Genomic DNA, 144,179 nt, shown 5'->3' on the forward strand with positions numbered 1-144,179 from the left:
TTTTGAAGTTGTCTCTCTTAGAAGAGTTGATGACCGAACATCATCTGCCGGAGACTTTTCGGTTTAGCAACCATGGGCTTTACCTGCTCGACCACTCCGACCCCCAAAAGATAATTGAAATCATGCTCTTTTTAATCGAAGGTGTTTTATTTCTGTTAGTATCATTTTGTTCGTTAAATTATGTGGCACGTGGTTATGAGGGACAGAGGGGTTAGAGGTCATGCTAACGATTCTGAAATGTGTTAAATTATTCACCTGGTTTTCTACGGTATAACGAGGCATTTTTATTTGTTTTGCAAAGAAAACTAAGGGAGGCAACAATGGAATTTCATTTAGCTGAAGACAGTTATGGAGTTGTCTGTTCCTAAATTTCTACTGACACTGTGGTCTATCAAAAGTTAATAGTCTTCTTAACAATCTTTTAGCACTAATGTAGGGTGTCGTGACCCCTCAGATTTTAAACTTCAATATTGTACAATATGAACTAAACAATAAAAAACTACATTAATTTATCTTCAATTTATACCAATTTTAATTATCAAATTTAATCGATACATCAAAAATGATTTGTGAAAAACGCTAATTTGACTCCAGATGTATTATTCTATATAAAAATGTTTTCGAATCGTTTGATAGCTAGAAATCACGGGGTCCAAATTTCGAACCTTTTGAATCATCCTTTAATTACATGTAATAAAGCACTTAAAAAGAGAAAATAAATTATACACTACTATTTAAATGACTAAAAAGAAAAGCGTGGGTCTCTTCCTAAAGGTATCCAATAGATACTAAAGTGACCCACGCTTTTTTTAGGGGTCGGCGTGGTCGAGTCGGTAAAGCTCTGACAGATGAGGCTCGTTAGTTGTAGACAGCAACTCTTCTAGGAGAGACAACTCCAAAAAACAAACAACTGCTGCCTTGTAGTTTGTTCTTGGTTGAACAAAGTCTATGGAAGCAAATCCAAAAAGAAAAGCAGGCTGCAATCGGAGTCAATGTCCTCAATGGCGCATAACCAGTTGACACGTATCCTTAATTGTGATGGAGGCGTGGTCGAGTCGGGAAAAGCTCATGGTTGATAAATTCGAAAAAGTCTCGACTTCAACCCTCTGGCAGATAAGGCTCGATCCATTCCAACACTAAAAATTAAGAACGAAGAAGACGAAAACGTTTTTTTTATGAATATTTTTTTTATCATGATTTGATTCTTTGAAATGTTTAAAGATAAACTTGAAACGTACACATTGACATTTTAACAAACATAGGAAGATATTCCCCAAACACAATTATTATACGTGTCATTTGTTGATTCCAATTTAGCCAGCTTATTTTTTTATGGATTTGCTTCCAACCAATAACAAACTACAAGGCAGCAGTCTTTTGATTTTGAAGTTGTCTCTCTTAGAAGTGTTGATGACCGAACATCATCTGCCGGAGACTTTTCGGTTTAGCAACCATGGGCTTTACCTGCTCGACCACTCCGACCCCCAAAAGATAATTGAAATCATGCTCTTTTTAATCGAAGGTGTTTTATTTCTGTTAGTATCATTTTGTTCGTTAAATTATGTGGCACGTGGTTATGAGGGATAGAGGGGTTAGAGGCTGTCATGCTAACGATTCTGAAATGTGTTAAATTATTCACCTGGTTTTCCACGGTATAACGAGGCAATTTTTTTTTGTTTTGCAAAGAAAACTAAGGGAGGCAACAATGAAATTTCATTTAGCTGAAGACGGTAATGGAGTTGTCTGTTCCTAAATTTCTACTGACACTGTGGCCTATCAAAAGTTAATAGTCTTCTTAACAATCTTTTAACACTAATGTAGGGTGTTGTGTCGCCTCAGATTTTAAACTTCAATATTGTACAACATGAACTAAACAATTAAAAACTACATTAATTTATCTTCAATTTATACCAATTTTAATTATCAAATTTAATCGATACATAGAAAATGATTTGTGAAAAACGCTAATTTGACTCCAGATGTATTATTCTATATAAAAATGTTTTCGAATCGTTTGATAGCTAGAAATCACGGGGTCCAAATTTCGAACCTTTTGAATCATCCTTTAATTACATATTTGAATTTTCAGGTTTTTTAAAAATAAATACAACTGTAACTACACGTTTTGTATTAGATCTATGTATAAGTAAACCATCTTAAATGAATGAAAAGAGGCTATATGTAAGAAAGAAGTATTACTATTGTAAATCTGTATCAGTCCTCACAAGCCGATGATGAAAACTGTAATACTAAAGCGAACATGCAAGGCAAATGGACACTGTAATTCACTTGTCTGAGGCGGAAAAAAAGGAAAAAAAAAATTACCTTGCTTACCAGTCTCGGGTTACATCTTGCATTATGTGTACTACAGGCAGCCAAGTCTCGTGAGTACACACTATCTTGTTATTCTAAACACCATGGTTCATGTTTTATATCAGTCCTCATATTACCTCATTTCTCTAATACAGTCACTTTTAACACTATCATTTCCAAACAATAATTTCTAACACAAACTCTGTCCATTAAAATAGACTTATTTTTTTACACATTCTAGGCTCTACTTAAATATTTAGGCCTAGTAAAGATACTGCATGTTATTGAAGTAGTACTTTGGCGACATGGTTCGAGAAATCTACTATATTTTTTTTATCGACTTCCACATAGGGGGAGTGGGGTCGTCAACAGTGGACGCTAGTTGACGGGAGGGCGGGGGGAAGGGGGTGTAAAATCCCAAATTTTTGTGGACTTCATACATGGATGACCACTTATTCAACATGTCAAAGTAAACCCAATCAACAGCGTGAATATTTAATCGTTAATGTGCACAGTATTAAAAAAAAATCTAACCGGTATTCGGTAGTACCAGGTCTTTGTAACTAAAAAATAAATGAAACAATTTAGAACTATTCTAATTTTAGGATGAAGTTCACATCAATTAAATATTGTGATTAGACGGGTTACCAGCAAATAGACACACAACAAAGTACCAACAGCTGTACAAATTACAAAATTAAAACGTTCTATAGGTAAGTGGGCGTCTTAAAAAACATTAAATACGTCACGTAGACATGCAGACGTCATACAGATTAGGGTAAGACGGTAGAAGCCCTATATTAAGATTGTCTCAAGAATATTTCAAATAAGTACATATTTACGTAAGTCATACTGATGACAAATTGACCTAATGACCTTCATACAAAAATTCGGCCAAAATTCGAGACTCTTCATGGTTGTGTCTATTGGTGTTCAATTCTTTTGCTCTGCTCGGTTCTATTATATGTAAAGGATGTAAGTATTAAAAAAAACTTAAACTCCTTTTCTAAACAAATAATTTAATTTAATTTTTTTCGCGTATTAAAAAAAATTAAATGACCATTTGTCCTTTAACAATATCTTTTATAGCTTTATCTTTCAAGTTAAATAATTGACCATATATACATATTATCGTCTGTTAAAATCTTAGCACGTTTATCTGCTTATATTTATGTTGCAGGAAGTAAATTTGTAACATCGATATATGAGAGAAACTAAAATCAAGTTTCTGGATTATTTTTTAGTACAGACTTATACTTTTAAGATGGAAGCTTCCACATTAAAATCAATTGGCAGCGGTTTAATAATAACTATTGAGATTTAGTTGGTAAAACATCACACAAAATCTACATCTCCATCAACTGTTTACACAAAGTTTTTAGTTGCCGATAAGTTCCAGTATTACTACAAACAGATTTCATGTTTACTTTTTATTTATTTAAACAAAAATTACTTGGAACTCGTCATATTAAAAATAAAAATTCAACAGGTCATAAATCTTCTATCTACCTATAAAATAGCATAACAACACACGAGAAAAAGCAAATCTTAAAAACCTTTATAGCAACAAGCTTTAAAAAAAAACCCTGAAAAAAAGAAAATTAAACAAAATTACTTTCTTTAATAAATGATATTGACGCTAAAATATGTAAAATATCAGGGACTAAAGCTCATGTTATAGAAAGTAAATTAGTTTTATTATCTTATTTTTAATATCTGGAAAGTTTGAATGAAATCGCTTCATTACAAAAGGTAAAAATTGAGTTACAAGATTTGCAACAAACTCACAAACAAACACAGACGTTGCTAACAAAAATAAAATCTTGTAAAAAAAATTCATAAAAACGTTTTAATAACAAGCTTTTATGTAATAATGCACTAAAAAGTTGAAAATAAATTATAGACTACTATTTAAATAACTATAAAGAAAAGCGTGGGTCACTTTAGTACCTATTGGATACCTTTACTAATGTTAAGGAAGTCACTCACGCTTTTCTTTATAGTTATTTAAATAGTAGTCTATAATTTATTTTCTACTTTTTAGTGCATTATTACATAAAAGCTTGTTATTAAAACGTTTTTTATGAATTTTTTTTCAGTACTTTACATGTTTTATTTACAATAGAGTTACATGACTAAAAACCATTGCGCGCCTACTGAACGTGATGGCCAGCTGTTGAACGTACCGTGATGGCGCAGCTATTGAACGTGATGACGCGTGTGGTGTGGTTTGCTAGACATGCCTACTAATTCGGTCCAAATTTTAATTAATTCATAAAAAATTAATTAGGCATCCAATTAAGTCAAATTAAGTTTCAGATTGCATTGTCTTCATGTCTTGACCTACGTGCCAACTTTGAATCGTATCGGTCAAGTAGAACTGTCCGAATTTTCACTCCTGCGTTTCGGTCTAGACAGACTGACGACAGACTGACGAGGAAGTGAGTTAAATAAAAGCTGTAAAAATGAGTCGTATTTTACGTATGCCAATATAAATGCGCAACAGTAATAGGACATGGATCCCAATGAAAAATGATTTCATACAAATGATATCAATGACAAATAATTACAAACAAATGATCCCAATGAAAAATGATTTCAGACAAATCAATCATCCCAAAGACAAATTATTTAACGGAAAAAGAGGTAAGGACAAAATATATTAGGACAACAGTAAGGGACAAAATATTCACACGATACATCGCAGCTAAGAATAAAAATTATAATTATATTTAGGATGAGAATAGATGCTAATTAAATATTTAGGTTTTAAACTTAAACTGGTTATAAATGACTAAGACTTGTTATAACATTTTATATTTGGTGTTTAAGTGTCTTTTAAGTGGATTTCTCTTTTAAGTGGATTTCAACTATTCAGTTTTGAGCGTATCCTTTGTTTTCGTGACAGTCAATACTGCAGACATAGGCATATTTAGGTGGATCGAACCTAAGGACAAATTAACCTTCGATCAACGAGTCAAAAGGTACACTGACCAGCGGAGAAAAGCGGTTGATCACAACACCTCTATCGGTACTCTGTCACCGTTAATTTGTTACAGGTCACCCTGTAGTCAATAGTGGAAGGTTAGAAAAGTCACGTGTGTCTGTAAAAATGTATAGGTGTGTCTGGAATAAGGTAATATGGTAGTCTGGAAAAGAAATTGGTGTGTCTCGAATAGGTGAGTCTAGCAAAATGTAAGGTGTCTAAAAAGGTATAGGTGTGTCTAAAACAATTCATAGTTTAGTCAAGAAAAAGTAGCATGAGTGTCTAGAAAAATGACCAAAATTCGAATTTGTTTAAAAGGTCATATGTGTGACTAAAATATTATTACTAGGTTAGGGTTAAAATCAGGATTATGGCTAGGGCTGGGGCTAGGGCTGAGTCTGCGTCTGGGTCTGGGTCTGGGTCTGGGTCTGGGTCTGGGTCTGGGTCTGGGTCTGGGTCTGGGTCTGGGTCTGGGTCTGGGTCTGGGTCTGGGTCTGGGTCTGGGTCTGGGTCTAGGTCTAGGTCTAGGTCTAGGTCTAGGTCTAGGTCTAGGTCTAGGTCTAGGTCTAGGTCTAGGTCTAGGTCTAGGTCTAGGTCTAGGTCTAGGTCTAGGTCTAGGTCTAGGTCTAGGTCTAGGTCTAGGTCTAGGTCTAGGTCTAGGTCTAGGTCTAGGTCTAGGTCTAGGTCTAGGTCTAGGTCTAGGTCTAGGTCTAGGTCTAGGTCTAGGTCTAGGTCTAGGTCTAGGTCTAGGTCTAGGTCTAGGTCTAGGTCTAGGTCTAGGTCTAGGTCTAGGTCTAGGTCTAGGTCTAGGTCTAGGTCTAGGTCTAGGTCTAGGTCTAGGTCTAGGTCTAGGTCTAGGTCTAGGTCTAGGTCTAGGTCTAGGTCTAGGTCTAGGTCTAGGTCTAGGTCTAGGTCTAGGTCTAGGTCTAGGTCTAGGTCTAGGTCTAGGTCTAGGTCTAGGTCTAGGTCTAGGTCTAGGTCTAGGTCTAGGTCTAGGTCTAGGTCTAGGTCTAGGTCTAGGTCTAGGTCTAGGTCTAGGTCTAGGTCTAGGTCTAGGTCTAGGTCTAGGTCTAGGTCTAGGTCTAGGTCTAGGTCTAGGTCTAGGGCTATAGCTAGGGCTAGGGCTAGGGTTAGGCTTAGTCTTTAACCAATGTCTAGCGTTGAATTTGGTGTTGTGTTTAGTTTTAGGTTAAGGTGGATGCTTAGGTTTTGGTCTTTTTTCTTATGGTTAGGATTAAAGTAGTATATAGTTATAGAATTCTAGTTAGAGTTAGGTATCTAACTTGAGAGTGGGGAGGGGGGGTATTTCCCTGGAGGCGGGGGTAATTGACATGGCGAAAACTGCTCCGGGGTGTAAATACTATATGTGTTTTAACACAAATATTAGATCTAGGATTATATGTTAGACAGCAGCTATTTTTAGATTTCAGGGTGAAATGCCCTTAAAGTGGATACAAGCTATACAGCTTCGAGAGTATCCTTTGTTATCGTGATACAGTACTGACCTAAGCAAGTTTAATCTGGGTAATTACATATTGACTAATGGGTCGAAAGTTGAGTGTTTACCCAGTGCAAACAGGTTGATCTCCACGCCGTTATCGGTACCCTGTCACCATTAATTTGTCACATGCAACACCGCATGCAACACTTTAGGGTTAGACACTGTTACTGTTGTGTTATGATCCCATGAGAGTTTTACCTGGTCCGACCTTATTGAAGGGGAAGACGGCCATAGTTTAGGTAGGCAGGTGGCCAGCGCCTGATCGTCGCTATTAGGCCGAACAGCATGCTCGTAGACTTACCATTACGGTCACGACAGCTCCAATAATTATTGACTGGCCCTACTTACCGTGGGAAGCTTGTGGACTGGTCTAATTAAATTAGACACTAGTGATGGTACGTAATTACCCATGAATCTGGACTTTTGGGAGTCTGCTACTTTAGAAGAGTTTCGGGACAGTACCATACATAGTGCAGGCTTAGACTACGACAGAAGGGGAAATACCTGATGAGTTGGTGGCGGCGCCACTAGATGTCTGTAGATTTAGAGTAGAACTGCACTCACGCGACAAGTGGGGTCAGACTAAGGACTTTTAAAAATTTCAGTCGTTGTAGACAGTAGTTTATTTCACATTGTATTCTATGTTGTAGCGGTTTGATGTTAGGTTTTGCAATTATATCGTGGTATTAAAGTGTAGAAATAGTAATAATTGTGTTCATGCATTATTAGTTCTTGTTTACAAAAAAAAAAAAAAACCGCCTAGTTCGAAAGACTACTGGAGAAAGGAACAACTTCGAGAATCGAACATTTATCTTACCCACTAAAGATTAGACCTGGAAATAACCAGAGGGTGTAGCAATGTGATCTTTAAAAAGTGGTGAAAACAATTCTCTAGTGACAAACTCCCAGTTTTCCATAAAGAAGTAACTGTAAACAGTCCGCAAAGGTCAATCTATAAGTGGGCCACTAAGTGGTAAATCTAGATATTCTTCTACACATCGGGTTGATTAATCTCCAACCATGGGTCCCGTCCATTAATCTCCAACAATGGCTGTAAATGTCGTCCTCTCTTGCTTAAAATACAAAATCTCGTTAGCTGTAACGGTACTAAAGTTATCGTGTTCACACACACAGACAGAAATGCGAAAGACTCGATTACGCGTAAAACGCCAACATTTTGATAAATCTGGATTTTAATATAGTTTCCTTAACTCCGTATACGATGAAGTACTAAGGTGTATAACAGTGAAAACAGTCAATATTTTTTTTAATAATAACTGTACATAACAATATATATATATATATATATATATATATATATATATATATATATATATATATATATATATGTATGTATATATATATGATAACAATGTATCAGTAACAGGAGTGTTAAAAATGATTCAACGATGTAGCAGTAATGCAGGCTTAAACACATACTCTGTATGTAAACCTTAGACAAAATGTATTGATTGTCAATTAGTTAATTAGTTCACCAGGATTTATAAGTTGGTTGTTTTTCTGTATTCGGACCATACACAGAGAAAGCCCAAGATGATGAAAATGTCAGCGATCTTTTGTTTGCTGTGTCTGGTTTTGTTCATACGACCGGGTATTTTTTCTTTTTACTATGTCATAATGTTACAGTATTATGCGACTTATAGGTTATTTATATGTTAGAATAGTGGTCGACACGAACTATTTATAAAAATACATTTTTCAATATATATATATATATATATATATATATATATATATATATATATATATATATATATATATATATATATATATTTATATATATATATATATATATATATATATATATATATATATATATATATATATATATATATATATTGGGCGGTTTTTATGGTACGTGCGACGCCATAGTCGCTTCAACTTTGGCAAGTTAACGCATCAGATCAATAGAAAACGTGGGATATTCAGTTTGTCGCAAAGTACAAGTCAAGTTGGTGATACTAACCTCGTATAAATATCGTTTTATTTAATCATTTTTTTTTTCGATTTTTAAAAGTACTAAACGACAACCCAGGATTGGCTGAAAAAATAGAAAAGTTTCAACGCTGACGAGAGTCCAAATTTGTTTTGGCAAACACTGAGATTGTTAATGAAAAATGAAAGCGAATTTTCTTAAAATTATAGCATATTTTATCTCTATAGGCTACGCCTAGCAAATATATGAGGACCACAATCGTTAAATCGACCAACAGGGAAAATTGCAATTCAGCCTTGTGGGGGAATTTTAAGCACATATTTTTCGAAAACCTATAAATAGGATTTGGTAAAAGGCTAGAACGGAGACGAAAGTAGCGCATGCAACCATATGTCAGTAGATAGGATCAAATGTAAAGATTAACAGCCCAACCAATGAGTAGCGAGACAAAAATAATTTCGGGTAATGTCAGTTGAGTAGTAGAATGCAGTAGAGAATTGGTATTAGAGTAGAACAGTTTACATAATAGTTTGCCAAGGATTAGGTTCGGAGTAGGGTAGTTATTGAAAGATATTTGTCATGAGAAGAGTTAGCTTTTGGAGTTGATAGAAGCTTTTAAGTGTGAAATGATTCGGACATACTAATAGCTATGTTTTGTTTGATTGCATAAAAACACAGTTACGGGCCCCATACAAAATGTCCCACAATATCGTGTCAAAAGTAGCCTACCATACCTGGTGGAGTTACATTTAATTCTGCCACACTACACACAGATGCGTAATCTATCTTGTTTTGTTCAGGATTCTCGAAAACCATCGACTACAAGATAACTATAAAAACTGGTGATGTAGATACTGCCGGCACCGACGCTTCAGTTTTCATAACCATTTTTGGCTCTAGTGGTTCGACAAAAAAACATTACTTACCTGGCAGCTTTGAAAGAGGAGACGTGGACACTTTTATTAAGGTCATCATTTTATGATGCATTATTTGTGACAAGAAAAAAAAAGTTAAAAAAAAACCACAGGAAAATCATAGAGATTCTAGCCAAGAATTTGGATGGTTATGAAATAATTCTTTATTTAAGTCTTTTCTTTGTCTTAAATCATTTTTTTCATTGAATAATAATCTATTCAATTAAGAGATCACCCCACATTTGCTTGGTTTGGATACGTGTAGAATAATTGTTTTGAAAATATTACTACAGGTTAATGACGAAAACGTCGGACAAATTCAATCTATTGAGATTGGACATGACAACGGTGGTACTAAGCCTGGTTGGTACCTGGATTATGTAAGTGCAAGTATTCTGAATATAATCTTACACGACAGCATAAAATCTTGCTTAATCTTACACCACATATTATAATCTTGTTTAATCTTATACCACAGCTTTAAGGGGATATGCTATGTTTTTTTCTATTTTTTACAGTTTAAGATCTAAAGCCTTTTGAATACTTTTATCATATTTGGCATATAAAAGTAAGTATTAAACAGCAAAAAAGAGGGTCGAAAACAATTTTGGTTGTCATGGAAACCCAAAAAACCTCCGCCATTTTGAATTTTTTCGGTACTTTTAAAAATACTAAGGCTTTTTTATTTATGCACCTATAGCAATCAAATTTAAACTGCTTATATTTCAGTATATATTAAAACTTTTGTCACGACAACTTTTTGAAATAATTACTAGTAAGAATTTTACAAGGTCTAAAAAATCGAACCCTTTTTAGTATTCAAAAGTTTCAAAATGTGCATATTAATTACCAAATACTTTTTTTCTATGAAAGCAATCACAATTCCCTCGTGACAAAAGTTGTATTTTCGCATCAAGAACATTTACTGAAAATATGGTTGGCATTGTTTAATAAATAAAAAAGTAGTAGGCTTTTTAGTGTTAAAAACCTGCGAACTGAGAAAAACAGCCAAAAGTAACGAAAACTAGGTCAGGAAAGTACCATATCTGTGTAAACTGCAAAGCCGATTGTAAGCTTTGGGGTGTTTCCGAGATGTAGGAAATTAAGTTTATTAGATACATGAGAAATCCAGCTTTCCAATGATATCAAATACAATATAATGACGGATATAAAACTTTTCACAGAGAGCTTGTAAGATTGGGAAAAATTGATTATTTTTTAATTAATAGGGTCATAAAAATCGTAATTTAAACACATAAAATATTTTTTTCTCTTTAAAGTTATTATTTTCTATATACAAAAATGGACAAAGTATCCAAAAGTGCAAGAAACCCATCATGACGAAAAACAAGAAATTTTGTGATTTTTTTCCGCGCATATCCCCTTAAGCATGTTATTTTATCGTCAAATCGAGTGTGTAAGCATAAATACGATGATGGTTTCACTGGAAATTTCAATTTAGTAATTTTTTTTTTAAAAAAGGTGTAATTTAAATTTTTCCAAATAATTCTATTGAGTTAATTAGCTTATTTTGACTTCCTCTTGGTTTAAAATAAAGGAAACATGAAGATTAGGAGGCAAAACCAATCACAACGCTCAAATAAAGTTGTATTTTTCTCGTATATTCTTAGATCACATAAAGCCAAACGGGGCTGCAGAGTCCCTATGCTTTAAACCACTCTAATGCTTCTTCGACTTGAACTCTCGGCCAGTTACTGCGGGACATCTATGTATAAAGTCCAGCGGGAAAGACGAGAGGGGTGGGTGTAGTTCATAAGAAAGTCCATTTTCTTAAATACCTGCAAAGGTGGGGAGGGAGGGGGGGGGGGGCTAAGGGTGGCTTAATGTTGACTTAAACACATTCAACATAATATTAGATTACCATTATGAAAAATAACAACCAAAATGTATAGCGGGTAATGGTTTTTCTACATTTATGCTTAGATCTATCTATATATATAATTCTCCTCTTCGCGCCGTTAGAAAACAAGCTGCAAACGCTCTCCCTACCTCCCCACCCATACATGGTTTTAGTGAGCTGTGTTCACTCTAAATGTTTACAAGCAGAGCCAACGATTTTAAACGTAGGGGGTGGGGGGGGGGGGGGGGGAGGAAGGGGGGGAGGGGTTATGGTCCTTAACAAGCTACTTATAGTGTTTTAAAGAAATATTTTCAGTGTCAGCGTTGGTACTGTCGAATTCACAAATTATGAATTATTGAAAATTAGAAACAACTAAATAGCGGCGTATGTTATGCCGCGGGCCGGCTCGTATATTTAAATTAAATAGTTCATTTCTTCATCTTAACTTCATCAACTTGGTAATTTAACGAATAATTTAATTTTGTTATCTCCCCTTAGTAACGTAACTGTTAACTTAATTTGTACTGTCTTAATTAAACATCTAATTAAATTTAAAAAAACAGATTGAAGTGGAACGTATCTTGATAGTGTAAACCAAACCGTTGCATTAGAGTAGTTCAAATTGAGTTACAATATTTGCCACAAACCCACAGATTTTGCGAACAAAATAAAAGCTTGCAAAAATAAAAGCTTGCAAAAATAAAAGCGTGGCTTGTTATATTATATATTGGACACCTTTACTAGAATTTAAGAAGCGACCCACTCTTTTATTTTTATTTATTTAAATAGTACTTCATCATTACATATTTAAAGAAAATTATTTATTTTTGTCCTTTTATTTAATCCTAATATATAAGAGCCCATGTGCGCACTTCTGTCCATGACACACTCTCTCTCTGTCCGAAATATTTTTTGGCAACGTTATCAGTATGATCAGCGATATATGGAGAACTTAAAGATACGGACTTTTGTTGAAAGTAATATGGTGGACTATAAACTTTTATGTATGACCTAAATTTTCTTTAAAGAAGGATAATAAAAATAAAGGCATATTCTAATGTAGAAACACATTTCTATATAAAGTGTTTATTGTCGTGACATGAAAGCAAAAAAAAAAAAAAAAAAAAAAAAACAATGACGTCACATGTCACAAGTTTAAAATGCGGAAAGAACACAAAACTAATGGCGTCATCTTCGAATTTAAGAATGTAAAGAAATGAGCATTTTCATTCAAATTTGATAATCTACTTATTAGGAGGTACGCAATGAAATGTATACAGTTTTCTCGGCTTAAACTATAGAATTTGATTTATCTATTTTGATTCTAGATCTAGATCTAGAATTACAAAAAAACTAGACTTAAACCAGCCGTATATTCTAGATCTAGACTAGATTCTATATCAATAATGAGTTTCTTTATTTGAGGCCTTAATTATTTTATATAAATCTTTGTGTGTTTATCTATGGAATTGGATAATTTGGGATGAAATTTCATTTGAAATAATAGGGCCTATTCGCGTCAAGTTTCTTACCCTGACTTAGTCTAAATCTACGTAAAGTACTTCACTTATTCTGTACCTAAGCTGAAGTTCCTAAATAGCTGAGATGATAGTATAATAGTTACCATGGTACGGGTTCGAGACACTGAACGTCAATGTTGATTTTTTTTTTCAATTTTTTTTTTTTTAGATTTAAATGATAAAGTTGCCTATCGGGACTTGGCGGGACACAGAGCAGGTGAAGTAGAGTTCATCTGTTTATGTCTTCTCCTCATATGAAAGGCTAGTCTGGTCAGACCCATGCTCAGCCAAAAATAGGTGTTTTTGAAAAGGAAAAGCAACATAACTACCATTGAACAGCCGGGGTTTTACGAAATCATTTAAGTCCCTTAATTTTAAGTCTTTTAATCAGCGTTTGCATTTAATATGGTGTTGTTTTGACTGATAATGTATATAATTTGGTTTTAATTTTTCTAATAAGTATTGGTAGTCTATGTTACTAATATAGTTCAATGTGTAGTAAAGCATTTAGCGTTTAGACCAATAGTATTTTTATTTAAAAAAATCTCAAACAAGTATAGCATTAAAATATATAAGCCTATAATTCACGTATAACGGGTACCGTTGGCTAGTTATTATATAAAATCTTATCTTTACGAAATGTATATGCCAACTGGCCAACAGAAAGCAATAAAATTCTATGTAATTTTTTTTGTTGATACTGAGCTTTATTAATCAATACTTTTTTCCCAATGATTCTCTTAGGTTACAATAGATCAGCCAGTAGCCGCTATAAGTGACAACAACTTTGTGAGTTTTTTTTAAAGAGTATTTTCTTAACTTGCGTTTTTAAAATTAAAGAATCCAAGAAGTTCAAGGTCTTTTTAATTCTATGCACATAATTGTATGTGATGACATACATATATCTGTAGGACGTTCGTATGTTTTAGTGTGTACTACGTATATATGTCTGTAAAAACGTATTAAATTGTAAAACGTCCATATTTGGCACTGTCTGAAAAACGCCGACGTTAGTAGTCTTGTGAAGTTCCCCTTCCAAACCGGACGGTCTATTGGGCAAGTGAAGTAGAGTTCACCTGTGGTCGTCAGCACTATGCCCAGCCGCATTTTCTTTTCCTAACGTGAGTTAGGTACCCATCAGAATTGGGTGGACTCAGGGACGGTCTACTGACTTGAACACGGATTCGAACTCGAGATTTACGGGTTAGCAGTCTAGCTCTCTACTAGACCATTTCGTCCATTATTATTATTCTAGAGGATTATATATTTCTGTTTTTGTCAAGCAATACTTCAATCCTTTAAAAATAACTAAGTTCTGTATTCATATCGCAGAAGCCTGGCTTCACTCATTACCTGTTCAGCTTCAATAACTGGATCGCTGCCGACGACGGAGACAAGTCACTGGTCAAGAAGGTTAATGTTACACGGGCTGATGTTTATCAAGGTTGATGTTTTAAAGATGAAGATTTCACTGATTTCAATAATATTATGAGAACTGTTTAGGAAATGCTGTTTCAAATAGTCAAATACAATGCAGTTGAGAATTGGTATTAGAGTAGAACAGTTTACATAATAGTTTGCCAAGGATTAGTTTTGGAGTAGGGTAGTTATTGAAAGATATTTGTCATTAGAAGAGTTAGCTTTTGGAGTTGATAGAAGTTTTTAAGTGTGAAATGATTCGGACATACTAATATCTATAATTTGTTTGATTGCATAAAAACACAGCGCGGGCCCCATAAAAAATGTCCCACAATATCGTGTCAAAAGTAGCCTACCTTACCTGATGAAGTTACATTTAATTCTCCCACACTACACACAGATGCGTAATCTTTCTTGTTTTATTCAGGATCCTCGAAAGACATCGAATACAAGATAACTATAAAAACTGGTGATGTAGATAATGCCGGCACCGACGCTTCAGTTTTCATAACCATTTTTGGCTCTAGTGGTTCGACAAAAAGACATTACTTACCCGGCAGCTTTGATAGAGGAGACGTGGACACTTTTATTAAGGTCATCATTTTATGATGCATTATTTGTGACAAGAAAAAAAAGTTATAAAAAAAAACCTACAGGATAGTCATAGAGATTCTAGCCAAGAATTTGGATGGTTATGAAATAATTCTTTATTTAAGTCTTTTCTTTGTCTTAAATCATTTTTTTCATTGAATAATAATCTATTCAATTAAGAAATCACCCCACATTTGCTTGGTTTTGATACGTGTAGAATAATTGTTTTGAAAATGTTACTACAGGTAAATGACGAAAACGTCGGACGAATTCAATTTATTGAGATTGGACATGACAACGGTGGTACTGACCCTGGTTGGTACCTGGATAATGTAAGTGCAACTACTCTGAATATAATCTTACACCACATCATAAAATCTTGCTTAATCTTACACCACATATTATAATCTTGTTTAATCTTATACCACAGTTTTAAGCATGTTATTTTATCGTCGAATCGAGTGAGTAAGCATAAATACGATGATGGTTTAACTGGCGATTTCAATTTAGTATTTTTTTTTAAGTGTAATTTAAATATTTCTACTGAGTTAATTCGCTAATTTTCACTTCCTCTTGGTGTCAAAAACAGGAAACATGAAGATTAGGAGGCAAAACTAATCACAACGCTCAAATAAAGTTGTATTTTTCTCGTATATTCTTAGATCACATAAAGCCAAACGGGGCTGCAGAGTCCCTATGCTTTAAACCACTCTAATGCTTCTTCGACTTGAACTCTCGGCCAGTTACTGCGGGACATCTATGTATAAAGTCCAGCGGGAAAGACGAGAGGGGTGGGGGTAGTTCATAAGAAAGTCCATTTTCTTAAATACCTGCAAAGGTGGGGAGGGAGGGGGGGGGCTAAGGGTGGCTTAATGTTGACTTAAATACATTCAACATAATATTAGATTACCATTATGAAAAATAAAAACCAAAATGTATAGCGGGTAATGGTTTTTCTACATTTATGCTTAGATCTATATATTTAAATTAAATAGTTCATTTCTTCATCTTAACTTCATCAACTTGGTAATTTAACGAATAATTTAATTTTGTTATCTCCCCTTAGTTTCGTAAACGTTAACTTAATTTGTTCTGTCTTAATTAAACATCTAATTAAATTTAAAAAAAACAGATTGAAGTGGAACGTATCTTGATAGTGTAAACCAAACCGTTGCATTAGAGTGGGTCAAATTGAGTTACAATATTTGCCACAAACCCACAGATTTTGCGAACAAAATAAAAGCTTACAAAAATAAAAGCTTGCAAAAATAAAAGATTGCAAAAATAAAAGCGTGGCTTGTTATATTATATATTGGACACCTTTACTATAATTTAAGAAGCGACCCACTCTTTTATTTTTATTTATTTAAATAGTACTTCATCATTACAAATTTAAAAAAAATATTTATTTTTGACCTTTTATTTAATCCTAATATATAAGAGCCCATGTGCGCACTTCTGTCCATGACACTCTCTCTGTCTGCCTATTTTTTGGCAATGTTATTAGTATGATCAGCGATATATGGTGAACTTAAAGATACGGACTTTTGTTGAAAATAATATAAAAAATAAATAAATTTTTATGTATGACCTACATTTTCTTTAGGGACGGAAAATAAAAAAAATGTCCTTAAAAAATGTTTTAACAACAAGTTTTTATGTAATAATGCACTAAAAAGTAGAAAATAAATTATACACTACTATTAGAATTACTATAAAGAAAAGCATGGGTCTCTTCCTAAATATTAGTAAAGGTATCCAATAGATACTAAAGTGACCCACGCTTTTCTTTATAGTTATTTAAATAGTAGTGCATAATTTATTTTCTCCTTTTTAGTGCATTATTACATAAAAGCTTGTTATTAAAACATTTTTTTTTCAGTACTTTACATGTTTTATTTACAATAGAGTTACATGACTAAAAACCATTGCGCGCCTACCGAACGTGATGGCGCAGCCATTGAACGTGATGGCGCAGCTATTGAACGTGACGACGCGTGTGCTGTGGTTGAATAGACATGCCTACTAATTCGGTCTAAATTTTAATTTATTCATAAAAAATTAACTAGGCATCCAATTAAGTCAAATTTGATTCCTGATTGCATTGTCTTCGTGTTTTGAACCACCTGCCAAATGTGAATCGTATCGGTCAAGTAGAAGTCCGAATTTTCGCTCCTGCATTTCGATCTAGACAGACAGACAGAGGAAGCAAGTTAATAAAATCTTGTAAAATAAAGGCATATTCTAATGTAGAAAAACGTTTCTATATAAATTGTTTATTGTCGTGACATGAAAGCAAAAAAAAAAAACACAAAACAATGACGTCACATGTCACAAGTTTAAAATGCGGAAAGAACACAAAACTAATGGTGTCATCTTCGAATTTTAGAATATAAAGAAATGAGCATTTTCATTCAAATTTGATAATCTACTTGTTAAGAGGTACGCAATGAAATCTATACAGTTTTCTCGGCTTAAACTATAGAATTTGATTTATCTATTTTGATTCTAGATCTAGATCTAGAGTTACGAAAAAACTAGACTAAAAACCAGCCGTATATTCTAGATCTAGACTAGATTCTATACCAATAATGAGTTTCTTTATTTGAGGCCTTAATTATTTTATATAAATCTTTGTGTGTTTATCTATGGAATTGGATAATTTGGGATGAAATTTCATTTGAAATAATAGGGCCTATTCGCGTAAAGCAGGGGTTCCCAACCCCGTGCCCGCGGGCGCCATGGTGCCCGCCGAACGATTCGTATGTGCCCGCCTCTCACTATTCGTCAGAGACAGAATTTTTTTCGTAAACATCATTGAAAGGTTGAAGGTGATGGAAGTCGAAAGTTTGAGGGGGGGGGGGGGGTGTGCAAATCGAAAGTTTGAGGGGGGGGGGGGGTGCAAATCCAAAGTTTGAGGGGGGGGGGGGTGGTGCAAATCGAAAGTTTGAGGGGGGGGGTGCAAATCGAAAGTTTTGTCCCCGGGTGACGGGAAGGGTCGCTACGCCTTTGCAAGGAGTTTGTCGATTTAAAATAGGTGGTGCCCGCCACCCTAACGATATTTTAGAATGTGCTCTAGAGTTAAAAAAGGTTGGGAACCCCTGGCGTAAAGTTTCTTACGCTGACTTAGTCTAAATCTAAGTAAAGTACTCCATTTATTCTGTACCTAAGCTGAAGTTCCTAAATAGCTGAGATGATAATATAATAGTTACCATGGTACTGGTTCGAGACACTGAACGTCAATGTTGATTTTTTTTTCCAATTTTAAAAAAAATTTAAATGATAAAGTTGCCTATCGGGACTTGGCGGGACACAGAGCAGGTGAAGTAGAGTTCATCTGTTTCTGTCTTCTCATCACCTGAAGGGCTAGTCTGGTCAGACCCATGATAAGCCGAAATAGGTGTTTTCGAAAAGGAAAAGCAACACTACTACCATTGAACAGCCGGGGTTTTAACGAAATCATTTAAGTCCCTTAATTTTAAGTCTATTAATCAGCGTTTGCATTTTATATGGTATTGTTTTGACTGATAATGTATATAATTTGGTTTTAATTTTTCTAATAAGTATTGGTAGTGTAACGTTAACCTATCTATCAGCTAAATAGAAGGAGAACGTCCCCGGATTCTTTTTTCGGGGTCATATGCAAATGCCTTACGGCCTAAGTGGATGAACACTTAACACAACGACCCACTAGGGCTCGAATTTAATGTCTAGGGAAGCTAGTGGTACTATTGTAATTAACACTCATCCAATCTACATACGACTTTTTAATCAGCGAACTCAGTTGTGGCAGAACACAAAGATGAATTAGATAAAATATTTAATGTATAAAATATCAAAACACAACTTACAAAATGTAGGAAAAATCACTATCACAGATTTCTACACTGTCTAAAAAACAGCTACAGGCCACACAACACTGCTGTAGCTTCAGAATTTACTTAGCGACAAGTAATATTAAACTAGAAGACTAAATCAACTGAAGAAAGCAAGGCACACACAGGTCTTAAGTACTCTCACGTTCAAATGGTCAGAGTCTATAGCCGGACAATATGGACGGCTGCCTGAACAAGGTAAAACGGCCTCGTAGACTGCCAGGTCAAGAAAAAACTGCCTCGTGTTGCGAGTGTGCAGTGCAATTAAAGACTTCTGTGACAGGGGAGGTTATCCTCAACTCATGTCGCCATTGGTTGGGATAATCATCTGATCAGAATCATTCAATCAGATTTTAATGGAAAATTTCTATGTCTCAGACACCTTAATAAGTCAGTGGAAAAACCCCAGGTGTTACACCATCATTCCATATAAGGAATTATACAATGTCAAAATAAAAATGACTCGACCTAAGTAGGTCACATCCCCTCCCTTTTTGGAAGTGACAGATAGGTTCCACAAAAACATACATAAGGAACCAATCTGGCAATGAAATAACAAAAATGTTTTACAAATGTAGGCAATCAAAATCATAATACCAGATGAAAATATCCCTGAACATAAAAGGGAAGTAACTCCAACTTTTACAATTGGTGAAAGGGGAGTAACCCTTCAAAAAGTAATTATACATCAAAATCCCTCAAAAAGGGGAATTACAATTTTTCCATGAGAATATTAAAAGTGGTAAACCCGCCAGGGTAAGACCTTTATTTCAATGACTAGCTACAATATCAATGGAGCCATATGAGACATATTATTATAAAAGATTACATATAATCAAAAACCACCTTTAATTAAGGTTCACCTGAAAATAAACAAAATATTCAACAGGATTGGAATTTTGAAAAAAATTCAAAACTCATACCACTCATTTTCAAATGAGTGACACTCAAACAAAACCTGTTTATGGTCCCAATGAACCACAAAGCATGTCACATGATCAATGTGTGTAACAAGATTTTACATCCTTGACAAACAATCAGCCACAACATTATCACTACCCTTAATGTGTGAAATTTCCAGATTAAAATTTTGGAAATATAAGCACCATCTCAATATTCTTTGATTTGTCTGTCCTAACTTAGAGGTAAATTTCAGGGGATCATGGTCAGAAAACACTCTGACTGGATTGGTTGAAGAAGAGACATAGACTTCAAAATGTTGTAATGACAAAACCAAAGCTAAAGCCTCTTTTTCAATAGTAGAATAATTCTTTTGGTTTTCATTTAACTTCCTGGAAAAAAAGGCAATGGGATGGTCAATTCCCATGTTGTCTTCTTGAAATAGGACTGAGCCAATGGCTAAGTTGCTAGCATCAATGGCAAGTTTAAAGGGCTTGCTGAAATTTGGTGCAGCCATAACAGGAGCATTAGATAGAAATGACTTAATGGTTAAAAAAGCTTCTTGACATTTATCTGACCATTCAAACTCAACACCCTTTTTCAATAATGCAGTAAGAGGTTCAGCAATAGCTGAAAAGTTTTGACAGAACCGCCTATAGTAACCAGCCATCCCAAGGAACTTTTTGATCTCTTTACAATTTTTGGGAGGTGGTAACCTTACAATAGCATCTACTTTAGCTTCAATGGGCCGAACTTGGTTCGTTCCCACTTGATAACCCAAATAGGTAATTGAAGCTTTACAGAAATCACTTTTATGTAAGTTTACAGTAAAATTAACTTCAGACAATTTTCTAAAAAGTTTAGTCAATTGAACCATATGTTCTTCAAAAGTATTAGAAAATACAACTATATCATCTATGTAGGCCTCACATTGGTCTATGTCAGCAATGACAAAGTTAATGACCCTCTGGAAAGTTTGACCAGCATTTCGCATACCAAAGGGCATACGTTTGTATCTATAAAAACCATTAGGGGTTACAAAAGCAGATATTTCTTTTGCACGGTCAGATAAGGGGATTTGCCAGTATCCTGAAAGTAAATCAATTTTGGAAATTATCTTAGCCTGACCAACTTTATCAATAACGTCCTCTATCCGAGGTAAGGGATAGGAATCAGCTTTGGTGAGCGCATTCACCTTCCTAAAGTCGGTCACAAACCTGAAAGATCCACCGTCTTTCGGGACTAGGAGACATGGGGAACTCCAGTTGCTGAAACTGGGCTCAATGATATCATTCTTGAGCATATAATCAATTTCATCCTTTATCAAAGCAGCTTTTTCCGGGTTAACTCTATAGGGGTGTTGTTTAATGGGTTTTGCGTCACCAACGTCTACATCATGAGGTGGAACCTTCGCTTCTTTGGGGACATCCCCAAAAATAGAGGGAAATGTCTCAAATAACTGAGACAATCTATGGCTTTCCTCTGTGGACAAATGCATAAGGTGGACATTCAAATTATCTAAAAAGGAAGAATTTACCAATTTTGGGGGTTTCAATTTATCATGTATCACATCATCAGAAACATTTGAACATACAGGTAAGGTAATTTTAGCTGTGGATTGAAAATTGTTACAATTATCATAATATTTTTTCAGTGAGTTGACATGATACACTGTCTGTTTCTTTCTTCTGTCGGGCGTATTGACAACATAGTTCAAATCACTTAATTTTGAATGCACAGTAAAGGGTCCACAATATCTCAAGGATAACGCATTGTTCAGATTAGGTACTAGCACAAGAACTTTGTCGCCTGGATTGAATGTTCGTTTACAAGAACTCTTATCATACAGTTCTTTCATTCTAACTTGGGCCTTTCTTAAGTTCTTGTGAGCCATTTCGCACACGGCTTTCAGTCGAACGTGAAAATCGTCGAAGTTTTCCACTGGATGATCACTGGTACCTGTCCAACGTTCGTGTATCAGCTTCAGGGGGCCACGGACAGAATGTCCAAACACAAGTTGAAAAGGCGAGTAGCCTAAAGAGTCCTGGACACAGTCCCTCGCGGCGAAAATAATCCAAGGAACAGACTCATCCCATTGGGTGTTACTGTTAGCGAATGTCCTTAGCATGGTTTTGAGGGTTTGGTGGAACCTCTCAAGTACGCCTTGAGACTGAGGGTGGTAGGCTGAGCTGGTGATGTGGGTAACGCCTAGCTTGGCTAGCGCTTCCTGAAAATGGTGACTGGTGAAGTTGCTGCCTTGATCTGTTTGCACGATTCTAGGTAATCCAAAGGTAGTGAAGAACCGGGTCATGGATCTGACTACAGTCTTTGCCTTAATGTTCCGTAAGGGAATCGCCTCGGGAAAACGGGTACTTGAACACATAAAGGTAAGTAGGTACTCGTTGCCCGCCTTGGTTTTAGGCAAGGGACCTACACAGTCCATGACGATTTTAGAAAAAGGTTCTTCTAATACAGGAATCGGACTCAAAGGGGCCTTAGGAATTGTCTGGTTTGGCTTTCCGGCCAACTGACAGTTCGTGCAACTTCTACAGTAACGCGACACATCTTTTCTCATTTTGGGCCAAAAGAACAGTTCTTTGATCTTCGCCGTCGTTTTAGTGACACCTGGGTGCGCTGACATTGGATGGTCATGTGCCAGCTTAAGTATTTCATGCCGATAAGGTGGAGGGATCCACAGCTGGTTTTTACCCAACCATGGTTCGGCTGGTGAGGCAATCACTGGTATAGCGCGACGAAAGAAGAGGCCGTTCTCGGAGAAATATTCTCCATCGACAGATGATAGAGATTTTTCGACCGTTGCTTGGAGCTCCGCGTCGACTTGTTGAGCTTTAATAATGTCTTCCTGAGATATTCTCAGGGGTAAGCCCAGACTTGTGTTCTCTGGAAGCCTAGACTCCAGTTTGGGAGTCGAATTTCTTGACGATGATGGTAGATGTGGTTCAGACGTTGTGTCAGCCAATTGTTTGGTCTGGCTTCTTGTCACCGCACATGCAGGATACAGTTCATTATCATTATCTGGAACTGTTGACAAAGGGTCTGAAACCGTACAGGGGTATACTTTGCTTCCCGCAAGGTCATTCCCTAGAAGTAGGTGTACTCCTGGGACAGGAATACTATCTATCACACCTAAAATGACCTCACCTTCGACGAGATGATGTTTCAGGGCAAACTTGTGTAGAGGGACGACAGTAGATTTTGTCCCCACTCCCTGGATAATGGAAATCTTTCCGGTGTTCGTCTCTGGTGTAATGTCCATTGAACTTTTCAAAAGGAGTGATTGTGACGCTCCTGTGTCTCTTAGGACGGTGATATTCCGCTGAGACAACGGATCACCTGGTTTGCTAATGATGGCTTCGGCAATAAAAGATGAAAAGTCAACTTTTCTCGATCCCTCGAGATCGGTAGACTCGGAAGAAACTGGATGGGGGCGAGAACAGTCAAAATGTGACTGCACATAATGTGTGGAGACTTGACTACCTTCTTGCGGACACTTAGGGTTAGAGTCCTTTTGAATTCTAGAGTTCATGGTTGAACTGGCTGCTTGAGGGGATAGAGCATAGTGCGCAGAAGTACGCACCACCTCTCTGTTATATTGACGACGTTTGTAACAGTCCTTGACAAGATGACCAGGCCTTTTGCAGAACTGGCATACTGCTCGACGATTGAGAGTTGATCTTGGTTTCTCTCTGGACTGTAATGCCTTCACGTGTTGGCCAACAGGAGGATTGCTGCCAAAAAGGGGAAGCACGGGGTTGAGGCGGTTTCCTGACACTGGTGGTTTCTTATGCACCAACATATATGTGTCAGCCGACTCAGCAGCCTTCTGGATGTCAGTTATCTTGTTATCCAGTATGTGTAGTCGTATCTCTTCAGGCAGGGACGATAGGAATTCTTCCCTTAGGATAAGTGACCTGAGTTTCTCAAACTCAGAAACTTCCTCAGAGTGTAGCCACCTTGAGAATATTTTCTCCTTTTCAAAGAGAAATTCCACATATGATTGTGTGGGTAACTTGCGGAGTGTTCGGAATTTTGTCCGATAGGCCTCGGGCGTCAGTGCGTAGGCCTTTAAAATGGCAGTCTTGACCAAACTATAGTTATTTTGAACGTCGTGAGAGAGTGCCTGGTATGTTTTTGCAGCTTTCCCAGTAAGGACAGAGCTCAATAAAGCAGTAATGGAAGTTTCGGGCCATTCACATGTCTTCGCTAAACTCTCAAACGAGTTAAAGAAAACGACCAAATCTGTTTCATCAAATTTCGGAACTAATTTCCCAAATTTGGCAATCACTTGCCCTACCGACAACTTTTTTGGATCTACCGGAGAAGTGACATCACTAACTTGACCAAACTCTAATTCCAACCTCCTCTTATCTAAAGCAATTTTAGCCTCTAACGCCTGTTTCTCTAAAGCAACTTTCTCCTTCTCTAAAGTAATTTTCTCCTTCTCTAAAGCAATTCTAGCTTCTAATTCTACCTTCTCTAGAGTTTTCTCCTCGCGGAGCAACACACCAGCCAACAAACTTTCATCAAATACTCCTTCATTAATGAAATGAACAACAATTTTATCTCTCAACACCTCTGACTTCTGCGTAACAGAATAATCCAATTTCAATTCCTTAACAACACTAACCAAAACTTTTCTACTCAACTTTTCTACATCTTCAACAGTAGGATTAGCCAAAAAAGACTCCATAACTCTAACTTGAAAATCACAACAAGCCTAGATTCTTTAAATTAATACACAGCGTTGGGCCGTGTACTTGACCTCTAAATGTAGGACGTGACACGTCTGCTTATTTGACCTAGATACTCTAACCTGAGCGCGCGTTGTAAGAACACTGCGCTACTGGATATAAAAACAACTAAATCCAACTAACCTTAATATTCAACTGATATAACCAACAACTGGAACGACAGATTAAATCCCGGACGAGCCCCCACTTTGTAACGTTAACCTATCTATCAGCTAAATAGAAGGAGAACGTCCCCGGATTCTTTTTTCGGGGTCATATGCAAATGCCTTACGGCCTAAGTGGATGAACACTTAACACAACGACCCACTAGGGCTCGAATTTAATGTCTAGGGAAGCTAGTGGTACTATTGTAATTAACACTCATCCAGAGGCGTAGCGACCCTTCCCGGCGCCCGGGGACATACTTTCAATTTGGCGCCCCCCTCGGGAGCAAATTTTCGATTTGCACCCCCCCCCCCCCCGTCGAACTTTTCATTTGCACCCCCCCTCAAACTTTCGATTTGCACCCCCCCCTCGAACTTTTCATTTGCACCCCCCCTCAAACTGTCAATTTGGCGCCCCCCCTAAGGTCGGCGCCCGGGGACATATGTCCCCCCCCCGCCCCCCCCTCGCTACGCCTCTGCACTCATCCAATCTACATACGACTTTTTAATCAGCGAACTCAGTTGTGGCAGAACACAAAGATGAATTAGATAAAATATTTAATGTATAAAATATCAAAACACAACTTACAAAATGTAGGAAAAATCACTATCACAGATTTCTACACTGTCTAAAAAACAGCTACAGGCCACACAACACTGCTGTAGCTTCAGAATTTACTTAGCGACAAGTAATATTAAACTAGAAGACTAAATCAACTGAAGAAAGCAAGGCACACACAGGTCTTAAGTACTCTCACGTTCAAATGGTCAGAGTCTATAGCCGGACAATATGGACGGCTGCCTGAACAAGGTAAAACGGCCTCGTAGACTGCCAGGTCAAGAAAAAACTGCCTCGTGTTGCGAGTGTGCAGTGCAATTAAAGACTTCTGTGACAGGGGAGGTTATCCTCAACTCATGTCGCCATTGGTTGGGATAATCATCTGATCAGAATCATTCAATCAGATTTTAATGGAAAATTTCTATGTCTCAGACACCTTAATAAGTCAGTGGAAAAACCCCAGGTGTTACACCATCATTCCATATAAGGAATTATGCAATGTCAAAATAAAAATGACTCGACCTAAGTAGGTCACAGTAGTCTATGTTACTAATATAGTTCAATGTGTAGTAAAGCATTTAGCGTTTAGACCAATAGTATTTTTATTAAAAAAAATCTCGATCAAGTATAACATTAAAGTATATAAGCCTATAATTCCCGTGTAACGGGTACCGATGGCTAGTTATTATATAAAATCTTATCTTTGCGAAATGTATATGCCAACTGGCCAACAGAAAGCAATACAATTCTTTGTAATTTTTTTGTTGATACTGAGCTTTATTAATCAATACTTTTTCCCCAATGATTCTCTTAGGTTACAATTGATCAGCCAGTAGCCGCTATAAGTGACAAAAACATTGTGAGTTTTTTTTTTTTAAAGAGTATTTTCTTAACTTGCGTTTTTAAAGTTAAAGAATCCAAGAAGTTCAAGGTCTTTTTAATTCTATGCACATAATTGTATGTGATGACATACATATATCTGTAGGACGTTCGTATGTTTTAGTGTGTACTACGTATATATGTCTGTAAAAACGTATTAAATTGTAAAACGTCAATATTTGGCAGTGTCTGAAAAACGCCGACGTTAGTAGTCTTGTGAAGTTCCCCTTCCAAACCGGACGGTCAATTGGGCAAGTGAAGTAGAGTTCACCTGTGGTGGTCAGCACTATGCCCAGACGCATTTTCTTTTCCTAACGTGAGTTAGGTACCCATCAGAATTGGGTGGACTCAGGGACGGTCTACTGACTTGAACACGGATTCGAACTCGAGATTTACGGGTTAGCAGTCTAGCTCTCTACTAGACCATTTCGTCCATTATTATTATTCTAGAGGATTATAGTTTTCTGTTTTCGTCAAACAATACTTCAATCCTTTAAAAATAACTAAGTTCTGTATTCATATCGCAGAAGCCTGGCTTCACTCATTACCTGTTCAGCTTCAATAACTGGATCGCTGCCGACGCGGGAGACGACCCACTGGTCAAGAAGGTTAATGTTGCACGGGCTGATGTTTATCCATATTGATGTTTTAAAGATGAAGATTACACTGATTTCAATAATATTATGAGAACTGTTTAGGAAATGCTGTTTCAAATAGTCAAATACAATTATTGAACATTCGGTAAAATGGTCGTTTAATTTTTACAAGGTTGTTTACTAAACAAAAGTTGTGATGAGTATGATCTAAGTTGTGAAATGATTTCATAATAGGAGGGGGAATGTTTTAGTGATGGTAGTGGTGACTTTGTCAGTGGTGATTGTGTTAAGGGAAACTGTGTTGAAAGTGACTGTGTTAGTGGTGATTGTGTTAATGGAAACTGTTGAAAGTGACTGTGTTAGTGGTGATTGTGTTAATGGAAACTGTTGAAAGTGATTTTGTTGTGGTGATTGACTTGAAGGTGAATGTTTTACTTATGATAGTATCGAGTTAGTGATGATTGTGTTAAAGGGTATTAAGTTAAACGACCATGATAAATTAGGAACCATAAGAAGAGACGTCGCGAGGCGGGGGGCGGAGGGTGCGGACAGCACCGAGTGACACCAAAATCTAATAATTTACGATAAAAACGATGCTTTTTCCACATGAATCAATAAGTGTACAAATATAATGTTCGCACAAATTGACTCCATTAGGCAACTATATAGGCCTATGTAGACCATTATATATATATATATATATATATATTTTTTTTGGGGGGGGGGGGGGGGGTGAGGGGTTGACAACATGAGATGCGGCACCTAGTGACACCCGGACTAGCAATGCCACTGACTATATGCGCTCTAGATATCATTGTTACAAGCTTTTATTTAACTTACTTTAAATTTAACTTAGTCGGATGCCTTGTTAATTGTTTATGAATTAATTGAAATTTTGACCAAATTAGTAGCCTGGTCTATCCAACAACTTCACACGCGTCATCACGTTCAATAGCGCGTCAGCACGTTTAATAGGTGCGCCATCACGTTCAATAGACGCGCAATGGTTTTTTGTCATGTAACTCTATTGTAAATAAAAACATGGAAAGTATTTTAAAAATGTTTCATAAAAACGTTTTAATAGCAATCTTTTCTGTAATAATGCACTAAAAAGGAGAAAATAAATTATACACTACTATTTAAATAACTATAAAGAAAAGCGTGGGTCTCTTCCTAAAGGTATCAAATAGATACTAAAGTGACCCACGCTTTCTTTATAGTTATTTAAATAGTAGTGTATAATTTATTTTCTCCTTTTTAGTGTGTTATTACATAAAAGTAAGTTATTAAAAGGTTTTTTAATTATCTAATTTAATCGACAGCCTAGAAAATGTTTTGTGAAAAACGCTAATTTGACTCCAGATGCTTTATTTTATATAAAAATGTTTTTCGAATCGTTTGATAGCTAGAAATCACGGGGTCAAAATTTCGAATCTTTTAAATAATCATTTAATTACACATTTGCATTTTCAGGCTTTAAAAAAAATGTAACTAGACGTTTTGTATTAGATCTATCTATAAGTAAACCATCTTAAATGAATGAAAGTAGGCTATATGTAAGAAAGAAGTATTACTATTGTAAATCTGTATCAGTCCTCACAAGCCGATGATGAAAACTGTAATACTAAAGCGAACAAGCAATGCAAACTGACACTGTAAATCACAAATTTACTTATTTTTTCAACACATTCTAGGCTCTATTCAGACCTAGTAAAGATGCTGCATGTTAGTGAAGTAGTAATGTTTATGGACGTCCACAAGGGGAGGGGGGGGGGTCGTCGAAAGTCTATGCTAGTGGACGGTGGAGGGGATGGAAGAGGGGGGGGGGGTCTAAAATTCCAAATTTGTGTGGACCTCATAAATGGATGACCCCTTATTTAACACGCCAAAGTAAACCCAATCAAGAGTTTGAATATTGAGTCACTAATGAGCACAGTAGTAAATTGTATCTTAAATAAACTGCTTTATTTATTTATTTACATTACGTTACACTTTCAAAAGAATCTTATATGCAGTTGTAAATGTTGTTAAATGCTTAAATTTAAATTCATTCATTCCGGTGATTTAGCTGTACAGATGCTGGTCTAGCCCAGGTTGACCTCAGGGTAGTTAGTACTAATTTTCTTGATCAGCAGCCTATCCCCCTCATCAGATGCGATCCAGTTAAAATTGTCGAACCGGTACTTGGTAGTACCAGGTCTCTGTAAATGAAAAATAAATGAAACAATTGAGTAATTTTCTACTTACAGGATTTAGTTAAAAGCAATTAAATATTATGATTATATGGGTTACCAGAGTTTCTTCGGACGAAATGGAATTTAAAAATGTCCGCCGTACCCCCCCCCCCACCCCTCGGAAATTTTAGTCCGCCCCCCCCCCCCAATCCCCCGTAAATTTCAAGTCCCTCCCCCTGAGGAAAAGGTCTGGAAGAAACACTGTAGCTTACCAACATATAGACACTGCAAATTACCAACAGCTGTAAAGATAACAAAATAAAAACTTTCCCTATGTAAGTGGGAGTCTTAAAAAATCGTGTAATACGTCATGCAGACGTCACATAGATTAGGGTTAGACGGTAGACGTCCTAAATTTAGAATGTCTTACGAATTTTTCAAATAAGTACATATTTACGGACGTCCTACTGATGACAAATTGACCTAATGAGCTTCACACAAACGTTCGGCCTAAACTGGCACCCGTTAGTATCTCCCAGCATAAGTATTCAGCAATAAGCAGACGAGAAAGTATTGAATACCAAAAAACACATAAACATCAGAGAAACGTGCACAATCTGAATACACAGTCCGATATTAGCCACACGGTAAAATACTTCACATGGAATCGAACAACGGTTACTAGTCAGTAATTCTTTATATACTTCATACAGTTTTAAATAACTCACAATGTCGTTGTCGCTAACGGCTGCCAACTTCTGTATTATTTCAACCTAAGAGAATGAGAAATGTAAATAAAAATAACTAACCACAAAAATACATAAAAACAAACATAAAATCGGTTGTTGCATACAATAAAAATAATTTTAAACTGTGTCTATAAAACTAATGTGACTGCGTGGTCTAATAGTAGAGCATACGACTGCTAACACAAATGTGTCGAGTTCAAGTCTGTAAAACGTTATGTGTCCACGTTCTGGGAAGTAAAGGGAAGTAAAGGCGGCTGGCATAGTTCTAACCAAACTATCCCTTTAAATGCCGACGTCACAGAAACAGATGAGCTCTATTTCACTTGCCCCAACATCGTCAAGTTTGAAAGGGAAATTGTTGTTTACATAAAGGATAAAATAAAACTCGTTTTCTAGTATATCCAATTCAAAATGATATCAAGGAACTTTACTTACGTAGTCGAGGAACCAGCCACCATTACTGCCGTGGTTGTTGTGTCCAATCTCTATAGAACTGATCCGTCCTACATTGGTGGTGTGTAACTATGGTAACATTTCAAAACAATTATTTTTAATAAACAAGTTCAACTTAATTAAGATAAAACCAGAAAAATAGGCGAGAAATAAAAAAAAACTTTCTAAAACAAGATGGGAGCGACCACCTACCTTATAACATCGAATATAAGATAAAAAGGCCTAATGAGAATTATTTTAAAATCAAGCAAAATATTATAGCCAACTCATGCGACTCTCCAGTATGTATAAACATTTTTAATGGTTAGGTTTTAGAAAAATATGTAACTAATTTCAATAAAAAATAAATAAATGGATTTTCACCAAAAAATTATTATTAAGACCAAACATATTTTAAAAAAGACACTTAAAATATAATGGTTTACCATAATTTTACGTGCAAACATTTGCTCGAAACGCTTCTAAAGAATGTATTGTTGTACTTTTTTTTAATACTTTTTAATTACTTTTGCTTTTCATCTATAATTCTTATACATTTTGAGTCAACAGCGCCAAACCATTGTTATGCATACACCTAGCCACTATCTACAAAACTAGTAAACTCAAATTCGTTACGTTACATAACTCTTAGGTTAAGACATAAGTCTAAGACCCTATCCACATAGGCTTAGGACGATAAACCCACACACCATCGCTCTTTGTGTTGACGTCTATCTCCCAACCACCTAGCTGACAGGACTTTGGCACATGTTTTGTTCCTACACGCGCACGTATGTTGCAGACTTTGTGCCCTAATTATTCAAGAAAATGAAGATTTACACCTTCTTATTTTCACTGCATTATATAAGTTTACAAGTCTTAATACAAAATGTCATACATTGTCACAATATGTCACAAAATGTCAACAAATGTCACACAGCGTCACAGAACGCTCACCGTAAACATGTCCGTGTCGCCCTTCTCAAAGTTGCCGGCCGACTGATTAGGCAAGACCAGCCTGCCGGTCGAACCGCTGGAGCCGAATATAGTCATGAACACTAGAGCATCAGTGCCGGCATTGGCTCGGTTGCCGGTTTTTATGGTTATCGTGTAGTCGATATTTTCAGAACATGCTGCGGATAAAATTACCTCTCATATTAACACACGCATAAATACACATTTTTCCAATTCTTAGGCAATAATTGTTATTGTACACGTAGTGTTTCATATTTATTTTAAAGACTTAGGTATGGCAGATTAGTCAGTAGGACAGCACTCGACTATTATTAACGCTACATTTGTCGAGTTTAGTCCTTCAAATCGAGTCCTTGAACCTTATGAGACGAGGGAAGGTAAAGACAGAGAAAGAGAGAGAGAGAGAGAGAGAGAGAGAGAGAGAGAGAGAGAGAGAGAGAAAGAGGGGGGGGGGGGTAAGAGAGAAAGATGTAGAGATATGAAGAAAGAGGAAAAGACCGAAAGGTGGGGGGAGAAAGTACGTAGCGAATTTCTTAGAGAGAGCGCCAGAGAGGTTAAAATAGAGAAGGGGAAGGGGGTAGAGGGGAGGGAGCAATAGAGGATATTGAGAATTTCGGAGACAGGTAGAGATAGAGGGGGAGTGTGAGGGAGAAAGAAGGGAGAAAGAAGGGCTTTATTGTGGAGTACCAAATTATTTTGTAAGTATTGACGAAGTTGTGTTTTATGAACTTAATTTACCTCCTAAAAAATCACTGAGATGTTTAAGATAAAACAAAAAGAAATCAAATGATAAAAAATAACTCGCCTGTGTGTACCAAGGTTACAACACAGATCAAACCCAAAGTTGCTGCTATCCACATCTTGCTTGTCTTGTATTAAAGTACGGTGGAAAACTTGAGTAGACCTTTACTCCCATGTCACTGGTTAGACCGTAGCAACCAGCTTTATAAAGAGACATATAAGTACACTACAGGATAAAAAGCTCTACACCCCCACCCCCACCTCAGTAGGCGCTCCCATTCCCAGAAGACGGTAACAAATATTTACCTACGAAATGGGGACGGCCACGACTTACACTGACCGGATACCCAGCCGGCCGTGACACCTTGACAAATTATGTTTTCCACTTTTAGTTTTTTTTTTCTGTACCGTGTATACATTTGTTTGCGACTGACACACCTTTGTAGTGGGAAGGGGGGTGGGTTAAGTGTCATGGGCGGTAAGTTTTTGTATATGATCTTGTATAGACCCGATGAGTATAACGAATAACCAAATAATGCTTACATTTAAAATTAAAAATGCGAAATTTTAGTAGAAATCTAAATATTTACCAGCATGGTGGTTCTCTAAATTGGTTAATTAACTCCCAAAATCACGTTACTGCAACGGGGCCCATCTTGTCAGGTGGGTAATTAATTAGGTCATAAAAAACTGTTTAGACAACGTGCAGTAAGGTACGGGTCATAATTAGGTCCGTCCTCCTAGAGAGAAACACCTAACACCTAACGATGGTCAACATGTGCGTGCTTTTTTTTTCCTCTATCTGGTTTTACGCTAACTCACTTTTAATGTTCAATCTTTCCAGATACATTGATCTCCTAAGACAACGCAAACATGTCTCATTTTATCTAAGTAGATACTAAATCCTTTATTAATAAATCGGGATTGATCTCCCCTAAGCTTTCTCGAATACTCTTATACAACACTACGAGGGATGGCAACTCGAGATATAGACGTGATTTTTAATTACTTAAACTTTTTAAAATAGAATAGAATCACATAGAAAAAGAATTGCGCACCAAGCCAACGCCAAACAAAATGTGCATAATAATGTGCAAAATGTGAAAACAAAAACCGAGATTGAGTGGGAAAAACATAATTTTGCAATCTTGAATCTTGTCTGTATGTGTGTGTGTGTGTATGTACGTGCGTCTGTGAACACGATAATTTGATTACCCTTACAGCTAGGTAGATGAAATTTCATATATAAGTAGTATATCAAATTTGTAGATCCGTATCAACTTTTCAGCGATTTACGATAACCGGAAGTGAAACTGTTTCTACTCTTATTTTTTTTCAAATGCCTATAATTTGAGTACTATTTTAGATAGATAAATGAAATTTCACATGAGTAAAAGATCTAATTCTCTGCCTTCTAAAAATTGTAAGTAATTTCTGTTGACCGGATGTAGTAATTTACGCTATTTCCGATTTCTCAAGAAAAACGCATGTGAATTTATAAAGTACTAATAATATCCCGTACTATTTTGCACATTTTGTTTGGCGTTCACTTGGTGTGCAATTCTTTTTTCTACGAGATTCTATTCTATTATAAAAAGTTTAAGTACTTAAAAATGGATTACAAATATTGTCTTTATCCCGAGTTGCCATGCCCCGTAGTGTTATATAAGAATATTCGAGAATATTCGAGAAAGTTTAGGTGAGATGACTCCCGGTTTATTTTTTTTATAACAACTGCACGGCCTAAGGCAAACAATTCTCATAGTGATTAGTTACCCTAGTTTATAGGAGAATTGTTCATCACAAAGCTGCGTAGTAACACAACTTTACATAGTGAATACACACGGATACATAATTTAGCACACACAGTTTCTCTCTCTTTCTTTCACATATATATACACATACACGAGCACGCACGCACCCAACCACAAACACACACACAGCATCAAACGTCGAAATGACTTAAATGATTGATAATAAGAAGAAATGATCAATGTAAGCAGGTATTTAATATTGTTTTTGAATTTAAAAAATAGTTAAGATCTTTAAAACTCTACCTAACAACATGTTGATACTAAACTTATTGAACTTTAAAACAATGAATTCGTCAAGTTAAGAGTTTTAGTTCACAAACTGTCTCCCAGGTGTGTTTGGTGCTTCTTCTAGCGTGAAGCTGAAATAGTTTTGACAATGGTCCCATCTAGCTCGGTAGTGGCGATCCAGTTGTTCCAGTTGAACAAGAACTGTGGTTGAAGGGAAACGGTTGATAACGATGATATCATATATTACGTTTTTAAATGTAGTAGGTAAAATACATTTCCGATTTAAGACCTAATGATCCACAGGGCAGATAAAGTATAATTCAAAAGTTTCTAGCCCTCGGCATTTGAAGGAATTGTGTGGTAAGCGCTATGACTAGCCGTCTTTACTTTCCCCAACATGAGTTAGGTACCCATCAATGCGGGCTGGCTAACTTTCAGTTTTAAATCTGGATCGAGATACAAACTCGAGACCTTCGAACTCTCTACTACACCACCATGATTTAATCATACGAAGACTGTATTGTAATCAGCTTTTTGAGAGTTTGTCCAACTCATGAACCAAACCCTATCTTTAGGATAAAGCAGGCAACAGGAATAAAACGGTCACACAGACTAGCAAAAACAGTACTTAGACAGTTTTCTTGCATTCTGGTTGCATTAAACTATCATTAGTAATTTTTATCCATAACTATACATATCTTAGTGTTGAAAACAATGTAGCAAATAGTTTTTGCGTAGAATTATAACCTTTAAGAAATGTTATGGCCAATGGTTTCTAAAATTAAGCTACTCAGATTAACGTACCTCAAGACTAGGTGTCACGTGCTGAGTAATGCGCACCTGAAAAAAAAGCGGAAAATTTATTCTACACAATAAAACACCTCAATTTAGAAGTTTTAACATAGGCCACGGTTTCTGTTTGTTGGTTTCTATATCTATCTTTAAGGGGATTAAGTGAAGGATGGGTTTGTGGTATCATCCTGTCACTTATTTTCGACACAAAGATTTTTTATAAAATTCGTTTCGAAACATTTTCCATCTAATTATATGTTAATAAGTCAATACTTGTTAATTGTAAGATTACTACGGTAAATAAGCTAAAGAGAGATATTATGTTTAGAACTAGCTATCACCCCATCAGTCAGGGGACTGAAAAGAACTGATGGACTTCAAATGACCATTGTGGATTATAATGGACAGATGATTGTTTTACTTTCTCGTGTACGGAGTAGGCATATAGAGGAAGTATTGTAATGTGCAAAAATCGAAATCGAGAGTTTCACAAATCTCGACGTTTTAGATCTCTCGAAGTCTGAAAAACGCAATTTTGCAATCTTGTCTGTATGCATCACTTCGGGGGGGGGGGGGGGGGGGGGCTTTACCCCCCTCCCGAAAAAATTCTACCGCCCCCCCCCCCCCAAACGAAATGAAATTTATAAATTTATATAGAGAATATATACTTTTAACAGTGTCCGCCCCCCCCCCCCCCCCGAAGAAAGTCTACCGGCCCCCCCCCCGAAAATTTTAAGAGCCCCCTCCCCCTCCCGGAGAAAAAAGTCTGGAAGAAACACTGCTTTCTCTCTCTCTCACTCTCTCTCTCTATCTATCTATCTATCTATCTCTCTCTCTGTCTGTGTGTCTGTGTGTCTGTGTGTCTGTGAACACAACAATTTAAGTACCGTGACAGCTAGATTAATTAAATTTCATATATAAGTAAAACATCATATTTGTATTTAGTTTTTATTTTATTGCACTTTTAATTTTTTTAAAGCATTTTACTTGAGTACTGTTTTTGATAGAAGATTCACAAGTAAAAGATCTAATTCTGTGTTATCCGTTAAATTTTGAGTAATTTCCTTTGACCAGGGGTAGTAATTTACGCTACTTCAGATTTATCAAAAAACGCAAAAGAATTTGTAAAGTTCTAATGTTCCTTACTATTATACACGCATTGTTTGCAATTCAGTTAGTGCGCACTTCTTTTCTCTACGAGATACAATTTTATATAAAAACGTTGAAGTAGGTAAAGATTGATTAAAAAAAGCATGTCTATATTCCCAGTAGCCGTCCCCCGAAGTGTTATACAAGAATTTTCGAGAATTTTCGGGGAGATCACACAATTTTGAAAAATGTGGATAAAATTTTTTGCTCGATTAAAAATAGTCTTCTATACTCTGTGTATGATCAAGTACTTAAAAGTAAAACGTTGAAAATTCGTCAAACTTGCTAGTGATTTTTGTGCACGATTACAATACTTCCTCTATACGAGAAAGTAAAAAGTCAACAAAATGTTAGATAAAAGTTTTGATTCATGCAACATTTTACTCACATCTACTAGAAACCAGCCTGGTCTCCATCCAGAATTGTCGTGTCCAATTGTAATTGAATTTATATATCCTACATTTTCTTCAGAGCCCTGGAAATAATTCATCCGATTTCAACTATTAGGACAGTTAATCGTTTTTTCTAGTCGTTTAAAGATTCTAAAATTTGATGATCTGGTCTACATTAAATATAATGTTTAGAAATATTTTAGTTTACTACATTTTTGTACTGCAAGTCAATAACAAGCTATAGCAGAATGCAGTTGTAGTTGTATGCACATCGTAATCACAATTGGAAGTCATTGTTTGTTAATATACTGCAGTAATTATCTTATCATTGGAAATATGCAAATTTTTTCAACTTAATAGTTCTAAATAACAAAATACAGTATTCATGGAGTAATAGAGAAGCCGTTATATTGTCCTCAATTACCAACCCACTGATTTCCCATCTACTGTCTTTAGTGACCTAACCAACTCATCGCTCCCATACTATTTATAGTGACCTAACCAACTCACTGCTCCTATACTATTTATAGTGACCTAACCAACTCACTGCTCCTATACTATTTATAGTGACCTAAATAACACACTGCTCCTATACTATTTATAAAGACCTAACCAACTCACTGCTCCTATACTATTTATAGTGACCTAACCAACTCACTGCTCCTATACTATTTATAGTGACCTAACCAACTCACTGCTCCTATACTATTTATAGTGACCTAAATAACACACTGCTCCTATACTATTTATAGTGATCTACCCAACTCACTGCTCCTATACTATTTATTGTGACCTAAATAACACACTGCTCCTATACTATACACTGCTCCTATACTATTTATAAAGACCTAACCAACACACTGCTCCTATACTATTTATAGTGATCTAACGACTGGGAAGGCGATTGAGGAAAAATGAAAGAGACTGTTGTACCTAGCCTTAACGTGTTGTTGGTGTATTCTATACGAGATTCCTGACGCCCTCACACTGCCCCATGACACTGCCCCTCACACTGCCCCTCACACTGCCCCTCACACTGCCCCTCACACTGCCCCTCACACTGCCCCATGACACTGCCCCTCACACTGCCCCTCACACTGCCCCTCACACTGCCCTTCACACTGCCCCTCACACTGCCCCATGACACTGCCCCTCACACTGCCCCTCACACTGCCCCTCACACTGCCCCTCACACTGCCCCTCACACTGCCCCTCACACTGCCTCTCACACTGCCCCTCACACTGCCCCTCACACTGCCCCTCACACTGCCCCATGACACTGCCCCTCACACTGCCCCTCACACTGCCCCTCACACTGCCCCTCACACTGCCCCTCACACTGCCCCTCACACTGCCCCTCACACTGCCCCATGACACTGCCCCTCACACTGCCCCTCACACTGCCCCTCACACTGCCCCTCACACTGCCCCTCACACTGCCCCTCACACTGCCCCTCACACTGCCCCTCACACTGCCCCATGACACTGCCCCTCACACTGCCCCTCACACTGCCCCATGACACTGCCCCTCACACTGACCCTCACACTGCCCCTCACACTGACCCTCACACTGCCCCTCACACTGCCCCTCACACTGCCCCATGACACTGCCCCTCACACTGCCCCTCACACTGCCCCTCACACTGCCCCTTTACTGTCCTAACTGACCAACCCACTCACTGCCCCTACACTGTCTTGAATGACCAACCAACTCTTTGCCCATTATTATCTTTAGTGTCCATCCCACTCACTGTCCAAACTAACCAATCCACTCACTGCCCCAACTGACCAACCTACCCACCGTGAAAATGTCGGTTATACCCTTCTCAAAACTTTTTCTGTTATGGTACCGTAGATCTATCCTGCCGGTGGAGCCTCTAGTTCCGTGCAGAATAATGAAAACTCTCGCATTGGTCCCAGCGCCCGCAACATTACCTGTTCTAATAGTTATTGTATACCGGATACGCTCTGTAAATCCTGGTGAGAAAAATTATCATATTTTATTTTTACTTTCTCATATATACGAAGTATAGAGAAAGTCTTGTAATCGTGCAAAAAAAAAAATCGAGATTTTTACAAATCTCGACGTTTTACGCCTCACTGATACGGAAAAACATAATTTTGCAATCTTGTCCGTATATCTGTGTGTCTTTCTGTGTGTCTGTCTGTATGTGTGTAAACACGATAACTTGAGTACCGTTACAGCTAGGTTGATGAAATTTCATATATAAGTATTTTATCAAAATCGTAGATCCGTATCAACTTTTGAGCGATTTCCGATAACCGGAAGTGGTACTTTTTCTACTTTGAATTTTTCAAAAGCCTATAACTTGAGTACCATTTCAGATAGATAAATGAAATTTTACCTGTAAGTAAAAGATCTAATATTCTACCTTCTGTCAAATTTTGAGTAATTTCCGTTGACCGGAGGTACTAATTTACGCTATTTCCGATTTCTCAAAAATCGCATGTAAATTTATAAAGTACTAATAATATTCCGCACTATTACGCACATTTGATTTTGCCGTTCGCTTGGTGCGCAATTCTTTTTTCTATAAGATTCTATTCTATTTTTAAAAGTTTAAGTAATTAAAAAATCATGTCTATATTCCAAGTTATATAAGAATATTCGAGAAAGTTTAGGGGAGATCACTCCCGGTTTATTTATACAGGGAGAGCAAAAAGAAAAAAAAAAAGTCTTTTTTTCCCATTTGGGTTTGTATAAAAATGATTGACGATGTTATGTTTCATTTTATCTTACATGTTTGATACAAATAGTATTAGAAAATATTGCATTTTTAAATAACACAATAAAATACAAATAGTATTAGAAAATATTGCATTTTTAAATAACACAATAAAAATTTCATGTTTGATTAAAACCAAAGTTTAAAATGTTACAGAACTAACCTGAGTGAAATAACATCAGCACACAAAGCAAACCAAAGGACGATGTGATGCTCATCTTCTTTGTGTAGTTGTTGGAAAAGGTCTTAAAGTCGTTTTGGCTTTCAATCCAGTGTGAATGATCTGGCCCTACAGCCAAGCTTTATACAGTGGCGGGCGAGAAAGCTCCAGGATGTAAAGCCCGCTGAATGCAACGTTTGTTTTTATCATACTGTCCACTTGAATTTGCAGATTTTCGTACGTCAGCTTGTTTTAAGTATTTCATCGGCGATGCTGTAAAATGGGCTTATCTAGTTAGCGATGCTGTAAATTGGGCTTATCTACGTAGAAAATTGATTTGATGGGAGACCTCTCAACTGTTGGTTGGCAGTGTATTTAATAAAGACATGTTTGTCAATAAAAATGTTTAATATATACACATAACCAGCTTGGATAGGAAATAGTTATTCATGTTTATGTTTATGTTCAATGTTCATGTTTGTGCTAGTGGTTGTGGCTGTTAAAGGTTTAAGAAGTACTGTCAGAAGGTAGTTTGAGAAATACCGTGTTAAAAGAAAGTTTGAGAAGCACTGTGTTTGAAGAAAGTTTGAGAACATCTATGTTAGAATAAACAAGCTACTCGTCAAATTTTAAGATAGCTAACGTGACGTACATTACCCAAACGTTAAGTACTTTGTTGACCTATGCATGGCAAGAAAATCTACTTTAAAAAAATGGGTCTCCATACGCACAAGATACACTTAAAACAAATTTATATTTGCAAGAAAGGATGCCCTGTTTGTATAGCAGAATAATTACGGATGGCGTGGTTGGATGGGAGAACATTGGCTACTAGCTATACATTTCCGAGCTCGAATACCAGTCAGTTAAGTTTCGTTATGGGGGAAACAAATAAAATTCCGAAATTTGATAGAAGCAGAGTCCATACTGCAGCAGGATCATTAACTCTGGCTTTCTTTCAGCACCTTCTAATGATTCGCTTTTTTAACACGTTTTTCTTAACTCAGCTTCGCGTTTGTTTGTTTGTTTGGATGTTTGTAGTTAAAATTGACATCGAAAATTAGCCCACTTCTGATTGCTCTAGAGATCTGAAATTTGGCATGTAGGCTACTTTCGCCTAACAATTTCAGATGCAATCATAAAAACTAGCAATTAGAGACCGTAATTAGCTTAATTTAATTACGCCCCAAGGACCATAAAATTGAGGACATGATTTCTAAAGATAGCGACAAGACTGGAGGCCTATTGACACAGTTACTTCGGCCCCAATCGAGGTGAGCGCGCTGGCCGTGATCGTATAGTGGTTTGTACTTCGCGTTGTGGCCGCGACAACCCAGGTTCGAATCCTGGTCGCTCAAGATTTTTAGTCCGTGTATTTATAAACACTTAGTCAAGTCATACTTAATGAAGTCATTAGATAAAGTAGAAAATAAACTATATAAAAAACTTTTTTAAAAAACCACGTTTTTCATGTGTAGCAACGGACTAAAAAGGAGAAAATAAAATACTTAAAAAAAACTTTTTAAAAAACCACGTTTTTCTTGTGGACTAAAAAGTAGAAAATAAATTTTCATACATTTGATGACAAAAAACGTGGGTCGGGCAGATGGGTCGGGAACTTTGATGGTGAACGTACCCACGTTTTTGTCATCAAATGTATGAAAATTTATTTTCTACTTTTTAGTCCACAAGAAAAACGTGGTTTTTTAAAAAGTTTTTTTTAAGTATTTTATTCTGTGCTATACAGTCAAATGTCAAGAGCGTATTCCTATATGAGTCACACATGATCGCTTTATCTAATACCATGAAAAAGACCACGAGGATCTCACTGTTATTTCCATTGTCTCCCGACGCAGAAAGTCATTCTAATCAAAAGTATACTAACATTATTTAGTCATAATAATTCTAAATAAAATGTACCATTCGAAAGCTTTTAAATTCAGCTGCCAATATAAATTAAATTTTATATTTGTTCACTTAGGTGAACATTCTATAAATGGACATCTTACAAACGATTTGAAGTCGCATACATAAACATAAACAAAAACAAAAACAAAAACAAAAACAAAAACATAAACAAAAACAAAAACAAAAACAAAAACAAAAACAAAAACGTAAACGTAAACGTAAACGTAAACGTAAACGTAAACGTAAACGTAAACGTAAACGTAAACGTAAACGTAAACGTAAACGTAAACGTAAACGTAAACGTAAACGTAAACGTAAACGTAAACGTAAACGTAAACGTAAACGTAAACGTAAACGTAAACGTAAACGTAAACGTAAACGTAAACGTAAACGTAAACGTAAACGTAAACGTAAACGCAAACGCAAACGCAAACGCAAACGCAAACGCAAACCGCAAACGCAAACATAAACATAAACATAAACATAAACATAAACATAAACATAAACATAAACATAAACATAAACATAAACATAAACATAAACATAAACATAAACATAAACATAAACATAAACATAAACATAAACATAAACATAAACATAAACATAAACATAAACATAAACATAAACATAAACATAAACATAAACATAAACATAAACATAAACATAGACATAGACATAGACATAGACATAGACATAGACATAAACATAAACATAAACATAAACATAAACATAAACATAAACATAAACATAAACATAAACATAAACATAAACATAAACATAAACATAAACATAAACATAAACATAAACATAAACATAAACATAAACATAAACATAGACATAAACATAAACATAAACATAAACATAAACATAAACATAAACATAAACATAAACATAAACATAAACATAAACATAAACATAAACATAAACATAAACATAAACATAAACATAAACATAAACATAAACATAAACATAAACATAAACATAAACATAAACATAAACATAAACATAAACATAAACATAAACATAAACATAAACATAAACATAAACATAAACATAAACATAAACATAAACATAAACATAAACATAAACATAAACATAAACATAAACATAAACATAAACATAAACATAAACATAAACATAAACATAAACATAAACATAAACATAAACATAAACATAAACATAAACATAAACATAAACATAAACATAAACATAAACATAAACATAAACATAAACATAAACATAAACATAAACACAGATTCAGCAACACCTACACCAACGCCTAGACGTTCACTTACAACAACGCTTAGGCTTATACATACACCTACTAATGCTCATGCACAAGGAAAATTTACATAAACAAACACACTAATATAAATATCCACACACACGTGCGAATATACACATCATAATTTGCACGAAGCTCTTATAAGTGTTTGTTAATTTTGAACTAACTAGAGCAAAATAGTGCTTTAGGTTTCGAAAACAATAATTAAGTTTATATCTATTTGCTTGACTATAGCATTCATCCAAATGCCATAAACCATGTATAGATTGTTGAGTGCACTCGGGTGAAGGTTTCTGACCTATGTTAAAATAAAATATAGGTCTCACTGAGCTTCCAACCAGTTATTTTTGTACTTGAGTGATCAGCTTACTTGGCGTCGAGACAAGGGGTACTATTTTAATCAAAGGTCTCCTACACTAGAACAATGGCGCCAACATTCGAATTGCTATACACTAGAGGTACTGTGAGCTACTACAAACGATGACTACACTGAACCAGGGGCAACTTCCGTCACTAAGGAAATGAAAATTTAAAAAGAGAGAGAAAGAGGAGGGTAAAGGGTATGGTCAGAGAGAGAGAGAGAGAGAGAGAGAGAGAGAGAGAGAGGAGTATTTAAAGAAAGCGAGAAAGAGAAATAGAGAGAGATAGCGGAAGGTGGTTAGAGAGAGACAGAGAGAGAGAGTGAGAGCGGAGTCCAGGATTTACTGTGTAAAGTAGGAACTAGGACATCAAATCACCACATTTTCATCGCGAACTTTTTCCGACAGTGCAACGAATGCCAACAAATCTCGTTCATGTACTTAATGTGTTAAAAATAGCATAAACCAAGCCTTTACCCTCATAATCTATAGTAGTTATCTAACACCCTCCCCCACAATATCGTCATATTTTCCGGTTTGTGCCCAAGACACACGGGGCAGATGATGTACTGTTCATCTGTTTAAATGACCTCGGGATACAAGGGAATAATGTTGTCAGCACTATGCCTAGCCGCCTTCGTTTCCCATCTTGAGTTAAGTACCCTTCAGGGTCTTTCTACTGATGGAACCCGGCTTTCAACTCGAGACTTTCGGGTTAGCAGTTTAGCGCTCTACCGCTAGACCACGCCGTCCCATAATTCCTCTATGACACCTAATTTAAAAAAAAATTACTTGCAAAAATAAAATGAAAATAAATTAAAAATTAGAAATTTAAAAATGTAGGATTTAAAAAAAAATTCGCCTGAGTGTACCAACATCACCACACAAAGCAAACTCAAACACTGGCTGCGACACTGGATATTATGTTAATCTCTTGATAGTTATTAAGATGTGTTTTTCTGTGTTCAATTAGTTGGCAGTTCTATCCACACGCGTCATCACGGCCGTCTTGGGCGTGGAGCGAGAAGGGATATTAGTAAAGGTATCCAATAGATACTAAAGTGACCCGCGCTTTTCTTTATAGTAATTTAAATAGTGGTGTCTAATATTTAGGAAGAGACCAAAGCTTTTCTTTATAGTTATTTAAATAGTAGTGTATAATTTATTTTCTACTTTTTAGTGCATCATTACATAAAAGTTTGTTATTAAAACGTTATTTTATGATTTTTTTTTAAAGAAATTAAACTCTTCACATGAAGGGTTCTTGCACTTTAAATGATCACTTCCCCTTAATATCTAAAACAAATCATGGATCAAAATGAAACGTGATTTACAGCCTGCGATCAGTTCTTATCGTTTCATTAACCTCACCTTTCTCCCACCAGCTTTCCTCTTCTCCCTTCTCCAACCAACTTCCTCTCTCACCCTAATTCCCATTCAATCCCTCACTATGTATGTTGTGTTTCTTTGTACAGGGCATGGTCAGAATGGAGGCTGGGGGGCAGCCAAAACGGGCTGTTCTCTGCTTATGTTATCTCTCGTCTGCAACACCGCTGTTTTAAAATTGTCATGCCCCAACCGTGCAGTCTGTCAAAGTTTTACCAGCCAAACAAAGTTCAGTGGGAGCCGGACAATGAAACTTTAGACCCGCCCACAGAAAACAACACACTCGACACTTCTCACTACAGATTCAAAGACCTGAACGTTCTTTAAACAATAAACATTGAACGCCAAGATTTTGTAGAACTGAGATTGACTAAAAACTCCAAGCATTCAAAGGCATTCTCTCATCACTTTGTCAGACATGTATAGTAGGAGTTTTGATCATGGGGTAATTACTACAAGGAAAAATGTAAAATAATGTAAAGATTACTCTTTAGATCTAGCGGCAGCTGAAGTAGAGTTCATAATTCTTGAACTTGGCATACAAAGGGATGATGTGGTCAGCATTATACCCTAACGTGAATTAGGTATCCATCAGATCTTCGTGGACTCAGTGACTTTCTGACTTGAACCCGGATTAGAGCTTGAGACTTCCGGGTTTGCAGTCTATCGCTCTACCTCTGGGCCACTCCGTCCTCACGGAGAAAATCTAAGACTATGACATGTGGGGTAGGGGGAACTACTAGAACTGGGAGGGGTAATGGCAGGAAGAGAATAGCAGTGAGTAATCGGTAGTAGAGTGAACGGTGTACTCACATACTTAAACGGTTGTGAGAACATAGACACACTGTTAAAATACAATCTAGAGTTTCAATTTACTACAAGCAACAGTCGTAAAAACAAACTCTTACACATATGAACAATTATAGAATGTTATATAATTTTAATTTACTTTTCATTTGGATAAATACAATTACATCTTATAATTAAAAGCAGCGTGATTCGAATGTTTAAACAACTACTAACTCATAACAAGCATCTGTTTTTTATTTTACACAGCCTGAGCTGTAACTAAAATTCTGCCTTATTTTGAATCTTTAATTTCGGTAGATAATGGACTTTAGACAAGTCTAGCCCAGGTTGACCTGAGGGAAACTAGTATATATGGTCTTTGCCAGCTGCCCGTCACCCTCATCATTAGCGATCCAGCCATAAAAGTCGAACCGGTACTTGGTAGTACCAGGTCTCTGTAAATGAAAAACAAAATGTAGCTACTATTTAGGTATCAGTGTAAGGTTTCGGGAAACTGCAAAATCCTATGATCATAGAGTACAAATATACAGCAACGTTACATACTAATCCAACAGAAATCAACATTGTACACATTTTAATGACTTCAGAGATACGTATATATATATATATATATATATATATATATATATATATATATATATATATATATATATATATATATATATATATATATATAATCGATAGCTTCTACGGAAAGGCGTCGAATATTCGTGATTTGTATTGCAGACTTCTTTATGTTAATTTTACTCAATCTTAAACCTTTTATCTAGCTCTTTCCCATTAGACTGAGCCACTGTTTCACTCGTAATATTGGCCGTTAAACATTAAAAAAACAATTAGAACTGTTTTAAAAACTCACAATGTTGAAGTCAAAGACAGCTGCCACTTTCTGAACTATTTCAACCTAAGTAAATATTCAGGATAAAAGGAAAGTTAACCACACTTCTTCATATTAATGAATAAAATATATTTGGATTAATAAAAAAAAATTTAAAGTTATGTTATGCCTTTAGACTTAACACTGAAGAAATTGAACTAGATAACATCGTATTGTTAAGACGAGTGATAATTCAAGATTAAGGGGGGGGAGGCTCCGGTAAAAAAAAAAACTTTTTTTAATACTCATTCGAAAACAGTTTTTTCTTTACAGCTTTATTATGATACATCCGCATATGCATTTCCACTAAAAAAAATTTGCGGAAAAATCTTGGTTACTATGACAAATATTACATTTTAAACCCAATAAACAATTAATTCATAATCTTCTTCCATATATTGGGACACTCAGCTAAAAATGTTAAGTGCATATCTTCAAACTAATTTTTTATGAATTTTCAAATTGTGGGTCCGTTAAAAACACTAGTTTTAATGCCCCAAAATTCCCCAAAATATGAAAGAAGATTATGAATTAATTGTTTATTGGGCTTAAAATGTAATGGTGGAAAACCTACGAAGGGGTTAATTTTTCAACATGGCCGCCGTTGTCAGTTACCAAGATTTTTTCACCAATTTTTTTTAGTGGAAATGCATATACGGATGTATCTTAATAAAGCTGTAAAGAAAAAACTGTTTTCGAACGAGTATTAAAAAGTTGTTTTTTACAGGAGCCTTCCCCCTTAACCATTGTTAGGTTATAATTAAAGCTGGAAGAGTTTTACTCACATAGTCAAGGAACCAGCCTGCTTTGTGACCTCGGTTGTTGTGACCAATCTCGATAGCACGAATCCGCCCCACGTTTTTGGTGTGTAACTAGGGAAATATGCACACACAAATTATTTTCACGCGTAAGTAGAGATTTAAATAAACCATCCAATCAAAATCATCGTTACAAATATATTGGTACTAAGAAAAGTTTTAAAAAGAACACCGGGAAATAGAACCAATATTTAAATACCGTGGACTCCAGTGAGTAAAAAAAATTAATATCAAAACATTAAGGAAAATAGATTCTTGTATTGGAACATAATTCCAATGATAAACTCAAAATACCACATAACCCATAGGCGTGTAAATGCAAGATACTATTTGGTACTTTATTGTTTTTTAATTATTATAAATCCTACTAAGCGAAAGTTGATGTCACATTACATAATTCGTTTGCATGCTTCAGCCTATGACAGAAGGAACGACGAAGACAGACATGACAAGGAATCAGTTTAGATCTTGTAAAAAGGTTCGGTCCTCTAAACTGCGTAGGCTAAAAAAAACTTCTATTTATCTATACAGCAAATTGTAACAAGACGTCACACATCGTCACAAAACGCTCACCACAAATGTGTCCACGTCGCCCCTCTCAAAATGGCCGGCCGTCTGATCAGGCAAGACCTTTCTGCCGGTCGAACCGTAGGAGCCGAAAATATTAATGAATACATCAGCATCAGTGCCGGCATTGGCTCGGTCAGCGGTTTTTATGGTTATCGTGTAGTCGATGTTTTCAGAACACGCTGCGGAAAATGACAGAATATATATATATATATATATATATATATATATATATATATATATATATATATATATATATATATATATATATATATATATACATAAGACAATAACATTCATTCTGGACCGTTGATCTTTCCTCCCTCTACGTTTCAAGGCAGTCCACGGTACATGTAACAGAACTACCAAGCCGCGATGGCGAGTGTCCGCAAATGTGGCAAGCCTGACTTATTCCTAACATTCACCTGCAATCCTGCTTGGCCGGAAATCTCTAACACCATTTCCCATCATGAGCGACCAGAACACAGAACTGATGTCGTTGCAAGCGTCTTTCATATCAAACTGCGGGAGTTCCTAACTGACATTCTGGAGAGGAATATTTTCGACAATGTAGTCGCATACATTTTCGGCATTGAGTTCCAAAAACGAGGCTTGCCTCATTGTCATATGTTACTGACACTTGATTCACAGTGCAAAATAAGGACCAAAGATGACATAAACAAATATGTCTGCGCTGAGCTTCCAAATCCTCAAATACATCCTTGACTTTTCCAAATTGTCACTAAATGCATGGTACATGGTCCGTGTGGCACGTTCAATGCCAGCTCATCTTGCATGAAAGACGGCAAGTACACCAAAAATTTCTCAAAGGACTTCAACGCCGATACTCAAGAAAACACACAAGGGTACCCCATACACCGCCGAAGACAGTGCACAACTGCCATTGTTGGCAAATACGACATCGACAATCGTTGGATAGTAGCTTACAATCTAATAATGTTTCATTGTCATTTGAGAAATATATAGGCCTACTTAAAATCGTTATTTTTGCGTATTATTTAACGATACTGGTCTAGTTTTAACAATGGACGATTAGTGTTTGATGCAAACTTGCCATGTGTACTTTTTTTGGTCTAATCGCTGAGAATAAAAGTAAGCAAAACGTTAATTGCTTCATTTAATATTTTTCTAAACAAACTGAAAATATATTCTAAATTATTTAAATTATGACTTGCTTTCTACAAAACTAGTGTCATTAATGTTTCAAAATCATGGTGGGTAAAAACAAAGTCTATAAAAAATAAATTGATGGAGACAACAGCTAACTAAACACGCCCATTTTGCCCGTCCTATAGGGGCCTTGCTGAATGGGGAGAAATCTAGCAGACGACACATTTCTACTGAAAGGCAGTAAATGTTCAATAGCGTCACAGCAACATTCCTGAAAAGCTAACCCACCGTATCACTGAAATTAGTCTTATCATCATAGCCATGAAAAAACAAACGCGTTTTTCTTTTTTACAAATCATTTTCTAGGCTACGGATTGAATTCTTGACCCCTATATATATATATATATACATATATATACATATATATATACATATATATATATATATATATATATATATATATATATATATATATATATATATATATATATATATATATATATACATATATACATATACATATATATATATACATATATATATATATATATATATATATATATATATATATATATATGTATATATATATATATATATATATATATATATATATATATATATATATATATATATATATATATATATATATATATATATATATACACACACACACGGAATACAAACACTGGATACTCATTTCTGGCCTGATCGGGTTTTGAAAAGAAAAATGTTTTTTTCAATCTAAACAAATTACAACAGTTCATGTGTGTGTGCATTAGTCTGTTTCGAAATTGGTTTATTTTTTTATTTTTTTATAATTTTTTTTTTTTGCTTCATAAAAATCTTTATTGTGTAGAAAATTCCGACTATAAAAACAATTTTTAAAAAATAAATTGTAATAGGAAATGCATTCATCTGGTTAAAAAACTAAATAAGCATTCACACCTTAAATATACAGTATAAAAATGCAAACTGTGAACTGAGAACTTTTATTTACTTTTTTTACCCACACAACAGAACTACTAGACTATGCATTCACACAACACACCCTCATAAAAGGTTATGAGTGTACCAATGAGGATAGTGTAAAGCCTTTAATACAGCAAGAGGAACAACATCATTGGAGCAGAGTCCCTATTCTAATATTTTTAAAAGCTTAAATCAGATTTGTGCATACCAATAAGTGAGAGATGAATGCATAATCCAAAAAAAAAACTTTAATTTTCAGATCTGGTCTATAAGTTTTGAGAATAAACAACTGGAATTGTAGGCAAGACAAATGTCACAGGTAGATATTTACTCATTAAACAAGAAACTGACACTAAATAACAGAAACAAGAGACTTCAAATTTTTTTCAAGTAGATAGCACAGGATTTCATTCATTTACTACTTTAAAAAAAAAACTAAACTGATGTGCAAATGACAACAACTGCAAGAAACCATTTTTTAAAATGAATGGCAGTACATAAGGGCAAAAGGCTGTCAAAGAAGGGTACTTTAAATTTTCAAGAAAAGACTAGAGACAAAAACAACCATCAAGTGAGCAGAACTAGGACTCCACAAGCAACTCAAAATGCACACTGCCTTCTTTCTCTGTACGGTCAACATTGATGTTTTTTGCCAGGGCTACACATTCAACCATGATTCCAACATGATGAACCACAGTATTGAACTTGACAAAAACAAGGGGTGATCTGTAGTCTTTTTGATTTTTGTAAGGGTAAAACGCCAGGGGGAATCCTTGCTCAGGAAAATAACTAATGTCTTCAGCAGCACCTAAGTTATCATTGTCAGGGGCATTCTCTCCATGGCAATCCACCCAGATACGATCAGGTGTGTATGCAGATTTCACATTGCCCGGGACCCTTGCAACTGCATTGACCTCTTCTTCTTTCCATACAGCAGGTACCCACCCATAGATCTTGTTTAGTTTTAACAATATGCAAGGCTTCCCCTCAAGCATTCCATAACCATTTTTCTCATTGCATTGTTCTGTGAGAGCAGAATAGTTGAATCGGCAAGCTACCTGCTCATCAAGTCTAGGTTTGTCTATACCACTACAGTCCACATTGTTTAAATCTGTTTGTCTGTACTCAGCTAGAACTTTATTGATGCTTTTAACATATTCTTTACTATCATTAACATTGTTCTCTGAATATATAAGTGTAGTTTGAATATCTGGCATAGGTTGATATCCCAAACCAGGATTTCCTTTTAACAAGCTGCTATCTCCCTGTAATTTGGGCTGGTCTGCATCAATGGTCTCATAGAAAACAGCAATAGTAGCAATAAAAAATCCAGCCAGGCAGGAATAAAATACCAGGTAGAAAATACCAATTTCAACCCAGCTTCTTCCACCCCTGCCTAAAAATTCCTTTGTCTCCCCATTCCAGAGAAATAATCCTAAAGATTTCAATTTTTGCTGAAATGTTGGTTTCTCCATCTTCTCTGAAACTCTACTTAGCAAAGAGCTTGCTTTAGAACTAGTTTATTCAATGTGTATGCTGTAATATTGCATACCCCTAAGGTATTAACCGGTCAAAAGAATATACAACGTGAAAGCTTTGTTTGTGTAATCATGCAGGGGTCTCCAAACTTTTCAGTCCGGGGGCCGCATTGACTATAAAATATTAGGTCGGGGGCCAGTTTCTTCCAGGCATGTCTTTGATATTTTTGGGCAAAGTTCCTCAGCAATCACCGACAAACGATTTTTCCTTGGACAAAAAGATCTCCGCGGGCCGGATGAGAGGACTTGGCGGGCCGCATCCGGCCCGCGGGCCGTAGTTTGGAGACCCCTGGTGTAATGGTTTCTCGTGTCATGTTTACTTTTATGTTTTTTTGTTTTTTATTTTATTTGTTTTAAACATATTTCCTTTTTATGCTATATTATTCTTTAGTATAACAATTAAAAGAAGTAATTGCTTTTTAATTTGTTTAGTACAAATATATTAAAAGGAGCTTATGAGCACCCCTATTTAACTATTTAAAAAAGGGAAATAAGTCATGGAAGTATTTTGAACGTTTGCCTATCTTTCACACTACAGCTCAGGCATATTTTTTTTTTTACGCAACAGCATGTGTTAGCTACTGTATAACATAAATACTGCAGCAGATCTATCTGTTATTTACAAAAGCTTTTACCGTCAAGTCAAAAGTGCAAGAAATTTTTTTTTTAACTATGAAATTTTTATTATGGTCGGCTATGGGCCCCTAAATTGCTGGGCTGCCCCGCATTGCGGGGTCTGGCGGCACTGTAGTTCCACCCCTGGGCTAGTGACATAATGAAGACAAAAAATACCTGGTCGTATGAATGCCAACAGACAGTGCACACCAAAGATCGCTGCCATTTGCATCATCTTCGTTTTTCTCTGTGTATGGTCTCAGCGCAGAAAAACAACCTACTTAAAAAGCCTTGTAGACTAATTAAGTTTTATTGACAATCAATAAATATTTGTCTAAAGTTTACTCCAGAGTACATATTTAAGCTTGCATTACTGCTACATCATAATATCATTTGTAACACTTCTGTTATTGAAATTTTTAAATGTTATTTCATCGACCTAATAATAGTGATACAATATGTATACATACGGTATACACAGTTTATATAGGCCTACCGTTATACTTTTTATTTTTTTCTAGCTTATGTTGTGCAGATACAGGGCTTTAGTTTAACATGGTGGTCGTCGATACATGACAGGGGGGGGGGGTCCGTAACTTTGTGACGGTATGTTATGAGGGGTAGGGGGTCAGATGGTTTGACGTCACACTTTTGCGTTATAAAATAGCAATGTGCGAAAACGAATTTTATCTGTTATTTCGCGTTTTTGAAAAAAGCTGTTTTAATAAACTGTAATAGGAATTGATTAAAGTACTCTATGCTGACAGAGTTCACACAAGATTTTAAAAAAAATATCGATAATTTAAGAAAAATTAAACTGCAATTTTGAAGGGGTTGTTAGCTGACGTGTGACATCATTTTAGGGGTGGGGGGTCTTGCCTTTTGTGACGATGTGTTACGAAGGGGAGGAGGGGGGAAATCGTATAAAAGCGTTACTTCATTTATGGATGACACCATGAGCGGGGCACATCAAGGGATCAAAATGGCTTTAAAGTAGGACACCAACTTACCAGTTAGTATATTTTAAATCATATGTTGATATTTGTTGACTAAATCGGTTAAAAAAATGAATAAAATGAATAAACAGAAAGTAATTTTAATATAAATATGTTATTTAAAATTGATACCAGATGTCTCACAGCTATAAATCACAACTCTGGCCTGACCTAGATGATCAGTCTACGAGCATGTTGTCCAGCCTAATAGCGACGATCAGGCGCTGGTCATCTGCCTACCTAAACTATGGCCGTCCTCCCCTTCAATAAGGTCGGACCAGGTAAACATACCAGGGGATCGTAACACAACAGTAACAGTGTCTAACCCTAAAGTGTTGCCTACGGTGCAGGGTACCGATAACGGCGTGGAGATCAACCTGTTTGCACTGGGTAAACACTCAACTTTCAAAATGTTAGTCAATATTTAATTACCCAGATGAAATTTGCTTAGGTCAGTACTGTATCACGAAAACAAAGGATACTCTCGAAGCTGTATAGCTTGTATCCACCTTACGGGCATTTCACCCTGAAATCTAAAATTAGCCGCTGTCTATTTAATCCAAGTATTTGTTTCAAAACCCATCTGTTTGCAACACAAATGTAATTATAATTTTAATCCTAAACTTGTTATTATTGATCTAGTCACACCTATAACTTTTTTATAAACACACCTATACATTTTTTCCTTGACACAACTATGATCTTTTAGACACCTATAAATATTGGTCATTCCTATAAAATATTTTCTAGACACACATGTTACTTTTTCCTGACTAAACTATTAATTTTTCTACGCCTTTTAGACACACCAATAAATTTTTTCTAGACATCTTTTAGACACCTAAAATTTTGATCACTCCCGTATTTTTTTTTCTAGACATGAGTGTTATTTTTTTTTTGACTAACCTATGAATTTTTCTAGACACACCAATACATTTTTCTAGACTTACCAATTTCTTTTTCAGACACACGTATGTTTTTTCCCAGACACACCTATAAATATTTACATACATACGTGACTTTTTCTAACCCTACACTATTGACTACAGGGTGACCTGTAACAAATTAACGGTGACAGAGTACCGATAGATGTGTTGAAATCAACCGCTTTTCTCCGCTGGTCAAAGTGTACCTTATGACTCGTTGATCGAAGGTTAATTTGTCCTTAGGTTCGATCCACCTATTTGCCTAGCTCTGCAGTGTAGACTATCACGAAAACAAAGGATACGCTAAAAGAAAAGGTGTTGCTTTCTATCTTGGTTACTATTAAACCAATACCATTTGTTTTTTAATGTCGAGGCTTCCACCTTTAAAATAAAAATTAATATCAAGCCTCAGCTTGATTTTAGTTTCCGTCAAACCACGAAGTTACAAGTCTACTTTGTGTAACATAAATATTATCAGATAAGCGTGCTTACAACTTACATTTTAACAGCGGATAATATGTATATATGGTCAATTATTTAACTTGCAAGACAAAGCCATAAAAGATATTACAAAAGGAAAAATGGTTATTTAATTTTTTTAATACGCGAAAAATAAATTAAATTTAGTTTTTTGTTTAGAAAAGGATATTACTTTCTTTTTCTTTAAAGTTACATCCTTTAAATATAATAGAACCGAGCAGAACAAAGTAAGTGAACACCAATAGAGACAACCAAGAATAGTCTAGAAATTTTCGAAAGGTCTATAAATATGTTTAAAATCATACACGATGTTATTATAATAAAGTAAAAAGTAAATTTCCCTTTCAAACCTGGTGGTCTATGGGGCAAGTGAAGTAGAGTTCACTTGTTTCTGTGACCTCGGCATATGAAGAGATTGTGTGGTCAGCACTATGCCCAGCCGCCTTTACTCTAACTAACGTGAGTTAGGTACCCATCAGAGCTGGGTGGACTCAGGGACGGTCTACTGACTTGAACCCGGATTCGAACTTGAGACTTACGGGTTAGCAGTCCAGCTCTCTACCGCTAGACCACGGGTTAGCAGTCCAGCTCTCTACCGATAGACCACTCCGTCCATTTGTTATTATAATAAACATGATTAAACATGATTATAAAAACTGATTTTTTGGACGTGATTGATGTTTTCAGTATTTTCGGTAATTAAGTAATTTTTTTTAAAAGCCAAAAACAAGTTCTTTGTTTACATTTTAATCAAACTGTGTTATATGGTTTTAAAAACAAATCAGAGTTTTTAATATGAAAGTGTAGCTACATCTTATAACTTTGGTTTGATGAAAAAAAAACACAAATATTGCTTTAAACTTAAAAATTATTTTCAAGTTCGTGCAATTTACAACTTTTTATAAAATTGATTCTTAATTAAAAACTTTCTAAACTATTTTAAGGCTTAAGTTTTATTGTTTAAATACTTTTTATAATTGGTTTGATTGCAAAATCCTATTTTAAAAAAAAAAACATGATTTTTATTCAACTATACTGATGTCAGGATTATCGTAAACTCGCTCATATCCGTAGAATTAAACGAAAACTGTGCGTATTATAAAATTAGTAGTTTATAGAAACACTGAATTTCCTTTTTTGATAAATTGGAAATAACGTAAATCACTACTTCCACTCACGGAAATCACTTAATAGTTGACAGAATCAAGAAAATCATATCTCATACCTATGTATACAATTTGGCTCATCTAACTAAGGTATTAAAAGTATCTGTTTTTTTAACCAATATAAAATTAAGTAACACTTCACTCAAAACTTGAAAAAATCCAAGTATAAAGTCTTATATATGAATTTTCTTCTTCCTAATTGATACTGTACTTAACTTACCATTTCCGGTTATTTGAAATCATTCCAAATTTAATACAGAGCTATACAGGCCTAACATAAAACCTATAAACGAAATTTCGTCAACATATCTGAAATTGTACTCAAGTTGTCCTTTTTTATAGATACACTCCCTGACAGACCCAAAAAACAGAAAATTTGAAACTTTTTTTTCTAAACAGTGCTGTAAGCACTATCACCTCTAGGTCTACACTGTGTAATATGTAAGGGTTATACCGCTGCTTGTCCAAATCCACTGGATTGTACAGAATCATAAGAACCCTATAAAATCATATTGTGTGTAATCAGTCTAATCAACACATGGATATCTGACAAAGTATTGTATTGGAATAAATTTTACATACATTTTTTTCTGTAGTCATTCAAAAACACGTGTGCTGAAAATAGTATGAATTGAAGAGAATTTTTTTCCCTATGGACAGACAATTTTTTTAAAATCAACCTTTTTGGATAATGCTTCACAATGAGGGGGGGGGGGGGGGGAGGGGGAATTCGCAAATGATGTCACATTTTTTAACGACTAACAAAAAGCCATTCAAAACTTTCTAATTAATTTCTAAATAATTATATAAAAAATAATCTTACCTTCCCTGTTTTGTGAATTAGATGTGTGCCTAATACTATGCAAGTAAATTAATATCTGTTGACTAGTGCTGTCTAGTGTCTGACAAAATGTGCTGAAGTGGTGAACGTACGGTTAGGAAGTAGTTCATAAACGATACATTGATCTACTCGATACTTGCGAGGCTAAAAAAGAGGGATGGGATGGGGGTTGGCTCGGGAAAAAATCTTGAAAGAGACAACAAAACGCCAATGTACGTCAGCATCGCCTATTTGTAAAACTTACTCAGGGGAGATAATTCCAACTAGAGGCCTTTAAAGTTTACTATGATATTTCTTGTAAAAGCAAAAACAAGCAAACGTACATAAATCCGAAGTTTCTAGTATTATATATTTTTTTTATTATTTGTAGGATACAAGATAGTACAGGAAACAAGTTCAACCACTATCACAAACACATATTAACATTGAAAAATGTACAATGGATTTCGGGTCCCTAACTACTGCCGAAAAGAAGAACCGCGCATCATGAAAGTCCACTTCATATGTAGCGGCTTCTCGTGATATGGACTTTGTTGTTTTTTGAAAAAGAATTTTGCCGGCGACAGCGTGTGTTTGATTGTAGGGAAATAGAACTCGGCCTTGACGATGGTTAAAAAATACAACTATAAATAGCTTTATTAAATATATAAAAAATTTGACGACAATTTGTGAGCCCCCTTTTTGGTCCCCATCCCCTGCCCCATCCGCCACAGTACACTTTGGAGGATCGGTCAAACACTTACGTGTCCTCAATTTAGCTATCAAAGGGGGGCAACGAGTCTAAGAAGTCATTAATTTTTGAAGAGTTGCCTATATTTTACACTGTAGTTTGTGTAATGGATTTTATTTTATTTTTTTGCGGAAGAGCGTGGTATAGTTACTGTAAAATAAAGATAATCGTACCGCAGCTACAGTGGTTTTCTTTTACAAACCAAATATCAAGGCAAAAATGCACGAAAATTAAATTCAAATTTAAAAAAAAATATTAATTATGGTCAGCCGTGGGCCCCTAAACGGCCTGCCCCCCCCCCCACCCCGCAATGCGTGGTCTGGCGGCACTGTAGTTCCGCCCCTGTTCATATTCATGTTCAATATTTGTGTTCGTGTTATTGGTTGTGGTTGAGAAAATATTGAGAAGCACTGTACTAGAGTAAGTTAGAGAAGCACTTTGTTAGAAGAAAATTTGAGAACCTCTGCGTTAGAATAAAACAAGCAACTCACCATTTTTTAAGGCCGCTAACGTGACGTACATCACCCAAACGTAAGTTTTTTGTTGACCAATGCATGGCAAGAAAATCTACTTAAAAAAAGGAGTCTCCCTACGTCCAAGGTACACTTAAAACAAGTTTATATTTTGCTAGAAAGGATGTCCTGTTTACAAAGCAGAATATGGCAGAGGATCTCACTTTTATTTTCATTGTCTCCCAACACAGAAAGGCATTCTAATCAAAAGTATACTAACAGTTTTCAGTAATAATAATACAAAATAAAATATACCATTTGAAAGATTGAAAAAAAACCTGCCAATATAAAACCAATATTTTATATTTGCTCCAATAAATACAACCAAGTCCAGGTTACATTTTCGTGATAGCAGAAACCTAACCTTAGCCCACACCAATGAGTAGACGCCAAAATCTGTCCCTCTATACAATTGGAAGCGAACATATACATTAAATGTCCGGCTTAAGCCGAATGCACCGTCCGATACTAGCCCTACATTAAATAATATTTCATTTCTAGAAGTATCTGCCGTATGACCACTCCGTTTCCGACGCTGGACATTGGTCAAGTTTATTTCACTGATACACATCAATTATTCTTTATTCGAGACTAAACTTTTAGTCGCTTTAATAATAACCAGCCGACCCGCGACGTCGCATACGCCGCTATTTAGTTTAATTCCTACGAGCCGACCCGCTGCGTATCATACGCCGCTATTTAGTTTTTTTTTTTCTACTTTTCAGTAATTTATAATTTGTGAATTCGACAGTACCAATGCTGCCATTGAAAATATTTGCTTAAAAACACTACCCCCCCCCCCCACGTGAAAGCAGCCTCCTCTTAGTTACCGCCTCTAAGTTTAAAATCGTTTCAAACTAAATTATCTGCCCCTAATAGCCGTCACCAAACCCGTCTCTGTGATTGTAAAATGTAAACAGAGTGAACACCGCTCACCAGATCATGTGGGGGTGGGGTGGGGGTGGTAGTGATATTGATAGAGAGGAAGAGAGGGGACTGCAAAGGCGCGCTTGCAGCTTGTTTTCTAACTGATCCCAGAAGAGAATTATAAATATAGATTTTGTTATAAAACACTATCAGTAGCTAGGGGCCAAGTGAATGACGATTATCCTCACCTTCACTTTCCACACCTCTCCCCGACTCCGTGAAAGCAGCCGTTCGTGACGACAGTTTACAGGCCAGAATATGTTATTTTCTCCCCTTAGTTTCTCCCAACAACTTTCTCCCTCACACTTCTCCCACCAACTTCCTCCCTCACCCTCACACTTCTCCCACCAACTTCCTCCCTCACCCTCACCCTTCTCCCACCAACTTCCTCCCTCACCCTTCTCCTTCTCCCACCAACTTCCTCCCTGACCCTTCTCCCACCAACTTCCTCCCTCACCCTTCTCCCAACAACTTCCTCCCTCACCCTTCTCCCAACAACTTCCTCCCTCACCCTTCTCCTTCTCCCACTAACTTCCCCCATCACCCTTCTCCTTCTCCCACCAACTACCCCCTCAACCTTCTCCCAACAACTTCCTCCCCCACCCTTCTTTCACCAACTTCCTCCATCACCCTTCTCCCACCAACTTCCTCCCTCACCCTTCTCCCAACAACTTCCTCCCTCACCCTTCTCCCAATAACTTCCTCCCTCACCCTTCTCCAACTTCCTTACCATATTTCCCTTTCAATCCCTCACAAGGTACTTGTAGATAAAGTAGAACTGTAAAATATCTTGTGTTTCTTCGTACGGGTTGTGGTCAGTGTGGAGGCTGGGGGGACTGGCAAAAATGGATGATCTTTGCTACTGTTCTCTCTCGTCTGCTACACCGCAGTTTTAAAATTGTCATGCCCCAACCGTGCAGACTGTCAATGTTATACCAGCCAAACAAAGTTCAGTGGGAGCCAGACAATGAAACAACACACTGGAAATTTCGCACTACAGATTCAAAGACCTGAACAAAGTTTATCTACTAATAAACTTTAAAAGCCATGATTCTGTAGAACTAAGCGGAATCGTGTGCTTGAAAACGCTAAGCATGCGCTCAGCAATTCGTCCGACATGTATAATAGGAGTTTCAATAATCGGTACTTACTACAGGGAAAATTGTAAAGTAATCATTACTCTTTAGATCTAACGGCAGATGATGTAGAATTCATGTTTTTTACCTTGACCGTGGCATATGAAGGGATGATTTGGTCAGCACTATGACTAGTCGGGTTTATTTTTCCAAGCGTGAATTGGGTACCCATCAGAGGTTGTTGTAATTAGGGACATTTTAACGTGAACCCGGATTCGAACTCGAGAATTTCGGGTTAGCAGTCTATCGCCGCAGGGCACATCAATACAAAGTTATTTCATGTGGTTTGGAGAGGAGCTACTAAATCTGGGAGGGGTAATGGCGGGAAGAGAATGGCAGGGAGTAATCGGTAGTAGAGTGAATGATGTACTCAAATAGTAACATGCTTGTGAGAAAATACACACAGGCACACATAAAAATCAAATTTAGAGTTTCAATTTACTAACAGCAATAGTCGTAACACATAGCTGTATGACCAACATAACAGAACAACATCAAGCAGAAATTAAAACCATACATTAGAAACCAACACCTCATATCAACATTACATTCAAACAACGCAAGTCATCATCACAGACCAATATCAAAACACTCATAAGAAAAACAATTGATTCATGAATGCTAGAATTTATTTTAATTTCATGTTAAAAAAAATATTTGTTGTCTTAAAAACTCTACATAAAACATTTTGATCCAATGACTTAAACTAAGTGAAATTTAAAAATAATGAATGCGCCAAGTTCAAAATTTTAGTTCACAAACTGTCTACCAAGGTGGGTTTTTACATTTTCCTATTGTTAAACTGAAACAGTTTTAAATATTCGATTTCTGTTGGATATCCAGCTGTTAAATTTGAAATAGTACTGTGGTAGAAGGGAAACAGTTGATTACGATGATTTAATATATTACGTTTTTAAATGTAGTAGTTAAAATACATTTCTCGTTTAAGATCTAATGATCCATATGCAAAATAAGTATAATTTCAATGTTTTTAGACCTAGGCATTTGTATAAATGGTGTTGAAAACACAATGCCAGCCACCTTTACTTTCCCCAATATGAGTTACGTACCTATCAGAAATTGGTGAACTCAGTCTAACCAGTAGTCTTTACTTTCCCCAATATGAGTTACGTACCTATCAGAAATTGGTGAACTCAGTCCAACCAGTAGTCGGAGTCTGGACCGAGATCCGAACTCCAGACATTCGGGCAAGCAGTCTAGCGATTCTCCACATTACCATGTTTTAATAATATTAAGACTTTTGTTGAACGCAGCCCCTTTGCTCCCATTTTACAAATAGGATGTATGAAAGTGTGTCCAACTCAAGAACCAAACCCTATCTTCAGAATAAAGCTGTTGGCTGGCAGCAGGAATATAACGTTCCCACAGCCTAGCAAAATTCTTTTAATAAGGCAGTTCTCTTGCATTCTAAATGCATTAAACTATCACTAGTACATTTTTTTCATAGCTATATCTTAGTGTTAAAAACAATGTGTTTCTAAAATTAAGCTACTCAGATTAACGTACCTCAACACTAGGTGTCACGTGCTGAGTAAGGCGCACCTGAAAAAAAGAGCGGAAAATTTATTCAGCACAATAAAACTTCGCAATTTACAAGCTTTAGTTTAGTACACCGTTTATTATATCGATTTCTATATCTCTCTGTAAGGGAATTAAGTGAAGGGTGGGTTTTAGGTCAAATCCTTTAACTCAATTTCGACAGATATTCTGTTTAAAATCTAATATATAAATACATAAATAAATAAATAACTAAATAACTAAATAACTAAATAACTATATATATATATATATATATATATATATATATATATATATATATATATATATATATATATATATATATATATATATATATATATATATATAAGGTTATTAAATTAAGGGTGGGTCTGTGGTAAAATCTTTTTATTCATTTTCGACACAAACATTCAGTTATTCTGTTATAGATCTAATCGTGCGGCGTCAATTCGGCCAATGACGAAACGGCCCCGTCAAAACGACCCCGACAAAACGACCCCGTCAAAACGACCCCGTCAAATCGGCCCCGTCAAAAGGGCCAGCGACATATAGACCCCGTCATATAGGCTCCCGACAAATAGGCTCCCGTCATTTAGGCTACCGACAAATAGGCTCCCGTTATATAGGCTCCCGACAAAAGGGCTCCAGTCAATAAGGCTCCTGACAAATAGGCTCCCGTCATTTTGGCTCCCGACATATAGTCTCCCGTCATTTAGTTTTTTCCACAAAACGGCCCCCGTCATTACGACTCCCGACAAATAGGCTAGCGTCATTTTGGCTCCCGACAAAAAGGCTCCTGTCAATTTGGCTCCAGACAAAAGGACCACTGACACAGTGGCGTAGCTACCGTAAAGCTAGCGTAAGCAAGGCATGTGGGCCGAAGGCACATAGGGGCCCTTTTCCCTCATAAAAAATTAAAACTTTTACAATGGAATTTTAATATTTGTTACATTTAAATAATTTTAAAAAAGAAAAAGGTTAAAAGTTCCAAAAAGCCCCCCACCGTTTCGGCAGTGGGATTCAGTGTTTGTGGGTCGAACAGAGCCCAATCGTTATAATAACACTACAGGCTATATCACTTTGTCGTGCAAGACATTGAGAGAATCAGCCTATAAATAAACTTTTTAGCAGTAGTAGGCAAGCATAATAATACAGTATAAATACAAAATCAGGACATATAAAATACAAAATGTTGCCTTCAGAATATTTATATATTAAAAAATATCCATCGTAAGTAGAAGTTGATCTCTTCGTTTAACTCCTCTGTAGCCTAACGCAGAGGCGTAGCGAAGGCGAGGCGGGGGGTGCGGACCGCAACGGGTGACACCATTTACGGGGGGTGACACCAAAGGCAAAAAATTGTAAAATTTATAGAATGAAATGCCATTTTCCAGATCCATTAAAGTTAAATAGTCTTCTAAGTACAAATCGAAAATTATATCAAGAGGGGAGGGGGGGGGGGGGTGTGACACCACGACGTAAACGTAAACTATAAAGTAAACAATGCTACATCCAACTGTATTATAAACAGACTGCAGATAAACATCGTTACTATTAAGTCAGCAGTGATTAAAGCTTAAACACGTACGTGTACCAGTATGTGGCATATATATAAATTTTAGGCCTATGTAGGCCGACACACACACACACACACACACACACACACATATATATATATATATATATATATATATATATACATACATATATAGGCCTATATATATATATATATATATATATATATATATATATATATATATATATATATATATATATATATATGCTTTGTTTCCTGGGAGGGGGGTGACAATACGAAGTGCCGCACCGGGTGAGACCCGACCTAGCGACGCCACTGGCCTAACGGCTGATAATTTTTGCATAGGGGCCCAAAAATCCTAGCTACGCCACTGCACTGACAATACCGTTTCTGTAGAGACTAAGTCTCCCGGCAAAGCGGTCTCATTGAATATGACGTCTGCCAGTGGGACGCCTTCATCAATATTCTTTAGAGTTAGCTTATCCAACACTCTTATGTAATACAACGTATGCATCTCTTGTTCGGCAGGCCTTATTTTTATATTAGTTTATCTATTATAAAATATAGTATGTTTTAATTTAAGGGTCATCTATCTATGACATCCATAATTGAGTCGGTTATAGGCTGTTCCAACTCATTGTGTGGGGAGAAGGGTCCACGCTGTACCTTCCTAACTGCAATATGCTTGTACAGGGGCGTAGCGAGGGGGGGGGTGCGGGGGATGCGGACCGCACCGGGGTACACCATTTAGGGGGGTGACACCAAGGCGAAAAATAGCAAAATATATAGAGAAAAAGTTGAGGGGGTGGGGGTGCAAATCGAAAGTTTGGGGGGGGGGTGCAAATCAAAAACTTGAAAGTTTGTCCCCGGGGGTGACACCCGACCTCGCTACGCCACTGTGCTTGTAGGTTATCAAAACAAAATGCTGTTATCATGTTAACATCATGTATATCATACATTTACACTTCTGTGTTCGCTTTTAAGCAACAGATCTTTCTGTTGTAAATTAAACATTATCAAATCTTTAGAATTGGTGGAATTTAGCTGTTAAGGGCTCGATTTGTTTGTGAATTAATGTTGGTTCATGAAAAAATAATTTCATTCGGGCATTAAAAAGAGGTTATGGTGGTATTGGAGGTAGGACACAATGGTTACTTTTATGCCAATAGTGGTCATATCATTCATTTTTCTGGAGCCAATATGTCGGGAGTCATTTTGTCAAAAGCCAATATGTCGGGAGCCCAATTGCCGGGAGCCAATCGGTCGGGAGCCCATTTGTCGGTAGCCAAGATATCGTGAGCCCATTTGCCGGGAGCCCATTTGTCTTGAGCCCTTATGTCGGGAGCCAATATGTCGGGAGCCGCTTTGTCGGGAGCCAATATGTCCTGAGCCTATTTGTCAGGGGTTAATATGTCGGGAGTCAATTTGTCGGGAGCCTAAATATCGGGAGCCCATTTGTCGGGAGCCTATATGTCGCAAGTCAATATGACGGGAGCCCATTTGACGGGAGCCAATAAGTCGGGGCCCTTTTGACGGGGCTATTTTGACGGGGTCGGTTTGTCGGGAGTCGATTTGACGGGGTCGTATTAACGGGGCCGTTTTGACGGGGCCGATTTGTCCCGGGCCGTTTTGACAGGGCACCAGATCTAATATACAAAGCCATAACGGATTTTGTGCCTCTGTTTATCTGTGACAGGGGACGGACTCTTGGTAACAGAAACATATAGTAAAAAACTTGACTTGATCGCCATATTCTTAAAGATTATATTATCTAAATGAATGATTTTTAAAAAATACCATGGATGGTGTTATAATACAATAAAGGTCTTTTTCCAAACATATCATTTTAATTAACCTTAACTTAAGTGTAATAAGCAAAGTATTAGAAAATGTATCATCCTAAAAAAAATTGAAAAGTTTACAAATTTCTTATATTTTTCCATTATTGCCGATTATTTCTCGCGAAAGATGACAAAAAAAATTGCTTCCCGTTAAAAAAACATTACATCCGCGGAGGGGGGGGGGTGGAAGGGGGGACAAATTTATTAGTTTGTTTTTGTGTTTGAAAAAAAATATATATATACTTAGCATAAATTGATAAAATGAAATGTGGTAAGTAAAACACGAATATTTTAAATACTGTCTTTTATTTATATTATACACTGAACGTACTGTTTACTAATTATTATTTAAAATCGATAACAGTCCTCCTAATAGTCCTCCATGTTTACTTCTATCTTTCGGGACAAGCTGGGGGTATTATAATAGTTCACTAAATGATCCAGGCATGTCTACCGGCGCCCCATTACTTTGAGATATTGTTTCCGTTTAGGTTTGCGTTTTGTTTTTCCATTTGTATTTATATTTGCGTTTGTGTTTATGTTTTAGTTTGCGTTTGCGTTTGCGTTTGTATTTTGATTTTTATTTGTGTTTATAGTCGGGTGTGTGTTTTTGGTTGGGATTGTGTTTGTGTGTGTATTTGTGCTTGTTTTTGCGTTTATGGTTGTGTTATTAATTGTGTTAGCGTTTGTATTTGTTTTTTCCTTTGTGTTTGTGTTACCTTTGTGTTTGTGTTTGCGTTATTTTTGCGTTTTTTGTGTGTTTTGGTTTTGATTGGTTGTGGTTAGGGTTAAATCCAAAAGTGACATATTACCTAAACTCGAGCAATGACGGGTATATGCTGCTTAATAAACATAAATTATGGTCCTTTACAGAGCCCAGTGCAGGGCCTGGACGGAAGGCTAGTTTTCTAAATAAATCAGTTTCATAAGAATATAGAAGAAGTATTGTAATCGTGTAAAAAATCGAAATCTAGATTTTCATATAACTCAACGCTTAACACTTTCCTGTGGCGGAAAAAAACCCATACTTTTTGCAATATTGTCTGTATGTCTGTGTGTGCGTATTTGTGTGTCTATGTGTCTGTGATTACAACAACTTGGGTATATTTACAGCTAAGTTTATAAAATTTCATGTATAAGTATTACATCACATTTGTAGTTGTGTATCAACTTTTCACTGATTTGCCGTAAACGGAAGTGGAACTTATTGTACTTTAAATTTTTCAAAAACCTTTAACTTCCGTACTATTTTTGTAAGACAGATGAAATTCCACTTAGAAGTAAAAAAAATTAATTCTCTGTTATGTTAAAAAAAGTTAGTATTTTCTTTTGACTGGAAGTAATACATTACGTTTTAATTTAATATTTCTCAAAATATGCATTTGAATTTATAAGGTACTAATGTTCGGTACTATTTAAAAAGCATTGTTTGCAGTTTAGTTGGTGCGCATTTCTTTTTTCTACAAGATACACTTTTGTACTAAAAATTTAACCAAGTCAAGATTTATTAAAAAAGCATGTCTATATCCCCAGTTGCCGTCCCCCGTAGTGTTACATAAGAATATTCGAGAAAGTTTAGGACAGATAACGACATTTTAATAAATGTGGATTTAGAACTTTAGTTCGATTAAAATAAGTCCCCTATGCTCCGTATATGATAAGTACTGAGAAGTAAAACTGTGAAAACTGTCAAAATTTCAGGTGATTTTGTGCACGATTACAATAATTCCTCTATATCCTGTATACGAGAAAGTAAAAAGTCAACATAAAACTCACATCATCTAGAAACCAGGCTGGTCTCCACCCATTGTTCTCGTGTCCAATCGTAAATGATTGTAGTTGTCCTACATTTTCAGCAATAGTCTAGAAAAAATGAATCCAATTTCATATATTAGAATAATATATCGTTTTTTTTTTAATCTAGTCGTTTAAAGATCCAAAATTTTATAATCTGGTTTACATTAAATATAATGTTTAGAAACATTTAAGTTTGCTTTATTTTTGTACTGCTTTACGCAGATGTCTATACGTAAGTTTGGGTAGCGTCAACATAGTGTACTTTGTCTTCAGTTTTTCTTCGTGTCAATATCTCTTGTAGTTGGTAAAAAATATACTTCAATGTTACAAATTCGCTTTGTGGATTGTTTTCTTTATTAGTGTTACATCTGACCCAAAACGAGCCAAAAATAATTAGAAAGCCGAGTGTAACATACTGTAAGTCAATAAAAGTACATCAAGCTATAGCAGATTGTATGCACATCGTAATCACCTTTGGAAGTCACAGTTTGTTAATATACAGCAGTAATGAATCCAATCGTTTTCTTATCATTGGAAATATGCACATTTTGTAACGTATCCGTTTTGAAGAGCAAAAGACAGTATTTATGTAGTAATAGAGAAGCCGTAAGTTGAGCGAAACTGTCCGAAATGACCAACCCACTCAATGTATGAATTGACCAACCCACTCACTGTCTTAACTGACCAACCCACTAGCTGCCCCTAAATTGTCTTAAATGACTAGCCCATTCATTGCACCTATACTATCTTGAATGACCAACACACTCACTGCCCTTTTACTGTCTTAATTGACAAACTAACTGTATACTGTCTGTATTGACCAACCAGCTCACTGCCTCTTTACTGTCTTTAGTGACCAACCCCCTCTTTACCCATTGACTGTCTTAAATGACCAACCCTCTCAGTTCTCCTATACTGTCTTAATTGATACATCCACTCACAGCCACTGTACTGTCTTAATTCACCAACCCAATCACTGTCCTTGTACTGTCTTAATTGACAAACCCTCTCAGTTCCCCTATACTGTCTTAATTGACCAACCCACTCACTGCTCCTGTACTGTCTTAATGGAGGCGAGCGAGTTGACGAGATTCCTTCCATAATGTTGTTGTCATGGAATAAAAACGTGTTTTTTTTAGATTTAGACCGTAAAAAAAATAAAAAATAAAAACTTAAGCCTAAAATTAATTTAGAAATTTTATATTCTTAGAATAAATGCTATAAAAGTTGCAAATCCAGAGAACTTGAAAATAATTTGTTGAGTTTAAGGCTACATTTCTATTTATTTTCATCAAGCCTAAGTTATAACCGGATGTTTCACTTTCGTAAGACAAATATTGATTGGCTGTACAGTAACTTAGTGATCGATAACTATTTGTTTACAAAACTTTGCAGATCAAGTTTTTAAATAACAATGCAAATTTAAAACCCCATGACCTAGTTTTCTATTTTTAGCTTACAATGTGTACAATAAAATCTATGGCAGCCTATCCAATAGCAGGATGCCATGTTTATGTCGCCATTACACGTGAAAACCAAATTGTTTTTGCTTTTTTTTTTAATTTTTTTTTAGTTACCGAAAATATTATAAACATCAAATACATCCAATCTTTAGTAAAGTCCGAAAAAAACCAGACAGGCAGGATTTTATAACCATATTAATTGTAAATACGCTGTGCATGATTTTTTAATGAATTTATACACCTCTCAAATACCTTTGAGACTTTTCTCGCTGGTGTCCATTGACCAACCCATTCACAGCCCTAACTGACCCACCTACTCACCGAGAACGTGTCCGTGGATCCCTGCTCAAAACTACCAAACGAAAACGGTGGAATATACTTGATGGAGCCTCTAGTTCCTCTCAGAGTAATGTAAACTGCCGCATCGGTCCCAGCACCCATAATATCACCTGTTCTAATTGTTATTGTATACCGGATACGCTCTGTAAATCCTGGTGACAAAGATTATCCTAATTTTATTATTGTTTAAAGGGAGAGCTTAAAACAAAATTTTCTTTTAGCACATTTGGGTAATTATAAGAAAGATTGCCAATGTTATGTTCCATTCTTTCTTACGTTGTTGATACTAGAAAATGTTACACTTTAAAATAAAACAATATAAATAAAACTACATGTTCGATTAAAACTTATTTTTATAATGTTACAAAACTAACCTGATTGAAATAACACCAGCACACAAAGCAAACCAAAGGACGATGTGATGCTCATCTTCTTTGTGTAGTTGTTGGAAACGGTCTTAAAGTCGTTTTGGCTTTCAATCCAGTGTGAATGATCTGGCCCTACAGCCAAGCTTTATACAGTGGCAGGCGAGAAAGCTCAAGGATGTAAAGGCCGCTGAGTGCTTAGTTTTTATCATAAAGTATTTGCCACTTCAATTTGAAAAACTTCGTACGTCAGATTGTTTTAAGTATTTCATCAGCGATGCTGTAAAATGGGCTTATCTAGTTAGCGATGCTGTAAAATGGGCTTCTCTAGGTAGAAAATTGATTAGTTGGGAGACCTCTCAAATGTGGTTGGCAGTGTATTTAATAAAGACATGTTTGTTAATAATTTAAAAAAAAAATAATATATACACTTTACCTGCTTGGATAAGAAATACTTACTCATAGCTATGTTCAGTGTTCATGTTTGTACTAGTGGTTGTGGTTGAAAAATGTTTAAGAAGTATTGTCAGAAGGTAGTTTGAGAAATACCGTGTTAGAAGAAAATTTAGAGAAGCACTATTTGAGAACCTCTATGCTAGAATAAAACAAGCAACGCATAATTTTTTAAGGCCGCTAAGGTGACGTACGAAACCAAACCTTAAGTACTAAGAGTGTTTGTTGACAAATGGTAAAAAAATCTACTTAATAACGAAAAGGGGATCTCTCAACGCCCAAAAAAATAACTTAAAACAAGCTGATATTTTGTTTTTATAGCAGAATATGTCAGCAGAATGTTGCAGAATGATTATGGACAGAGCATTTTAGAGTCATATCGACCCATTCTTGCGCCTGGATCAAACGATTATTTTTTCCCCTCTACCATTTTAAGAAAGCTGTTCACGTTGTGTTAAACAGTTATAAAAGCACTATGTTGGAAGAAAGTTTGAGAAGCACAGTGTTAGAATAAAACAAGCGACACATCTTTTTTAAGGCCGCGAAAGTGACGTACGTTACCGAAACGTTAAGTGCTTGGTTGACCTATGCATGGCAAATAAAAACTACTTAAAAATTATTTTATTAAAAAGGATGTCCTGTTTGTATAGCAGAATAATTACGGACGGCGTGGTTGGATTGGAGTGCATTGGCTACTAGCTATACATTTCCGAGCTCGAATACCAGTCAGTTAAGTTGTTATGGGGGAAACACAAATAAAACTAAAAAAAATTGATAGAAGTAGAGCCCCTACTGCAGCAGGATCAGTAACTCTGGCTTTCTTTCCGCAACTTCTAATGATTAGCTTTCCTTGGACTTGTCAGGCAAATGTTAAGCGGGGACTACTGTGCGGGCAACATCATCTCTTTACCTAATCCCCTGGCTAGCACCCAGAAGATCTCACTTTTACTTTCATTGTATCCTGCTGCAAAAATTCAGTCTAATCTTAAGTATCCTAACATTGTTCCGTCGTAGAAGTCATAATAATGCACACTAAATTATATCATCCGTCAATGCATTAATGGTCTTGATCAGCAGCCTGTGACCCTCATAAAAAATCATCCACAAATATGTCGAGCCGTACTTGATAGCACCAAATCTCTGCAGATAAAGGAAACGATTACATTATTACTTAGATATTGCTTTAAGAGTTAGTTCAATGGAGACATGACATATACTATTACACAATACCAACACATAGACCTAAGGAATAGCATGAATAGTAGATAATACAAACTAAAATATATTAAATTATTACATATATACATATACATACACCTATACCTACACCTACACCTACACCTACATCTACACGTACAACTACACTTACGCCTATGCCTACGCATACGTCTACGCCTACAACCACGCCCAATCCCACACCCACACCCACACCTACACCCACACCCACACCCACACCCACACCTACACCTACACCTACACCTACACCTACACCTACGCCTACGCCTACGCCTACGCCTACGCCCACGCCCACGCCCACGCCCACGCCCACGCCCACACCCACACCCACACCCACACCCACACCCACACCCACACCCACACCCACACCCACACCCACACCTACACCTACACCTACACCTACACCTACACCTACACCCACACCCACACCCACACCCACACCCACACCCACACCCACACCCACACCCACACCCACACCCACACCTACACCTACACCTACACCTACACCTACACCTAATTATGCTCATGCACAAGCGCAATACACATAAACAAACACACTGTCATCAATATTCACACACACATGTGAATGTACACATCATAGTTTGCAAGAAGCTCTTATAGGCCTTTATTAATTTTTAACTAACTGGAGATAAATAGTGCTTTTGACTTTGAGAAACAATATGAAGTCTATAGTTATCTATATGCATTACTATAACATTCATCCAATCGCCATAAAACTTTAGATTGTTGAGTGCACTATGGTGAAGGTTTCTGACCTATATTTAAAAAAAGATATAGGTCACACTGTATTTCATGTAGGCTACTATTGACAGGCATACCATATTGGAAGTTTATTGAACATGTGGTGATTTCATGACCTAGTTCCTACTTTTCACTGGAAATTCTGGATTCCACTCTCACTCTCTTCCTCTCTTTCTCTCTAACCCCTTCTCCTCTTTCTCTCTATTTCTCTTTCACGCTTTCTGTACATAGTACATACCCCGTCACCATTCTCCACACAACTTCCCCCCTCACCCTTCTCCCACTAACATCCCCCCTCACCCTTCTCCCACCAACTTCCCCCCTCACCCTTCTCCCACCAACTTCCCCCCTCACCCTTCTCCCACCCACTTCCTTACCCTATTTCCCATTTAATCCCTCACAAGGTACTTGTAGATAAAGTAGAGGTGTAAAATATCTTGTGTTTCTTGGGATGGTCTACTGTTCTCTCTCGTCTGCTACACCGCTGTTTTAAAATTGTCATGCCCCAACCGTGCAGGCTGTTCAGTGGGAGCCGGACAATGAAAAAAACACGCTGGAAAATTTTCACTACAGATTCAAAGACCTGAACAAAGTTTATTTACTAATAAATTTTTAACCCCATCATTCTGTAGAAGTGAGCGGAATCGTGTACCTGAATACGCCAAGCATTCAAAAGCATGCACTCAATTTGTCCGACATGTATAATAGGAGTTTTAATCATCGGTAATTGCTACAGGGACAATTTTAAAGTAAGTATTACTTTTTAGATATAACGGCAGATGATGTAGAATTCATATTTCGAAATCGAGAATTTCGGGTTAGCAGTCTATCGCTGTACCTCGAAATCGAGAATTTCGGGTTAGCAGTCTATCGCTGTACCGCTAAGCCAATCAAGGGCAAATCAATACAAAGTTATTTCATGTGGTTTGGAGAGGAGCTACTATATCTGGGAGGGGTAATGGCGGGAAGAGAATAGCAGTGAGCAATCGGTAGTAGAGTGAATGATGTTCTTACATACTAACATGCTGGTGAGAACATACACACATACACAAATAAGAGCACAATTTAGAGATTCAATGTACTACAAAGCAGTCGTAAAACAAACCCCTTGCAACATTATAAATAATTAAAGAATGTTACATAATTTTATTTTTATGATTAATAGAAATACATTTTATTAATAGCTCTAATGTTAAAAGCATTGTAATTCGAATGTTTAAATAACAACGAATTCATAACAAACTATCAAATGTTTGTTTTATACAGCTTTAACTGGATTTGGTAGACAAGTAGAGTAGGATTGCTATTAATTACTTAATCTCCGTTTTTCAAATTGAGTAATTAAAACTGATGCATTGTGGTAAGGTAAAGACGGAGAGGGTGAGATGGAGGGTAATAGAGAGAGAAATATAAAGTGAGGTTAAGAAAGATGAAAAGGATAGAGAGGTGGGGGAAGTGATAGAGAAAGTAGGTGGAGAAATATGCAGAGCTGGAAAGAGGTAAAGATAGAGAAGGAGATGGGGAAGAAAAAAAAAGTCAGTAAAATTACTGCGATGTTAAAGATAAAACAAAAAGAAATCAAATTATAAAAAAAGAACACGCCTGTGAGTACCAAGGTCACAAAATAGATCAAACCCAAAGTTGCTGCTATACTCATTTTGCTGGTCTTGTTTTTAAGTAAGGTCGAAAACTTGAGTAGACCTTTAATCCTATGTCACCGGTTATACCTTTAATCCTGTGTCATCGGTTACACCTTTAAATTTGTGTCACCGCATTGACCTTTAATCATGTGTCACATATCAGACCATAGCAACCAACTTTATAGAGAAAGGTAAGAAAATTACAGGATAGAAAGCTCTAACCCTCCACCTCAGTAGGCGCTCCCATTCCCGGAAGACGGTAACAAATGTTACTTATTGTTACGTTCCGGGTTCGTTTCAAATCAACAACAACGCTTCGTCTCTAACTTCACTACTTTTATTCGTCTCAATGCATTCAAGCGTACCAGAACAGTCCTCGTCCTAACCGCTACTAACCCGCTGACTGCCCCCACAATTGTTCCCTCGCCCTTGTATACCCGCATTCGACCTTGGGATACAAGACATAAACACACAAGGCTAACTACACAGTAAGGTGAACTCCACTCACACACGCACTCTCCTCTAGTTCTAGACTATTCTAACATATTCTAATCTAACCTACAACTGACCCGTAACACTTATGTTCTAAAAAATGGGGACGGCCACGACCTACACTGGCCGGATACTCAACCGCCGCTACACCTTGACAAGTTATGTTTTCCACTTTTAGTTTTTTTTTCTGTACTGTATGTACATTTTGTTTGCGACTGAACACCTTTGTAGTGGGGAAGGGGTGGGTTAAGTGTCATAAGCGGTATGTTTTTGTACATAATCTTGTCTAGACCGGATTAGTATAACGAATAACCGAAAAATGCTTTTATTTTTTAAATAATAAAGCGGGAGTGATCTCCCCTAAACTTTCTTGATTATTTTTATGTAACACTATGGGTGATGGCCCCTAATAGCCGTCACTAATTCGATCAAGCTCTATGATTGTAAACATTTGGCGTGAGCCTCAACTCACCAGCTGGAGAGCCAGGGTGGGAGCGGGAGGAGGGTCAGTTAGTCGGTTAGCGTCCACGAAGAGAATTATATATATATATATATATATATATATATATATATATATATATATATATATATATATATATATATATATATATATATATAGTCATGTGATGTGTTGACTGCATTTAGCATAATTTAATTACAAAAAGGTGCTAATTTGAATATAAAATGTTAATTTAAATTCTATTTTTCTATTTTAGATTTAGAAATTTATAATGGCTAAAAAAAGAATTTTAAAAAATTCCATAAGTTTGTGACCGTAAGATTTTAAGTGCTATGAAAGTGTGTGAATAGGAAGCGCATTTTTGCATATAAAGATAAGTAACGGTTTGAAAATTAATCTGTAAAAGAAATTACTTCCAGTTGATTAATGTTTTGAATTATCGTTTTGTACTTTAGAAACCAACAACTCATATCAACATCACAGTCCAACAACGCACATCATCCTCACAGTCCAATATCAAAACACTCATATAACTCATAAGAAGAATTGATTCATTAATGTAGTGATTTATTTTACTATTAAATTAAAAATAATACATTTATCATCTTTAAAACTCTACATAAAAACATTTGGATCCAATGCCTCTGAAATTATTTGAACCATGAATACGCCATGTTAAAAGTTTTAGTTCACAATTGTCTAACAGAGATAGTTTTGACAATGGTCCAGTCTGGCTCACTCGTGGCGATCCAGTTGTTCCAGTTGATCTGGTACTGTGGTAGAAGTAAAACGGTTGATAACGATGATATAACATAATAATATTACGTTTTTATTTATTGTAGGTAAAATACATTCCCCGTTTAAGATATAATGATCCATTTGCAAAATAAGTATAATATCAATGTTTCTAGACCTATGCCAGCCGCCTTTACTTTCCCCAATATGTAGTCAGGAGTCTGGACCGCGATCCGAAGTCGAGACCTTCGGGCAAGAAGTCTAGCGCTCCACCACATTACCATATATTTAAAAGACGAAGACTTTTGTTGTAATCAGCCCCTTTTCTCCCAATTTATAAATAGGATGGATGAAAGTGTGTCCAACTCAAGAACCAAACCCTATCTTCAGAATAAAGCTGTTTACTGGCAGCAGGAATATAACGGTCCCACAGACTAGCAAATTTTTTTTACTAAGGCAGTTCTCTTGAATTCTAAATGCATTAAACTATCACTAGTACATTTTTTTCATAGCTATATCTTAGTGCTAAAAAAATACGTATAATTATAACCTTTAAGAAATGTTATGGCCAATGGTTTCTAAAATTAAGCTACTAAGATTAACTTACCTCAACACTAGGTGTCACGTGCTGAGTAATGTGCACCTGAAGAAAATAGCGAAATAAAATATTTAGCACAATAAAACAACTCATTTTAGAAGCTTTAGCTTAGTCCACAATTTCTTTTGTCGGTTTCTAAATCTCTCTTTAAGGGGATTTAGTGAACAGAGCTTTTGCCGATTTCGGGCTTTGAAATGTGGTAAGCAAAACACGGATATTTTAAATAATAACTTTTATCTATTTTATACACTGAACGTACTGTTTACGAATTATTATTTTTAATCGATAACAGGTTAGAAGCCGCTACTAATAGTCCTATATGTTAATTCTATCTTTCAGTTTGCAGACAAGTTTGGGGGTCTTCTTCTTCTTCTTCGTTCTTAATTATTAGTGTTGAAGGGGATCGAGATTTATCTACCAGTGCGTTTGAACTCGAGACTTTGTTCGAATTTATCAACCATGAGCTTTTTGCCGACTCGACCACGCCTCCAACACAATTAAGCGTTACGTGTCAACTGGTTATGCGCCATTGAGGTCATTGACACCGATTTCAGCCTGCTTTTCGTTTTGGATTTGCTTCCATAGCCTTTGTCCAACCAAGAGCAAACTACAAGGCAGCAGTTGTTTAATTTTGGAGTTGTCTCTCCTAGAAGAGTGGCTGTCCCCAGCTAACGAGCCTCATCTGCACGGGGGTTCGAACTCGAGACTTTTCGGTTTAGCAACCATGAGCTTTACCGACTCGACCACGCCGACCCCAAGCTTGGGGGTATTATAGTAGTTCACTAAATAATGCAGGCACGTCCGCCGGACCCCCGGTGAAATACTTTTGTTTTAAACAGTGAGACAGACTATGGATAAGAAAGGTCACTATATGGGAGTATGCTACGGAAAAAACAGGGAAAAAAACCTTTTTAATTACTTAACTTTTTTTTTATTTTTGTGTATGTATACGTTAGGGTACTTAAAGGAACATGTTTGCGTGTACCAAGAAAATATGGTTGCCATGGCAACGGCGGCCATCTTGGAAAATGCCTCCTTTTGTGGAGTTCTAAAATTTCATAAAGTAACATATAAACCGCCCATATAATCATTGATCCTTCTTGTACTGACACTAATAGAGTCAGCTGGCTATTTTGTGTAACAGAAAAATCGCTAGAAATATATTTTTTAAATTTTCCAAGTTTTAAGGTGAAAAACCATTAAATTTAGTATTAATTTCAATAAAATTTCACCATACCAAATTTTTAAAATAAAAAAAAAAAAAAATTCTAGAGTGCTTTCTGTTACAAAAACTAGCTAGCTGACTCTATTAATGTTGGTAGAAGAGAAATTAATGTTGATATATCCGATATATATGTTAGTTTATGAAATTTTAGAACACAAAATACTGTTCTTTTTTTTAAGATAGCTGCCTTTGCCATGGCAAACATATTTTCAAAAGAGTCCCTGATGCCTGCAAATATTTTCCTTTAAGTTTCCTAACTTGGATACCCACGAATAAATAAAAAAGTTTTAATTAATAAGTTGGGTTTTTTCTAGTGCCTACCCCCTAAACTAAATCAAATACTGGCGTCCTTTGGTGCCCCAATAGAGTGCTATTTGGCGCCCCGGGCTTTCTCTCTGTGTTAATGTATGTGTGTCTGTGAATAAAATAATATGGGTACCGTTACAGCTAGGTTGATAAAATTTCATGTATAAGTAATAGAATCTACATTAAATGTGTAGTCCGGTATCAACCTTTCAGCGATTTGCCTTAAGGAATACAAAAAGGTGTTAATGTATGTGTGTCTGTGAATAAAATAACTTGAGTACCATTACAGCTAGGTTGATAAAATTTCATGTATAAGTAATAGAATCTACATCAAATTTGTAGTCCCGTATCAACGTTTCAGCGATTTGCCTTAAGCGGAAGTGGAACTTATGATACTTTAAATTTTTCAAAAGCCTAAAACTTCGGTACTGTTTCACTTATATGTAATAGAACTAATTGTCTGTTATCTTAAAAACAGTTACTATTTTCCCTTGACCGGAATTTTTGCTTAATTTTTTAAGATTTCTCGAAACATACATAAGAATTTATAAAGTACTAATGTTCCCTATTATTACACACGCAATGCTTGCAGTTTAGTTGGTGCGCATTTCTTTTTTTACAAGATACAATTTTATACTAAACATTAAAGTAAGTAAAGATTGATTATTCCCAGTTGCCGTCCCCCATACTGTTATATAAGAATATTCGAGAAAGTTTAGTGGAGAACACGAAATTTGATAAATGTGGATTGAGAACTTTAGCTTGATTAAAATAAGCCCTCTATGTTCAGTGTATGTTCAAGTACTGAGAAGTCAATCGGTGTAGACTGGAAAATTCAAGTGATTTTTGTGCACGATTATATTAATTTCTCTATATCTTGTATACGAGAAAGTATAAAGTCAACATAAAACTCACACTCTCTAGAAACCAGCCTGGTTTCCATCCAGCGTTGTCGTGTCCAATCGTAATTGATTTTATTTGTCCTACATTTTCTTCAGTGCCCTAAAAAATGAATCAATTTTCATATATTAGGATAATAAATCGTTTTATTTAATCTAGTTGTTTAAAAATTCTAAAATTTGATAATCTGGTCTACATTAAATATAATGTTTAGAAATATTTTAGTTTGCTACATTTTTTGTACGGTAAATTAATGACAGTACATCAAGCTATATCGGACTGCAGTTGTATGCACTTCGTAATCACCATTGCATGCCACTGTTTGTTAATATACTTCAGTAATGATCCCATAATTCTCTTATTATTGAAAATATGCACATTTTATCCATTTATTAGTTTTGTATAACAAAAGACAGTATTTATGCAATAAAATAGAAGCCATCAGGTAGGCGAAACCGTCCGAAAAGACCAATACACTCACTGTCTTAAGTGACCACCCACTCGCTGCCGCCCCTATAGTGTCTAAAATGACTAGCCCATTCACTGTCCCTATACTATCTTGAATGACCAACACACTCACTGCAACTGTACCGTCTTAATTGACCAACCCACTCACTGTCTTAAGTGCCCATTTACTTTTTTGATTGACCAACTAACTCACTTCACCTATACTGTCCTAACTGACCAACCCACTCCCCAACTGACCCACCTACTCACCCAGAATATGTCCTTGGATCCCTGCTCAAAACTACCAACCATGTACGGTAGAATATACTTGTCGGTGGACCCTCTGGTTCCGTGCAGAATAATGAAAACGTGCGCATCGGTCCCAGCGCCCCGAACATCGCCTGTTTTAATTGTTATTGTATACCGGATACGCTCTGTAAATCCTGGTGACAAAGATTATCCTAATTTTATTATTGTTTACAGGGAGAGCTTAAAGAAAAAAAAGTATTTTGACCATTTGGGTATGTATAAAAAAGATCGATGATGTTATGTTTCACTTTATCTCACATGTGTGATACAAACTGGATTTGAAAATATTACATTTTTAAATAAGACAAATAAAAATTAAATGTTCAATTAAAAGTAATTTTTTAGAAAGTTTCAAAACTAACCTGAGTGAAATAACATCAGCATACAAAGCAAACCAAAGGACGATGTGATGCTCATCTTCTTTGTGTAGTTGTTGAAAACGGTCTTAAAGTCGTTTTGGCTTTCAATCCAGTGTGAATGATCTGGCCCTACAGCCAAGCTTTATACAGTGACAGGCGAGAAAAGACCAGGATGTAAAGTCGCTGAGTGCAAAGTTTATTTTTATCATACAGTAATTGCCACTTTTAAATATTTCTTCAACGTTGCTATAAAATGGGCTTATCTAGTTAGCGATGCTGTAAAATGGGCTTATCGAGGTAGAACATTAATTAGCTGGGATTGTTGGTTGGCAAAGTGTATTTAATAAAGACATGTTTGTTAATAAAAAAGTTAACATATAAACGTAACCTGCTTGGATATGAAATACTTATTTATGTTAATGTTTATGTTCAGTGTTTTTGTTTGTGCTAGTGGTTGTTGTTGAGAAAAGTTCAAGAAGCACTGTTAGAAGAACGTTTGAGAAGCACTGTTCGAAGATAGTTTGAGAAGCACTGTGTTAGAAGAAAATTTGAGAAGCACCGTGTTAAAAGAAAGTTTGAGAAGCACTGTGTTATAAGAAAGTTTGAGAAGCACTGTGTTAGAAGAACTTTTGAGAACATTTTCACTAGAATAAAACAAGCAACGCATCATTTTTTAAGGCCACTAATGTGACGTACGTTACCCAAACGTTAAGTACTAAGAGTTCATACTTGACAATGGTAAAAACAATCTCCTTAATAACGAAAAGGGAAATCTCACTCGCTCGGAAATAACTTAAAACAAGTTTATATTTTGTTTGTTTATATTACAGAATATGGCAGCAGAATATGGCAGAATAATTATGGACGGAGTATTTTAGAGTCATAGCTGAGCCCGGGGAAAACGATCAATTTTTTTCCCTCTACCATTTTAAGAATATTGGTCACGTTGTATTAGCGGTTGTGATTGTAAACAGTTATAAAAGCGCTATGTTGGAAGAAAGTTTGAGAAGCGCTGTGTTAGAAGAAAGATTGGGAAGTTCAGTGTTAAAAAAAGATTGAGAAGCACTTTGTTAAAAGAAACTTCGAGAACCTCTGCGTTAGAATAAAACAAGCAACTCATCATTTTTAAGGCCGAGACATTGACGTACGTTACCGAAAAGTTAAGTGCTTTGTTGACCTATGCATGGCAAATAAAAACTACTTAAAAATTATTTTATTAAAAATGATGTCCTGTTTGTATAGCAGAATAATTACGGACGGCGTGGTTGGATTGGAGAGCGCTGGCTAGTAGCTTTAAATTTCCGAGGTCAAATACCAGTCAGTTAAGTTTCGTATTGGGGGAAACAGAAAAAAATCTCCGAAATTTGATAGAAGCAGAGCCCCTACGGCAACAGGATCAATAATTATGCACATGCACAAGCGCAATACACATAAACAAACACACTGACATCAATATTCACACACACACACACACACACATGGGAATATACACATCATAGTTTGCAAGAAGTTCTTATAGGCGTTTGTTAATTTTTAACTAACTAGAGATAAATAGTGCTTTTGACTTTGAGAAACAAAATGAAGTCTATAGTTATCTATATGCATTACTAAAACATTCATCCAATCGGCATAAAACTTTAGATTGTTGAGTGCACTCAGGTGAAGGTTTCTGACCTATATTTAAAAAAAGATATCGGTCACACTGTATTTCATGTAGGCTACTATTGACAGGCATACCATATTGGAAGTTTATTTAAAATGTGGTGATTTCATGTCCTAGTTCCTACTTTTCACTGGAAATCCTGGATTCCACTCTCCCTCTCTCCCTCTCTTTCTCTCTAACCCCTTCCCCTCTTTCTCTCTATTTCTCTTTCACGCTATCTGTACATACCCCCGTCACCCTTCTCCACACAACTTATTCCCTAACCCTTCTCCCACCAACTTTTCCCTTATTCTTCTCCCACTAACTTCTACACTCATTCTTCTCCCACCAAGTTCCTCCCTCAACCTTCTCCCTCTAACCAGGGGCGGAACTACAGTGCCGCCAGACCCCGCAATGCGGGGGGCCCACGCCATTTAGGGGCCCACAGCCGACCAAAATAACTTCTTTATATTTAAAAAAATAAAAAATAATTTCCTTGCTTTTTTGACTTGATGGTTGTTTTGTAATAAAGATTACCGTAGCTTCTATAGACACCACCCCACGCTCTTGTATATTTTTCCCTTTGTTTTTAAAACACTGTGAAAGCCAAGTCCTCTTTCTCCTACAATTAAACTTATCAGAGCTAAGCAAACGTTCAAACCACTTTCATGACTTATTTCCCTTATTTAAATAGTCAAATAAGGGTGCTCATAAGCTCCTTTTAATAGATTTGTACTAAACAAATTAAAAAGCAATTACTTCTCTTAATTATTATTTTTTTGTAAAGTGCTTACTTATGAATGACATTGTATAAAAAGGAAATGTATTTAAAATTAATAATATAAATTCGAAAAAAAACATGAAAATAAACATAACACGAGACACCATAACTTACATACAAAGCTTTCATGGTTTATATTCTTTTGAACTACTAGAGCACGGGTTCCCAACCTGGGGGTCGCGACCCCGCGAAGGGCTTTCTGGGGGGTCGCCAACTGGTATACTAAACCTTAGTAATTTGAAACAAAACATAAATATTTAGAAGAATTTTTGAAATTCGGCTTTACTAACATCACTGGAAGAAGCAAAGCGTACTGTACAAAGTTGTTCTCAGTCACGAGTTTATGAAATCTTCAAAACTAAAACGTCATTTGACATGAGTCATTCGAAACACACCAAAAAAGATATGGAGTTCTTTCGTCGGTAAGAAGCTAGTTGCAAACGCCAGAGACTTGATCGAACAGGAAGTTTTCACCAAGGAAACACAGCATTAGTGCAAACATCACATGAAGTCGCGACAGAAAATGCCAAGCAAAAAAAAAAACACAATAGGAGAACATCTCATCAAACGCTGCATGTTGAAGATGGTGAAGTTAATTCTTACATGTCCGTAGATGTTAAATAACACATTTTTATTGAAATCAAGCTTTCACCATTGTTTGCTTTTCAAGTTGATAAATCAACAGACGCGAGTTCGTGTTCGCAGTTGCTGGTCTTTGTCTATATTTATTCAGATGATAGCAAAGAAGAGTTGCTCTTTTGTGAAGATAGCATGGAGAAAATAAAAACGTTTTTTTTAAAAATTGGATTATTAAAATGGGTTAAAACGGCTGTGAGGGTTTGTACGGATGGTGCACCATCTATGGTTAGGTCAAAATCGGGCTTTCAGAAAGCAGAAAAGATTTAGCTCCCTAACCACTGCCCTCACCAATCGCCATTAAGAGTCCATTGCTAGTATAAGTCGTAAATTATATAAAATCTGGAGCCTTCAAAGAACTGAGCAAAGACCTGAATAAAGATCACGAGGTTCTACTCTTCTACACTACAGTGCGCTGGCTGTCAAACGAATTGTTGTAAATCGTGGTTTTTAATTGAAATCTGAAATCAAATTGTTCTTGGAAATGCAAAGGAAACAAGACCTCTTGGTATACTTAAAACGACATAGAGTGGTTGGAGAGAGTATCATACCTAGCAGATGTGTTCGTACATCAACATAAGCATAACCTGAAGCTTCAGGGAAAATGAACGAATATTATCACTTTCCATGATAATCTCGGGGCATTTTTATCAAAGCTGCAAAATCGGCGAAGAAAATAAATCTTGGAAATATTGTTAATTTGAGAAACTCTGCAGTGTGGTAGATGAATCTAATTGTGAGATAATTAAAATTTTGAAAGAAGAAATTTCAAGGCATCTTGAATCTATTGAAAACGAACTGCAGCGCTATTTCTCTGAGCTGAAAAAAAAAAGAATCTGTATTGACGCATTATCCATTCTCTTCTTCCCTTGATGTTGTCAGCATTCCAGTGAATTACAAGATGAATTCTTTGATTTGTAGAATGATTCCGCGTAAGATGAAAAACTTCAGACACAATTTTGGTGTAGTATTAACCGTTTATATCCAAACGTAAAATTGATTGACTTTTCGAGAATATAATTTTATTTTGAACACTATTTTTCAATTAAAAACAAAATTAAGATAATGATAATGACATAGGTTGGCGTTAACAAAAAAATACTTTTAAAAAAATTAACCGCGAATGTTAGTTAATAGTATGCAATTTTTACTCATGGTATTAAAACAGTTATCAAGAGTAGTTCATATTGAAAGTCTACTAGAAAATCTTATTTTAGTGCTTATTATTTCCATACAAATTTCGGCTTTTTAATTCTATGGGGGTCGCGGGTCACTTAATTTCTATAAAAGGGGGTCGCCACTCGAAAAAGGTTGGGAACCACTGTACTAGAGGTTTAGAGGTGTTATAGCAGAGATAAAATTAAACTGATTTTTACAAAACTCACTAATGCACTTACACACATGACATGATGTTGTAATTTGTTTTAATTGAAAAAAAAACACATTTTTTTCAAAACTCGAACTGGCCAGCAATGAATACCCTATGCTTATATATATATATATATATATATATATATATATATATATATATGTATATATATATATATATATGTATATATATATATATATATATACATAAATATATATATATATATATATATATATATATATATATATATATATATATATATATATATATATATATATATATATATATATATATATACATATAAATAAATAAATAATTAAATAAATAAATAAATAAATAAATAAATATATATATATATATATATATATATATATATATATATATATATATATATATATATATATATATATATATATATATATATATATGGGGGGCCCTAAAAATATTTTTACGGGGTGGCCCTTTTTTTCTAGTTCCGCCACTGCCACTAACATCCCCTCTCACCCTTCTCCTACTAACATCCACTCTCACCCTTCTCCCACTAACATCCCCTCTCACCCTTCTCCCACTAACATCCCCTCTCACCCTTCTCCCACTAACATCCTTTCTCACCCTTCTCCCACTAACATCCTCTCTCACCCTTCTCCCACTAACATCCCGTTTCACCCTTCTCCCACTAACATCCCCTCTCACCCTTCTCCCACTAACATCCCCTCTCACCCTTCTCCCACTAACATCCCCTCTAACCCTTCTCCCACCAACATCCCCTCTCACCCTTCTCCCACCAACTTCCCCCTAACCCTTCTCCCACTAATTTCCCCCTCACCCTTCTCCAACTAACATCCCCCCCTCACCCTTCTCCCACTAACATCCCCTCTCACCCTTCTTCCACTAACATCCCCTCTCACCCTTCTCCCACTAACATCCCCTCTCACCCTTCTCCCACTAACATCCCCTCTCACCCTTCTCCCACTAACATCCCCTCTCACCCTTCTCCCACTAACATCCCCCCCTCAACTTAATCTTTGTTTGTCAAATTGAGTCATTAAAACTGATGCATCGTGGTAAGGTAAAGACGGAGAGGGTGAGATGGAGAGTAATAGAGAGAAATATAAAGTGAGGTTAACTTAAGAAAGATGAAAAGGACAGAGAGATGGGGGATGTGATAAAGTACGTAGAGAAGTATGCAGAGCTGGATAGAGGTAAAGATAGAGGAGGAGAGAGGGAAGAACAAACGTCAGGAAAGTTATAGAGATGTTAAAGATAAAATAAAAACACATCAAATGATAAAAAAGAACACGCCTGTGAGTACCAGAGTCACAAAATAGATCAAACCCAAAGTTGCTGTTATACTCATCTTGCTGGTTTTGTTGTTGAGTAAGGTCGAAAACTTGAGTAGACCTTTAATCCTATGTCCCCGGCTTTACCTTTTATCCTTTGTCATCGGTTACAACTTTAATTATGTGTCACCGCATTGACCTTTAACTAAATTATATGTCACCGGATTGACCTTTAATCATGTGTCATTAACTTTATAGAGACAGATAAGTAAATTACAGGATAAAAAGCTCTACACACCTTCACCTCAGTAGGCGCTCCCATTCCCGGAAGACTGTAACAAAAATTAACCTAAGTTATTCGAAATAGGGACGGCCACGACTTACACTGACCGGATACTCAGCCGGCCGCGACACCTTGACGAGTTATGTTTTCCACTTTTAGTTTTATATCTGTGCTGTATATACATTTTGTTTGCGACTAACACACCTTTGTAGTGGGAAGGGGGTGGGTTAAGTGTTATGGGCGATATGTTTTTGTACACGATCTTGTCTAGACCTGATTAGTATAACGAATAACCGCTAAATGCTTTCATGTTTTAAATAAAAAAGCGAGAGTGATCTCCCCTAAACTTTCTTGAATATTTTTTATGTAACACTATTGTGGATGGCCCCTAATAGCCGTCACTAATTCGATCAAGCTCTACGATTGTAAACATTTGGCGTGAACCACAACTCACCAGCTGGAGAGCGAGGATGGGTGCGGGAGAAGGGTTATATAGTCGGTTAGCGTCCACGAAGAGAAATATATATATATATATATATATATATATATATATATATATATAGTCATGTGATGTGTTGACTGCATTTAGCAGAATTTAATTACAAAAAAGGTGCTAATTTGTTTATAAAATGTTAATTTAAATTCTATTTTACTATTTTAGATTTAGAAATTTATAATGGCTAAAAAAAAAGAATTAAAAACGTTTGTGACCGTAAGATTTTAAGTGCTATGAAAGTGAGTGAATAGGTAGCGCATTTTGCGTATAAAGATAATATGTTGCAGGTAGTAATGGTTTGAAAATGTATCTGTAAAAGAAATTACTTCCGGTTGATTAATGTTTTGAATTATCTTTGTGTAAAATTAGAAATTTAGACCAACGGATGCAAAAAAAGCTCAGGAAAATAATTACGCACACAGAAAAATGCGCAAACAGAAATTTGGGCACACAGAAAAAGAATCAAAGAGAATATTACGCACACAGAGAAATGCGCAAATAAGGAAATTACACACAGAACATGACACATAGATCTCTTGGAAATTATGAGTCCGACAATGTGTGTTTGTGTGTTTATGCGTGCGTATTTAAGTTTGTTTGTATGTGTGTATACATAAATATTATCTGCTTATTTTTGTATATTTTAAATTAAAAAAGACAAATGCCACCGCTCTTTCTAAAATGCATCGAAACAAAAATGCTAAGATTTTCCTATCATAATACACAGATGCCGTAGGACCAACATAACAAAACAACACCAAGTCCAATGCCGAAAACCAGCGCCAGAAATTAAAAACATACGTTAGAAACCAACACCTCATGTCAACATCACAGTCCAACAACGCACGTCATCCTCACAGACCAATATCAAAACACTCGTATAACTCATAAGAAGAATTGATTCATTAATGTAGTGATTTATTTTACTATTAAGTTAAAAATAATCTATTTATCATCTTTAAAACTCGACATAAAAACATTTGGATCCAATGCCTCTGAAATTATTTGAACAACGAATGCGCCATGTTAAAAGTTTTAGTTCACAATTGTGTAACAGAGATAGTTTTGACAATGGTCCAGTCTGGCTCACTCGTGGCGATCCAGTTGTTCCAGTTGATCTGGTACTGTGGTAGAAGTAAAACGGTTGATAACGATGATATAACATAATAATATTACGTTTTTAATTATTGTAGGTAAAATACATTACTTGTTTAAGATCTAATGATCCATATGCAAAATAAGTATAATTTCAATGTTTCTAGTCCTAGGCATTTGGAGGAATGGCTTGTAAAGCACTATGCCAGCCGCCTTTACTTTCCCCAATATGTAGTCAGGAGTCTGGACCGCGATCTGAAGTCGAGACCTTCGGGCAAGCAGTCTAGCGCTCCACCACATTACCATATATTTAAAAGACGAAGACTTTTGTTGTAATCAGCACCTTTTCTCCCATTTTATAAATAGGATGGATGAAAGTGTGTCCAACTCAAGAACCAAACCCTATCTTCAGAATAAAGCTGTTGACTGGCAGCAGGAATATACCGGTCCCACAGACTAGCAAAATTATTTTACTAAGGCAGTTCTCTTGAATTCTAAATGCATTAAACTATCACTAGTACATTTTTTTCATAGCTATATCTTAGTGTTAAAAACAATGTAGCAAATAGTTTTTACGTATAATTATAACCTTTAAGAAATGTTATGGCCAATGGTTGCTAAAATTAAGCTACTCAGATTAACGTACCTCAACACTAGGTGTCACGTGCTGAGTAATGTGCACCTGAAGAAAATAGCGAAATAAAATATTTAGCACAATAAAACAACTCAATTTAGAAGCTTAAGGTTAGTCCACAACTTCTTTTGTCGGTTTCTAAATCTCTCTTTAAGGGGATTTAGTGAACAGTGCTTTTGCCGATTTCGGGCTTTGAAATGTGGTAAGCGAAACACGGATATTTTAAATAATAACTTTTATCTATTTTATACACTGAACGTACTGTTTACGAATTATTATTTTTAATCAATAACAGGTTAGAAGCCGCTACTAATAGTCCTATATGTTAATTCTATCTTTCAGTTTGCAGGCAAGCTGGGGGTATGATAGCAGTTCACTAAATAATGCAGGCACGTCCGCCGGACCCCCGGTGAAATACGTTTGTTTTAAACAGTGAGACAGACTATGGATAAGAAAGGTCACTATATGGGGGTATGCTACGGAAAAAAAACGGCGAAAAATCTTTTTAATTACTAAACCTTTTTTATTATTTGTGTATGTATACGTTAGGGTACTTAAAGGAATATGTTTGCTTGTACCAGGAAAATATGGTTGCCATGGCAACGGCGGCCATCTTGGAAAAAGCTACCTTTTGTGGAGTTCTAAAATTTCATAAAGTAACAAATAAACCGCCCATATAATCATTGATTCTTCTTGTACTGACACTAATAGAGTCAGCTGGCTAGTTTGTGTAACAGAAAAAAACGCTAGAAATATTTTTTTTTAATCTTTAAAGTTTTTTTATGGTGAAAAATCATTAAATTTAGTATTAATTTCAATGAAATTTCACCATACCAAATTTTTAAAATTAAAAAAAAAAAAATTCTAGAGTGCTTTCTGTTACAAAAACTAGCTAGCTGACTCTATTAATGTTAGTAGAAGAGAAATTAATGATGATGTATCCGATATATATGTTAGTTTATGAAATTTTAGAACTCCACAAAATACTTTTTTTGTTTTTCAAACATATTTTCAAAAGAGTCCCTGATGCCTGCAAATATTTTCCTTTAAGTTTCCTAACTTGGATACCCAAAAATAAATAAAAAAGTTTCAATTTAGAAGTTGGTTTTTTCTAGAGCCTAACCCCTAAACTAAATCAAATACTGGCGTCCTATGGTGCCCCAACAGAGTGCTATTTGGCGCCCCGGGCTTTCTCACTGTGTTAATGTATGTGTGTTATAGCTAGGTTGATAACATTTCATGTATAAGTAATAGAATCTACATCAAATTTGTAGTTCGGTATCAACGTTTCAGCGATTTGCCTTAAGGAATACAAAAAGGTGTTAATGTATGTGTGTCTGTGAATAAAATAATTTGGGTACCGTTACAGCTAGGTTGATAAAATTTCATGTATAAGTAATATAATCTACATCAAATATGTAGTCCCGTATCAACGTTTCAGCGATTTGCCTTAAGCGGAAGTGGAACTTATGATACTTTAAATTTTTCAAAAGCCTAAAACTTCGGTACTGTTTCACTTATATGTAATAGAACTAATTGTCTGTTATCTTAAAAACAGTTAATATTTTCCCTTGACCGAAATTTTTGCTTAATTTTTTAAGATTTCTCGAAACATACATAAGAATTTATAAAGTACTAATGTTCCCTATTATTACACACGCAACGCTTGCAGTTTAGTTGGTGCGCATTTCTTTTTTTACAAGATACAATTTTATACTAAACATTAAAGTAAGTAAAAATTGATTATTCCCAGTTGCGGTCCCCCGTACTGTTATATAAGAATATTCGAGAAAGTTTAGTGGAGAACACTAAATTTGATGAATGTGGATTGAGAACTTTAGCTTGATTAAAATAAGCCCTCTATGTTCAGTGTATGTTCAAGTACTGAGAAGTCAATCGGTGTAGACTGGAAAATTCAAGTGATTTTTGTGCACGATTACATTAATTTCTCTATATCTTGTATACGAGAAATTGTAAAGTCAACATAAAACTCACACTCTCTAGAAACCAGCCTGGTTTCCATCCAGCGTTGTCGTGTCCAATCGTAATTGATTTTATTTGTCCTACATTTTCTTCAGTGCCCTAAAAAATGAATCAATTTTCATATATTAGGATAATAAATCGTTTTTTTAATCTAGTTGTTTAAAAATTCTAAAATTTAATAATATGGTCTACATTAAATATAATGTTTAGAAATATTTTAGTTTGCTACATTTTTTGTACGGTAAATTAATGACAGTACATCAAGCTATATAGGACTGCAATTGTATGCACTTCGAAATCACCATTGCATGCCACTGTTTGTTAATATACTTCAGTAATGATCCCATAATTCTCTTATTATTGAAAATATGCACATTTTGTCCATTTATTAGTTTTGTATAACAAAAGACAGTATTTATGCAATAAAATAGAAGCCATCAGGTAGGCGAAACCGTCCGAAAAGACCAATACACTCACTGTCTTAAGTGACCACCCACTCGCTGCCGCCCCTATAGTGTCTAAAATGACTAGCCCATTCACTGTCCCTATACTATCTTGAATGACAAACACACTCACTGCCGCTGTACCGTCTTAATTGACCAACCCACTCACTGTCTTAAGTGCCCATTTACTTTTTTGATTGACCAACTAACTCACTTCACCTATACTGTCCTAACTGACCAACCCACTCCCCAACTGACCCACCTACTCACCCAGAATATGTCCTTGGATCCCTGCTCAAAACTACCAACCATGTACGGTAGAATATACTTGTCGGTGGACCCTCTAGTTCCGTGCAGAATAATGAAAACGTGCGCATCGGTCCCAGCGCCCCGAACATCACCTGTTTTAATTGTTATTGTATACCGGATACGCTCTGTAAATCCTGGTGACAAAGATCATCCTAATTTTATTATTGTTTACAGGGAGAGCTTAAAGAAAAAAAAGTATTTTGACAATTTGGGCATGTATAAAAAAGATCGATGATGTTATGTTTCACTTTATCTCACATGTGTGATACAAATTGGATTTGAAAATATTACATTTTTAAATAAGACAAATAAAAATTAAATGTTCAATTAAAAGTAATTTTTTAGAAAGTTTCAAAACTAACCTGATTGAAATAACATCAGCACACAAAGCAAACCAAAGGACGATGTGATGCTCATCTTCTTTGTGTAGTTGTTGGAAACGGTCTTAAAGTCGTTTTGGCTTTCAATCCGGTGTGAATTATCTGGCCCTACAGCCAAGCTTTATACAGTGACAGGCGAGAAAAGACCAGGATGTAAAGTTCGCTGAGTGCAACGTTTGTTTTTATCATACAGTAATTGCCACTTTTAAATATTTCTTCAACGTTGCTATAAAATGGGCTATCTAGTTAGCGATGCTGTAAAATGGGCTTATCTAGGTAGAAAATTAATTAGCTGGGATTGTTGGCTGGCAAAGTGTATTTAATAAAGACATGTTTGTTAATAAAAAAATTAACATATAAACGTAACCTGCTTGGATATGAAATACTTATTTGTGTTAATGTTTATGTTCAGTGTTTTTGTTTGTGCTAGTGGTTGTTGTTGAGAAACGTTCAAAAAGCACTGTTAGATGAACGTTTGAGAAGCACTGATCGAAGATAGTTTGAGAAGCACTGTGTTAGAAGAAAGTTTTAGAGGCACTGTGTTATAAGAAAGTTTGAGAAGCACTGTGTTAGAAGAACTTTTGAGAACCTTTTCGCTAGAATAAAACAAGCAACGCATCATTTTTTAAGGCCACTAAAGTGACGTACGTTACCCAAACGTTAAGTTCTAAGAGTCATTCTTGACAATGGTAAAAAAAAAAAATCTCCTTAATAACGAAAAGGGAAATCTCACTCGCCCGGAAATAACTTAAAACAAGTTTATATTTTGTTTGTTTATATTACAGAATATGGCAGCAGAATATGGCAGAATAATTAGGGACGGAGTATTTTAGAGTCATAGCGACCCCATTCATGAGCCCGGGGAAAAAGATCAATTTTTTTCCCTCTACCATTTTTAGAATATTGTTCACGTTGTATTAGCGGTTGTGATTGTAAACAGTTATAAAAGCGCTATGTTGGAAGAAAGTTTGAGAAGCGCTGTGTTAGAAGAAAGATTGGGAAGTTCAGTGTTAAAAAAAGATTGAGAAGCACTTTGTTAAAAGAAACTTCGAGAACCTCTGCGTTAGAATAAAACAAGCAACTCATCATTTTTAAGGCCGAGAAATTGACGTACGTTACCGAAACGTTAAGTGCTTTGTTGACTTATGCATGGCAAATAAACTACTTAAAAATTATTTTATTAAAAAGGATGTCCTGTTTGTATAGCAGAATAATTACGGACGGCGTGGTTGGATGGGAGAGCGCTGGCTAGTAGCTTTAAATTTCCGAGGTCAAATACCAGTCAGTTAAGTTTTGTTATGGGGGAAAAACAATCAAAACTAAAAAAAAATTGATAGAAGTAGAGCCCCTACGGCAGCAGGATCAGCAACTCTGGCTTTCTTTCAGTAACTTCTAATGATTAGCTTTCCTTGGACTTTACAAAAAAAGGTCAAGTGGCGATGACTGTGAGGGCATCATAATCTCTTTACCTAATCCCCTGGCTAACACCCAGAAGATCTCACTTTTACTTCCATTGTATCCTGCTGCAAAAATTCAGTCTAATCTTAACCCTTCATTTCATATTGTATCAATTTTGATACAAAATGAAATAACCCCCATTTAATCAACACAAATGTTAAAATCTGATTTTTTAATATGCCATACTCTAGCTTGATCACTTTTGACCCATATTCATACCCGAAACAGATTATAGGTGTGTTTCGTCTCACACAATTCGAGTTTCATTCCGTTTTTTTATAGAAGCAGAGCCCCTATGGCAGCAAGATCAGTTACTCTGGCTTTCTTTCAGCAACTTCTAATGATTAGCGTTTCTTCGACTTTACAGGCAAATGTCAAGTGGGGACTACTGTGCGGACAAGATTGTCTCTTTATCTAATACCTTCACCAGATGATCTCACTTCTATTTCCATTGTCTCCCGATGCGAAAATTCAGTCTAATCTAAAGTATATTAACACTGTTCAGTCATTAAAATCAAAATAATGCAAAATAAATTATATAATTCAATACACCAGGCAATGTAAAGTAGATTTGATAAAGTTACAGTTACAATTACATGTAGTGCACGAAACTTGTCATTCAATGAAGTTGACGTACAAACTGTCGCAAAGCATCGATTCTTAAGGAATAGATGGTAGGCATTCCGTAAAATGCTTAGGGATTCTTAAGAACTCATAAGCTTAGTAGTATACTATTTAAATTATTCGAGTTATTTCGTAGTTTGCCTACTAATACCATATATACACTTGTTACTTGCCTTGACTCTTTTAACGTGTATATAGAACATATCTATGATGGGGTAATTACCATGGGGCAAACCGATAGGGGATGAAAGAATGAGGATAGGTTAATAAAAAGGAATTATTCCTGGAGAGGTAATGATAGGTGGGGAATAACATGCAGTCAACTGGAATTAATGAACTATTATACTACCGATCTCACAAGAACATATATATATATATATATATATATATATATATATATATATATATATATATATATATATATATATATATATATATATATATATATATATATATATAACCCACTAGTGGAAAGACAAGATCTTGTAAGAATATTAAAAACAATGTAATGTTAATAAAATACTTTTAAAAAACTTTTTAAAAAACCACGTTTTTCTTGTGGACTAAAAAGTAGAAAATAACTATTTACATACATTTGATGACAAAAAACGTGGGTAAGTTCACCATCAAATTTCCCGACCCATCTGCCCGACCCACGTTTTTTGTCATCAAATGTATGTAAATAGTTATTTTCTACTTTTTAGTCCACAAGAAAAACGTGGTTTTTTAAAAAGTTTTTTTAAGTATTTTATTTTCTCCTTTTTAGTCCGTTGCTACACATGAAAAACGTGTTTTTTAAAAAAGTTTTTTATGTAGTTTATTTTCTACTTTATCTAATGACTTGATTAAGTATGACTTGACTAAGTGTTTATAAATACACGGACTAAAAATCTTGAGCGACCAGGATTCGAACCTGGGTTGTCGCGGCCACAACGCGAAGTACTAACCACTATACGATCACGGCCAGCGCGCTCACATCGATTGGGGCCGAAGTAACTGTGTCAATAGGCCTCCAGTCTTGTCGGTATCTTTAGAAATCATGTCCTCAATTTTATGGTCCTTAGGGCGTAATTAAATTAAGCTAATTACGGTCTCTAATTGCTAGTTTTTATGATTGCATCTGAAATTGTTAGGCGAAAGTAGCCTGCATGCCAAATTTCAGATCTATAGAGCAATCAGAAGTGGGCTAATTTTCGATGTCAATTTTAACAACAAACAAACACACGCGAAGCTGAGTTAATAAAAACGTGTTAAAAATATTTCTATTTTATAATACATCGATATATTTAACTTTACATCGATATATATGAGTTTTATTAATAGCTCTAATAATTATATTCTATGAAAGCCTTCACAATTCCCTCGTTGAATGCACTCATGAAAAGGTTTCTTACTCATATTTGTTTTAAAATATAGGTCACATTGAGTTGCCCAGCGGCTATTTTAGCACTTGAGATCAGTTGACCTCACCCTTTAATTTCCACTCCTCTGTCCCCCCCCCCCCCCCCCCCGTCCTGTGAAAGCAGCCCTCCATGACCATAGTTTACAGACGACAATAAAAAAGATCAAGCAGAACTTGTTATTACCTCCCCTTAGTTCAAAATCGTTTAAAAACTAAATTATCAGCCCCTAATAGCCGTCACTAATTCGACCCGGCACTACGATTGTAAACAGCTCAACAGAGTGGGAGGGGGGTATTGATATGATCTGTTGAGCTTACGCCGTAGTGGTGTCCAGCATGGTCCGCCCATGAAGAGAATCTTTATATAGATTCGCAGTTCTGTATTAACTTTTTTTTGTCTGCTGTTCATTTGGTGCGCAATTACTTTTCAACAACATTCTATTCTATTTTAATTACAAGCTTTTATTTATTTTGCAACGTGTGTTTGTTTGTTTGTTAGTGGGTTTGTGGCAAATATTAAAACTCATTTTTGACCCATTTCAAATGCAGCGATTTCGTTCAAACTTTTCAGACACGTTCCACAAACAATCGTATTTTATTTATCGCGAGCTACTGATGGTGTTTTAAAGCAAATATTTTTGGTCGCGTAGACGTCATCAATTAGGAATCACTAAAAAGTAAAAAATAAAGTTTAAGAAACAGTTTATAGGAACAAGTTTTTAAACGCACTTAAAATAAAATAATAAAACTAATCTGCTTTTTTTTAAATAAAAAGATTTCTAATTTGTTTATAAAAAGTTAAATTCTATTATAAGTTTTAAAAATTCTTATTGCCAAAAAATAAAAGAAAAACCCCATAAGATTGTGACCTTAAGATTTTAAATGCTTTGAAAATGTGTGAATAGTTAAAATAATTTTGTTTGTGTAGTAGTAGAAATTCATACCAACGGAAGCAAATTGTGAGCGACAAATCTATTTTTTTTAAATTCCTCAGTTTTGCTCATTGACTGCAGTGAGAGTCTGGGGCGTAATATGGTACCAGAAAGATGCGCAACTGAAAAATGTGCAGCAGGGGCGGAACTACAGTGCCGCCAGACCCCGCAAAGCGGGGGGGGGGGGGGGGCACGTCATTTAGGGGCCCACAGCCGACCATAAAAATTTTTTTATAGTTTTTAAAAAAAATCAAATTTTCTTGCATTTTTGACTTGATGGTTGTTTTGTAAAACGATTACCGTAGCTGCGGTTTTATTATCTTTATTCTATAGACACCACCCCATGCTATTGTATATTCTTTTTCCTTTTGTTTTAAAACTATTATGAAAGCCGAGTCCTCACTCTCCTACAATTAAACTAAACAAAGAAAAGCAAACGTTCAAACCACTTCCATGACTTATTTCCCTTTTTTAAATAATCAAATAGGGGTGCTCATAAGCTCCTTTTAATAGATTTGTACTTAACGAATTAGAAAGCAATTACTTCTCTAAATTATTTTTTATATAAAGTACTTACTAAAGAATGACATTGTATAAAAAGGAAATGTATTTAAAATTAATAATATAAATAAAAAAAACATTTAAAAAATCATAACACGAGACACCATTCCTTCTACAAAGCTTTCATGTTTTATATTCTTTTGGCCGACAAATTGTTAAGAGGACCTATAGCGCACGCTACATATGTTTTGGAGGTGAAGGCTCTAGACAGGGACCTGGAAAAGGCTGGCTTTGAGAGACTCCTTGGACAGACCAACGCTATCCATTCACAGAGAGGTCGTCATGAAATGAAGGTCGGCGACAAGGTCATCCTTCTGAAGAGGTCGTCCTGCTTCTGTCCTAGAGTCACCCCGGGAGAGAACTACCTGATGCTTCTGTCGGATTCCAAGAGATTCAAAGACGCAGACGGTCATCAAATCTACGCCTTCCTCCTGGACAAGAAAGTGTTCGTCATCCAGCACCTAAAGCCTCGCGGTCTGAGCGGGAGTCAGAAGGAAATTGTCAAGGTCGTCAAGAGGGTTCTCAAGCGGCTGGAACGCCGGGGCTGCGGGCCCCACAAGTCTGTCAGGAGCGGGGTGAGGAGGAGGAGGGTCCGGCGGGTCAAACATGTCAAGATGACCTGAGGAGTTTTATTTTTGTTGTTCGAGAGAGATATGATACATTTTTAAAATACAATTTATGATGTTATAAAAAAAATAAAATAAAAAAATAGCGCAGATGAAAAAAAAATGATTTTCTTAAAACACACGAATGCATTTACTCACATGACATGATGTTGTAATTTGTTTTAATTTTAAAAAATAAAAAACATTGTTTTTTCAAAACCCGAACAGGCCAGTAATGAGTATCCTATGTTCGTGTTTTGTGTTTGTATACATACATACATACATATATATATATATATATATATATATATATATATATATATATATATATATATATATATATATATATATATATATATATATATATATATATATATATATATATATATATATATATATATATATATATATATATATATATATATATATATATATATATATATATATATATATATATATATATATATATAGGGGGGGCTAAATATTTTTTTTTGCGGAGTGGCCCTTTTTTCTAGTTTCGCCACTGATTTGTAGTGAAATAACTGCACAAAAAACCCAGAAAAACAGAAAAGTGCGCATACAGAAAATTCCACACACAGAAAAATGTTCACACAGAAAAGTACGCACACAGCAAAATGCGCAAATAGAAATTTGCACACAGAGAAAAATGATCACATAGAATATTATACACAGAAAATAACACACATATCTCTTGGAAATTATGAGTACGACAATGTGTGTTGTTGTGTTTATGCGTGCGTATTTAAGTGTCTGTGTGTATGTGTGTATACATATATATTATCTTTTTATTTCTGTATATTTTAAGTGAAATAAACGAATGCTACTGCTCTTCCTAAAATGCATAGAAACATAAATAGCTACCATTTCCCGATCATACAATATACAGATGCAGTATGACCAACATCAAAGAACAACAACGCCTAAAACCAGCACCAGAAATTAAAACCTTACGTTAGAAACCAACAACTCATATAAACATCACAGTAAAACAACGCAAGCCATCATCACAGAGCAATATCAAAACACTCATACAACTGATAATAAGAAGAATTGATTCATGAATGTTTATTTATTTTTCTTTTAAATTAAAAAAAAATATTATCATCTTTAAAACTCTACATAAACAGATTTAAATCCAATGACCTTAAAACAATGAATGCGCCAAGTTAAAAGTTTAGGTTCACAAACTATCTACCAAGGTGGGTTCGTACACATTTACTCAACATAATATCTAGCGGGAATAGTTTTGACGATGGTCCCATCTAGCTCGTCCCCGGCGATCCAGTTGTTCCAGTTGATCTGGTACTGTGGTAGAAGTAAAACGGTTGATAACGGTAATATAATATAATAATATTACTTTTTAATTATAGTAAGCAACATACATTTCCAGTTTAAGACTTAATAATCCATAGGACAGATAAAGTTTAATTCAAATTATTGTAGACATGGGCAATAGGAGGAATTGTGTGGTAAGCACTATGCCCAGCCGCCTTTGCTTTCCCCAACATGAGTTAGGTACCCATCAGAGTTGGGTGTCTCATGCGAACTTAATGTCTTGTGTCTGTCTCAAGATCCGAACTCGAGACTTTCGGGCTGTCAGTTTAATCATAAGAAGACTTTATTATCAGCTCGTTAGTTTCCATTTTACCAATGGTATAGATGAACGTTTGTCCAACTTATGACCCAAACTCTATCTTTAGAATTAAATTTGTTGGTAGGCAGCAGGAATACAAAAAGACTAGAAAAAAAAAGTTTTTGCGTGAAATTATAACCATTAAGAAATGTTATCAGCAATGGTTGCTAAAATCAAACTACTTAGATTAACTTACCTCATAATAGGCAAATTGATGAAATGTATTATGTTGATATAGGCCTATGCGCACCTGGAGAAAATAGCGAAATAATATATTCGACACAATAAAACACCTCAATTTAGAAGCTTTAACATAGGCCACGGTTTCTCTTTATTGGTTTCTATATCTCTCTGTAAGGGGATGAAGGGTGGTTTTTTAGTCAAATCTTGTAACTCTTTTTCGACAAAGAGATTTTGTTAAAAATCTCTTAATAAATTTGTTTCCAAAGATTTTCCATATAATTTGATGTTTATAAGTCATTAAATGTTATTTTCTAGGCTTCTATGGCAAATAAAATCAAGGGAGATAATATTATGTAATATGTACACGGACTGAAATGAACTAACATTCTTCATACCTGACAGACGACCACGGACGATAATAATGGCAAGATTAATTTTAGATTTTTGTCAAATTTCGGAAAAACAGATTTTCAAATTTGTCCACATGTCTGTGTGTGTGTGTCTGTGCGTGTGTCAGTGTGTGAACACAATAACTTGAGTACGGTTACAGTTAGGTAGATGGCATTTCATATAAGTATTAATTCAAATTTGTATTTATTGTTATTTTATTCTACTTGTCGAAAGCCTTTAGCTTGAGTACTGTTTCTTATAGATGAAAGTTCTTTTGTAAGTAAAACATCTGATTCTCTATTATCTGTCAAATTTGAGTAATTTTATTTTACCGGAATTAATACCTTATGCTTTACTTTCTGATTTCTCAAAAAAAAATGCATATGAATTTATACACGCATTATTTGCAGTTCAATTGGTGCGCAAATCTTTTCTTCAAAGATTCTATTCTATATTAAACAGTTGAAGTATGCAGAGATTGATTATAGGCTTTTGAAAAACTAAAAGTAGAATAAGTCAGACCTCCGCTTATCGGAAATCGCTGAAAAGTTGATATAGATCTACAAATCGGATATAATACTTATATATGAAATTTCATCAACCTAGCTTTAACTGTACACACGTTATCGCGTTTAAAGACATACATACATACATACATACATACATACATACACACACACGGACAGAATTGCAAAGTCCAGTTTTTCCGACTCAATTACGCGTAAAATGCCGAAATTTTGATAAATCTAGATTTAGAATTTTTTTATAATGAATTACTGAGAAGTAAAAAGGTGAAAATTTCATGTGATTTTTTGTACACGTTTACAATATTTCCTTTGTAAAAAGTAAACATAATGTTTACACAACTAAGTGAATATTGCAACATAAAACTCACATCCTCTAGAAACCAGCCTGCTTGCCATCCACCGTTGTTATGCCCAATCGTAATTGATTTTAGTTGTCCAATAAATTCTGTAGTTCCCTGGAAAAAATTAATCCATTTTTATGTATTAGATCAGTAAATCATTTTATATAATCTAGTCGTTAAAAGATTATAAGATCGGATAATCTGATTAAATAGAATGTTTAGAATATTTTAGTGTTCTACATTTATGTACTGTATGTCCACAAGAAGCAATAGCGGAATGCAGTTGTAGTTGTATGCACATCATTGTAAGTCACTGTTTGTTAATATGCTGCAGTAATGGATCAAATCATTCTCTTATACTTAAAAATATGCAAATTTTGTCAACTTTTTTGTTTTCGAATAATAAAAGGCAGTATTTATTAAGTAATAAAGAAGCCATAAGTTGAGGGAAATTGTTCTAAATGATCATCTGAAACACTGCCTTAAGTGACCAACCCATTCACTGCCAATATACTTCCTTAAGCGACCAACCCACTAACTGCTCAATGTTATACTGTCTTTGGTGACCAAGCCACTCATTGTTTTAATACTGACCAAACCATTCACTGTTTTAAGCGACAAACCCACTCAATGCTTCTATTCTATCTTAGCAAGACAACACACACACTGTCTTGAATGACCACCCCACTCACTGCCCATATAATGTTTTGAGTGAACAACTCTCTTAAGTGTCCAACCCACTCACTGCCCAATACTGTGTGATCAATCCACTCACTGTCTTAATTCACCAACCTAATAACTGCCCTATACTGTCTTAATTGAACAACCCACTCACTTCCCCTATTGTGTCTTAACTGACCAGCAATCTTACTGCCCCTATGCCGTTTTAAATGACCAACCCACTTTCTACCAATATACTGTCTTTAGTGTCCATCACACTCACTGCCTCAACCTATCAATCCACTCACCGTGAAATAGTCGAGGCTGCCCCTCTCAAATCTTCTTCCGTCAGGGTCCCGTAGAGGTATCCTGTCGGTGGAGCCTCTATTTCCGTGCATAATAATGAAAATGCTCGCATCGGTCCCAGCGCTTTTAACAGTACCTGTTCTTACACGTATTTTATAATCCATAAGCTCTGCAAATCCTGGTGACAAATGTTATCATACCTTCATTATTGTATACAAGTAGAACTTAAACATTATTGTATTTTAAACAATTTGGGTATGTATAAAACAGATTGACTATGATATGTTTCATTAAATCGTAAATATTTGATATAAATGGTATAAGAAAATATTACAATTTAAGAAAAACATCAATTAATTACATGTTTAATTAAAACCAAAGTTTAAAACTAACCTGATTGAAACAACAGCAGCGCACAAAGCAAACCAAAGAACGATGTGATGCTCATCTTCTTTGTGTAGTTGTTGGAAGCGGTCTTAAAGTCGTTTTGGCTTTCAATCCAGTGTGAATGATCAGTCCCCTCAGCCAAGCTTTATACAGTGGCGGGCGAGAAAAGTCCAGGATGTAAAGCCCGCTGAGTGCAACGTTTGTTTTTATCATACATTATTTGCCACTTCAATTTGAAGAAATTCGTACGTCAACTCGTTTTAAGTATTTCATCAGCGATGCTGTAAAATTGGCTTATCTAGTTAACACTGCTGTAAAATGGGCTTATCTGGGTTGAAAATTGATTTGATGGGAGACCTCTTACATGTTGGTGGGCAAAGTGTATTTAATAAAGACATGTTCGGTAGAAAAAAAGTAATATATAAACTTATCCATTTTAGCTAAAAAATGCTAATTCGTGTTCATATTGATGTTCAATTTTTCGCATTTGTATTTGTGTTAGTTCTTGTGGTTGTAAAACGTTTGAGAAAAACTGTGTTAGAAGAAAATTTGAGAAACAAGATGTTAAAGGACTTTTTGAGAAACACATTGCGAAGAAAAAAGTTTGAGAAGCACTGAGTTGTAACAGAGTTTGAGAAGTACTGTGTAAGCGGAAATTTTGAGAAACACTGTGTGAACAAAAAGCTTGAGAAGCACAGTGTTAGAAGAAATACTATATTAGAATAAAATGTGTAAGAAGAGAGTTTGAGAAGCACTGGGTTAGAAGAAATTTTGAGAAGGACTGGGTTAGAACAAAGTTTGAGAACATCTATGTTTGAATAAAACAATTAACCCATCATTTTCTAAGGCCGTGAAAGTGGCGTATGTTACCCAAATCTTAAGTACTTTGTTGACCTATGCAAGGCAATAAAAAAACTACTTCAAAAAGAAAAGGGGATCTCCCTATGCCCCAGATGCACTTAAAACAAGTTTGCTGCAACGAATACAACTAAGTCCACGCTACATTCTATGTTAGCAGAAATAACCTAGCTCTAGACGACACGAAAAATGATACATTTAATTATGTGAAATGCTGCCAGCAGTTCTAAACTCTTTTAACATGAAGAAATTAATAAAATTAAATACAATTTAATGTTACCTTATAAGTCTTTTAGGGCTTGCATTGCATTTTATTTGTCCAAAATTTTTTTGAAGGGGCCAGGGACAGTGTGTGAATGGGAAGGAGGGCGGGTTTAGTCAAGCCACCCTTGGTCACCCATAATCAACCTATATCCACACAATGATGTATTATGTATATTTAGTACGAAACCCGTCATCCTATGGGGTATATTAAAAAGCCAAAAAATGTAAGAAATAAATTGTATTTTGTACTTTGTTTAGGCATTATATAAAATGTAAAACGGGTTTAACACTAAACACAACTTAAGATTGACATTACCTCAAGTTTAGGAAATGTTTATGTTTATGTTTATTTTTTATTTTATTTTTATTGTTGTTTTAAGAAACAAACATTTACAAACAGTTAACGAGTGTTGATTCATATATTCACTGTACCACGTTGTTTTTCAAAGTAGCGCAAATCATATTCATTACTAAGAATAGATGTTAGGCATTACGTAAAGTGGCTAGGGATTCCATAGAATTCCCAAGCTTAGTAGTATACTAAAAAATTATTCGAGACATTTTGTAGTCTGCTTACAAACGCCATTTATACAGTAAGCATTCACTCGTTTCTTGCTTTGTTTATTGTAACATGTATATAAAACATATCTATGATAATTACCCTGGGCCAAACGGACAGTGGGTTAAAGAATGAGGCTAGGTTAATATTTCTGGGAGAAATAATGACAGGAAGGGAATGATAGGAGGCAATCAACAGGGGTTAAATAACTAACATACTACCGATCTCACAAGAAGACACACACAACTGCACTAGTCATACGACAAGCTTTTGTAAGTATGTTAATACATTAACTAGCCACAGCAAGTATTTGCCTTGAAGGACATACTTTTTCGTTCCTTCATCAAGAAAATTATGGTTTTAGTCGTTTACCCTGTTTGGATTTCACTTTCTGTTTTAATTATCTGAACCGGAATTGAGTTCAGAACCTCATGTAGGGGCCTACTTGTTTTAATTGACAAAGTATACCGTGAACAGCTATTCCAAACGGCTCTCCACACAGGTATTGAAATGTGAGACTAGTATCTGGTGCATTGGCATTGTTAAAGGTTCACAATTCTTGTCTCCAGATTATAAAAAGTTAAATTTGTGACTTTTCACCCCTCCTGCACTACACTCGAGGTTATAAAGCTATGCCTCAGTGGCCGACCCGGTAACACATTTTTACCTCTTTTCTACGAAATGGGATCGCCCACGTCTTGCACTGACCGGATTTTCGGTTTGACAGCGACACCTTGACAATTTATGTTTTCCGCTTTTAGTTATTTTTTATTAATGTACTGTATATACATTTTGTTTGAGACTAACACACCTTTATATTGGGATGGGGGTGGGTTAAGTGTCATTGGCGGTAAGTTTTTGTACATGCTCTTCTGTAGTCCTGATGAGTAAAACGAATAATGCTTACATTATTAAATAAAAATATCATATGAAGATATTATTTTGCTTGTAGTAACGATTTTAAATTGTATCTGTAAAACAGATATCTGTAAGACATTTATGGTTTGAATGATCTTTTTGTAACACTAGAAATTCAGACAATCGGAAGCGAATTGTGAGCGACAAGTCTGAATCGTTTTCCCACTATAGTGAAAGTCTGGGGTGTATATTATTGTTACCTTGTTAGTCCTCTTTGCTCCTTTGGGCATCCACCATTTCCTTCCATTTCTTCCTATCCCCGGCTATTAATTTTGTCATCTCCTAAGACATCCTTGTTGGCTTCAGTTCTGTCTTGGGCGCCCTCTTTTCCGCTTTCCCTTGGGGTTCAACTCAAGCGCTTGGCGTGTAACATTTGGGTGAGCCTTTCGCAGTGTGTGACCTACCCAGCGCCACTTCCTCCTTATTTGCACACCCAAAGGCTCCTGCCTAGCTTTCTACCATAGTTCTATGTTCGACACTTTGTCCTGCCATCTTAGTTTCAATATCTGTCTAAGGCATCTATTCATGAAATTTTGTATCTTTGCTGTGCTTGCTTTGGAGACTCTCCATGTCTCTGCTCCATACAGCAGAACTGCCTTGACATTAGAGTTAAATATCCTAATTTTTATGGTAATGGAGATGGCCGGACTTTTCCATATTGGTCGCAGGACTGTGAAAGCGCAGCAGCCTTTATTAACTCTAGCACGTATGCCCTCCTCTGTGCCTCCCATTTTGCTAATCTTTCTACTAAGGTAGACACACTCTTGCACATCCTTTACCTGTCTTCCGTCTATTGTCACTGGGGCCTCCTGGTTATTGCTAATTCTCATCACTTCTGTCTTTTCTTTGTTGATCTTGAGACCTACGCGCAGAGAGATGGCTCCTAATGCATCAACTTTTTCTTGCATGTCTTGTAACCTGTGCAAGAGTAAGGCAAGATCATCTGCAAACTCCAGGTCTTCTAGTTTCCCCGTGAGTGTCCACTGTATACCTTTTCCAGAACTGGCATAGGCTGTGCGTGTCACCCAATCGAGAACCACTAAGAAGAGGAGGGGCGACAGCAGACATCCTTATCTCACACCTGTGTTGACCTGGAACTCTTTAGACAGTTTTCCAGCATGGCTAACTTGGCATGAAAATCCATTGTAAAGTTGCTGGATTATTTCCACTATCTTAGCAGGTACACCATAGTGTCTCAACAGATTCCATATTGTTTGCCTATCCACACTATCAAAGGCCTTCTCAAAGTCAACAAAGCATATGTAAAGCAGGGCTTGCCATTCTATCGTCTGTTCTACAATAATTCTAAGAGTAGCTATTTGATCTGTACAAGATCTTTCCCTTCTGAATCCTGTTTGTTCCTCTCTTAGCTTAAGGTCAACCACCTCTTTCATTCTGTCCAAAATAACTCTGGTAAGGACTTTACTTGGGATGGACAACAAGGTAATGCCCCTACATTATCCACACTGAGATAAGTCACCGTTCTTAGACAACTTCACAAGGAGGCCCCTCTTCCAATCGGTTGGGATCTGCCCTGTGTTCCAGACTAAGTTAAGTAATTTATGAAGTCGATTTACAACTTCTTCTCCACCTTGCTTTAATGACTCTGCTGGGATAGTATCTGGTCCTGATACCTTGTCACTCTTCAAACTATTTAAGGTGTTGAGAATTTCCTGTCTAGTGATTTCCTCGGTATTGATGTTAAGGGGTTCCCCTGGCTCCAAGTCTGGTGGATCTTGAGGTGCTGGACCGTTTAGTATTTCCTGGAAGTGCTCTCTCCATCGTGCCAATTGTTCCTCAATTAGGTTGTATATTAAGTGTAATATATGTACCAAAGGTGTGCAACCAGTCAGTTATCATATTGGACGTATTCGACCACATGGGTAGATGTACTTGACGAACATACACGAATACATACTCGAGCACACACAGTCTCTCTCTCTCTCTCTCTCTCTCTCTCTGTCACTTGCTCTCTAATACATACATATATATATATATATATATATATATATATATATATATATATATATATATATATATATATATATATATATATATATATATACAAACTCTGCTAACAAGCATCAAATATTACCAGCATCATATATTAAAACTATACATTAGAAACCAACACCACATATCAACATCAAAAGTCCAACAACGCAAGCCATCATCACAGACCAATATCAAAACACTCATTTGACTGATGTAATAAACAACAATTAGAATAATTGATGAATGAAAACAGATATTTATTTTACTTTTTAAAGTTTTATGAATGTATTTAATATTTTTAAAACTCTACATAAAACATTTGGATTCAATAACTCTAAAACTATCTCAACTTTTAAAACAATGAATTCGCCCAGTTAAAAGTGTTAGTTCACAAACAATCTCCAAGGTGGGTTTCCTAACTTGCAACTGAAATGGTTTTGACAATGGTCCCGTCTAGCTCGTTACTGGCGATCCAGTTATTCCAGTTGAATTGGTACGCGTTAAATCCAGGCTCCTGTGTTTGAAATGAAACAGTTGATAACGATGATTTAATATATATTTTTTAATGTAGTAGGTAAAATACATTTCCTGTTTAAGACCTTATGATCCACAGGGCAGAAGAAGTTTAATTAAAAAGTTTCTAGCCCTAGGCATTTGGAGGAATGGTGTGCTAAGCACTATGCCCAGCCGTTTTTAGTTTCCCCAACATGAGTTAGGTACCCATTAGAACTGGGTGAACTCGGGTCAATCTGTAGTCTTGAGTCTGGACCAAGATCCGACCTCGAGACCATAGGGTCAGTAGTCTAGCGTTCCACCACACCACCATGTATTAATCATATTAAGACTTTTGTTGTAATCAGCTCCTTTGCTTCCATTTTACAAATGGGATAGATAAGAGTTTGTCCAACTCATGAACCAAACCCTATCTTTAGGATAAAGCCGATGGCAGGCAGCAGGAATACAACGGCCACACAGTCTAGCAAAAAAAAGTACTAAGGCAGTTCTCTTCCATTAAACTATCTCTAGTAAATTTTTTTCCACAACTATAGATATCTTAGTGTTAAAAACAAAGTAGCAAATCGTTTTTGCGTATAATTATAAAAATTAAGAAATGTTATGCCCAATGGTTGCTCAATGTAAGCTACTCAGATTAACGTACCTGAATATGTTCATAACCCGGTTCCACGTTCTGATATATGCGCACCTGAAGAAAATAGCGGAATAAAATATTCAACACAATAAAACAATTCAGAATCCCTAACATAGGCCACGGTTCTGTTTGTCAGTTTCTATACCTCTGTGTAAGGGTATTGTGGAGGGTGGGTTTGTGGTCAAATCCTGTAAATCGTTTTTGACACATAGATTTTGTAAATTTTCAAATAAATTCGTTTCCATAGATTGTCCATCTAATTAGATGCTAATACGTAATTAAATGTCGGTTCCAAGATAACTACTGTAATTAACATAAGGGAAATCAATATGGTTTAGTACTAGCAACCCCTCCCCCCCCCCCATCAGTCAGGGGACTGAAGTGAACTCATTTTCTTCATAACTGACGGTTGGCTGTGGGCAAAGTGACTTATAGGGCGGATGAAGTAGAGTTCATCTATTGTTAAAAACCTATTATATTATTTTTAAAATTCGTAATTTCTAAAAAACTATTAAATATGTCAAACCTTCATGGCTATTTTGCTTCAAAACACTGAAGTTCAGATTTAAAAAAATTTCTTTGCAAAAGCCATGGTCTCTAAAATGTTTATACGAATTGATGAACGACAAATGACATTTTCAAAACCAAGGACGATGTATTTGGCAATTCATATAAACAAAATAAACTAAATGTTAACCCATCAAAGTGAATAATACAACATGATACTCACATCTCTTAGAAACCAGCCTGGTCTCCACATTTTGTTGTCATGTCCAATCGTAATTGATCTTAGACGTCCTACATTTTCTGCACTTACCTGGAAAAAATTAATCCAATTTCATATATTAGAACAATCAATCTTTTTTATTTTATACTGTCGTTTAAAGATACTAGGATTTGATAATCTGGGCTATATTAAAAAGAATGTTTAGAAACATTTAATTTGTTGCATTTTTGTATTGTATGTCAATCACAGTACTACACGCTATAGTATATTGCTGTTGTAGTTGTATGCACATTGTAATCACGATTGCAGGTCACTATTTGTTAATATGCTGCAGTAAAGGATACAATCATTTCGTATCATTATATATATGCCCATTTTATTCAATTATTAGTTTTGTATAACATTAGGTAGTATTTATGCAGTATTAGAGAAACCATCAGTTGAGGGAAACTGTCCGTTATTACTAATCTCTCACTTCCTTAATACTGTCTTAACTGACCAACCCACTCACTGTCCCAACTGACCAACCCACTCACTTCTCCAACTGACCAACCCACTCACTGTCCCAACTGACCAACCCACTCACTGCCCCAACTGACCAACCCACTCACTGCCCCAACTGACCAACCCACTCACTGCCCCAACTGACCAACCCACTCACTGCCCCAACTGACCAACCCACTCACTGCCCCAACTGACCAACCCACTCACTGCCTCAACTGACCAACCTACTCACTGCCCCAACTGACCAACCCACTCACTGCTCAACTAACAAACCCACTGATTACCCCAACTAACCAACCCACTCATTACCCCAACTGACCAACCCACTCACTGTCCCAACTAACCAACCCACTCATTACCCCAACTGACCAACCCGCTCACTGCCTCAACTACCCCACCTACTCACCGTGAACGAGTCGAGGCTGCCCCTCTCAAATTTGTCTCCCTCATCGTCTGGTAGACCTATCCTGTCGGTAGAACCTCTAGCCCCGTGCAGGATAATGTAAATTCTTGCATCTGTCCCAGCCCCCGCAACATCACCTGTTCTCACATTTATTCTGTACAGGATATGCTCTGTATATCCTGGTGACAAATATTATCATAACTTTATTATTGTATACAGATAGAGTTTAAACAAAATTGTATTTGTGTTTATTTGGGTATATATAATAAAGATTGACCATGTTATGTTTCTCTTTATCTTATATGTTTGATACCAATGGTATTAGAAAATATAACATTTTAAAACAAAACAATAAAAATTACATGTTTGATTAAAAGTAATTTTTTATAATCTTTCAAAACTAACCTGAGTGAAACAACATCAGCATACAAAGCAAACCTAAGGACGATGTGATGCTCATCTTCTTTGTGTAGCTGTTGGAAGCGGTCTTACAGTCGTTTTGGCTTTCAATCCAGTGTAAATGATCTGGCCCTACAGACAAGCTTTATACAGTGACAGGCGAGAAAGGTTCAGGATGTAAAGTTGAGTGCTCTGTTTTTATCATACAGTAATTGCCACTTCAATTTTAAGAAATGCGTACGTCAACTTGTTTTAAATATTTCATCAGCGACGCTGCAAAATGTGCTTATCTAGTTAGCGATGCTGTAAAATGGGCTTACCTAGTTAGCGATGCTGTAAAATGGGCTTATCTAAGTAGAAAATTAAATTATTTGATGGGAGACCTCTAAAATGTTGGTGGACAAAATTTATTTAATAATGAGACGTTCGGTAAAAAAAATGTAATACTTACACAGAACCATGTAAGCTACAAAATACTAATTCATGTTCATGTTCATATTCATATTCATGTTAAAATTTTCGTATTTTTGTTTGTGTTAGTGGTTGTAGTAGTGAAAAGTTTGAGAAGCACTGAGTTAGGAAAATTTTGAGAAGCACTGTCTTAAAAGAAAGTTTAAGAAGCACCGCATTAAAAAAAAATAATTGAGAATCACCTTGTTAGAAAAAAAGGTTGAGAAGCACTGACTTTGGAGAAAGTTTTAGAATCACTGAGTTAGAAGAAAGTTTGAGAATCACCGTTTTGGAAGAGGATTGAGAACTTCAGAATAAAAAAAAAAGCAACGCATTAATCATTAATGGCCTTGAAAGTGAAGTACGTTACCCAAATGTTAAGTACTTTGTTGACCTATGCAAAAAAAAATATACTTAAAAAGAAAAGGGGATCTCCCTATGACCCAGATGCACTTAAACAAGTTTATATTTTGCTAAAGGATGTCTTGTATAGCTGAATATGACAGAATATTTTCGGACGGCGTTGTTGGGTGGGAAATCGTTATGTTTCTTATCTGCCGAAAACATTTGGACAGTGTGTGAGTGGGAAGGGGAGGGGTTTAGTTAAACATCCATTGGTCTCCTATAATCAACCTATAACGATACATTGATGTGTCAGGTACATATAGCTCACGAAATTCGTCATTCTATGGGGAATATTAAAAAGCTAAAAATATAAGAAATAAATTGCATCTCGTATTTTGTCTAGGTTTTGTATGAAATGTAAAGCGGGTTTAACCCTAAGCACAACCTAAAAATGACATTACCTCAAGTTTAGGTAATGAGTAAATTTATATTTTTTATTTTCGTTTCTATTCTTTACTAAGAAGAGTTGCTAGGCATTCCTTAAAAGGCCTTTAGAGATTCTTAAGCTTAGTTGTATACTGTAAAAATTATTCGAGATATTTCTTAGTTTGCCTACAAATACCATGTATACAAAAGGCATTCGCTTGTTACTTGCTTTGTAACTTGTACCACACACACACACACACACACACACACATATATATATATATATATATATATATATATATATATATATATATATATATATATATATATAAAACATATCGATAAAGGTGTAATTGCCCTCGGGCAATCAGACAGTGGGTGAATTAATAAGGCAGTTGTGCGCTGACGAAGACCACGGGTCGAAACGTCCATAGCAAATGTAATTGTCTGTAACTTGTGAGGTAACTAATATTATCTGTTTTATTAGTAATCTATGTATATAAAAAGCAATGTATGTATGTCTGTCTGTCTGTCTGTTTGTTTTTTATGTATTACTACACCGATCCTAGGTGCGCCAAACTGGTTTGGAAAAAAGTTAAAAGCTCATTTTAGCTGCAATTTTGATTTATAAATCTAAAAAATATTTGGGGGATGGGGAGGGGTCGCTACCAATGGCGTAGCTAGGTCGGGTTTTACACGGTGCGGCACCTTATGGTGTCAACTCCCCTCACCATTTTTTTTTCATTTAGTTTTGCAGTTGGTGCCACTCCCCCCCCCCCCCCCCATATCTGGTTGTAGCATTGTTTTCTCTATAGTTTTAAAGTTAGCGTCATGCTGTTTTTAAACTATAATTAATCATTAATCGTCGAACTGGCAAAAAACATTTATTCTATATATCTTGTAATTTTTTTGGCTTGGTGTCACCCCCTCCTAAATGGTGTCACCTAGTGCGGTCCGCAACCCCCGCCCACGCCTCACGACGCCTCTGTTCGCTACGCCTCTGGAATAGTTAGAGCAACTTTGTTTTAAAATTGCATAAAAAGATATTAAGTTGCAGTGAGTAACGGTTTTAAAAATGTAATCTGTTAAAGAAAGTATGTCCAGTTATTTAATGTTTTGAATGATCTTTGTGTAACACTATAAAATCAGACCAACGGAAGCCAATTGTGAGCGACCAATTTGAATTCTTTTTCCCCAGCTTTGCTCATTAATTGTAGTCAGAGTCTTGGGTGTTTATTATATGTACGAAGGGTCTAACAACTACATTGCCGACATATAGGACGTATGCTATAAATATGTTAGTATTGAAAACAATGTAACAAATAAAGTTTTTGCGTATAAATATAAACATTAAAAAATATTATGATTAATTGGTGTTAGTAGTAAGTTACTCAGATTAACGTACCCTATAACCAGAAGGTCCTGAGTACAGATATATTTTCACCTGAAGAAAGTAGAGGAATAATATATTCAACACAATAAAAACTACATTTAGAAGCTTTAGCTTAGGCCACGTTTCAGTTGCTGGGTTTCTATATGGTGCAAAAATCGCAATCGAGATTTTCAAAAATCTCGACGTTCTAGACCTCTCTGAGTCGGAATAACATTATTTTCCAATCTTGTCCGTATGTCTGTATGTGTGTGTGTGTCTATCTGTCGGTCTGTCTGTATGTGTGTCTGTGAATACAATAACTTGAGTACCGTTATAGCTAGGTTGATGAAATTTTATATAAAAGTATAACATTACATTTTATTATGTTTATTTTATTCTACTTTCAATTTTTTTAAAAGTCTATAGATGAAATTTCACTTATGTGCAAAATTCTTTGTTATATATATAATTTCCTTTGAAGTAAAAAATAACAAACAAATAAATTTATACCGTACTAAAACGCAAACCATAGAACGATGTGATGCTCATCTTATTTGGTTAGTTGTTGGAAAAGGTCTTAAAGTCGTTTTGGCTTCAATCCAGTGTGAATGATCTGGCCCTACAGCCAAGCTTTATACAGTGACAGGCGAGAAAGGTTCAGGATGTAAAGGCCGCTGAGTGCAAAGTTTGTTTTTATCATAAAGTATTTGCCACTTCAATTTGAAAAACTTCGCACGTCAGCTTTTTTAAGTATTTAATCAGCAATACTGTAAAATGGGCTTATGTAGTTAGCGATGCTGTAAAATGGGCTTATCTAGTTTAAAAAAAATTATGTTGTTGGGAGACCTCTCAAATATTCTTTGGCAAAATGTATTTAATAAAGACATGTTTATGTAATTTAAAAAAAAATCATGTTATGTTTAATGACGTGTTTGTGTTAATGTGGTTTGTGGTTGAGAAAAGTTTTAATAGCACTGTGCTAAAAGAAAGTTTGAGAAGCACTGTTAGAAGAAAATTTGAGAAGCTCTTTTAAAAAGAAAGTTTCAGAAGCACTGTGTTAGAAGAAAATTTGAGAACCTCTAAGCTAGAATAAAACAAGCAACGCATCATTTTTTTAAGGCAGCTCAAGTGACGTACGTTACCCAAACGTTAAGTACTAAGAGTATTTGTTGACCAATGGTAAAAAATCTGCTTTAAAAAAAGGAGGATCTTCCTATGGCCCAGAATAACTTAAAACAAGTTGATAATTGGTTAAAAAGTATGTCCTGTTTTTATAGTAGAATATGGCAGAATAATTAGGGACGGAGTATTTCAGAGTCGTAGCGACCGATTCTTGCACCCGGGGCAAACGCTCAATTTTGGCAATTCCGCCCACCCCTTTTTAAGAAGGTTGTTCACGTTGGTAATAAGATTTTAAACGCTTTTTACTCGTCATTTTATCTTAACAGTATTTAATTTGATGACACAGTTGATTTAGAAAGCTGTTTAAACTGTCTGGAATGTTAAGTTTTTTTTTTTTTTTTCAAACTTTGACTGTGTATATTTCAGTAATGCAACTTAGTATATGCTCAGAGATAAAACTCCAAAATTAATTTGATAGTAGCAGAGCCCCTACGGCAGCAAGATCAGTAACTCTGGCTTTCTTTCAGAACTTCTAATGATTCGCTTTTTTTCTGGGCTATACAGGCAAAGGTTGAGTGAGGATTCAAAGGCTGGCAACCCATCATCTTTTTATCTAATACCCTGGCACGCACCGAGAGAATCTCACTTCTATTTCCATTGACTCCCGTTCCAAATTTCAGTCTAATCCAGATTATGCTAACATTATTCAGTCAAATAAGTCATAATAATACAAAATAAATGTACCATTCAAAAAACTTTAAAATACAACTGACAATATACAATTATTTTTTATTTCCAACAATGAATACAACAAAGTCCACGCTACTTTCCGTGAATGTGGAAATGACCCAGCTGTAAAGGACACGAAAAGTGATTCATGTAATGCTGGCAGCAGCTCTGAACATTTTTGGCATGGGTATTTCAATAAAATTAAATACAATTCAGAGTTCGCTTTTTTTCGCCATGATTTGCAATAATAGGTTGAGGTCTTACATTGTTTTTGTATGTCCAAGGACAGGTAGAGTGTGTGAGTGGGAAGGGGGGGGGAGTGGGGTTGAGTAATGCTTCCATTGGTCTCTCATAATTAACCTGTAACCATGTAATGATGTATTAGTTATATATAGCACGATACTTGTCGTTCCATGGGTTATATTAAAAAGCCAAAAATGTAAGAAATAAATTATATTTCATACATTCTCTATGCATTATAACCCTAAACACAACCTAAAAATGAAGTTACGTTAAGTTTAGGTTATGCATACATTTTTATTTTTTCATTTCGTTTTAATAACAAACATTCACAAACCATTATTGAGCGTTGATTCCTATGTTCAAACTGTTCAAACTGTTGCAAAGATGTTGGGACATTCCGTAAAATGTATAGGGATTCCTAAGAACTACTATAAAGATTATTCGAGTAATTTCGTAGTCTGCCTACAAACGCCATGTATACAATAGGCGATCACTTGTTATTTGCTTTGTCACACATAACAAGTGTATAAAACATATCTAAGATGGGGTAATCAATTACTCTGAGGACAGGGGTGAAATAGTAAGGCAGGGGTAATACATCTGGGAGAGGTAATGGCACGAATGGAATGCCATGAGTCTATCAACAGGGGTTAATGAACTAACATACTACCGATCTCACAAGAATACACATACAACTGCACTAGTCGTAAGACAAGTTCTTTTAAGTATATCAATACATCATTTAATGTTAAAAATAATTATATTCTATAATACATCGATATGATTTATTTTACATCGATATAAATGAATTGTATTAAATAACCACGGGTGCAGAACAAGCTAATGGCTAAGGGGGGTCATCCATGAATGACGTCACGCTTGTTTTGGACGATTTTTACCTCCCACCCTCCCCTCCGCCTTTTTGGGAAACTTTGTAAAACAATATTTGTCAGTAATTTCTTTGGGACAGTACAACGATGTAAACCACAAGATTTCTTTTCATGCAGCTATTAAGCACATAGTGCTAGACTGGTGTTAAATCATGATACCATTTATAAAGCGTGTACGTTTACAACACCTTTTAACAGGTGTATTAGTCTGTTATACTATAATTATCATTAAATTTAAAAAAAAAACCCACGTTTTCTGGTTGAACTAAAAAGTAGAAAATAAATGCTATACATCACAATAATGCAAGCAATCACTCTACTATAAGCAATCGCAAACTGCGTGCGCATTATGACAAAAAATGAAAAACGTGGGGCGCCGAAGTAAAAGTAAAAGAAAATCACGGCGCCCCACTTTTATTTAAAAATTACAACACATATACAAACACAACTGATGTAGCACTTCTATTTAAATGTACTTATTGGCGAACTGCGTAGTGCCGGAGATTTATTTACAAGCTTAACGTCCAACATCACGATAAAGTAAGAGTATCTTGACAGGTTGGGCGATAGTGACTACGATTACAGATTATATGAAAATGTAGAAAATTTAAATTAACTTTATATTAATATTTTATTTATATTAAATTTGACTAAGGCTACATTTTCTATTTAAAAATACAACCCAACTTAAACCCAAAGTCATCGCAATTACCGCTCAAGTGTTGTATCGTTTGAATTAGTTTCGAATAGTTAGCAATTATCATAAGGTAATCGACCCATTTAAACTGTTGGGTGTATCAAGCTTAATATATTGCAACCGAGATAACAGTGGCGCTTTAAATACTTTAGTTAAAAGAAAACAAGTAAAGAAGAAAATTAAAAATTTATTGCGAGAAAGGAAAAAATTGAAAGACAGTTCAGATCGCCGACAAACATCAACCAAATTACGTCATTCTGGAGACATATTTTTCTAACTTCACGCCTTCACCTTCGACAACAACACAACCACAGGTCGAAGTGTTTGAAGATACCAAAGTATAAAATATTCAAGCGACCACATTATCTCATATGCAGAATCAAGTCGTCGAGACTCAAGACCATAAGGTGTTGTCCATACCTATTTTAGAAGACAACCATTTAGAAGACGATACTGACAGAACAATGCCTGTCAAAATTATTGTAACACTCACTCAATGGGGATGCTTGTTGTGTTTAAAAGGGCTGACCCTGAGATTTAGGACACACTGAAACGACGCTGTTGTCAACTACTGGCTTTATTGACATTACATCATGCCATAAACTGCGATGTAGAGCAACAGTAGAAAACAGTGTAGAAAACAGTAGATCACAGCAAAACAAAAACCAAAGAAGACGACGACTGTAGCCCTTCATTAGGTCTACATGTTCTACCTATACACAACGTCACCCTCCGTGTCTACATCACCCTTGGGTCTAACTGACACGGCTACAGGCACGAACTACCCATAATTCCATGTCAAATGACATGGGACACGGGTAAAATCGCTTACCGAAGAGCATGCAAAAAAAAAATTACATCAACAGTTGCGGTCCAACAGGGGCCGCAACCCAATGAATTGCAAACTTTATTACTTATCCCCCTTGGCTGGTAACCATTTTAGTTACACTATATTCGATGCAATTTTAGAATATCCTAAAGATCCATTGTGTTTTGTGATACACCCTAAACACCGGATTTAGTACGTGCATTACTTGAGTTTGGTCCTTGTCACCATGGCCTTCCGTTTATCCAAACCTGTCCACTTTGTATCGCTTGTTTCTCACTTTATCAATAAGCAGTGCCGGAGCAGAAAGATCCTTCGGCCGTCTTAAAATTCCTGAAAACATACATCCATTCTACTATGAAGGAAGACAGGTTGTCTAGCTTAGCCCTGATTGAACTGCAATTCACATTTGATGTTGAATTAAAAGAAATAATTTATCATTTTGCTAGAAATAAACCTCGACGATGTTGTAGTTTTATTAAACGCTCTAGAATACAGCATAGAACGAAATTGTTATTTAATGCGTTTATACAGGACATTGTAAGTAATGTTTTTCTTTTTCCAATTTAATTTAAAGTGAAGACCATTTTGTAAAACTGAATATGCAATAAAAAAATACCTGCATTTACGCGTGTTTTGCATTCCAATTTCTAGAATAGACATAATGTTATTGTATATATATATATATATATATCAATATATATATATATATATATATATCAATATATATATATACATATATATATATATATATATATATATATATATATATATATATATATATATATATATATATATATATATATATATATATATATATATTTATTTATACATGAGCATAGAACGTGTGAAAAATTTGGCGTCTTTTTGTGCTATTTTCGCTCCCCCTACACCAAAAACCTGAATACGCCTCTTGTAATAAAGTTGAGCAATAGGTAAAGCTGATAGAATCAGGTCAAAGGACGTTCCATAAGTTTGGTCACACCTGGTCTAACGACGCCAAAATAATTACCTGCAACGATTTGAGATAATTATCTCCCGGTGGTCGTATTGATCACTTGAGCCCTGAATACATTTGAAACTATCAATGGCAGGTCATAGGTCAAGCTAAACCCTACCGCTGGTCATAGGTCTTGATGAAGCTAAACCCAAAGTCTGAACCCAAATTAGAACTATATCAGTAATAAACGTTAGTTACATAAATATTCATAGTGACCTTAGATAAAAAGTTACAGCTGCCTTCGTATCACTAGAATTAAGTCTAAATAGAAAGTTACCAACGTTGAAGTAACAGAACATAAAAGACTAACTATGTAGCAGTAATGCAGACTAGAATGTAAACTTCAGTGGCGCAGCCGGGATCGTCTCATGGGGTTCAAATTTTCTCCAGCATTTTATATATATATATATAATTATATATATATATATATATATATATATATATATATATATATATATATATATATATATATATATATATATATATATATATATATATATATATATATATATATATATATATATATATATATATATATATATATATATATATATATATGTATATATATGTATATGTATATGTATATGTATATGTATATGTATATGTATATGTATATGTATATGTATATATATACATATATATATATATATATATATATATATATATATATATATATATATATATATATATATATATATATATATATATATATATATATATATATATATATATATATATATATATATATATATGTATATATATGTATATGTATATGTATATGTATATGTATATGTATATGTATATGTATATGTATATGTATATGTATATGTATATGTATATGTATATGTATATGTATATGTATATATATACATATATATATATATATATATATATATATATATATATATATATATATATATATATATATATATATAAACATATATATAAATATATATATATATATATATATATGTCATTGCTTCGCTATGATGTAAAATAAATTGAAAGTACTCTGAAGAAATAAGAAAAAAAACCGCACAATGTTGGCCGACAAAATAAAACAATTTATCATTTCAAATGAAAGAAAACAAGATACATACAATGAAAGCAACACAATCTTTTTGTAATCCTTGTAAAAAAACAATTCGGCATAACGATTACTAGAAAATTAAGACAAACGAACTAGTCTTAATATGTATATTTCTACAAATTTAATTGTAAATATCAAAACATATCACTAATTACTTTAGTATGTTATAAAAAATCTTAACTGTATTCGTTTTTACAAAAATATTTTGTCTACAATCAAAATCAAATATATTGTCATCATAAATGTTAAAAACTTACAGCATAATGTAAGTTTTTAAAATTAGAGTTGGTATAAAAGCTAAAAGCACTCTTTCCGATTTCTCTTTAAAACTATACTTAATAGTTGGAAGTCTTTAAATAATAGACAACGTGTATCTAAACCATAGGTCTCACAGTTCAGATCACACATTTTCTAATTAACAATTGTTTTTTTGTGTTCTTTAAAGATAATTTTTTAAAAATAATGATAAGGTATGGGTTGATCACTGTATTGCACACACACCTATTTACTGGTAATTGCAAAAATAATATTTAAAGAGTTTTACCTGTTTCAAAAGCTATTATTCTGGCGGCATGGTACTTTGGTACGTCATTACGCGTTTCCCCAAATGTACCAACAGATCAGTTGGGGTGGGTTGGGAGGGGGGGGGGGGTTCAACTTCATTCACCGCTGTCCGGTCACTTCATGTCAATTATCCTACCCAGCGTATACCTAGGTGTGTCCCGTTTTAGGTGGTGAAGTGGGGGTGGGTTGGGGGAAACCAACTCAGAGTTAACATAGCGTCAGTTTTCAGATGATGGTTCTAAACATACATATACAATTATACATATATACTGATTCGGAAATAGATTTAAGTAACAGTGGTATTATGACAGTAAAAAGAATTACAGAAGGGTCAATGGGGGTTGTATCCCCCCCCCCCCCCTAACCACCCCTGCCTACGCCACTGGTATACTTTGCAGTAGACGTAGCCAAACTTGAAAGTCAATCAATACAGTTTAATTAGTCTACCAGGTTACAAAGTGTTCGCACTTTACTTGCTTTTTGGGGTAGACTAAACACCGAGAAACAGCAAGATGAACCCTTTGGCAGCGATTTTATGTTTGCTCTCTCTGGCTGCATACATACAACCAGGTATTTCTCAGTTTTTATTGTATGGTAGTCCATCGTGTTTGTGATTATCTTGAAACTACATTTTGGTGAATAAATAAGTGAGAATAGTAGCTAACGATCTATATATAGCCTATTCTAACGCAATGCTACTCAGATATTTTATTTCTGCATATTTTAATTGTATCAATTGGTGTTGCTCGCCATGAAATGGAAAATAAGTAACAAGCGGTTTTCTGTTTAAATTTTTTACTCTGATGTGTATTTTGTTTGTATAACAACAACGTTATTGAAGAATGGAGGGTGCACTGTAAGTTAATTTTTAGATTACGTCAAAGAGCATGGGATGCTAATTTGAGCATAGCTTAATGCAATTATCTTTAATTTCTCTCAAAACATTTCATTTTGCATATATATATATATATGTGTGTGTGTGTGTGTGTGTATGTGTGTATACAATGCTCACTCTGTATCTTTATCCCCAGGGATTTCCAAAACAGTCCAATATAAGATTGTTATAAAAACAGGCGATGTAGAAAATGCAGGGACTGATGCCAAAGTTTTCATCAACCTGTTTGGCAACAAAGGCTCAACTGGCAACCTGATTTTACCTGGGCAGGTCACTAGTCAGTTTGAGAGGGGAGACACGGACACATTTACGGTGAGTTTACTGTGGATTGTCAGATTTCGTGTCAAGTTTGGCAAAACTTTGTGACATTAAAACTGCTTTTGACAGTTTAGCCTTTTATTAGATTTAACATATGCAACACATTCATTACACGTTCTACGTCTTTGCTCATTTTACTAAAAGGCGATTGAAACGTAGCGGGATCTTGTGGCATTATAGTTCCAACTACATTCACAACACATTTCACCAAACAAACAACCATAAATAACAACTCGATACAGGGAGCCGCATTAATTCCTTCAAAAATAGATGTACGAAAATAAAGTTTTTAGTCAAGAGCTGGTTTTTCAGGTATACGGCAAAGAGGTTGGACGGCTCTACGCCATACAGATAGGCCACGACAACAGCGGTGAAGCACCAGGATGGTACCTGGATTATGTGAGTTTAAACGTTTCTGAAAATATTTCAATTTAAGCTTACACTACAACATAACTCTCTCACCACAACTTAACTCTCTCACTACAGCTTAACTCTCTCACTACAACTTAACTATCTCACTACAACATAACTCTCTCACCACAACTTAACTCTCTCACTACAGCTTAGCTCTCTCACCACAACTTAACTCTCTCACTACAGCTTAACTCTCTCACCACAACTTAACTATCTCACCACAACTTAACTCTCTCACTACAGCTTAACTCTCTCACCACAACTTAACAATCTCACTACATCTTAACTGTCTCACCACAACTTAACTCTCTCATACAGCATAACTATCTCACCACAAATTAACTATCTCACCACAACTTAACTCTCTCACTACAACTTAACTATCTCACCACAACTTAACTCTCTCACCACAACTTAACAATCTCACTACAGCTTAACTCTCTCACCACAACTTAACTCTCTCACTACAACTTAACTCTCTCACCACAACTTAACAATCTCACTACAGCTTAACTCTCTTACCACAACTTAACAATCTCACAACAGCATAACTCTCTCACCACAACTTAACTCTCTCACTACAACTCAGATATTTTATTTCTGCATATTTTAATTGTTTCAACTGGTTTAACTTTTCATGAAATGGAAAATAAGGAACAAGCGATTTTATGTTTAATTTATGACTCTGATGTTTATTTTCTTTATATAACAAATGGTGTTTTTGAAAATGGAGGGTGCATGGGATGCTAATTTGAGCATAGCTTAATGCAATTATCTTTAATTATTCTCATAAGATTTCATTTTGCAATATATATATATATATATATATATATATATATATATATATATATATATATATATATATATATATATATATATATATATATATATGTGTGTGTGTGTGTATGTGTATGTGTATGTATGTGTGTGTATTCAATGCTCAGTCTCCCTCACTACAACCTAACTCTCTCACTACAACCTAACTCTCTCACTACAACTTAACTCTCTCACTACAACTTAACTCTCTCACTACAACTTAACTCTCTCACTACAGCTTAACTCTCTCACTACAACTTAACTCTCTCACTACAACTTAACTCTCTCACCACAACTTAACTCTCTCACCACAACTTAACTCTCTCACTACAACTTAACTCTCTCACTACAACTTAACTCTCTCACTACAACTTAACTCTCTCACCACAACTTAACTCTCTCACTACAACTTAACTCTCTCACTACAAGTTAACTCTCTCACTACAACTTAACTCTCTCACTACAACTTAACTCTCTCACTACAACATAACTCTCTCACTACAACTTAACTCTCTCACTACAACTTAACTCTCTCACCACAACTTAACTCTCTCACTACAACTTAACTCTCTCACTACAACTTAACTCTCTCACTACAACTTAACTCTCTCACCACAACTTAACTCTCTCACTACAACTTAACTCTCTCACCACAACTTAACTCTCTCACTACGCCTATTAGGTAGATTAATTAACTACAAATCAAAACAAGTCCCGCAACACACAGAAACAACAGATAAAACTATACAATAAAAACTGTCATGTTATGTCCCCTTAATATCAGTTTTTTTAATTAATTTATCGGGACTAGATCTATAGCATACTACTTGGCTTACCTATAGACGTCTAGCTTAGCGCCGGTATATGTAAGCCTCTGATTGTCATCATGTCTGTCCACTTTGCATCACCACTGTACATCACATGTTTGTGATATTCTTGCTGATATTCGACAATTACAATTAAATATAAAGTATAGACATAAGCATATCTATATTAAGAGACTGATTATTTCCCTTAGTTCGCTTTTCTTAATATTCCCGGTACTCTTATGTCAATTTGATTTTTTTTACAAGGATTAAAAAAAGCTGCTGTTGCGTTCATTGTTTTGGTTGTATTGTGTGTATTTTTTAAAAATTTGAGTAATAACTAATTTTGTGTTGTCAGCCTACATTGTGGTTTGTTCTTTTGTATTCTTCACATAACTCTTTGAATATATTTTACACCATATATATATATATATATATATATATATATATATATATATATATATATATATATATATATATATATATATATGTATATGTATATATATATCTATATATATATAAGGCGCCTTTTTCTCGACTCGCCTTTTTATCGGCTTTATAGGTAGCTATGTACTTAATTTGTCTATTGGATCTGATTTTTATTTCCTCTCAAGTATTTTAAATGAGCGCTTATAACGGCGCTAACAAAATTACCCTCTCACCACGTTATGTACCGTTGTATACACGCAGGGGATCTTACTCTAAATACCTTGGATAAGGGTAAGACATACCAGCAGTCACTTACTCAACTTACTGTACAAACCTCTTGGCTGAAGTTCGGTCTCTTATAGTCGCTGCTATTTATAAAAAAAGAGTCCATACTGCTCTGGTTTACACCAGACTCACTTTAGGGAAAGTAAAGATGGCTGCTCATATTACTGACTAGATTATCCCATCAAATGCCAAGATAACTAAAAAAAAACTAACTCTACTATGTTTACCATTTTAGAAAGGATAACGTCATTTAATTCATTTGAAGTTGATATTTAAATAAAAATTGATTGTATTTCCATGCACGTATATTGTTAATTTAATTTTTCTTGCTTTTATGAACCGGCAGGTTGATGTAATCCAAACAGTGTACGCATTTGGAAAATATCCTGTAAGTTGTTTGTAATATATTAAACTGTTTAAAATGTGTAATTATTATTACTACATTATTAAGATACTCATAGCATCCTGAAGGTCTAGGTCTAGGTCCAGGTCTAGGTCTAGGTCTAGGTCTAGGTCTAGGTCTAGGTCTAGGTCTAGGTCTAGGTCTAGGTCTAGGTCTAGGTCTAAGTCTAGGTCTAGGTCTAGGTCTAGGTCTAGGTCTAGGTCTAGGTCTAGGTCTAGGTCTAGGTCTAGGTCTAGGTCTAGGTCTAGGTCTAGGTCTAGGTCTGGGTCTGGGTCTGGGTCTGGGTCTGGGTCTGGGTCTGGGTCTGGGTCTGGGTCTGGGTCTGGGTCTGGGTCTGGGTCTGGGTCTGGGTCTGGGTCTGGGTCTGGGTCTGGGTCTGGGTCTGGGTCTGGGTCTGGGTCTGGGTCTGGGTCTGGGTCTGGGTCTGGGTCTGGGTCTGGGTCTGGGTCTGGGTCTGGGTCTGGGTCTGGGTCTGGGTCTGGGTCTGGGTCTGGGTCTGGGTCTGGGTCTGGGTCTGGGTCTGGGTCTGGGGCTGGGTCTGGGTCTGGGGCTAGGGCTAGGGCTAGGGCTAGGGCTAGGGCTAGGGCTAGGGCTAGGGCTAGGGCTAGGGATAGGGTTAGGGTTAGGGTTAAGGTTAAGGTTAAGGTTAAGGTTAAGGTTAAGGTTAAGGTTAAGGTTAAGGTTAAGGTTAAGGTTAAGGTTAAGGTTAAGGTTAAGGTTAAGGTTAAGGTTAAGGTTAAGGTTAAGGTTAAGGTTAAGGTTAAGGTTAAGGTTAAGGTTAAGGTTAAGGTTAAGGTTAAGGTTAAGGTTAAGGTTAAGGTTAAGGTTAAGGTTAAGGTTAAGGTTAAGGTTAAGGTTAAGGTTAAGGTTAAGGTTAAGGTTAAGGTTAAGGTTAAGGTTAAGGTTAAGGTTAAGGTTAAGGTTAAGGTTAAGGTTAAGGTTAAGGTTAAGGTTAAGGTTAAGGTTAAGGTTAAGGTTAAGGTTAAGGTTAAGGTTAAGGTTAAGGTTAAGGTTAAGGTTAAGGTTAAGGTTAAGGTTAAGGTTAAGGTTAAGGTTAAGGTTAAGGTTAAGGTTAAGGTTAAGGTTAAGGTTAAGGTTAAGGTTAAGGTTAAGGTTAAGGTTAAGGTTAAGGTTAAGGTTAAGGTTAAGGTTAAGGTTAAGGTTAAGGCTAGAGCTAGTGCTAGGGTTAGGGCTAGGGCTAGGACTAGGGTTAAGGTTAAGGTTAAGGTTAGGTCAGGGTTAGGCTTTTATCAATGTCTCGATTTAGTTTTAGTTTTGGATTAAGTTTTAGTCTGAGGTGAAGTTTTTTCGTCTTTGTCTTAAGGTTAGCATTAATTTTATATATAGGTATAGAGTTGGATTTAGAATCAGGATTCTATCTTGGTGGAGAGGGAGGGGGGTAATTCCCCAGGTGGATAATTGACTTGGTGTAATTGCTTTAGTGTTGGATTGACGGGGGGGGGGGACTGTCCGAGGATAATTAACGGGGAGGGGTAATGTCCTAGACCTGTTTTCGGTAGCCAAGGTTTTTGTTAATTGTACGGCCTGGCCTAAGCGGTAGAGCGCTATACTGCTAACCCGAAAGTCTCTCGTTCAAATCCGGGCCCATGTCATAAGAACGTCCCTGAGTCCACCCAGATCTGATAGGTTTCTAACTCATCTTGGAGAAAGTAAAGGCCGCTAGACAAAGTGCTGGTGAAAGTCATGTGTGCATTTCTTGGCTAAAGTCATGGGTAAATTGTTGGAATGAGGTAATTAAAAATTCTATATAAATCCATCATCGAATTGACATCAATATATTTTTGCGATGACCTATGTCCGCTCATATATTTCTAATCTGTCACTCAGATATATTCTGTTGGAGATATTTATTTTCTGAGACAAATATTTTTTAGAGCATAAGACTTGCAAATGTACGTAGGATGTACGTATGTCTGTAAGACAATGTTACAATTGCAACACTTCCTTACTTTTCTGCACGACCGGCTGTTGTCTGTAGGCCTATTCATGTTTGTATTCAGCAAGATCATGCATTTCAAGTCTTGTTAACTAAAACTAATCAATTTTGATACTCAACTTGCAGAGACCTAAAAACACCCGGTACATATTTAGAGGCTGGATCGCCGCTGATGAGGGTGACGGGTCACTGTCAAAGAGACTACACCATGGCTTGATCAGCTACCCTGATAACTAAATTTGTAGCAACTAATCAGAGGACGCAGTAATTAGATTTAAATAATATAGCATTGAAATTATTTTTTTTTTGATTGTTGTAGTCTGTTATAAAAGGTATTAAAATAAAATAAAGCAGGAAAAATGTGTCTAATATTCGAAGTTTGTTTGTTTGCTTGTTTAATGATGATGTAATATATTACTTTTTTAATCGTAGTAAGTAAATTAAAGTTCTCGTTTAAGACCTAATGACCTGTAGGGCAAGTGAAGTAAAGTTCATATGTTTCTTGACCACGGCATATGAAGGGAAGGTGTGGTCAAGAATATGACCAGCCGTCTTTACTTACCCTAACACGAGTTATGTATCCATCAGAGCTAGGTGGAATCAGGGACTTTATGTTGACTTGAACCCGATTTTTTGTTAGTAGCTTAACGCTCTAACTCTTAGGTCACGCCGTTTAATGCGTAAAAGAATAAATGAATGTTATGACTACTGGCTGCTAAAATTAAGCTGTTCAGATTAACATACCTGGCTATAGTCATTAGCATTGGCCACATTCTGATAAATGCGTACCTGCAACACAATAAAACACTACAGTATAGAAGCTTAAACTTAGGCCACGGTTTCTGGTTGTTTCTATGTCTCTCTGTCAAGGTACATTGTGAAAAGTGGATTTATGGTAAATCTTGTAACTCATTTTCGACACAAATATTTTTAAATATATTTTTAAATAAATTCGTTTCCAAAGACATCATTTTACATCTAATTAGATGTTAATTAGTGATTACATGCTTTAGTCACTAGTAAATCCTGTAACTTATTTTCGATACAAACAGTTTTTAACACATTTCTAAATAAATTCGTTTCCAAAGACAACATTTTCCATCTAATTAGATGTTAATTAGTGATTACATGTTTTAATATGGGGGCTGAAGTAAACTCATAGTTTTCAATCCTGACAAACGACCCTGGACGATGTTAATGGTCAGATTATTTTTACTTAGGGTTAAGTTAAAATTAAATAAGTTACCATTTTAGACCTAGTGATTTATGGCTAAAAAGACAACAACGAATATGCAAATTATTTATGGTTAAACTGTTTTGAAACACTAAAATTCTGATCTTTTTCCTCTTTGCAAAAGCGTTGCTTTCTAAAATGTGTTTACATTTTGTGAGTCCAATTATTTGTTCAAAACAAAAGACGACGTATTTGGTAATTTGCATAAAAAAACGAGAAAATTTACTCAACAGTGAATAATTCAACATAGTACTTACATCATCAAGAAACCAGCCTGGATTTCTGTAACTGTTGTCGTGCCCATTCGTAATTTATCTAAGACGTCCTACATTTTCAGCAGTGACCTGGAAAAAAGGGATTCGTTTTCATGTATTAGAATAAAATTATTTGTATCTTGTAGTTTATTAGTTCTTAACTGACCAAACCACTCACTGCCCCAACTGACCAACCCACTCACCACGAACGAGTCAGTACTGTGCTTCTCAAATCTTCTCCAGTCAGGGTCTGGTAGAGCTGAACAAAATTTTTACCTATTATTTCAGAATTAAAGCCAATAGGTTTCTTCCAGCCATAACATATACTAATAAAATAGAAATTAGTTAATTTTGAATATACGTAACCTAAAATATATGAATTACTTATTTAATAACCTGTTATTAAATGTTTTACAATTTTTGGCTTTTATAAACATTAGTAGATATCTGAGTCTTGTCGTTGATTAAAAGAGTGAAATTTTCCTAAAATGGCTATAGTTTATGAAATGGGCTGACAAAGTGACAAAGTATCGTCTAGTAGAACTAGCAAAGTGGGCTATTCGCTGATTACGTGTAAGAAGCAGTGTTAAAAAAATTGAGAAGCACTGTGTTAGAAGAAAGTTTGAGAAACAACGGATTAGAAGAAAGTTTTAGAAGTACTGGGTTAGATGACGTACTTTGTTAGAATAAAAACAAGCAACTCATTATTTTTTCACTGCCACTCAAGTGACGTAACTTACCCAAACGTTAAGTTGTAGGAGTATTTTTGACCAATTATTGGCGAAAAAATCTACTTAAAAGGAAATGTGGATCTCCCTGCGGTCGAAAATCACTTAAAATAAGTTTTAACAATTTTGTTAAAAATGATGTCCTGTTTATAATATCAAAATATAATTAGGATAATTAGGATAATTAGGATAATTAGGGGCGGCGTCGTTGCGTGGGAGAGCGCGTGGCCACTAGCTACAAATTTTCGATCTTGAATGCCAGTCAGTTTAGACTTAATATTAGCATTGTACAGAAATAAAACTCGCAAATCTGATAGGAGTGGAGCCCCACGGCATCACGATCAGTAACTCTTGCTTTTTTGCAACAGCTACTTATGATTAGCTCTTTCTTGGACTATTCAGACAAAGATCGAGAATACGATGCCACTCACCAGAGGATCCCACATCTATTTCCATTGTCTCCCGATACAAAAAGTTAGTCGAATCCAAAGTGGAACAACATTATTCAGTCATATGAGTCATAATAATACAAAATAAAATATACCATTCAAAAGCCTTAAAGTACATCTGCCAATATAAAATCAATTTTAAAATTGCTGAAAAAAATACAACCAAGCCCATGCTACATTTTTGTGATAGTAGAAATTGCCCAGCTTTAGAGGACACGAAAGCTTATACACTGAATTTGGTGCCCTGTCAAAACGGCCCGGGACAAATCGGCCCCGTCAAAACGGCCCCGTTAATACGACCCCGTCAAATCGACTCCCGACAAACCGACCCCGTCAAAATAGCCCCGTCAAAAGGGCCCCGACTTATTGGCTCCCGTCAAATGGGCTCCCGTCATATTGACTTGCGACATATAGGCTCCCGACAAATGGGCTCCCGATATTTAGGCTCCCGACAAATGGACTCCCGACATATTAACCCCTGACAAATAGGCTCAGGACATATTGGCTCCCGACAAAGCGGCTCCCGACATATTGGCTCCCGACATAAGGGCTCAAGACAAATGGGCTCCCGGCAAATGGGCTCACGACATTTTGGCTACCGACAAATGGGCTCCCGACATATTGGCTCCCGGCAATTGGTCTCCCAACATATTGGCTTTTGACAAAATGACTCCCGACATATTGGCTCGAGACCAATGAATGGCATGACCACTATTGGCATAAAAGCAACCATTGTGTCCTACCTCCAATACCACCATAACCTCTTTTTAATGCCCGAATGAAATTATTTTTTCATGAACCAACATTAATTCACAAACAAATCGAGCCCTTAACAGCTAAATTCCACCAATTCTAAAGTTTTGATAATGTTTAATTTACAACAGAAAAGATCTGTTGCTTAAAAGCGAGCACAGAAGTGTAAATGTATGATATACATGATGTTAACATGATAACAGCATTTTGTTTTGATAACCTACAAGCACAGTGGCGTAGCGAGGTCGGGTGTTACCCGGTGCGGCACTTAATGGTGTCACCCCCCCCCCCCCAGAGGCGTTGCAACCCTTCCCGGGGACAAACTTTCAAGTTTTCGATTTGCACCCCCCCCCAAACTTTTGATTTGCACCCCCACCCCCTCAACTTTTTGTCTATATATTTTGCTATTTTTTGCCTTTGTGTCACCCCCCTAAATGGTGTCACCCGGTGCGGTCCGCACCCCCCGCTGAGTTGGAACAGCCTATAACCGACTCAATTATGGATGTCATAGATAGATGACCCTTAAACTAAAACATACTATATTTTATAATAGATAAACTAATATAAAAATAAGGCCTGCCGAACAAGAGATGCATACGTTGTATTACATAAGAGTGTTGGATAAGCTAACTCTAAAGAATATTGATGAAGGGGTCCCACTGACAGATGTCATATTCAATGAGACCGCTTTGCCGGGAGACTTAGTCTCTACAGAAACGGTATTGTCAGTGCAGTGGCGTAGCTAAAATTTTTGGGCCCCTATGCAAAAATTACCTTCGTCAGCCGTTAGGCCAGTGGCGTCGCTAGGTCGGGTCTCACCCGGTGCGGCACTTCGTATTGTCACCCCCTCCCAGGAAACCAGGAAACAAAGCATATATATATATATATATATATATATATATATATATATATATATATATATATATATATATATATATACATATATATATATATATATATACATATATATATATACATATATATATATATATATATGTATATATATATATATATGTATATATATATGTATGTATATATATATGTATATATATATATATATATATATATATATATATATATATATATATATATATATATATATATATGTGTGTGTGTGTGTCGGCCTACATAGGCCTAAAATTTATATATATGCCACATACTGGTACACGTACGTGTTTAAGCTTTAATCACTGCTGACTTAATAGTAACGATGTTTATCTACAGTCTGTTTATAATACAGTTGGATGTAGCATTGTTTTCTTTATAGTTTACATTTACGTCGTGGTGTCACACCCCCCCCCCCCCCCTCTTGATATAATTTTCGATTTGTACTTAGAAGACTATTTAACTTTAACTAATGGATCTGGAAAATGGCATTTCATTCTATAAATTTTACAATTTTTTGCCTTTGGTGTCACCCCCCCCCCTAAATGGTGTCACCCGTTGCGGTCCACACCCCCCGCCTCGCCTTCGCTACGCCTCTGCGTTAGGCTACAGAGGAGTTAAACGAAGAGATCAACTTCTACTTACGATGGATATTTTTTAATATATAAATATTCTGAAGGCAACATTTTGTATTTTATATGTCCTGATTTTGTATTTATACTATATTATTATGCTTGCCTACTACTGCTAAAAAGTTAATTTAAAGGCTGATTCTCTCAATGTCTTGCACGACAAAGTGATATAGCCTGTAGTGTTATTATAACGATTGGGCTCTGTTTGACCCACAAACACTGAATCCCACTGCCGAAACGGTGGGGGGGGGGCTTTTTGGAACTTTTAACCTTTTTCTTTTTTAAAATTATTTATATGTAACAAATATTAACATTCCATTGTAAAAGTTTTAATTTTTTATGAGGGAAAAGGGCCCCTATGTGCCTTGGGCCCCCATGCCTTGCTTACGCTAGCTTTACGGTAGCTACGCCACTGTGTCAGTGGTCCTTTTGTCTGGAGCCAAATCGACAGGAGCCTTTTTGTCGGGAGCCAAAATGACGCTAGCCTATTTGTCGGGAGTCGTAATGACGGGGGCCGTTTTGTGGAGAAACTAAATGGCGGGAGCCTATTTGTCGGGAGTCGTAATGACGGGGGCCGTTTTGTGGAAAAAACTAAATGACGGGAGACTATATGTCGGGAGCCAAAATGACGGGAGCCTATTTGTCAGGAGCCTTATTGACTGGAGCCCTTTTGTCGGGAGCCTATATAACGGGAGCCTATTTGTCGGTAGCCTAAATGACGGGAGCCTATTTGTCGGGAGCCTATATGACGGGGTCCATATGTCGCTGGCCCTTTTGACGGGGCCGATTTGACGGGGTCGTTTTGACGGGGTCGTTTTGTCGGGGTCGTTTTGACGGGGCCGTTTCGTCATTGGCCGAATTGACGCCGCACGACTGAATTTATGTGAAATGCTGGCGCTAGTTTGAACACTTTTGACATGAAGAAATCAATGTTCCCTTATACGCAATGATACGTTCAGGGCTGTTTTTTTTTTGGTATCCTAAGCATTTTGACAGGGCCAGTGTCTGTGTGTGCAAGGGGGAAGGGTTTTGAGTTAAGCTTCCTGTAATCAAACATACAATGACATAGTGTGTATGTAAGTACTAAACCCATCATTCTATTGGATATATTTAGCCAAAAAAGGACAAGCATTCATTTAGAGTTTGTTTGTCAATTGTATAATATCTGTGATAGTTAATTAAATGGAGCAAGCTGACATGGCGAAGAGGTAATGACAGGAAGTCAGGAGCTAATTAACAAAGAGAATAAACTACCAATGTGCTTACGAAAACACACATATAATTACTATATTCGTAAGACAAGCTCTTGTAAGAATATCACTAAATCTTGTAATGTTAAAAATATTTGTATTTTATTATATATCAATATATTTTATTTTTACATGATGAATTATATTATTAGCTCCAATAAACAAATAAAAATATGTGTAATACGAACGTTTAAAAAACACTTAGGCACACTAAGCTAATGGCTAAAATTGCTTTATACAGCTTTAACTGTTACTTAAACTCCCCTTAATATAAATATTTATTCCAGCAGTTCCATGGACTAGCCAAAGTTGACCTCAGGTGCGTTGGCGTTTATGGTCTTGATCAGCATCCTGTCACCCTCATTAGAAGCCATCCAGTTAAAAAAGTTGAACCGGTACTTTGTAGTACCAGGTCTCTGCATATAAACAAAAAACAATTTTTTTAGTATCTACTTTTAGGGTTTTAGTTAAAAGAAAACATCTATCTATATATATAATTCTCTTCTGGGAGCCGATAGAAAACAAGCTGCAAGCGCGCCTTACAATCCCCTCTCTTCCTCTCTATCGCTACCTCTCCCCCACCCCCCACCCCCACCCCTACATGAGCTGTAGTTCACTCTAAATGTTTACATTTTACAATCATAGAGCCGAGTTTGGTGACGGCTATTAGGGGCAGATAATTAAGTTTGAAACGATTTTAAAATTAGGGGAGGTAACTAAGAGGAGGCTGCTTTCACGTGGGGGGGGGGGGGGAGGGGAAGTGGGTGTAGTGTTTTAAAGCACATATTTTCAGTGGCACAAATTATGAATTACTGAAAAGTAGAAAAAAACAACAACTACATAGCGGCATATGATACACCGTGGGTCGGCTCGTATATATAATTCTCTTCTGGGAGCCGTTAGAAAACAAGCTGCAAGCGCGCCTTACAGTCCCCTCTCTTCCTCTCTATCGCTACCACCCCCACCCCCTCACATGGCCTGGTGAGCTGTGGTTCACGCTGTTTACATTTTACAATCATAGAGACGGGTTTGGTGACTGCTATTAGGGGCAGATAATTTAGTTTGAAACGATTTTAAACTTAGAGGAGGTAACTAAGAGGAGGATGCTTTCACGTGGGCGGAGGGAGGGGGGGGGCGGGGGGTTTAGTGTTTTTGAGCAAATATTTTCAGTGGCAGCATTGATACTATCGAATTCACAAATCATAAATTACTGAAAAGTAGAAAAAAAAAAACAACCAAATAGCGGCGTATGAAACGCAGCGGGTCGGCTCGTAATATATAATACAACACAGAACCAACATGTAGACAAACTAATAATACATTCGAGCTGACCCGCGACGTAGTATACGCCGCCATCTATTTGTTGTATTTTCTGCTTATCAGCAATTCAAAATTTGTGAATTCAACACTACCCCCTCCCCTCTACGATTGTAAACATTAGGGGTGAACCACAGCTCACCTGACAGGTGGGGATGAGGGTGGAGGCTAAGTTGCGTTTCACCAAGTGAAAAAGATACCCTTTCTAACCTGACTTGAACTCGGATTCGAACTTGAGACTAACGGATTAGCAGTCCAGCTCTCTACCGCTAGACCACTCCGGATCTGATGAAGGACTGAGGAGTAAAACGGTGAAAACTGTCAAAATTTCATGTTATTTTTGTGCACGATTACAATACTTTCTCTATACTTCGTATATACGAGAAAGTAAAAATGTGCCTTATTAGACTTTATAAAATGAAATTTTGGCCCATTCGACTGCTGTAGGTACATTATCGCCCCTACTATTCGACTATTTGAAGGAGTATTACTGTATTCTCCATATTCGATTAATTGAATAGTTTATGGCCCCATATTCAACATATTGAAATAACATTATGGGTCCCCTATGTGAGCATTTAAAGAAGTGTAGTCGGCCATATTTTCGCTTATTTAAGTGAATGTTATACACAACCTATTTGACTATTTAAAGAAGCTTTATGTCCTTTCTAATATTAACAAGTATTATGTAATGGAAGTAGTTGGAGCATTCGCTCATCTTTTGTAATAAAGCCTGTGCAGATTTTATTTTTCTAAGCAACTGTGTGGATTAGTGACTGTAGAACAATCTCCGATGTAATAGATATATCTTTTCTACCAAAGCCTCTATTTACGAAAAAAAAAATTAATTTCGGAATTAAAAAACAACAATTCGGTGTGTTTTAGGTCGGACTTTGAGTCCAATCATCGGTCTACCTAGAGGGCAAGGTCAAATGTTTGCGCATGCGACTGCTTAACCGAAAGTTCAAATCCGGGTTTAATGCAAAATAACGTCCTAGCACTGATGAGTACCTGACCCACTTATGGAGAGTAAAGGAGCTGCTTGGAAGTAGAGCGGATCACACCATCCCTTTCTACGATGAGGTCACATACAACAGGTGAACTCTACTTACACCATGGACCGTAAGGTTCGATAGGAAACTTTACTTAAACAGAATGTCGTCCCCCTCCATCACCCCAACACCCTCATTGTGGATTCCGGCGACGTGGTAGTTCGGCCCTTGCTATTTGTATGTGTTTTTTTCTGCATTCATAACTTTAGGGGTCACCTATTTATATCGTCTACAAGGAAGGGAGATCGAGTAGGGGGTCCTGCATAAATTAAAATATTGTGGACGTCGCTTGACTGGAGTCGAATCGGTTCCACCTGAGTGACCACGAGTTAAATATAGCATCTATATAATTTTATATAACAATAAACAACTACACACTTAAAAAATATTGTGCAAATTATAAAATAAAATACTTAAAAAAAACTTTTTAAAAAACCACGTTTTTCTTGTGGACTAAAAAGTAGAAAATAAATTTTCATACATTTGATGACAAAAAACGTGGGTACGTTCACCATCAAATTTCCCGACCCATCTGCCCGACCCACGTTTTTTGTCATCAAATGTATGAAAATTTATTTTCTACTTTTTAGTCCACAAGAAAAACGTGGTTTTTTAAAAAGTTTTTTTTAAGTATTTTATTTTCTCCTTTTTAGTCCGTTGCTACACATGAAAAACGTGGTTTTTAAAAAGTTTTTTATATAGTTTATTTTCTACTTTATCTAATCACTTGATTAAGTATGACTTGACTAAGTGTTTTTAAATACACGGACTAAAAAAATCTTGAGCGACCGATACGCTTTAAACAGAGAAAGGGTGTAATTTACGTTGCTGGCGTGGAGATCTACTCACGAATCACGTGATCAAATCTCCCATAAACAAACAAATAAACGCGAAGCTGAGTTAAGGAAAACGTGTTTATGTGTATTTTAGCATGCCCAGCGTACCAACCGTGTCACCGTTAACAATGTGTTACCGTGTCCGTTCTCCTTTTTAGTCCGTTGCTACACATAAAAAACGTGGTTTTTTAAAAAGTTTTTTTTTAAGTATTTTATTTTCTCCTTTTTAGTCCGTTGCTACACATGAAAAACGTGGTTTTTAAAAAAGTGTTTATAAATACACGGACTAAAAATCTTGAGCGACCAGGATTCGAACCTGGGTTGTCGCGGCCACAACGCGAAGTACTAACCACTATACGATCACGGCCAGCGCGCTCACATCGATTGGGGCCGAAGTAACTGTGTCAATAGGCCTCCAGTCTTGTCGGTATCTTTAGAAATCATGTCCTCAATTTTATGGTCCTTGGGGCGTAATTAAATTAAGCTAATTACGGTCACTAATTGCTAGTTTTTATAATTGCATCTGAAATTGTTAGGCGAAAGTAGCATGCATGCCAAATTTCAGGTCTCTAGAGCAATCAGTAGTGGGCTAATTTTCGATGTCAATTTTAACAACAAACATCCAAACAACCAAACAAACAAACAAACGCGAAGCTGAGTTAAGAAAAACGTGTTAAAAAAACAATAGCATAAGAGCAAAATGAAATTGAAGACGTTCCTTTTTAAAATACTAAAGTAACGAACTAAAAATTTTAAGTTAACGCTGTTGAAATTCAAATTAGCTGTATAATATTAAGTATTAATTTATAAGGTTGCTTTGATAGTGAATTAAATAAATACTTGAGCATTAACGTTTTACATCATATACAGTCAGACTGAAAAAAAGTTGTTTCGCTTTAAAAATCTATTCAACATAGATCTATATTTAGTGACCACCTTTTTATAAAGGTTTTAAAATTTCTTACCGTATTTGGTTTCTAAAGATAGTTAACTCTTCAAACTAAAGTTTCTTGCACTGAAAGTGATAACTTCCCCTTAATATAAAAAAAAATCATGGATCGAAAGCAAACGTGAAATATAGCCAATAAGAAGTTCTTACTGGTTCATAAAACAATAGTCTACAACTTGAGAATTGATTCTTATTCTTCCTTGTTCTTGGTTTTGAGGTTGAAAGGGATTTCATCCAACACAATTAAGTATATCATAACTGGTTATGAGCCATGTAGGCCGTTGACTGCAATTTCAACCTGCTTTTCGTTTTGGATTTGCTTCCATAGCCTTTGTACATGGTGTCCGGTCAAAAACCCCCTGGACAAAAACCCCCTGGACATAAACCCCCCGACATAAACCCCCTGGACAAAAACCCCCCGCGACATAAACCCCCTGGACAAAAACCCCCCGCGACATAAGCCCCCTGGACAAACCCCCCCCCCCCCCCCCGCGATATAAACCCCCCTGATAATAACCCCCGGACTGAGGTTTATATAAAGAAAAAATAATGATGATGTGAACCAAGAAATTTTAAAAAATTACATTAAATTAATTTAATTTTTTACGACTAAGAAAATAGTTTCTACCTAAAAAAATGCTTTTCGAAATCAAGGAGTGACCTTAGTTGTATTTGATCAAAGATCGGGCACCGACAACACCTTAGATATAGGTCATCCACATGTGGGATCAAAGCAACACATTCTTAACAATTCAAAAGATGTGAGGGATTCACCGGCAGAAGCTTGGTTCATATCCACCTTGGCATACAGAACCATGGTATAAATATAAAATCAAATTTATTTCTCGACAAATCGTATATTTTCTGGAATGGAGTTCGTTCAATCCAATAAAGGAAATTTAAAGGTGATTTTTGAAGGCTATGTTTATGTCAAGCAAAAAGATCTGGCGAACGGCGTTGTGTCATTTGAGTGTTCCAAAAGACGCAACAAGGCAGAATGCAAAGCAAAAATATTCATGGTGAACAGCTTGTTGGACGATGTAATGAACATTCGCATGGACCAGAAATTTATTGACTTTATTAAAAAGGAACAATCTCTCCAAGAGGTTTATTGTACACAGATTAATTCAGGTCACTGTTTACCAAAACAGAAAAAAAAATATATTGATAGCAGCTCTCGAATTTTAACTGTTGTTAAAAATTTTAATGAGTCCACCATTATTGAGTATTTGCGAGGCATCGCTCACAATCTGTCTTTAAATAAAAATAAAAGTTTTTCCTAATGTTTGTTTTGTATTTTTATATTAATTTTGTTTCTCGTCATCTTTGGTTTTTCCTTATATAAACCTCAATTGGGGGGTTTTTGTCCAGGGGGTTTTTATCGAGGGGGGTTTTTGTCCAGGGGGTTTATATCGCGGGGGGTTTTGTCCAGGGGGTTTATGTCGGGGGGTTTATGTCCAGGGGGTTTATGTCCAGGGGGTTTTTGACCGGGAGCCTTTGTACATCCAAGTTCAAACTACAAGGCAGCAGTTGTTTGATTTTGGAGTTGTCTCTCCTAGAAGGGTTGTCGTCCCCAGCTATCGAGCCTCATCTGCCCAGGGGTTCGAATTCGGGACTTATCGGTTCAGCAACAATAAGCTTTACCGACCCGACCACGCCGACCTCCTATATTTTACCACAAACAAAAATAACTAATTGTTTGTTTGAATTAAACATGTATGGAAATAGAAACCCGACTATCATAACATCTCAATTAAACCTGAGCTACAGGCATCTAGAAATCAAACAGGTTACTTATTTCACAGCTGGACGATAGTTTGTATTTATGGCTCTGTCATTAACAATACTTAATGTGTATCCACACACCAACATTTTCTAAGAACCTCTTCACTCACTATTTTCTCACCGATATTCTACCTTACCCTACTTCATACCTGCTCCCACACGTATTCTCATACCAACCACCCCCACACCGGGCTTCCACCAGCTTCCTTCTTCACCCTTCTCCCACCAACCATCCCACACCCTTCTCCCACCAACCCCCCCACACCCTTCTCCCACCAACCACCGCACACGCTTCTCCCACCAACCACCCCACACCCTGCTCCCACCAACCACCCCAGACCCTTCTCCCACCAACCACCCCACACCCTTCTCCCACCAACCGCCCCACACCCTTCTCCCACCAACCACCCCACATCCTGCTCCCACCAGCTTCCTACACTCTTCTCCCACCAACCACCCCACACCCTTCTCCCACCAACCACCCCACACCCTTCTCCCACCAACCATCCCACACCCTGATCCCACCAACCACCCCACACCCTTCTCCCACCAACCACCCCACACCCTGCTCCCACCGGCTTCCTACACTCTTCTCCCACCAACCACCCCACACCCTTCTCCCACCAACCACCCCACACCCTGCTCCCACCAACCACCCCACACCCTTCTCCCACCAGCTTCCTACACCCTTCTCCCACCAACCACCCCACACCCTCCTCCCACCAACCACCCCACACCCCACACCCTTCTCCCACCAGCTTCCTACACCCTTCTCCCACCAACCACCCCACACTCTTCTCCCACCAACCACCCCACACCCTTCTCCCACCAACCACCCCACACCCTGCTCCCACCAACCACCCCACACCCTTCTCTCACCAACCACCCAACACCCCACACCCTTTTCCCACCAACCACCCCAAACCCTGCTCCCACCAACCACCCCACACCCTTCTCCCACCAGCTTCCTACACTCTTCTCCCACCAACCACCCCACACCCTTCTCCCACCAACCACCCCACACCCTTCTCCCACCAGCTTCCTACACTCTTCTCCCACCAACCACCCCACACCCTTCTCCCACCAACCACCCCACACCCTACTCCCACCAGCTTCCTACACTCTTCTCCCACCAACCACCCCACACCCCACACCCTACTCCCACCAGCTTCCTACACTCTTCTCCCACCAACCACCCCACACCCTTCTCCCACCAACCACCCCACACCCTTCTCCCACCAACCACCCCACACCCCACACCCTACTCCCACCAGCTTCCTACACTCTTCTCCCACCAACCACCCCACACCCTTCTCCCACCAACCACCCCACACCCTACTCCCACCAGCTTCCTACACCCTTCTCCCACCAACCACCCCACACCCTTCTCCCACCAGCTTCCTACACTCTTCTCCCACCAACCACCCCACACCCTTCTCCCACCAACCACCCCACACCCTTCTCCCACCAACCACCCCACACCCTACTCCCACCAGCTTCCTACACCCTTCTCCCACCAACCACCCCACACCCTTCTCCCACCAGCTTCCTACACCCTTCTCCCACCAACCACCCCACACCCTACTCCCACCAGCTTCCTACACTCTTCTCCCACCAACCACCCCACACCCTTCTCCCACCAACCACCCCACACCCTACTCCCACCAGCTTCCTACACCCTTCTCCCACCAACCACCCCACACCCTTCTCCCACCAACCACCCCACACCCTTCTCCCACCAACCACCCCACACCCTACTCCCACCAGCTTCCTACACTCTTCTCCCACCAACCACCCCACACTCTTCTCCCACCAACCACCCCACACCCTTCTCCCACCAACCACCCCACACCCTACTCCCACCAGCTTCCTACACTCTTCTCCCACCAACCACCCCACACCCCACACCCTACTCCCACCAGCTTCCTACACTCTTCTCCCACCAACCACCCCACACCCTTCTCCCACCAACCACCCCACACCCTGCTCCCACCAACCACCCCACACCCTTCTCCCACCAACCACCCCACATCCTGCTCCCACCAACCACCCCACATCCTGCTCCCACCAGCTTCCTACACTCTTCTCCCACCAACCACCCCACACCCTGCTCCCACCAACCACCCCACACCCTTCTCCCACCAGCTTCCTACACTCTTCTCCCACCAACCACCCCACACCCTGCTCCCACCAACCACCCCACACCCTGCTCCCACCAACCACCCCACACCCTTCTCCCACCAACCACCCCACACCCTGCTCCCACCAACCACCCCACACCCTGCTCCCACCAACCACCCCACACCCTGCTCCCACCAACCACCCCACACCCTGCTCCCACCAACCACCCCACACCCTGCTCCCACCAACCACCCCACACACTTCTCCCACCAGCTTCCTACACTCTTCTCCCACCAACCACCCCACACCCTGCTCCCACCAACCACCCCACACCCTTCTCCCACCAGCTTCCTACACTCTTCTCCCACCAACCACCCCACACCCTGCTCCCACCAACCACCCCACACCCTGCTCCCACCAACCACCCCACACACTTCTCCCACCAGCTTCCTACACTCTTCTCCCACCAACCACCCCACACCCTGCTCCCACCAACCACCCCACACCCTTCTCCCACCAGCTTCCTACACTCTTCTCCCACCAACCACCCCACACCCTGCTCCCACCATCATTTCTAGGCACACAGTCCCCAGATACGTGTAGATAAAGTAGAACTGTAAAATATCTCGTATTTCTTTGTACAGGGCATGGTCAGTGTGTAGGATGGAGGGACAGGCAAAAAGGGGTGGTCTTTGCTTATGTTCTCTCTCGTCTGCTACACCGTTGTTTTAAAATTTTCATGCCACAACCGCGCAGGCTGTCAAAGATTTAACAGCCAAACATTGTCATGCCCCAGCCGCGCAGGCTGTCAAAGATTTAAAAGCCAAACATTTTCATGCCCCAGCCGCGCAGGCTGTCAAATACTTAACAGCCAAACATTTTCATGCCCAAGCGGCGCAGGCTGTCAAAGATATAACAGCCAAACATTTTCATGCCCCAGCCGCGCAGGCTGTCAAAGATTTACAAGCAAATCGGTAGAAGAATGAATGGTGTACTCACATACTAACATGTTTGTGAGAAGATAAATACATATACACACATTCAGAGTTAAACACAATATAGAGATTTTTAATTTACTTCAAGCAACAGTCGTTAAACATAACCCTTTGGACAAGTAAAGAATGTTTGTATAATTTTATTATAGTTAATATAGTGATGAATACAAATACATTTTACTAATAGCACTAAGGTTATAATTAAAAGAAGCGTAATTTGGATGTATAAATAAGAACTTAGCCTTAACAAGCCATCATCTGTTTGTTGTACACAGCTTTAACTGTTACTTAAATTATGTCTTATTTTGAATCTTAAATTTTGGTGATTCAATAAACCAAATCTAGCCCAGGTTGACCTCAGGGTGGTTAGAATTTATATTTTTGATCAGCAGCCGGTCACCTTCATCAGACGCGATCCAGTTGAAAAAGTCGAACCGGTACTTGGTAGTACCAGGTCTCTGTAAATCGAAAACGAAATTTAGCTATTATTTAGGCATTACTTTAAGGTTTCGGGAAACAGCATATGATCGTATGAAATAAACGTATACAGCAATGCTACAAACTCCAACAGGACAGACTACAACGGACTAAAACATGTGAACATTTCACAGACTTTATAGAAACCTATATATATATATACATATACACATATATATATATATATATATATATATATATATATATATATATATATATATATATATATATATATATATATATATATATATATATATATATATATATATATATATATATATATATATACAGGCACATGTGTATTTATAAATATATCATCAATGGCTTCTACTGCATGGAGTAGAATAGTCGTGATTTACATATCAGACTTCTTTATGTAAATTTTATACAATCTCAAACATTTGAATAGGCTCTTACAGTTAAACTGAGCCGCTGTTAAACTCATGATATTGGCTGTTAAACTCGTGATATTGGCTGTTAAACATAAAAACATAAATTAGAACTGTTTAAAAAAAAACTCACAATGTCGTGGTCACCGACAGCTGCCACTTTCTGAACGATTTCAACCTAAGAAAATATTCAGGATAAAAGGGAAGTTAACCACATTTTCATACAAATTAATAAAATGTATTTGGATTTAATAATGTAAAGCTATGTTACGCCTACAGACGACTCAATGGAAAAATTAAACTAGAGAACAACTTATTATCGAAGGTTGACCAGTGTTTAGTAGTAATGAAAGCTGGAGGACTTTTACTCACATAGTCAAGGAACCATCCTGAGTTCCAGCCGTGGTTGTTGTGTCCTATCTCAATAGATCGAACCCGCCCCACGTTGTTGGCGTGTACCTGGGGAGATATGCTCAAATTATTTTTTAGATGTAACGAACATGCGAATGTAGAGATTTAAAGAAACAAGCAATTTAAAAGCCGCATTACAAATCTATCGGAACTGGAACACGTTTTAAAAAGAGAAGTAGGATATAGAACATGAACAATATTTAAATTAAAAAAAAAAGACTAATGTAAATAGTATCAGAACTAAACGAAATACAGTTGGTACTTTATACTATTGACTCAAGTGAGTTGAAACCTTTTTTATCACATATCAAAACAAATAAAACAAATAGATTCGTTTATCGGAACATAATCCCAATCATAAACTCCAATCATGACATAACACATAGGTATGTAGATACAACATACATTTTGGTACTTAATTGTTTAAAATTATTTTTTTAAAATTAAATTTAAATCCTACTAAGCGAAAGTTGATGTCAGATTACATAGTCATCAAATCATGAGCGTCGTATCAAGTTTCTAAAAAACATCGGTTCGGGAGAAGGGGGTTAAAATTCGTTCGCAAGCTTCAGCCTATGACGGAAAGAAATAAGAAAACAGACATGACAAGAAATCAATTTAGATCTTGCAAAAAAGTTCAGTCCTCTAACTGGGTAGGCTAAAAAAAAATTAACACCTATTTGTTTATACTGCATTTAAAAGTATTTTTAAATGATCTTCGTAATGATTTAATGAATTTAGAGAAAATGTCATCACTGAAATGTCAACAGATGTCACAAACTGTAACAAGACGTCACACAGCGTCACAGAACGCTCACCGTAAACGTGTCCGTGTCGCCCTTCTCAAAGTTGCCGGCCGACTGATTAGGCATGACCAGCCTGCCGGTCGAACCGCTGGAGCCGAATATAGTCATGAACACCAGAGCATCAGTGCCGGCATTGGCTCGACTACCGGTTTTTATGGTTATCGTGTAGTCGATATTTTCAGAATAAGCTGCGAAAATTGATAGAAAATAAATTTCTATATATAAGTACACTATAACCCACAACACCTATTGGTATACTAACACCTACACCTTGCATCTTAAAGCCCTTTCTACACCGATCCCTACACCGCCGCTTTCACCTACACCTACACCTAAACCTAAACCTAAACCTACACCTACACCTACACCTACACCTACACCTACACCTACACCTACACCTACACCTACACCTACACCTACACCTACACCTACACCTACACCTACACCTACACCTACACCTACACCTACACCTACACCTACACCTACACCTACACCTACACCTACACCTACACCTACACCTACACCTACACCTACACCTACACCTACACCTACACCTACACCTACACCTACACCTACACCTACACCTACACCTGCACCTGCACCTGCACCTGCATCTGCGCCTGCACCTGCACCTACCTCTACCCCTACCCCTACCCCTACCCCTACCCCTAGTCCTACCCCTACCCCTACACCTACACCTACACCTACACCTACACCTACACCCACACCCACACCCACACCCACACCCACACCTACACCTACACCTACACCTACACCTACACCTACACCTACACCTACACCTACACCTACACCTACACCTACACCTACATTTACACCTACACCTACGCCTACACCTACACCTACACCTACACCCACACCCACACCCACACCTACATCTACATTATTGCATTTTATTTTATTTTTTCATGACCAGTCATACACGCAGCATTTAAAACTAAACCCCTCCCCCACCGCCACAATAAAAGGTTGAACCATAACCCATAACATAACCCCCAGTACACATTACAGTAAACTTAACTTACTTGCAGAAAATAAAACACTGTATCATGGATGTTACTTTAACAAATAACAAATATAAATCAACAAATGCGAGGAAAAAATAACTTGCCTGCATGTACCAGCATTACTACACAAATCAAACCCAAACATGACGTGATATTCATTTTGCTTGTGTAGTAGTTGAAAACCGTCGTTAAATAATAATTTTATGTAATTGGTTAGACCCTCAGTACTTGAAAACAGTCCTTAAATTTTAATTATGTGTGATTTGATAGATCATTACAACCAAATTTATACCGTGTCTTATGAGAGCGTTGCAATATGTAAAGTTCAATGACCTTACTATTATGTAGTCCGGCACACCCATACCGAGAAAAGCATTCAGTTAAAACGTTCAAAACATATTTACCTCTAGAACCCTCTACTGGTAGTCCTGACCGGGTTACCACCTGTCTGCGACAAAGGATAAAATATATTATTTTCTATTTTTCTCATCAAAGGAATCTTTACATTTCAAATTATTATTGCGACCAACCATTTCTATTTTGGGGCCGTTTTTGTTTTTGTTTTTCTGTACTAATAACCTAAAGTGAGTGGTGGGGAGGGGGGGGGGGGGGTGTGGGGGTGTGATGGTGGTCCTAAAGATGTATCTATTTATTTTTTTTTTAAATTTCTGTCCTGGGGTAGGGGTATATAACAATTGAAACTTCGGGGTGGGGGGGGGAGTAGTTGAAATGTCGCAGGAAGTGGACAGTGAACTATTTTCAAAATACTTTTGCTCTATACAAATTTATATATTATTTTCATGCTTGGGAAATAGGGGGGGGGGGGTGCTTTGCTAGAGAAATGTATGAAAGAATCCTTCCGTCGCGGGTGGACTGGGGTGGGGTTGGGACCTCAAAATTAACTTGTTTAAATTTAGTATCAAAATACGTATATGTAACAATAAACACAAATAATTTAACCCGCATACACACTAAAAGGATATTGTGCACATTATTGTTATTGAAAACAAACTAGATTTGAATGTTATTAGAAAGCAGTATTTAGATGTAAATAAAAATTGTACCTCCACGTTAAGCGAGTGATGAAGGAGACACATACTGATGTCAATAAACTGGATGTGACTTTACGAATCATTGTGTTTTACGTCAGACTAAAATATTACTTTTAAACTTTCCTTTAAAGATAGACATGACATTTAGAAACCCTGCGACAGTATTTGGTCGATAAGGTAGACATTAGTTAAAATAAAAAATAAAATCTCGCGAAAGATATTACATATATTTTTAAATATATTTTATTTATATTTTTGAATGCGTTTTAGATTCTACTTTTCAATAATCAAGAACAAATATTTCTGAAAAGAATGAATTGTATTTATATTTTTAGAATTATTTGAATGTTTTAAATTAGAATATTATTCCTTTTTTTGACATACAGATAGGAAGTGGGGGGGGGGGGGGCGGTGGAGGTTCGTCCAGAGTGAACACGTGGGGACGGGAAAGGCGATTGGGGAAGGGGGGGGGGGGAGGGATGTACAAAAAAAGTTTTTTGTGCTTTTCTTTTGGATCTCACTGAACATGAGGTAGTAGTTTTATAAATGATTTCACAATGCGGAGCGTGGGGCCGTTTAACTTTTTTTTTTTGTGTGTTTGAAGATTAGTGAAACATATGTTGGAAGCTGGGTGGGGGGGGGGGGGATTTATTTTGCAAAGATATCATGTCAAAAGATAGGGACGAACCCGTGAAGAAACACTGTCTAATAAGTAATATTTTGGTTAGTTTAAAGTTTTTTACGTTCAAATGACGGCGGTCTCCATCTTGTTAGTTTTGGAGTTATTGATAAACATGTTGACGCTGTCAGCCATTGGCCATAACATTACACGTTTTCCTAGTTAGAATGGTTGAATGAACTCGTCGACAGTCAGTGCAGCATCAGCCACTGTAGCGTCAGCCGCTGCCACTTCTTGCCATGGGTAGTTGCGATTGAATGGGACAGAGTGGTAGGATAGTAGAGAATACGACTGCTAAACTGAAAGTCTCGAGTACAAATCTCGGGTTTGTGTCAGTAGGGCATCACTGAGTCCACCCAGCTCAAAGGGGTAGCCGACAAGCGTCAGGAAAACAAATGGCGTCTGGGCACGGTATTAAGCACACTATTCCTTCAAATGCCGAGCAGTGTTTCCTCCAGACTTTTTTCTCCGGGGGGGGGGGGGGGGGGGGCACTTGAAATTTTCGGGGGGGGGGGGGCGGTTGACTTTCATCGGGGGGGGCGGATACTGTTAAAAGTATATATTTTCTATATTAATTATATAAATTTCATTTCGTTCGGGGGGGGGGGCGGTAAAAAATGTCTCCCTCCATCCTCCTTTCTCCACCATTACTTACATGTGAAATTTCATTTATCTATCTGAAATAGTACTCAAGTTATAGGCTTTTGAAAAATTCATAGTAGAAAAAGTACCACTTTCGGTTATCGGAAATCGCTCAAAAGTTGATACGGATCTACGATTTTGATAAAATACATATATATGAAATTTCATCAACCTAGCTGTAACGGTACTCATGTTATCGTGTTTACACATACACATACACACACACACACACACACACACAGGCACACAGACATACGGACAAGATTGCTAAATTATGTTTTTCCGTATCAGTGAGGTGTAAAACGTCGAGATTTGTAAAAATCTC

At 36.4% G+C, this 144,179-nt stretch overlaps 12 protein-coding genes across 13 annotated transcripts; 2 read left to right on the forward strand and 10 right to left on the reverse strand.

The window, feature by feature from the left end:
- The first annotated feature begins 8,273 nt into the window (after window positions 1-8,273).
- On the forward strand, window positions 8,274-26,930 carry LOC131947862 (lipoxygenase homology domain-containing protein 1). Its single transcript, XM_059309237.1, has 9 exons — window positions 8,274-8,412; window positions 9,558-9,724; window positions 9,965-10,051; window positions 13,797-13,841; window positions 14,385-14,496; window positions 14,899-15,065; window positions 15,308-15,394; window positions 26,126-26,170; window positions 26,718-26,930. The coding sequence occupies exons 1-9, from the start codon at window positions 8,355-8,357 to the stop codon at window positions 26,832-26,834; spliced, it is 885 nt and encodes a 294-aa protein (XP_059165220.1). The 5' UTR covers window positions 8,274-8,354; the 3' UTR covers window positions 26,835-26,930.
- Window positions 26,931-28,731: 1,801 nt separating this feature from the next.
- LOC131947884 (lipoxygenase homology domain-containing protein 1) lies at window positions 28,732-31,279 on the reverse strand. Its single transcript, XM_059309267.1, has 4 exons — window positions 31,099-31,279; window positions 30,145-30,231; window positions 29,689-29,733; window positions 28,732-28,987 (listed from the first exon to the last, which is right to left on the reverse strand). The coding sequence occupies exons 1-4, from the start codon at window positions 31,192-31,194 to the stop codon at window positions 28,871-28,873; spliced, it is 345 nt and encodes a 114-aa protein (XP_059165250.1). The 5' UTR covers window positions 31,195-31,279; the 3' UTR covers window positions 28,732-28,870.
- A 2,627-nt stretch (window positions 31,280-33,906) lies between these two features.
- Window positions 33,907-39,323, reverse strand: LOC131947881 (lipoxygenase homology domain-containing protein 1-like). The gene is made up of 5 exons (XM_059309264.1): window positions 39,143-39,323; window positions 38,034-38,209; window positions 36,229-36,315; window positions 34,704-34,739; window positions 33,907-34,100 (listed from the first exon to the last, which is right to left on the reverse strand). Exons 1-5 carry the CDS (start codon window positions 39,195-39,197, stop codon window positions 34,020-34,022), a joined length of 435 nt encoding a protein of 144 aa, XP_059165247.1. The 5' UTR covers window positions 39,198-39,323; the 3' UTR covers window positions 33,907-34,019.
- Window positions 39,324-44,992: 5,669 nt separating this feature from the next.
- LOC131947875 (lipoxygenase homology domain-containing protein 1-like) lies at window positions 44,993-53,365 on the reverse strand. Its single transcript, XM_059309257.1, has 6 exons — window positions 53,348-53,365; window positions 51,580-51,660; window positions 47,156-47,331; window positions 46,550-46,636; window positions 45,747-45,791; window positions 44,993-45,321 (listed from the first exon to the last, which is right to left on the reverse strand). Exons 2-6 carry the CDS (start codon window positions 51,635-51,637, stop codon window positions 45,205-45,207), a joined length of 483 nt encoding a protein of 160 aa, XP_059165240.1. The 5' UTR covers window positions 51,638-51,660; window positions 53,348-53,365; the 3' UTR covers window positions 44,993-45,204.
- On the reverse strand, window positions 49,573-50,746 carry LOC131947873 (sodium/potassium-transporting ATPase subunit beta-like). The gene has a single exon (XM_059309256.1). The coding sequence runs from the start codon at window positions 50,722-50,724 to the stop codon at window positions 49,831-49,833; it is 894 nt and encodes a 297-aa protein (XP_059165239.1). The 5' UTR covers window positions 50,725-50,746; the 3' UTR covers window positions 49,573-49,830.
- A 6,390-nt stretch (window positions 53,366-59,755) lies between the features above and the next one.
- LOC131947882 (lipoxygenase homology domain-containing protein 1-like) lies at window positions 59,756-68,186 on the reverse strand. The gene is made up of 5 exons (XM_059309265.1): window positions 68,006-68,186; window positions 67,614-67,783; window positions 65,809-65,895; window positions 60,643-60,678; window positions 59,756-59,978 (listed from the first exon to the last, which is right to left on the reverse strand). Exons 1-5 carry the CDS (start codon window positions 68,058-68,060, stop codon window positions 59,913-59,915), a joined length of 414 nt encoding a protein of 137 aa, XP_059165248.1. The 5' UTR covers window positions 68,061-68,186; the 3' UTR covers window positions 59,756-59,912.
- Window positions 68,187-73,626: 5,440 nt separating this feature from the next.
- LOC131947880 (lipoxygenase homology domain-containing protein 1-like) lies at window positions 73,627-78,092 on the reverse strand. The gene is made up of 5 exons (XM_059309263.1): window positions 77,922-78,092; window positions 77,521-77,693; window positions 76,819-76,905; window positions 74,382-74,417; window positions 73,627-73,812 (listed from the first exon to the last, which is right to left on the reverse strand). The coding sequence occupies exons 1-5, from the start codon at window positions 77,974-77,976 to the stop codon at window positions 73,729-73,731; spliced, it is 435 nt and encodes a 144-aa protein (XP_059165246.1). The 5' UTR covers window positions 77,977-78,092; the 3' UTR covers window positions 73,627-73,728.
- Window positions 78,093-83,357: 5,265 nt separating this feature from the next.
- Window positions 83,358-107,212, reverse strand: LOC131947877 (lipoxygenase homology domain-containing protein 1). 2 transcript variants are annotated; one of them, XR_009387936.1, is made up of 6 exons: window positions 107,063-107,212; window positions 106,661-106,836; window positions 105,754-105,840; window positions 105,033-105,077; window positions 104,224-104,387; window positions 83,358-83,367 (listed from the first exon to the last, which is right to left on the reverse strand). XR_009387936.1 is itself a non-coding variant. In XM_059309259.1 (5 exons), the coding sequence occupies exons 1-5, from the start codon at window positions 107,115-107,117 to the stop codon at window positions 104,289-104,291; spliced, it is 462 nt and encodes a 153-aa protein (XP_059165242.1). In that variant the 5' UTR covers window positions 107,118-107,212; the 3' UTR covers window positions 104,110-104,288. The 2 variants fall into 2 exon arrangements, 1 of the variants encoding a protein (XP_059165242.1); XM_059309259.1 differs by lacking the exon at window positions 83,358-83,367 and having other exon boundaries at window positions 104,110-104,387.
- Window positions 85,307-89,389, reverse strand: LOC131947879 (lipoxygenase homology domain-containing protein 1-like). The gene is made up of 5 exons (XM_059309262.1): window positions 89,232-89,389; window positions 88,831-89,003; window positions 88,130-88,216; window positions 86,147-86,182; window positions 85,307-85,529 (listed from the first exon to the last, which is right to left on the reverse strand). Exons 1-5 carry the CDS (start codon window positions 89,284-89,286, stop codon window positions 85,446-85,448), a joined length of 435 nt encoding a protein of 144 aa, XP_059165245.1. The 5' UTR covers window positions 89,287-89,389; the 3' UTR covers window positions 85,307-85,445.
- LOC131947878 (lipoxygenase homology domain-containing protein 1) lies at window positions 95,902-99,437 on the reverse strand. The gene is made up of 5 exons (XM_059309261.1): window positions 99,286-99,437; window positions 98,895-99,070; window positions 97,954-98,040; window positions 96,682-96,735; window positions 95,902-96,157 (listed from the first exon to the last, which is right to left on the reverse strand). Exons 1-5 carry the CDS (start codon window positions 99,338-99,340, stop codon window positions 96,068-96,070), a joined length of 462 nt encoding a protein of 153 aa, XP_059165244.1. The 5' UTR covers window positions 99,341-99,437; the 3' UTR covers window positions 95,902-96,067.
- A 10,040-nt stretch (window positions 107,213-117,252) lies between the features above and the next one.
- Window positions 117,253-123,483, forward strand: LOC131947876 (lipoxygenase homology domain-containing protein 1-like). Its single transcript, XM_059309258.1, has 5 exons — window positions 117,253-117,380; window positions 117,842-118,017; window positions 118,336-118,422; window positions 121,120-121,161; window positions 123,260-123,483. Exons 1-5 carry the CDS (start codon window positions 117,323-117,325, stop codon window positions 123,368-123,370), a joined length of 474 nt encoding a protein of 157 aa, XP_059165241.1. The 5' UTR covers window positions 117,253-117,322; the 3' UTR covers window positions 123,371-123,483.
- A 15,163-nt stretch (window positions 123,484-138,646) lies between these two features.
- LOC131947883 (lipoxygenase homology domain-containing protein 1-like) lies at window positions 138,647-140,635 on the reverse strand. Its single transcript, XM_059309266.1, has 4 exons — window positions 140,469-140,635; window positions 139,612-139,698; window positions 139,373-139,417; window positions 138,647-138,831 (listed from the first exon to the last, which is right to left on the reverse strand). The coding sequence occupies exons 1-4, from the start codon at window positions 140,562-140,564 to the stop codon at window positions 138,715-138,717; spliced, it is 345 nt and encodes a 114-aa protein (XP_059165249.1). The 5' UTR covers window positions 140,565-140,635; the 3' UTR covers window positions 138,647-138,714.
- Window positions 140,636-144,179: the final 3,544 nt, after the last annotated feature.

Source organism: Physella acuta, unplaced genomic scaffold (genome assembly GCF_028476545.2).
Source record: "Physella acuta isolate Inbredline_101_S28 unplaced genomic scaffold, ASM2847654v3 ptg000610l, whole genome shotgun sequence".
Lineage (NCBI taxonomy): Eukaryota > Metazoa > Mollusca > Gastropoda > Physidae > Physella > Physella acuta.

What these genes read in the sequence shown, in the direction of transcription:
- LOC131947879 (XM_059309262.1), bottom strand. Translation starts at nt 89,286, where the DNA reads ATGAGCATCACATCGTCCTTTGGTTTGCTTTGTGTGCTGATGTTATTT. An exon ending in GCTGATGTTATTTCAATCAG is followed by an intron (nt 89,004 to 89,231) that starts GTTAGTTTTGAA and finishes CTTTGTCACCAG; the next exon opens with GATTTACAGAGCGTATCCGG. An exon ending in CAGGCTGGTTTCTAGAGAGT is followed by an intron (nt 86,183 to 88,129) that starts GTGAGTTTTATG and finishes TATTTTCTTCAG; the next exon opens with GTGCACATTACTCAGCACGT.
- LOC131947882 (XM_059309265.1), bottom strand. Translation starts at nt 68,060, where the DNA reads ATGAGCATCACATCGTCCTTTGGTTTGCTTTGTGTGCTGGTGTTATTT. An exon ending in GATCCACGGACACGTTCTCG is followed by an intron (nt 65,896 to 67,613) that starts GTGAGTAGGTGG and finishes CATTTTTTCTAG; the next exon opens with ACTATTGCTGAAAATGTAGG. An exon ending in CAGCCTGGTTTCTAGATGAT is followed by an intron (nt 60,679 to 65,808) that starts GTGAGTTTTATG and finishes TCTTTTTTTCAG; the next exon opens with GTGCGCCTTACTCAGCACGT.
- LOC131947884 (XM_059309267.1), bottom strand. Translation starts at nt 31,194, where the DNA reads ATGACTATATTCGGCTCCAGCGGTTCGACCGGCAGGCTGGTCTTGCCT. An exon ending in GTGGCTGGTTCCTCGACTAC is followed by an intron (nt 29,734 to 30,144) that starts GTAAGTAAAGTT and finishes TCATTCTCTTAG; the next exon opens with GTTGAAATAATACAGAAGTT. An exon ending in CCGTTAGCGACAACGACATT is followed by an intron (nt 28,988 to 29,688) that starts GTGAGTTATTTA and finishes TTTCATTTACAG; the next exon opens with AGACCTGGTACTACCAAGTA.
- LOC131947875 (XM_059309257.1), bottom strand. Translation starts at nt 51,637, where the DNA reads ATGATGCAAATGGCAGCGATCTTTGGTGTGCACTGTCTGTTGGCATTC. An exon ending in GCGACGTGGACACATTTGTG is followed by an intron (nt 46,637 to 47,155) that starts GTGAGCGTTTTG and finishes ATATTTCCCTAG; the next exon opens with TTACACACCAAAAACGTGGG. An exon ending in CTGTCTTTGACTTCAACATT is followed by an intron (nt 45,322 to 45,746) that starts GTGAGTTTTTAA and finishes TTTCATTTACAG; the next exon opens with AGACCTGGTACTACCAAGTA.
- LOC131947862 (XM_059309237.1), top strand. Translation starts at nt 8,355, where the DNA reads ATGATGAAAATGTCAGCGATCTTTTGTTTGCTGTGTCTGGTTTTGTTC. An exon ending in CTGGTTGGTACCTGGATTAT is followed by an intron (nt 10,052 to 13,796) that starts GTAAGTGCAAGT and finishes TGATTCTCTTAG; the next exon opens with GTTACAATAGATCAGCCAGT. An exon ending in CTATAAGTGACAAAAACATT is followed by an intron (nt 26,171 to 26,717) that starts GTGAGTTTTTTT and finishes TTCATATCGCAG; the next exon opens with AAGCCTGGCTTCACTCATTA.
- LOC131947878 (XM_059309261.1), bottom strand. Translation starts at nt 99,340, where the DNA reads ATGAGCATCACATCGTTCTTTGGTTTGCTTTGTGCGCTGCTGTTGTTT. An exon ending in GCTGCTGTTGTTTCAATCAG is followed by an intron (nt 99,071 to 99,285) that starts GTTAGTTTTAAA and finishes ATTTGTCACCAG; the next exon opens with GATTTGCAGAGCTTATGGAT. An exon ending in GCAGCCTCGACTATTTCACG is followed by an intron (nt 98,041 to 98,894) that starts GTGAGTGGATTG and finishes AATTTTTTCCAG; the next exon opens with GGAACTACAGAATTTATTGG.
- LOC131947881 (XM_059309264.1), bottom strand. Translation starts at nt 39,197, where the DNA reads ATGAGCATCACATCGTCCTTTGGTTTGCTTTGTGTGCTGATGTTATTT. An exon ending in GCTGATGTTATTTCACTCAG is followed by an intron (nt 38,210 to 39,142) that starts GTTAGTTCTGTA and finishes TTTTCTCACCAG; the next exon opens with GATTTACAGAGCGTATCCGG. An exon ending in CAGGCTGGTTTCTAGTAGAT is followed by an intron (nt 34,740 to 36,228) that starts GTGAGTAAAATG and finishes CTTTTTTTTCAG; the next exon opens with GTGCGCATTACTCAGCACGT.
- LOC131947880 (XM_059309263.1), bottom strand. Translation starts at nt 77,976, where the DNA reads ATGAGCATCACATCGTCCTTTGGTTTGCTTTGTATGCTGATGTTATTT. An exon ending in GATCCAAGGACATATTCTGG is followed by an intron (nt 76,906 to 77,520) that starts GTGAGTAGGTGG and finishes TTCATTTTTTAG; the next exon opens with GGCACTGAAGAAAATGTAGG. An exon ending in CAGGCTGGTTTCTAGAGAGT is followed by an intron (nt 74,418 to 76,818) that starts GTGAGTTTTATG and finishes TATTTTCTTCAG; the next exon opens with GTGCACATTACTCAGCACGT.
- LOC131947883 (XM_059309266.1), bottom strand. Translation starts at nt 140,564, where the DNA reads ATGACTATATTCGGCTCCAGCGGTTCGACCGGCAGGCTGGTCATGCCT. An exon ending in CAGGATGGTTCCTTGACTAT is followed by an intron (nt 139,418 to 139,611) that starts GTGAGTAAAAGT and finishes ATATTTTCTTAG; the next exon opens with GTTGAAATCGTTCAGAAAGT. An exon ending in CTGTCGGTGACCACGACATT is followed by an intron (nt 138,832 to 139,372) that starts GTGAGTTTTTTT and finishes TTCGATTTACAG; the next exon opens with AGACCTGGTACTACCAAGTA.
- LOC131947876 (XM_059309258.1), top strand. Translation starts at nt 117,323, where the DNA reads ATGAACCCTTTGGCAGCGATTTTATGTTTGCTCTCTCTGGCTGCATAC. An exon ending in GGCTGCATACATACAACCAG is followed by an intron (nt 117,381 to 117,841) that starts GTATTTCTCAGT and finishes CTTTATCCCCAG; the next exon opens with GGATTTCCAAAACAGTCCAA. An exon ending in ACGCATTTGGAAAATATCCT is followed by an intron (nt 121,162 to 123,259) that starts GTAAGTTGTTTG and finishes CTCAACTTGCAG; the next exon opens with AGACCTAAAAACACCCGGTA.
- LOC131947873 (XM_059309256.1), bottom strand. Translation starts at nt 50,724, where the DNA reads ATGGAGAAACCAACATTTCAGCAAAAATTGAAATCTTTAGGATTATTT.
- LOC131947877 (XM_059309259.1), bottom strand. Translation starts at nt 107,117, where the DNA reads ATGAGCATCACATCGTCCTTAGGTTTGCTTTGTATGCTGATGTTGTTT. An exon ending in GCTGATGTTGTTTCACTCAG is followed by an intron (nt 106,837 to 107,062) that starts GTTAGTTTTGAA and finishes ATTTGTCACCAG; the next exon opens with GATATACAGAGCATATCCTG. An exon ending in CGGGTTATGAACATATTCAG is followed by an intron (nt 104,388 to 105,032) that starts GTACGTTAATCT and finishes TTTCAAACACAG; the next exon opens with GAGCCTGGATTTAACGCGTA.